The sequence below is a fragment of the Schistocerca gregaria genome, chromosome 4 (assembly GCF_023897955.1).
Source record: "Schistocerca gregaria isolate iqSchGreg1 chromosome 4, iqSchGreg1.2, whole genome shotgun sequence".
Taxonomy (NCBI): domain Eukaryota; kingdom Metazoa; phylum Arthropoda; class Insecta; order Orthoptera; family Acrididae; genus Schistocerca; species Schistocerca gregaria.
The window spans coordinates 248,331,819-248,475,997 of record NC_064923.1 but is presented as its reverse complement, the minus strand read 5'-3'; the positions used below and the strand labels follow the sequence as shown (position 1 = coordinate 248,475,997).

Sequence of the window (144,179 nt, the reverse complement as noted above, 5' to 3'; positions counted from 1 at the left end):
GAAGTTCGGTGGTACGAGGAACAAGACTTTTGGTCAGGTGAATACAAGGTTATAAATACAAAATCAAATAGGGGTAATGCAGGAGTAGGTTTAATAATGAATTAAAAAATAGGAGTGCGGGTAAGCTACTACAAACAGCATAGTGAACGCATTATTGTGGCCAAGATAGATACGAAGCCCACACCTACTACAGTAGTACAAGTTTATATGCCAACTAGCTCTGCAGATGACGAAGAAATTGAAGAAATGTATGATGAAATAAAAGAAATTATTCAGGTAGTGAAAGGAGACGAAAATTTAATAGTCATGGGTGACTGGAATTCGAGTGTAGGAAAAGGGAGAGAAGGAAACATAGTAGGTGAATATGGATTGGGGCTAAGAAATGAAAGGTAGATTTTTGCACAGAGCACAACTTAATCACAGCTAACACTTGGTTTAAGAATCATGAAAGAAGGTTGTATACATGGAAGAACCCTGGAGATACTAAAAGGTATTGGATAGATTATATAATGGTAAGACAGAGATTTAGGAACCAGATTTTAAATTGTAAGACATTTCCAGGGGCAAATGAGGACTCTGACCACAATCTATTGGTTATGATCTGTAGATTAAAACCGAAGAAACTGCAAAAGTTGGGAAATTAAGGAGATGGGACCTGGATAAACTGAAAGAACCAGAGGTTGTACAGAGTTTCAGGGAGAGCATAAGGAAACAATTGACAGGAATGCGGGAAAGAAATACAGTAGAAGAAGAATGGGTAGATTTGAGGGATGAAGTAGTGAAGGCAGCAGAGGATCAAGTAGGTAAAAAGACGAGGGCTAGTAGAAATCCTTGGGTAACAGAAGAAATATTGAATTTAATTGATGAAAGGAGAAAATACAAAAATGCAGGAAGTGAAGCAGGCAAAAAGGAATACAAATGTCTCAAAAATGAGATTGACAGGAAGTGCAAAATGGCTAAGCAGGGATGGCTAGATGTCAAATGTAAGGATGTAGAGGCTTATCTCACTAGGGGTAAGATAGATACTGCCTACAGGAAAATTAAAGAGACCTTTGGAGATAAGGGAACCACTTGTATGAATATCAAGAGCTCAGATGGAAACCCAGTTCTAAGCAAAGAAGGGAAAGCAGATAAGTGGAAGGAGTATATACAGGGTCTATACAAGGGCGATGTACTTGAGGACAATATTATGGAAATGGAAGAGGATGTAGATGAAGACGAAATGGGAGATACGATACTGCGTGAAGAGTTTGACAGAGCACTGAAAGACCTGAGTCGAAACAAGGCCTCCAGAGTAGACAACATTCCATTGCAACTACTGACGGCCTTGGGAGAGCCAATCCTGACAAAACTCTACCATCTGGTGAGCAAGATGTATGAAACAGGCGAAATACCCTCAGACTTCAAGAAGAATATAATAATTCCAATCCCAAAGAAAGCAGGTGTTGACAGATGTGGAAATTACCGAACAGTCAGTTTAATAAGCCACAGCTACAAAATACTAACATGAATTCTTTACAGACAAATGCAAAAACTAGTAGAAGCCGACCTCGGGGAAGATCAGTTTGGATTCCGTAGAAACACTGGAACACATGAGGCAATACTGACCCTACGACTTATCTTAGAAGAAAGATTAAGGAAAGACAAACCTACGTTTATAGCATTTGTAGACTTAGAGAAAGCTTCTGACAATGTTGACTGGAATACTCTCTTTTAAATTCTAAAGATGGCAGGAGTAAAATACAGGGAGCGAAAGGCTATTTACAATTTGTACAGAAACCAGGTGGCAGTTATAAGAGTCGAGGGACATGAAAGGGAAGCTGTGGTCGGGAAGGGAGTAAGACAGGGTTGCAGCCTCTCCCTGATGTTATTCAATCTGTATATCGAGCAAGCACTAAAGGAAACAAAAGAAAAATTCTGAGTAGGTATTAAAATCCATGGAGAAGAAATAAAAACTTTGAGGTTAGCTGATGACATTGTAATTCTGTAAGAGACAGCAAAGGACTTGGAAGAGCAGTTGAACGGAATGGAGAGTGTCTTGAAAGGAGGATATAAGATGAACATCAACAAAAGCAAAACGAGGATAATGGAATGTAGTCGAATTAAGTCGGGTGATGCTGAGGGAATTAGATTAGGAAATGAGACACTTAAAGTAGTAAAGGAGTTTTGCTATTTGGGGAGCAAAATAACTGATGATGGTCGAAGTAGAGAAGATATAAAACTTAGACTGGCAATGGCAAGGAAAGCGTTTCTGAAGAAGAGAAATTTGTTAACATCGAGTATAGATTTAAGTGTCAGGAAGTCTTTTCTGAAAGTATTTGTATGGAATGTAGCCATGTATGGAAGTGAAACATGGACGATAAATAGTTTGGACAAGAAGAGAATAGAAGCTTTCGAAATGTGGTGCTACAGAAGAATGCTGAAGATTAGATGGGTAGATCACATAACTAATGAGGAGGTATTGAATAGAATTGGGGGAGAAGAGGAGCTTGTGGCAGAACTTGACGAGAAGAAGGGACCGGTTGGTAGGACATGTTCTGAGACATCGAGAGATCACCAATTTAGTTATGGGTAGCAGCGTGGAAGGTAAAAATCGTAGAGGGAGACCAAGAATTGAATACACTAAGCAGATTCAGAAGGATGTAGGTTGCAGTAGGTACTGGGAGATGAAAAAGCTTGCACAGGATAGAGTAGCATGGAGAGCTGCATCAAACCAGTCTCAGGACTGAAGACCGCAACAACAACAACAACTTATAAGTAACTTACAATCAAGTTAGCAGACTATTTTGTCCCTCATATTCACGTGGCTGCAGCTCCTTATAAGTTTTTTAGTTGTCATAAAAAGAATGGCCAAAGCTATCACGAGTGAAATGCTGAGTTACTATCTAGGAACTGAGAGCACTGTTCTTCCAATAATGTTTACAAAAACAATTAAGTGATGATAGCCTTTTGGTGCAAAACATATGTATCACACAACTCTGCTCTATTTTATTGGTTGTATGACTCAATTAACTTAGTCAGCTGAGTTCTCTTTTTTTTCACATACAGCTGCAGAAGCCCACTTCTATCAGAGCAGCAAAGGACTTGTGTTGAATATGACTATTTCTATAATTATGGCACATCCACAGTAGCATGAAAATTAAAGATCACTTAATTTTTCTTCTAATTTCTGGTGGCTATATGATTAAAACCGAAGAGTTTGCAAAAAGGTAGCATATTAAGGACTTGGGACCTGGATAAGTTGAATGAACCAGAGGTTGTTGAGAGTTTTAGAGAGATCATTACAGTAAAAGATGAATGGGTAGCTTTGAGAGATGAAACAGTGAAGCCAGTATAGGATCACTTAGTTAAAAAGATGAAGTCTATACATAATCCTTGCGCATAACAGGAGGCATTGAATTTAATTGATGAAATGGTAAAATATAAAAATGCAGCAAATGAAGCAGGCAAAAAGGAGTACAAATGTCTCAATGGCTAAGTAGTAATGGCTAAAGGACAAATGTAGGAATATAGTAACATTTCTCGCTTGGGCAAAGATAGATACTGAGGTTTGCCAATGACGCTGTAATTGTGTCAGGGACAGCAAAGGATCTACAAGAACAGTTGAATGGAATGGACGGTGTCTTGAATGATTGACATAAGATGGGAGATGAAAGCAAAATAAGAATAATGCAATGTAGCCAAATGAAATCAGATGAAGCTGATGGAATTAGATTCAGTAATGAGACACTTACAGCAGTAGCTGAGTTTTCCTATTTGTGCAGTAAAGTAGTGGATGATAGCCAAAGTAGATAGGATATAAAATGTAGGCTGGCAATAGCAAGAAAAGTGTTTCTGAATAAGAGAAATTTGTTAGCATTGAACATAGATTTAAGTTTTAGGAAGTCATTTATGAAAGTACTTGTATGAAGTGTAGCCATGCATGGAAGTAAAACGTGGACAATAAACATTTTAGATAAGAATAGAGTAGAGGCATTTGAAATGTGCTACAGAAGAATGCTGAAGATTATATGGGTAGATCACATTACTAATGTGGAGGTACGGAACAGGACTGGGGAGAAAAGAAATTTGTGACACAACCTGACTAGAAGAAGGGATCAACTGATAGGACACATTCTGAGAAATCAAAGTATCATCAACTTAGTGTTGGAGGCAAGTGTGGGAGGTAAAAATCATACAGGGAGACCAAGAGACAAATACGATAAGCAGATTCAGAAGGCTGTAAGTTGCGGTAGTTATTCGGAGATGAAGAGGCTTGCACAGGATTGAGTAGCATGGAGAGCTGCATCAAACCAGTCTTTGGACTGAAGACCACAACAATAACAACAACAAATTAATTATTAGATCTTGCTAACACCACACTGTCTGAGGTCTGTCTGGTTTCCAGATTCAGGCGCTTGATCTGCTATTTCTGATTTAACTGTCTTGCCCAGGTGGCAATCGCTAGTATTCTTAAGACAGGTGTAAATGTTTTATTTTTATCTTTTAATTACTATGCTAGAGGCCATATAAATACAAAAGCATAAAAACCATTTTGACAGACAAGAAGAAGGATTGAAATTAGGCAAGTTATGGGCCTAAATAAGAAAAACAGCACAAACTTTTCCCCACTAGCTCCACAGAATACATCTGCATGATGGTCTTAGGCTGCAGTCTGATGATACCATAAACTGACTTGTATGGATATGTATAAACAGTTCAGCTTGCTGAGCTTGATTGATTCTGTAATAGCTTTATGAGTCGTTAAAGCCACCGATGATGTCTTATGCCTTTGACAACAGCGTAATGCCCATACACAAATTTCTGCAATATCTGAAGGTATTTACTACTCATTAACAGTTGCATGTTTAATTAAACTTTTAATATATTTAGCTTCCAAGTACATTATTAAATGTGAGGCCTACATAAACTTTGAATTGGGATTGTCATGAAGAGAACCATTTTAATGGCCAAAGTAGAAACTTTTCACATGTACATTTCACCTTTTGTTGTCCAACATGGCAGGGCAGGCCAAGTGCCAAGGGGACAAGATGACGATTTCAAGGTAAGTTGAAGATCCTGGGCCTCCAGGTGGAGGGATACAAGCTGGAGAGAAAAATACTGCATTTTTCTGTGCCAGGTCATGTGCTGGGAAGGATATGGCTACTCAGTGACCACAAATAGTGCTACCTGTTTCACCTAGGGACCAGGCAATAGACCCAGAAAATGAAGTATTGCTTGGGCTATAAAACACAACTACTATGAGTTGATTTTGAACCATTATGGAATGTTAGAAAAATATGGCATGGAAATAAATATAAATGTGACAAAGTGCCAAGAAGACTATATAAATATCCACCCACACACCTGGAGTGAGAGAACGTAGCTGACAGTCAACAACACGCGTTGCCAGTGTCACATTTACTCACTCTGCTATCATTGTCCCACACCCACCACCCACAGATGTGGTGATGGCAGAACATAATGTTGACTTCACTACTAGTTGGTGAGAAACTGCTTTTGCACTTTTATCTCTTACGAAGTGTTCTTTCTGTAGTTGTGTGACAGCCAGCTGGCAAGAACCAAGGGCCACAAACTGTTTGTATAAGAGGCAGGACCAATTTAAGATCCAAGCAATGCAACTAGCTACTTGGGGCACCAATCTGAGAGGGTGTAAGAGAGATGAGATGAGATTAGATTAGATTAGATTCAGGTTTTGTTTCATAGACCCAAAAAATGAGATGATTCTCATGGATGTTGAACATGTCAGGAAGTATAACATACAAAAAAATAAAACATTTGAGTATAATACTTTCTACTCTGGTCATTTGCCAGGAGATTGTCAAAATACGTGAAACTGCTTTACATAAATAATATGCTGTCAGGATGAAACATTGTTATGCACATTTAATAAATTTGTCATACACAAAATACCTAATCTTGACTGTTGTGGCCAAGCACTATCAAAACTGAAATCTAACAAACATTTTTACTTAAGCTGGTCTAACATTCCCTGTTAAGATATTCATCTATAGAGTAGGAGGAGTTGCCTATCAAAAAGTCTTTCCGACTCTGTTTAAACTGTGCTTTATCTGAAACCAAGTTTTTAATGGTTGCTGGCACTTTATTGAAAACCGATGTTCCTGAATATTGGACCCTTTTTTGGACCAAGGTAAGTGATTTTAGTCTTTATGTAGATTGTTCTTATTCCTAGTATTGATATTATGTATTGATCTGTTGGTTGGAAATAGAGATATATTACTTGCAACAAATTTCATTAAGGAATAAATATACTGAGAAGAGTGGTTAGAGTACAAAGTTCCTTGCGCAGGTTTCTACATGATGTTCTTGAATTTGTAGCAGAAATGATTCTAATTACATGCTTTTGCATGTTGAAAACTTTTGCTGCTGCTGCTACTGGTGAGTTATCCCAGAATATGATCCTGTATGACATAAAAGAATGAAAGTAAGTGAAGTATGCAACTACATCTGACATCATTCTCACTGCAAATACAGACTTGTTTAGGCAGTAAGCAATTCTGTGGTATGCCCTTACCAACTGAATTTATTATTGAGCTGTAATCCCAGAAACCTCTTCGATCTGCATGTCTTCATATGTTATACACATGCTGGAAAGGAGGTTGTGAACTGCATATAGTGGGTCTGTTCAAAGTTTAATGACAGTGAATTAGCTTTAAACCATTTATTAAGGTCAGTGAAAATTTTATTAGCAGCTATTTCTAAATCTGTACTTGACTTGCTACTTGTTTCAATGTTTGTATCATCTGCAAACAAAATAAACTTAGCACCTGGGAATGTGACAGACAAAAGGTCATTAAAGTACACAAGAAAAGCAATACACTCAAGATGGAACCTTGAGGAATACCATATGCAATTAATTCCCAGTCAAAAGAAGACTAACTGCTTACTGCACAGGTATTTTGCAACGACATCCTTTGTTTTTTGTTAGTTAGATAAGACTCAAATCATTTTGCAGCATGCCAGTGACACCATAATATTCTAATTTACTTAAGAGAATGGTGTGGTTTACTGAGTCAAAAGCTTTTGACAGGTCACACAAAATGCCAGTAGCGTTTAATTTATTATCTCTTTTGTAGTGCAAAATTTGTATACAGGGTGTAACAGAGAGACTTTCAGGGATGTTGAGAGCATGTAGCAAAGTCCAATTAGCTGTCTAGCCCAGTCCCATGGAAAAGAGAGAGAGAGAGAGAGAGAGAGAGAGAGAGAGAGAGAGAGAGAGAGAGAGAGAGAGAAATAAAATTAAAACTGTGTTTCCAACCAAGCGATTTTCCCAAGCCAACTGAAGCCACCGATAGCTTGTCTAAGTAGAGGACTATCGAATTGTGAAGGTGGGGCAATTTTCATGATCACCAATCATATATTTCTTAAAATATTCAAGAAGGTATAAATCCGCTGAAGTCCCAGTGGCTATTAGTTCCAAATCAAGCCGAGGCAATGGCTGCATGGAGGGACACCAACCTGCCCTGTGGGCAGAGTGCTGGAACCACCCCCAGGAATACCTGATGGTGTGTAGGTAGGCCAAAGTGACCTTCCGCAGAAAGTTTAAGTAACCATGGGCTTGTCTACTTCCTGTTGACTTCAGGATCCCTTGTGCTCTCTGAGGAAGCTCATTTTGTGTGAGGACCTGAGGTTACAAAACTGCTAACAGGCATCCTCTTGGTCTCAGTTAGTTGCAGTGCTTGATAAGCTTACTTTATGACCAGCAGCAGTGCAGTAGTTGCCACAATACTTGTGATACTAATGTTTGTTTTCATCATCTTTGAAGTAACCACAAGCTGTTATGCTCAGTTTTAGCCAAGAAATTCACAGTAGAATGTAACACTTCTGTCTGTGATTAAGCTGTTAATACACAATTTGCAATGCAAGAAATTAACTTCATGGTATCTACAATGTTATAGTGGCAATCTCTATCACACTACCCCTGTCTGCATGCTAGCAATGTGTGTCCATTCATGGCTCATTTACCTTAATGTGTGATTCAAATACTGAAGATTCATCTCAAACTTATAGCAACACTACTCTCTCTCGGAACTGGCCTGGTTGTCATTTATTTTATTTTATTTTATTTTATTTTATTTTATTTTATTTATTTATTTATTTTTTAAGTTCTGGCTGGGTGCTACAGCAAGCCTGAGGATCACCTGTGTAGCCCCGATTATTGGACTGGCAAGTTTTCACTTTCTTTTTGTATAATGAGATAGTCCTGTATTTCTATGTGTTTTCAAGAATATAACCAGTTTTACTTGAGCTGTATGACAGTTATTGCTCTACAGTCTCCCCCTGTTCCCTTCATTAATTGATCAATTTTGAAAGATGATTGAACTCCCTATCAGACAAGGAGTAGCATGATGCCACAATGGTCCAGGGAGCAGGTTAGCATAAAGTCAAGTATTTTAAATCATCATGTTAGGGAAGATGTTAGCATGCAGAAAACAACCTTTTACAGACCCTTTGAAGCCAACCAGTCTACAAGGGTGCGTCATAATTAGTTGTGAAAACAAGTTATTTCCACACCAATAGGTTTAGATTTATTTTTAAAGATCTTATCATTATCCCAACGAATGGCAACTAATATTTATGAGGGAGGAAGGAAAGGAGGGTGGGGAGGGGGCAGAGGGGCACAAAATATAAAATTGTTTGCATGGAATAATGGAGGATATGGGTGACAAATGATAGGCCTCTGTTGCTTCTAAGAGAAAAATGTTTCTGGATATGTTATAACATCCTCTGCAGTCCTTTAGTGGGTACAGGAGTGAGGAACATTCTTTTCATGAACAGAGAATTCAGATATTAATTTATTCTATGTCTAATATCTTCAACTCACAATCACTCAAAATAGGCTAAGAGCATTAATGAACTTAAGTACAGCGACTACTGGAGGTCTGGAGAGAGGACACTTGCATCACATTTCTAGTGGTGTAATTGTTCGTGGCAATGCCTTCATGCTATGGTGGCAGCTGTAGGAAACATGGTGGCTAATTGGCAGTGCACACGTATCTAAAAGTGCATCTGACCAGATAGGGGTGAATACCGCCTGCTTAACTGAGTGATAACGTGCTTACCATGCAGCGGACCTGGGTTCAATTCCCAACCAGGTTGGAAATTTTCTCCGCTTGTGGACTGGATGTTGTGTTGTCCTCATCATCACCAACATGCAAGTCATCCAATGTGGCATCACCTGAAATAAGACTTGCACCCGGCAGCTGAACTTCCCCAAACATAGCCTCCCAGCCAACAATGCCATATAATCATTTCATTTTTTTTAACCACAGAACTGACTCTAATAAGGGGGTACACTGTGGTCTAGGCTACAGTAACATGGGCTCCTTTTAGTAATCTATCTACGAATTCTTGGTGGTCTGCTGGTGCTTGGTTAGACATGGAGATTACACTGAGAGTAATGTCAATATACATTATCAGGGTATAGAGGTAGACAAAAAAAATCCTGCATTTCATGGTTAAAAATACACTGTTTTCTGAGTGAAAATGCATTACACCTTGAGTGAAAGTGGGCTGGCATAAGCTGTTGCCAGCTTGCCGGTTGGCAAAGATGAAGAACAAAGATCTATTCATATCACGAGAGAGGCCAGAGACACATCGACAAGCAATATGCTGCCAACGACCTCTCAGCACCGAATATTTAGGCCACTGCTGACAGGAGGGCCTCACTCACTCACTTTACCAGTCTGGTGTCTATCAGTATAATTGTGGAGTGGGTTTAGTTCATTGCAGACTATGACACTACATAGTAACCACATTAGTGACTATAGCAAAACTTGTACATTACCAGCAGTGAGACTAAAGTTTGTGATGGCAAGATTACTGATATTGTCTGCAAGAGCACTATTACTGATGAGCCTGTACTACAGCACATGGACTCTATTCAAGTTAAGTAAATGTTCATGTAAATAAAGAACCGTATTAATCCATGTGTGCATTTGTGTTGTAGAAAGAGGTTACCAACCACCCATAACAGCATCCTCTCTCTTGCATCCTTGTGGTACAAGACTCTACAGTGATGGTGAGGATATTACAAAGGTGAATGAGGATAATTCAGTGAAGACTGAAGATAGTTGACTTGGCCAAAGATTTTGCTCACTTCTCTTGTGTTTGAGCATGCAGGGGAGAGTGTGTTCAAGTGTTTCTATTTGCTAATTTGTTGTTGTTCTATTCTCGCATGTATTCCAGGAGAGGAGCCATGGAATTAATCTAATTTCTCTTTTCAGATGCTTTGCTTGCTTTTTGATATAATTAATTGTGTAAACCATGAGTTTCTCACCACCTCCACCCCTGCTCCTGCACTTCAGCTGCAGATGGCCAGTGTGATTCATCTAACACAAGTTTTTCAGTTTCAGAACCAACAAATCGCTACCTTACTGATGACGGTACAACAACTGCTGGCTCGCAAGCTGCATTGGCCACGCAAGCACAACCAACAAACCAACCAGCCAACCAGTATACCAATGTTGCGGCAATTTAAGGAAACAGAAGGGGACTGGACTGAATACCAGACTCAGTTCCAAGCACACTGTCCAGTTGATTGTTTCAAAGGTACTGTAAAATTACAGTACTTACTTTCGATTGTGGGGTCCCAAGTGTTCAGGTTAATACAAAACAATTCCCAACCACATCTCCCGGTGAACTCATCTGTGACCAAGTAATTGGTGCATTAACTTGGTACTATGACCAGGAAGTCCAAGTAGCTGCAACGACATCAGTTCTTTTGCTAAAGAAAACACCAGAACAGACATACCGTCAGGGATCACAGAATTAACAGGCATACTACGAAGTGTAAATTTAATGATACTTGATGCAGTAACATTCAGTGTCCCAGATAGTAGAATATGGGAACAGATTTTAAAGTACTCTGATCCATCACTTTCCCAAGTATTGCAAAATTTGGAGCAATACGATTCAGGTGACATAGTGGCTGATAAGTTTGACCAGGTTGCAATTTGTTGGATCATGTCACCCCTTATTTGCTACCACCGTAAGCAGCCACAACAACAAGTGCATACACAGACAGGTAAACAGGCATGTAGACAAGTAAACAGGCCTGTGGATTTAGTGAAGTCTTGTCCTAGATGTTTTGCTTGACGTAAAAGAGAGGAGTGCCCATCATGTAACACAACATCTTACAAGTGCGGAAAAAAAGGCAATGTCCAAGCAGTTTGTTTGCAACAGCACAAAAATGCCAATTTTGCCTACTCTCAGAAGCAACAGTCTTCTGCACATGCAGTGAACGCTGTATTTTTAAAACTTACAGCAGGTTCTGACAAAAGTAAGATTAAGGTTGTGCCTCTTACTCACCCTAGTGCTATGCAACAACATTTTAACAAACTATTTGTCTCATTACGAATGGCTGGCTGTCCTGCGAACAGACACAGGTGCCTGCATAACTTTGCTTAATGGTGCCATGTATAAACAGTTTGGCTCACCGGACCTTTTTAAATCTAACAAGCACCTCACTGCATACAACAGACAGAACATTCCAGTGCTTGCACAGTGTAGTCTGCATGTCACAAATCTCTCATTAGGACAGTGAATTTTACTGTGTTGAAATCAAAAGGTGGTGCGAACATATCCAGTTTAGATGCCTTTGATTTGTTTGGACTTACACTATGTGATCAAAACTATCCAGGCACCTGGCTAAAAATGAAAAAAGTTTGGGGCGTCCTCTATTGGTAATGCTGGAATTCAATATGGTGTTGTCCCACCCTTAGCCTTGATGACAGCTTCCACTCTCGCAGCCATACGTTCAATCAGGTGATGGAAAGTCTCTTGGGGAATGCCAGCCCATTCTTCATAGACTGCTGCACTGAGGAGAGGTATCAATGTCAGTCGATGGGGCCTGGCAGAAAGTTGGCATTCCAAAATATCCCAATGATGTTCCATAGGACTCAGGTCAGGACTCTGTACAGGCCAGTCCATTACAAGGATGTTATTGTCATGTAACCACTCTGCCACAGGCCAAGCATTATGAACAGGTGCTCAATCATGTTGAAAGATACAATTGCCATCCCTGGATTGCTTTTCAACAGTGGGAAGCATGAATGTGCTTAAAACATCAATGTAGGCCTGTGCTGTGATAGTGCCATGCAAAAAAACAAGTGGTATAAACCCCCTCCATGAAAAACATGACCACACCACAGCCTCCAAATTTTACTGTTGGCACTACACATGCTTATGAGCAGCCGCTCAACCAAGAAATCCAAGTTTTCTCATCTCCCACCTAACTGTCATAGTACTTGCAGTGGATCCTGATGGAGTTTGGAATTCCTGTGTGATGGCCTGGATAGATGTCTTCCTATTACACATTAACACCCTTTTCAACTGTTGGTGGTCTCTATCAGTCAATTTGGACTATATGCTTTTGTGATGTTCAAGTCCCTTCACGTTTCCACCTCACTATCACATCAGAAATAGTGGACCTAGGGATGTTTAGGAGTGTGAAAATTTCGCATACAGACATATGACACAAGTGACACCCAATCACCTGACCACATTCGAAGTCCATGAGTTCCATGGAGCACCCCACTCTGCTCTCTCATGATGTCTAATGACTACTGAGGTCACTGATAGGGAGTACCTGGCAGTAGGTGTCAGCACAATGCATCTATTATGGCAAATGTTTGTTTTTGGGTGTGTCCGGATACTTCTGATCACATAGTGTAGCATCCACATTTGCTTTTGAACTAAAAGACAGTGTAGCTAGCTTGCTTAAAGGATTTCCTGAACAATTTTCAAAAGAAATGGGAAAAGCTAATAATTTTGCGGCACATGTTACATTGAAATACATTGCACAGCCTAAGTTTTTTCCAGGCCCGCCCCATTCCAGTTGCTTTAAGAGACAAAGTAGCCAGTGACTTGAATGAATTGCAAGATAATGGTGTAACTGCTCCCATTCAAGCCAGTCAATGGGCAAGTCCTCTCACTTTGTTGCCTAAGCCTTTCTGGTCGCATTCACATTCATGTTGATTTCCAGTCTACAGTCAACCCCCAAACAGTAGTTGACACTTATCCATTACCTCGCCCTGAGGAACTCATGGACAGGCTTGGTGCAAGATGCTACTTTTCTAAGATAGATTTGTGTGATGCCTACTTGCAAATTCCTTTGGATGAAGAATCACAGAAAGTGTTTGTTGTAAATACACATTTAGGACTATTCAAGTATTTGTATTTGCCCTTCATCAGTGTTTCTGCACCTGCCGTTTTTCAGTGTTACTTGGGACAGCTGATTGCAAAAGTGCCATTTTGTTCAAATTACCTTGACGATATTGTCACCTGAGGTCATACACCAGAGGAACACATTGATGATTTGTGTACTCTGTTTTTAGTGTTGTCAGAGGCAGGACTCAAATGTCGTTTTGAAAAGTGTGACTAACTGAACTATAGTACATAGGTCATGTGATAAACAGGGTGTGCACCCCCTCTAATCCCATTTGCTTGTGATCGATGACCTGCCTGTTCCTCACAATGTGTCAGAACTGCAGTCTATACTAGGCAGGATCACTTACCATATTCAGTTCATACCAAATACTACTCAAATCATGGCTCCACTGCATCGCTTGCATTGCAAAAATGTAGTTTTTGTGTGGACTAAAGACTGTCAAGAAGTATTTCAGGAACTCAAAAATGCTTTGCTTAGTGACAGATGTTTAGTGCATTTTGACCCTGCCAAGCCAGTAGTTTTGCAAATTGACACTTCTACTTATGGGATACATGCTGTGCTTTCACAGAGAATTGCTGCACAAGACAGACCTATTGCTTTGGCATCAATGTTGTTAATTCAATCTCGGTGCAGTTATTCACAAATGGAAAATGAAGCTCTCGCTATTGTGTGTGGTGTGACAAAATTCAATCACTATTTGTATCGTCACAAGTTCTTTTTAGTTATAGATCACAAGGCATTGGAGTCCTCATTTCATCTGTTAAAGTTGGTTCCCACATGCATTGCTCAAAAATTTTATTTTTGCATTGTCTGTATGAAATTGTGTGCACACCTACAGCAAGGCATGGCAATGCAGACACCCACCTCACCTTTCGATTGGCCCAGACTCTGATTTTGATGCATCTGCTGTATCTTGTTGCCAAATTGATGCGCAGGACTCTGAACTGCTAGAATCTTTTCCCTCCCACAACAGAAAAATTGCACAGGCCACAGAAGCAGACCAAGGTCTCAAGATTTTGTTGCATTACATTCACACATCTTGACCTCACTCACTGAACAGTATTCAGAAGTCAGTTGTGCACCGATATTTTGCACATCAGCATAACCTTTCAGTTCAACAGGGTTGATTCTAGTTCAACATGACAGTGGAGAATTGTGCGTGCTTATTCCCAAAGTGTTGCAATTTCTCCACCAAGAACATTGGGGAATTTTTCACACTAAACAGTTAGCACCACAGCACTGTACTTGGCAGGGCATGGACGCTCATATTGAACAGATGACATTCAGTGTCTCACACATGCAGAAAACCAATCCACTCTGCCACTGACATTCTCAGCTTTGCCTAAGACTCAACACCCATGATAACACATGCACATAGACTGTGCAGGACCATTTTGGAACACTCATTGGCTCATAGTGGTAGACTCTTTTAGAAAGTTCCCATTTTTGGTGCCTATGGCTTCTATAACATCATGTAGCAGCATTCAAGCATTTTCCTCCATATTTTGCATAGAAGGTTTACCAGAAAAGTTTGTTTTGAACAAGAAACCACATTTTCCTTCACATGATTTTAAACATTTTTGTAAACGAAATGGCATTCATCAAGTAACAAGTGCTCAGTTTCACCCCCAATCCACCGGAGAAGCAGAATGCTTCGTATACACTGTTAAACAACAGATGGCCAAGCTTCATACCACCTACACATGGGAATTGGTGTGCATGAGACGGACCCTCAGCAGTGGAACTTCTGCATGGCCGCCACTATCAGACGCTGCTACACCTGCTACACCCAATGCAGTATCCAACACTGCCCATGGTCTACAAATATCGCTTTGCACCACGTGATCTTGTTCTTTTCATGGTTTATTGCAACTGTGGGCACTGGGGAAAGATGGATGGTCCAGGAATGTATTGGCTCTTTCATGTACTTGATTGCGGGTCCCAATAGTTTGCAGCACCGCCACCAGAACCAAATTTGGGCGTGTCATCTGCCCATGATTCTGCTGTTTTTCTTCCCCCTGATCTACAGCCTCATGGGACCGCATTGCCTTTGCAGCCACCCAAGGAGGAGCAGATGGATGATGTGACCCTACCCCTGCTTGCTAACTCAGTGGACGTGGACTCACTGTCCCTGATGCTATCACTGCCCCAGGACATGCCCTCAGGCCTGGCAGCAGTTTTTTGGAAGATGTTCCTGTTGCCTTGCAAGCCTGATGGTGGGGCACTGTCGGGAGTACGCCATCCTCCACAGTCACGGCTCTTGACTCATCCTCATATCTAGTTTCTTGCCTCCTCCCCTCTCCCGTTGTCATTCAGATCCTGTCTACATGACAACAGTGTGGCATTTTTGGAGGGGGGGACAGGAGGTGGGGGGGGGGGGGGGAATGTGCTGGTGTAAGTGGTCCCCAGCACACTGGTCAGCAGAGATGAAGTGCAAAGATCGATTAGTATCATGAGAGAGACCAGACATACACTGACAAGCAATTTGCCACCAACACCCTCTCAACAGCAAGTATTTAGGCTGCCACCACTGAATTTTGGGCCTCACTCACTCTTCCAGTCAGGCGGCTGCCAGTAAACTCGCTGAGCGTTTTCAGTTCATCCCAGACTATGACAGTACATTGCAACCAGATTAGTGACTATAGTGGGTCTTGTAAATTACTAGCAGTGAGACTAAAGTTTGTAATAGCAACATTACTGATATTATCTGCAAGACGGCTGTTACTGGTGAGCTTGTACCACAACACATGGACTCTATTCAAGTTAAATAAATGTTCATGAAAATAAAAAAAAAACATATTAATCCACATGTGCATTTATGTTGTAGAAAGAGTATACTGACCAGCCATAACAACATCCTCTCCCATGCTTTCTTGTGGTATAAGGCTCTACAGAAAGTAAATTTTTTCCTAGTTAAGTGGCAATATACTTTCCCTCAGGGCTGTAAAACATATCTATGAATGGTAAAGGTTTTATACACCAGCATAGAACTTCCCGTCACTCCAACCAAAAAACAAATATATTAGAAAGATCTTTAGTGCACAGCAAGATGTACATTGCAAAGTTTGGTATCACCAAAGTATAAATACAAATTCACCAAATTCAGCACAGTAGGTCTAGGGTTAGCGTCTTTGATTCATAATCAAAACGTCTTCGGTCCCGGGTTCTATCCCCGCCACTTCCTAAATTTTGATAAATAATCAGCATTGGCAGCCGAAGACTTCTGGCATGAGAAGTCAGCCTCATTCTGCCAACAGCCTTGTCAAAGAGGGCGGAGGAGCGGATAGAGGTTCAGGGCACTCTCTTGTCCTAGGGGTGGGAAATTGCCCCTAAAGGCGAAAGAATCAGCAATGATCAACGACATGAGGATGCAGAAGGCAATGGAAACCACTGCATTAAAGACACATAACGTGTATCCACAGGACATGTGGCCTGTAGTTGAAGAAGTGTCATGATGATCTCTCCATTGGCAAAAGATTCAGGAATAGTCCCCCATTCGGATCTCCGGGAGGGGATTGCCAAGGGGGAGGTTACCATGAGAAAAAGATTGAATAATCAACGAAAGGATAATGTTCTACGAGTCAGGGCGTGGAATGTCAGAAGCTTGAATGTGGTAGGGAAACTAGAAAATCTGAAAAGGGAAATGCAAAGGCTCAATCTAGATATAGTAGGGGTCAGTGAAGTGAAGTGGAAGGAAGACAAGGATTTCTGGTCAGATGAGTATCGGGTAATATCAACAGCAGCAGAAAGTGGTAAAACAGGTGTAGGATTCGTTATGAATAGGAAGGTAAGGCAGAGGGTCTGTTACTGTGAACAGTTCAGTGACCGGGTTGTTCTAATCAGAATCGACACCGACAATGATAGTTCAGGTATACATGCCGACGTCGCAAGCTGAAGATGAACAGATAGAGAAATGTATGAGGATATTGAAAGGGTAATGCAGTATGTAAAGGGAGACGAAAATCTAATAGTCATGGGCGACTGGAATGCACTTGTAGGGGAAGGAGTAGAAGAAAAGGTTACAGGACAATATGGGCTTGGGACAAGGAATGAAAGAGGAGAAAGACTAATTGAGTTCTGTAACAAGTTTCAGCTAGTAATAGCGAATGCCCTGTTCAAGAATCACAAGAGGAGGAGGTATACTTGGAAAAGGCCGGGAGATACGGCAAGATTTCAATTAGATTGCATCATGGTCAGACAGATATTCCGAAATCAGATACTGGATTGTAAGGTGTACCCAGGAGCAGATATAGACTCAGATCACAATATAGTAGTGATGAAGAGTAGGCTGAAGCTCAAGACATTAGTCAGGAAGAATCAATACGCAAAGAAGTGGGATACGGAAGTACTAAGGAATGACGAAATACGTTTGAAGTTCTCTAACGCTATAGATACAGCAATAAGGAATAGCGCAGTAGGCAACACAGTTGAAGAGGAATGGACGTCTCTAAAAAGGGCCATCACAGAAGTTGGGAAGGAAAACATAGATACAAAGAAGGTAGCTGCGAAGAAACCATGGGTAACAGAAGAAATACTTCAGTTGATTGATGAAAGGAGGAAGTACAAACATGTTCCGGGAAAATCAGGAATACAGAAATACAAGTCGCTGAGGGATGAAATAAATAGGAAGTGCAGGGAAGCTAAGACAAAATGGCTGCAGGAAAAATGTGAAGACATCAAAAAAGACATGATTGTCGGAAGGACAGACTCAGCATACAGGAAAGTCAAAACAACCTTTGGTGACATTAAAAGCAACGGTGGTAACATTAAGAGTGCAATGGGAATTCCACTGTTAAATGCAGAGGAGAGAGCAGATAGTTGGAAAGAATACATTGAAAGCCTCTATGAGGGTGAAGATTTGTCTGATGTGATAGAAGAAGAAACAGGAGTTGATTTAGAAGAGATAGGGGATCCAGTATTAGAATCGGAATTTAAAAGACCTTTGGAGGACTTACGGTCAAATAAGGCAGAAGGGATAGATAACATTCCATCAGAATTTCTAAAATCATTAGGGGAAGTGGCAACAAAATGACTATTCACGTTGGTGTGTAGAATATATGAGTCTGGCGACATACCATCTGACTTTCGGAAAAGCATCATCCACACAATTCCGAAGACGGCAAGAGCTGACAAGTGCGAGAATTATCGCACAATCACCTTAACAGCTCATGCATCGAAGCTGCTTACAAGAATAATATACAGAAGAATGGAAAAGAAAATTGAGAATGCGCTAGGTGACGATCAGTTTGGCTTTAGGAAAAGTAAAGGCACGAGAGAGGAAATTCTGACGTTACGGCTAATAATGGAAGCAAGGCTAAAGAAAAATCAAGACACGTTCATAGGATTTGTCGACCTGGAAAAAGCGTTTGACAATATAAAATGGTGCAAGCTGTTCAAGATTCTGAACAAAGTAGTGGTAAGCTATAGGGAGAGACGGGTCATATACAATATGTACAACAACCAAGAGAGAATAATAAGAGTGGACGATCAAGAACGAAGTGCTCGTATTAAGAAGGGAGTAAGGGGAGTAAGACAAGGCTGTAGCCTTTCGCCCCTACTCTTCAATCTGTACATCGAGGAAGCAATGACGGAAATAAAAGAAAGGTTCAGGAGTGGAATTAAAATACAAGGTGAAAGGATAGCAATGATTCGATTCGCTGATGACATTGCTATCCTGAGTGAAAGTGAAGAAGAATTAAATGATCTGCTGAACGGAATGAACAGTCTAATGAGTACACAGTATGGTTTGAGAGTAAATCGGAGAAAGACAAAGGTAATGAGAAGTAGTAGAAATGAGACCAGCGAGAAACTTAACATCAGGATTGATGGTCACGAAGTCAATGAAGTTAAGGAATTCTGCTACCTAGGCAGTAAAATAAGCAATGACGGACGGAGCAAGGAGGACATCAAAAGCAGACTCGCTATGGAAAAAAAGGCATTTCTGGCCAAGAGAAGTCTACTAATATCAAAAACCGGCCTTAATTTGAGGAAGAAATTTCTGAGGATGTACGTCTGGAGTACAGCATTGTATGGTAGTGAAACATGGACTGTGGGAAAACCGGAACAGAAGAGAATGGAAGCATTTGAGATGTGGTGCTATAGACGAATGCTGAAAATTAGGTGGACTGATAAGGTAAGGAATGAGGAGGTTCTACGCAGAATCAGAGAGGAAAGGAATATGTGGAAAACACTGATAAGGAGAAGGGACAGGATGATAGGACATCTGCTAAGACATGAGGGAATGACTTCCATGGTACTAGAGGGAGCTGTAGAGGGCAAAAACTGTAGAGGAAGACAGAGATTGGAATACGTCAAGCAAATAATTGAGGACGTAGGTTGCAAGTGCTACTCTGAGATGAAGAGATTAGCACAGGAAAGGAATTCGTGGCGAGCCGCATCAAACCAGTCAGTAGACTGATGGCCAAAAAAAAAAGACTTTTGTCCCCTTCTTTTATTTTCCCTGCAAATTGTGATTAGGCAGGATTCTACGGGCATAGCTTACATTGCAGCAGCTGAACATTTTTAACAAGCATGATTGTAAATTTCACTGCTGTGCACTGAACATTTCGTGGGTTACATGGCTCAATACATGTTCCATCCAACACTTCGACTTTTCCATAGAAAAGCCTATTAAGTGTGAAATTGTTCAAGAACACACCTTTTTTTTGAAGGGTAATTATACTTTTTGCACCATTATCACAAAGTTTGTAATATGTGGAAGAACTAAAATAAATATGAAAAACTGACCTTAGCATGTATTACCCTTTAAGATATATCAAACACAAAAGTGCCAATAAAATTTCAAATGATGGTATAAACAGTTGGCTCCCTGGGCCTGAAACTTTTTGAAGTGGCCGATCCATGTTATGTTTCGAACAAGAGTCAAATGCTCCATGATCTAACAAATTAGTCACACATTCTCACACGTAACACAATTCGTCTTGCTTAAAGGGAAATTTAATCTGAAAGTACTGTTTCTCAAACAACAATTCGCAATATTTTCTCACAACCCATTAGAAATGTAATCACACTGTTGACTGAAGATCTTTAGTCGGCTGTGATGTAAGCACACAGTCAGTTAGTCAACCATGATATAAACAGTTAAGGCATCATGCTCATCAAAAGCAATTGGTTGTTACAAAGTATTGCATAATCTTTGTCCTATATTCTTCGACACATCTTGGTGTCCCTGGGCCTGAAACTTTTTGAAGTGGCCGATCCATGTTATGTTTCGAACAAGAGTCAAATGCTCCATGATCTAACAAATTAGTCACACATTCTCACACGTAACACAATTCGTCTTGCTTAAAGGGAAATTTACTCTGAAAGTACTGTTTCTCAAACAACAATTCGCAATATTTTCTCACAACCCATTAGAAATGTAATCACACTGTTGACTGAAGATCTTTAGTCGGCTGTGATGTAAGCACACAGTCAGTTAGTCAACCATGATGTAAACAGTTAAGGCATCATGCTCATCAAAAGCAATTGGTTGTTACAAAGTATTGCATAATCTTTGTCCTATATTCTTCGACACATCTTGGTGTTGGTACGCACTTGTATGTAAATAGCGAATTTCCTTTGCAATTTGCAACTAAAGTTTTATTTTCGTGTTATTATCTCATTTACACTTTATTGCTGCAGTATTATTCTGCAGTAGCAGGCTAAAGTCAGATTCTTTGTTAAAGTATCAGTTCTTACCAGTCAAAATTACAGAAGTTTAACAGACAACTAAAATAATGAAAGTTTCCCAGATATTTCTCAGATGAAAAAATTCCCATGTTTTTCCCAGTTTGTATGTACCCTGATCAGTGTTACATCCTGCACTAAGGTGCAATAAATAATATTTACGGCTTGAAAAAAACATTTCTCTCTTTTTAGAAACTGAAATGGGTAGTTGTCACTTGCCCAATAGAGGAGGCCTTGAGTCACCGATAGGCACAGTGAAAGAAGATTGCTAGATATTATCAGCTATCAGGATAAGCCCTTTGCCAGGTACATAAAACACATCACACATGGATATCTGGTACATACATGGCTACTGTCACCTGAAGACACTTAAGTCTCAATGGAACTGCAATGGGCAGCAACCTCAGTTAGGGCAGTTAGTAAGGGTACAGGAGAGCCTTGAGTCAGGGAGGGGGGAGGATAGTAGTGTTAAGGGCTAGAATGTTGAAAAAGATGCAGCGTGCTGCTTGTGAGACAGTGCAGGAATGTGGTGGGGACAGGGCAATGGGCTGCTAGATGCATTTTCAGGAGGCTGGGCTGTGGGCATTAAAGAGGGACAGGAGAGAAGCAGAGAAGGGAAAGAACTATGCAGGTGCACTGGTCGAGATAGAAGGTGTGTGTGAGCCTGGGGTGGGAGTAGAGAAATGTGTAGAAGCAGGCAAAGGCAAGGGGGATTACAGGAATGCAGGACATATTGCAGGGAGAGTAAACACCTCTCAGTTCAGAAAAGCTGGTGTTGCTGGGAAAAATCCAAATAACATAGGCATAAAGCAGTCATTGAAGTGTTGGATGGTATGGGTGGCAGCTAGATGGTCCATCTGTGTCTTGGCCACAGTTTGAAAGTGGCCATCCATCCGGCCAGACAGTATACTAGTGGTCGTGCCCATATAGAATGTTGCACAGTTGTTGCAGCAAATTTGGTAGGATAGGCCATGTCTGTGACAGGACTGGAGTAGGTGGTAGTGGGAAGGTGTATGGGATAGGTCTTGTGTTTAGTTCTGTCACAGGCATATGAACAATGGAGCAAGAGGCTGGGAGCAAGGTTGCAGTTGAGATGGACAAGGATATTGTGTAGCTTGGTTAGGTGGCAGAATACTACTGTGGGAGAGTTTGGGAGGGTATTTCTAAAACTGGGATAGTTTGTGTCATTGCCCCAGATGATGATTACATGAATATTTTGTCAAGATTTGTAAGCAATGGGTTCTTGAGGTACAGCAATACATAAACATGAGAAGTAAGTTTAAATTGTTTTATTAACAAAGGCGGATTATAAAACACACATGCTACACCCACCCATCATCACTGTGTCTGACATCCTAACACTGGCTAATTACGGCATATCAAAATGCTCCATGGTGAGCTAAGAAAAGAGACTTATTCATACCCAATGCCGCGCTAGTTAATACTGTGTGCTGCAGACGGTGGCCAGTGGCATACCCTGCGTCGCAGTGCAGTCTGACATGCATCTACTGACCAAGCAAATTGTCACCATTTCAGACAGGTCAGCTGGTGAGCACATGTTATGTACCATTCAGCTGTGCGCAATCCATAGACCCTTACATCACACTCCCCAGAGAAAAAGAGCAACCATAGGTGGCGCAAAACGATCTACTGGGTGTTATGAATCTATTTCATCATTTGAGGTATCAGGAGGCATTGCAACATGTATTTCATTTGCAGGCATAGTAATGTTCGGTACAGAGAAGTGTGCCTTCAGGATGACAATGCTGTTGACAAAAGACAAATTAATAAAATCAGTAAAAACACAATACTGACAATCAAGTATGCATTAACATTACTGGATGAATTGGAGGACTTAATTCTATTTGCTGCTTCAATGTAGTTTAACTCATTATTGGAAGAAATTACATTTTCATGGATGTCCTTAATTAAATCATTGTCTTCAGAAAAACTTGATAAGGAATGCTTTCCATATGTTAATATGTATGAATCATTGTAATAAACAGATTACATTCTCATTAATAGCAAATGTCCAGTTGCATGAAATGTAGTTGGCAATACACTAGGCATATCAAACAGTTCACATGATAAATCACAACGTGTGGCATTCAAGATTAATCCAATATTATTCAATCTGGGTGTAATGGGTAGTTCAGGTGTATCATAATTTTTACATGTAAATGTGACATCAAGGGTGGAATTACGTGAGAAAATTATACCTTCAGAACATCGTTTAGGAAATGTATGATAAAGATGCGTTAAAATTCTAGGGCAATCATCTCTTGGGGGACGATTCATAAACAGTTCTTTCTCACAGCTGTACACTCTACTGTCTAAGAATACTGCCGATTCAGGAAAAATTAACTTATGATCATGTTTACATGTATGCAAATCATTTTCATTTAGGGACACAAAATATCTTAATCAGCAACAGCATACCTCACAAATCACATTCTAGAAGCGTTAGATAAAGGGAACTACACAACAGGTATATTTCTTGATCTAACTAAAACGTTTGATACAGTAGACCACAACATATTGTTAAATAAGTTAGATGAACTGGGAATAAGGGGACTTGTGAAAAAGTGGTTCCAGTCATATCTAATAAATAGAAGACAGATAACTGAAATCTCACATATTTCAAGTCGCTCAAACTATATTGTAAAGTATACTTCAGACCCAAATTATGTAAATATAGGTATCCCACAGGGTAGTGTCCTTGGCCCAATACTATTCCTCATTTACATAAATGACTTCCCACAGAGCATCAAGCATGGACAAACAATATTGTTTGCAGATGACTCAAATGTACTAATCAATGACAAATCACCAGATGCACTGAAAGAAAAAGCCGAACAAACACTAAACAGTGTAAGTGAGTGGGCATCCAATAATAAACTAACACTAAATTTTAAAAAAACAAATGCTGTAAACTTCTATGTCTGCAAAAAACCACACTATAACAACTTTAAGTTAAACGATGAAACTATAGAATGTGTAGACTACACAAAATTTCTTGGTATGCATGTTGATAATCAGTTAAAGTGGGAGGAACATATTAAAATACTTAGTAACAGAATCGCTACAGCATGCTATGCTCTCAGAATTCTGACTGCACTGTGTGATACTACATGTGTCAGATCTGTATATTTTTCTTATATCCACTCTGTTATTACCTATGGAATAATATTTTGGGGAGTCAACAGTAAAAATATTCAAATAGTTTTCAAATTACAGAAAACAGCAATTCGTATAATAACCAAGAATGGCAGTAGGGCTCAATGCCTTGAACATTTCCAAAAGCTGGAAATCCTAACTGTCCCCTGTGAATACATTTTTCAAAGTATTATGTATGTAAAGAAAAATATTGACTGCTATGTTAAAAATTCTTTAGTACACAGCTATGGAACCAGAAACCAATACAATCTGCATCTAGAGAGAAAAAATAAAGTTAAAACGCAGCAGAGCTTGTTGTACAATGCTGTTAAATTGTATAATAAATTACCCCAAAATATAAAAGATATTGACACAATTGGACAGTTCAAAACAAAACTAAAAAAATTTTTATTAAATAAAAGTTATTATGCAGTAACAGACTATCTGAATTAAAACATGTAGTGAAATTAAAGTAGCCTGCATTGTAATACATGAGGAAATAATTAAAATATGAAATCCAAAATTTTACAGTACTATAAGAAAATTACATAAGGATATAAAACTAATGTAACATACTTTAAAAATTTGTGTAAATATTAATTTTATGTGCATAATTTGTAGGTATATTGTATTGTATATGATTTTGCTGACGAAATCCACACAATGTAAATTGTTACATGGATTAATAAAGAAATCAAATCAAATCAAATCTTCAGTCCTTGCTGATCAGTAGATAATCATTCAGTACATACTGTACATGAATATCTGCCTGTCTCCACTTCACAGGGTAAGTGTATAACTTCTATATTTCAAAATTACACTTTGATCTAGCAATGGGTATAGAAACAATAACAGTTAATTCATCTTCAATCATTAAAGAGTGCGTGGGAGTTAACTTGTAGCAAGCACATAAATTGTAGGAGTTAACAGGGTAAATCATAGTATATGTTGCATCTAGTTTCCGTTCAATTGATAGTAGGATCTGTAAAATTGTTTTGCATGTAGTAGTACACAGCTCAAACAATCATTTGAACTACTTTCTAAGGCTGTTCTTAAGTTAAGAGCATCAGTTCTAGCATTTGATAAACTATCAGTAATCCTTAAAAAAAGAGTGTTTAAAGCTAAGTACATTTAATCCTTGGAATAGTTCTTGGATATTTGCACTCATTTCATTAGGAATTAGGGGGAAATGTGAGATAAATTGCTGTACAATGTATTCAATGAAACTGTGTGGTTAGTAATGGTTCTTTGGATATTCTTTAATACGATAATTTCATTAGAGAGGTTAATTGAATATGTACTGCATTGTTGTTCAAGAGCTAATATTTTGCCTTTAACTTCCAGTAGATCTCGACTAGTTAAAGTACCAAATACAGTATGAAGGATACTCTCTCCAAAATCAAACCAAGCATGTGTGTGCCTAATTAAAGTTTTGTGTGGCAAAAGCTTTAGAAAACAATACATCTCTTGTTCATAACTAGCAAATGTAGACTCTACCTGCATCTTGACTGTTATTATGCCAAGATGTACCCATTTCCAAAATTGTATCATTACCCTTAACAGAAAGAATTAGATCAATTTGCTTCCTTACAGAATTGAACTGTTGCTGGATTTCACTCAAATTGCACTTGAGGACAAGTTTTGCATTACTTGTTGAAACTACCATGTCTAATCATGGTTCAAACAAAACACCTGTACTCTGTGGTACTATTACTACAGCATTTGTAGAGTAGCATACGCTATCATAGCAAACATTAGAATAAAAATGAACATGGTTAATTAGTTCAAAATACTAGAGTTAACAATGAACATAAAATAAATGAGTTTCTTGAGGTAAAAGGTTTAGTTACACTGTGTACTCAAGCAATAGCTTCAATACTAAATTTTCACAACACATTCACATAAGCACATGGCTGAAATAAACACACGCATTGCACTCTCACACATTACACATGTTTATGCAGTTTGTAGGGGTGTTTGGAACAGGATCACTTTGAACATGGTGATGCCTCAGCCTCGAAGTCTGGACTGCGAGCTTGCGATTCTCGCTTCCTGGGTTTGAGAACAGCAGGTCTGCCTCTCAGTCGGTCCTCGTTGTCTTGTGATACTACAGGAAATCTACCCAGAAATGGGTTTACACGATTGACATGAATGACAATTGAATGAAAGGGCAGCTGGAGCTTAAGAGTGACTGGTGAAAACACCTCCAAGATTGGATATGGTCTTTTCCAAAACTTCTTAAACTTTTTGACTTGACTCTTCTTTAACGCCATGTTGCTCAGATACACAAGATCTCCAACTCGATACTGTGGCACTGCCAATTGCTGGTTGTGTTGTCTTGCTTGCTGAAGAAAGGATTGATGATTTCGCTGTTTCACTCCCCTCCTTGCTTCCTTTAGCTTATGTGCTAGATCCTTATGTGTTCATTATTATTCCGGCAGTCGATCATGCAAAGTCCAAGGGTGAATGCATTCTTCTTCCTTAGATGATCTCATATGGACTTAGGCCAGTTGAGCTGTGCATTTTGGCATTGTAAGTACTTACCAAGTATGGTAAAGACATCCCAATTATCGTGTTTGCTGCTCAAATAATGGTTAAAAATTTTAATAATTGTTCTGTGGACTCGCTCGACTCTTCCATTTCCTTCAGGGTGTGCTGGTGTAGTCCTTAACTGAGTTATTTGCGTGAGCTTACAAGTCTGTTTAAGTAATTCACTCACAAAATTCATTCCTTGATCACTAATTATACTTAATGGTGATCCAAACTTAAGAATCCATTATTTTACAAAAACTTTAGCTATAGTCTCAGTGCTCTGATCAGGTATTGTATCATGAGAAGGTACCTAAAGAAATGATCTAACATTGTCCTAATGTATTTGCTTCCATCTTTAGTCTTAGGCAACAGTCCCACGTCATCTGGTCCTACTTGTTGAAATGGTTCACTTGTCTCTGGTTCTCTACTTTTTCGTACTTTATTCTGTATGTTACAGGAATCACATTGTGAAACAAACTTGTAAACACCAGCTTTGTGGCTCGGCCACCAAAACAGTTGAGCTATTTTGATGTTTGTTGCTTTTTTACTGCAATGTTCTGATAATAAAGAATCACGTTTTTCTCTCATGATTTGCTCTTTCATACTTTCTGGAAGAACTAGGCAGTTTTCTTTACTAGTGATTTTGTACAATAATCCATCTATTTTGACAAAACTTTCATCATTTTTCCATAATTTGCATTGTGGATCTTCTTCTTGAGCTGCCTTTAACTCTTCTTCTCAACTTATTGTAACACAAACATTGACCTGTTGACTCATTGCATCAGCATTCACATGCTGTTTACCAGGTCGGTGAATAACCTTAAATTGGTACTCACTTGGTCTTAATGCCCATCTTGTTAATCTGGAACTTGGATCCTTTAAGTTCAATAACCATTTAAGTGCAGCATGATCTGTAATAACTGTAAATTCTCTGTTATGTTTTATACCAAAAACCAAACCACAAAGCTCCTTCTCAGTAGTAGTATAATTACATTCTGCTTTGTTTAATTGTCTGGAAGCAAATGAGATTGGATGTTTATGACCATCAACTTCTTGAGACAAGATTGCGCCTATGGCAAAATTTGATGCATCTGTTGAAAGAATAAAAGGTTTATTGAAATCCAGATAGGCTAACACTGGGAATGTGGTTAGAGCAGTTTTAAGTTCTTCCACTGCCTTTTTGCACTCTGTTGACCAGTTAAATGTGGCTCCTTTCTTCAGTAGCTGTGTCACTGGATGTGCTATATTCGCATAACTGGCTATAAATCGTCTGTAGAAATTTGACAATTCCAAGAATAATTGTAGTTGTTTCAAATACTGTGGTTCAGAAAAATTCTTTGCATTTTCAATTAATTTTGGATCAGATCGAACACCTTCACTGGTTATAAAATGACCAAGATAGTTAACTTTACTATGTGCAAAATGACATTTATCTACTGGTAAAGACAGATTTGTGCTTCTTATATGCTCAAAAACAGCTTGTAGTCTCTCAGTATGCTGCTTCATGTTTTCACCAAAAATTATTACATCATCAAGGTAAACAAGTGCTTGTGTTGGGGTGAGCCCTCATAAAAATGAATCTATCAGGCTTTGAAATGTAGCTGGATCATTACAAAGTCCAAATGGTATGCGAAGATACTTGTATACTCCTGTTGCAGTTACAAATGAAGTTTTTGCTTGATCATCTGTATGCACTGTTAAATGGTGATAACCACTTGTTAAATCACATACTGAAAAAATTCGATGTCTGCCCAAGTAATCCAAGGTTTCCACTAAATTTGGTAAGGGGTAAATGTCGGGTGTGGTCACAGCATTCAAAGATAGGTAATCAACACAAAAACGGAACTGTGGTTCACCAGAAATTGATTTCTTCTTTACAATTACAAAAGGCGAACACCACAGTGGGTCTGAAGGCTCTCTTGGTTTTATAATTCCAGCTTCTAACTGTCCTTTAACCATGTCTTCTACCAACTCTCTTTGACTGAATGGTATTCAGCAAGGTTTCTGTGTGATTGGGGCTGTATTCCCTGTGTGAATATGATGCTGAACTAAATGTGTGACAGGTAAATTTTCACATTCTCGGAATAATCTGCATACTCGAACAAAACAGGCGCTAAAATCTTCTGTTCACCAGCTGTCAAGTGTTCTATCTTCTTCCAAATCTTGCACTTCAGTTCATTTGTCTCCTCATTTTAATTTTGCGCCACTGTTACAAAAATCTGTGTTTATAACTGCAGCATTTGTTACCTCATCTGGAATCTGTATTGTGTCACTTTTACTTACGTTCGACACATCAGCAACTTTTTTTTTCCTCATGGCAAAATGACATCCTCATTGCTCATATTGGTTACTGTGACCAGGACTTTTGCGACATTCTGTCTCACCATTGTAGCGACACCTACACTTCTAGCAACATAACAATGTATTGTATTCAGTAACTCACTTTTCTCAGATCGCTCAATTAATAACAAAGTTCCTTCCTTGCACCGGGGTGACTTAACTTCAATGTAGATTGTCTTTCCTGCTACCTTGGGAATTTGCTGGGGCTGATCAATTTGAACATCGACTCTGAAGGTTTGAACTGATGCATCGTTTGTGTGGTTCATTCCCATGACATCAGTATTGCTACTCCTTTGAGTAGGATCTGAAGAACAATTTCCTAGGTTGTAGTTGCTACAGCCTAGTCTGATCTTTCTTTCTGCACAAATATCTCTGCCTCATTAGTGGACAAGAAATCAAATCCAAGTACACTGTCGTAATGCGTTTCGTTATTTGAAACTACTTGCACTCTTGCTGTGTATTTATCTTTATTTGAACCTTCATCTTGGCCTTGGCCAAGAATTAATTCTACATCAACTTCTCCATAGTTATGTAGCTTTCCTCCATTTAACCCTCGCACTTTTAGTAACGGTGGTTTCAATTTATTCTGTTTATCTATGCCACACCACATTAGTGAGGTCTGTGCTCCTGTGTCAATAAGTAGTTTGATGTTTCTCCCATGATATGCAGCACCTATCACAATGTCATTTTCGGTCTGATTTTCGCTGGAACTAACAGGAATCACTGTCTCTGGCAAGGGGCGGATGGAGTGGGCCCGTACTCATTTAAAGATAATGGTAGATTGTCTGTTGTCCACATTACCTTTCTTCTTGCTGCGACAATCTCTCAAAACATGATCCTGCATACCGAAATGATAGCAGATTCGATTCTCTTTACAATCCTTACATTTGTGACCCAACTTATTGCATCTGTACCATTGTACTGTTGTATTGAAAACTCTGTGTTCTTGTTTCTGCATCTTATTCGGTCGTCTTAGTGCTTCAGCAAACCCAACAGCTGATTCTACTGCTTCCTGAGACATTCTACATTGTGCCAATTGAACAGCTTTACTTACTGTCTCTCCATGCAACCCATGAATGAATGTGTCCATGGCTCTCTGGTCAGCTTCGAACAACTGAATGCTTTCTTCTTCTAACTCGTACGTTTGAGCATTGATGTTTCAAATTCTGTCAGAAAACTGCTCGATAGCTTTGTCTTGTTGCATTCCCAAACTGGGAAGCTGCTCTCTGTAAATCTGATCGCAATTTTAAATTTAAATCTCTCAACAACAATCATTCTAAACTCATTGTAATCTTCTGTTTTCATGCAAGTAGGTTCCGTGCAAATGAAATCTTGTGCTGAATTCTTAATTTGGCAACTACTAACTTATCGGAATATGTCCATGATCCTAACAGGATGGCACCTTCAAGTTTATGAAAAAACACCTTCACATCATCTTCGGCCTTCCTGCCAAACACTAGTACTGAGACCAATAATGAAAAATTCTTTATTATGGTTGTACCTGTACTGAAAAACTATCATTTGCCAAGTCTTTCAGAATTTTATACTCACTTCTTTCTGCTTTTAACTGCCAACCCCCTTCTTGCAGTCTGTAGATCGACAATTTACTCTGACTGAATTGCGACATTTTGTCTAATTTAATGCCAATGAGTCACTAAAGTGTAAAATAAAAATCCATCACTGCCTTTCATATTCTAGACAAACTGCTGTAGACCAACCTGAATTCCAGCATTGGATGTCCCCACATAGTCGGAAGATGTTCATGCTGCTGCTGCTCAAAGTTCATGTTGTGCTGCACCTCTTCAGGACTGTAAATTTTCCATAATTATACCCATGTGACACCACTTCTATAAGGGGGATAGTTTGTGTTGTTGCCCCAAGTGATGATTACACAAATATTTTGTCAGGATTTGTAAGCAGTGGGTTCTTGAGGTACGGCAATAAGCGAACACGAGAAGTAAGTTTAAACAGTCTTATTAACAAAGGCGGATTATAAAACATGCATCATCACTGTGTCTGACATCCTAACACTGGCTAACTATGGTTGTATCGAAAGGCTCCATGGTGAGCTAAGAAAAGAGACATATTCAAGCCCGAGGCCATGCTAGTTAATGTGGACAGCGGCCAGTGGCGTACTCTGCATCGAAGTGCGGCTGGACAAGGACCTACTGACCAAGCAAATTGTCAGCATTCCAGACAGGTTGGTTGGTGAGCGCGTGTTATGTACTGTACGGATGCATCATCCGTAGACCCTTACATTTCTCATTTTGGATCACGACGAGACAAAGTGGAAACCTTAGTGGAGAATGTGGTTTAGTTTTTCCAATCCTGAGTGATATGAGTCACAAGAGGAGCGTTAGATTGTGGCCAGTTAGTGGGTATGTGGGGGATGGTAGGTGAATGGGAACATATGTCCTTGGATAAGATGGGGGAGGCTAATTTTGGTCTGTGAAACCTTTCGCATATTTGGAGAGGGACTGCTCATCACTGCAGATGTGAAAACATGTGGCTAGGTTATATGGAAGGACCTTCTTGGTGTGCAATGGATGGCAGCTGTGCAAATGGAGGCACTGTTGGTGGTTAGTATGTTTGATGTGGATGGACATACTGATGTAGACATTTGTGAAGTGGAGGTCAACATTGGGGTGGGGGGTGGGGGGGGAGGCGGGGTGGCTTGTTGGGCTCAGGAGGACAGGTGAAGTGAATGGGGGAGAAGATGATGAGATCTGAAGGACTGCGGAAAGGGTGTTGCAATGGACAAACAAGAGAATAATGTGTGAAGTACAAAAGTCCTGCACAATCTTCCTTACAAGTAAATGTTAGGCTGAGTACTAATGAACATTTTACTGTCTAAATGATGCAATCTGTGGTTTTTATGCATTGTGAATTAATGCAAAATTTCTTTGTAATATTATAGATGTTTAAGTGGGAGGATGAAGTTCTCAACTTGAGAAATGTTGGAGTACACAGGACAAGGGCTACAGAAAGTCTACAACAACAAAGCTGGCCATACATTTATGGATAGCAATATAATATAGTGAAGCATTGTTAAAAAGTGCGAGCAACACTGTGAACATTGTGCCTTTGCTTTTTTATAGTTCATACTGATGATCACAATGGTTTTTTTGTGCCAGCTAATCTTTGAGTTTGAAGTCAACTGGGTGTTTTGGTCAGCACAGGATAATAATCTGGTTGGTAACAGGAAAGCAATTATCTTTGGAATAAATAGGGTAAATCTTGCTGTTTTCGATCACTGAACTTCAGTTAAGATTTAACTCAGTACTAGAGTACCATGTTGGAGAGGAGGCTATGATCATTAGTTGATTGTGAGGTAAATTACATCTCAAACAGGTTTTGAGATATGAAGTAATGCTCTGGAACCAGTTACTATATTAATCATTATCGAGAATTCATAGCTGATCCATATGCAGCACCATGTCTAGTGAAAATGGTGACTGTTTTTCTCTGTTGGTATTGTGATGGTATGTGGTTTTTGAGTTCTAAAGTGGTTGCAATGGTAACTGTAGAGTGAAAGGGATGCTGCTACAAATGGTTTCCAGATAGCTTGAGATATCATAGAACATGGATAATACTGAACCCTATGTATAATGTTTCCTTATTGATACCCAATTTGGAAGCAGGTATTTAGGAAGCAAGCACCAGATTTATATGCTACTTAAATAGGCTACTTAAAATACCCACCACAATTTTGCAGCCATTTATTTTGGACGCTCTTTTTTTTTATGCATTCGGAAATAGGGCAAAATTGGTGGTGGTGGCAACTAGTTTGTGTGTGTGTGTGTGTGTGTGTGTGTGTGTGTGTGTTTTTCCCAAGAAAGGTGAAGGTTACTAAAAGGTGGGGAATACTGTGGTTTTTTAAGACAGCGAGTGAGTACACTACAGTTTGTCATTTGATATCGTAAGACAACAATTGAGAGAAAGAATGCAAAATATATTTGCTTTCTATTTAAAATACTTAGAGAATCCATAATATTCAACTAAAGAGTTGTAGAGTGAATAATTTAATTCAAGTGCTGTGGAAAATTTAAATACTCAGCCAGACATATTACGAAAATTGTTATGTAAAAGAATCCTTTTTATAAGAAAAGGGTAATTATCTAATTAATTAACAAATAAAATTACTGAACAGGACTTGGTACTGAACAAATTATCTCTGGACAAGATAACATCACTGATTTCTTGCTAAAATTTAAATGACAAAAGAAAGGTTATAAATAGAAATACAGACTTCCTCCCGAACTTATGTACAAGTGAAAATTTAATTAACCAATTCATTATTTTGAAAATAGCAAGTAGAAGCCTTTTCTTTAGAACCTGAATACATGATTGGATGATGTAGAGAAACTTGGATTGTTTCATAGTCATCAGAAAATATGCTAAGGGTTTTAATTTAGTAGTTATTGAGAAAGAGTAATATTGTTTCTTTTACTAGCCATAAGTTAAAAAAGACTTGTGTATTAACACAAGTGTAGACACTCCTCGTACTGTCAATAAGTGTCTTCCCAGAATGAATTTTCACTCTGCAGCAGATTGTGTGCTGGTCTGAAACTTCTTGGCAGATTAAAAATGCGTGCCAGACTGAGCATCAAACCTGGGACCGTGCCTTGTGCAGGCAAGTGCTCTTTTCAATAATCTATCCAAGGATTACTCAATGACCCACCATCATAACTGGTACTGGTTGAAGTAAAATTGTGAGGGTGGGTTATGAGTTGTGCACGGACAGATCAGTCAGTACAACCACAAAAGACAAAAGGTCCCAGATTCCATTCCTAGTTCAGCACACTGTTTTAATCTGCCAGAAGTTCCTGCTTAGAACGGCTGAGATCATATAAGAACCAGAGAATACCCACGAAGAATCAAAATATCCTGACCTTCGGTCCAGATTATTAAGATATCATAAATGAATCTAGGATTCCAGGTGGCTAGTTGCAGCTGGACCTTAGCATCCAGAGAAAACAATGGCCATGAGTGTGACATATTCATGGGTAAATGTTTGTGTGTTTTGTTAATGTCATCCAAAGGATTTAGTCCAATGGCTGATAATATCTAGCAGTTTTCTTTCGATGTGTGTGACTATGAATCAATGCCTGCTGTGTGTGATGAGTAGCAATCAATTCATTTCAATTGTTATTATTCCATCCTATATTTCCCATTGTTTTATCTTTTTAAGCCATTTAAATTTATTTTGCAACTCATTTTGTTTGTTCTTTGTTCACAATGGGTCAGCTTCTTGATTTAACTAATACAGTGGTTTATTTATAATGTTCTGAATGTTATCATTTTTTTCCATACCAAAATTTCAATACATTAACTAGTTGAGTATTTTAAGCACACAAATATACTTTTTTTGTGACTGAGCATTATCTAAAGAATATACTGAAGCTATGGAGTGGTTCATTTGTTGGATGTATTAGTCTCTTAAATTTGTTGTTGTTGTTTTGGAAAGCTGCTTCATCTCAGTGCAACTATTGCAACCACATCAATTTGAATTTGCTTACTCCTTGGTTTCTCTCAACATTTTTTACTCCTGGGGCCTAACTATACACTTCCTTCCATTACCAAATGGATGGTTTCTCGATGGCTAAGGACGAGTCACATCAATTGATCCCCTCAGTTTGTCAAGTTGTGCCACAATTTATTTTGTTCCTTGATGCAATTTAGTACATCCTCATTAGATATTCTATCTACCCATCTTATCTTCAGCATTCTTCTGTAGTGCTACATTTTAAAAGCTTCTTTTCCTTGTTTCTCTGAGATGCTTATCATCCATGTTTCATATGCATACAAGGCTACACTTCACATCACGTAAATTCTTTCAGAAAAGACTTCCTAACACTTAAATTTATACTTGATGTTGACAGATTTCTCTTTTTCAAAAATACTTTTCGTGCTATGGTCAGTCTGCATTTTATATACTCTCTGCTTTGGCAATCATGAGTTATTTTTCTGCATAAAAAGCAAACCTCATCTATTACTCTTACTGTCCCATTTTCTAATTTAATTGCCTGAGCATAGCTGATTTATTTTGACTGCATTCCAAGTGTTTTATTGTTGTTCACGTTTACCTTAGATTAGATTAGATTAGTTTTTCGTTCCATAGATCCGTGCTGAGGAGATCCTCCTTTTTTTTACGGCTGAAATAACAATACTAATAGTATGAATATATACAATACATCATTTGTTTCTATTAAAAAATTCGTCAATGGAGGAGGAGGAGTTGGCCACTAGTAAGTCTTTCAGGCTCCTTTTAAACTGATCTTTATTTGTAACTAAATTTTTTTATATTTGCTGGCAAATTATTGAAGATGAGTGTTCCTGAGTAGTGTACCTCTTTTTGTACTGAAGTAAGAAGTGCTTTTAAGTCCTTGTGCAGATCATTTTTATTCCTGGTATTGTATTATGAACTGAGCTGCTTGTTGGAAAAAGAGAGATATTATTTAGGACAAATTTCATTAAGGAGTAAATATACTGAGAGGCAGTAGTTAGTATACCCAGTTCTTTGAAAAGGTTTCTACAGTACATCCGTGAATTTACTCCATAAATAATATGTATTACACGCTTTTGGACTCTGAAAACTTTTGTTTGACTTGAAGAGTTACCCCAAAATATTATACCATATGACATTATGGAATGAAAGTAGGCAAAGTATGCAAGCTTTTTCATTTTTATGTCACCTATGTCAGCTAACACTCAAATTGCAAATACAGATTTGTTAAGGTGTCTCTGTAGTTCTGGGGTGTGCTCCTCCCAACTGAATTTATTATCAAGTTGTAATCCCAGTAATTTAAGACTGTCAACCTCTTCTATCTGCTCTTCTTCATACTTTTATGCGCATGCTGGGTGGAAACCTCTTACAGGTTCTGAATTGCATACAGTGAGTCTTTTCGAAGTTTAATGTTAACGAGTTGGCTTTAAACCATTTATTAATATCATTAGCAGATCTTTATAGAACTACACTCGACACACTATTTATTGCAATACTTATGTCATCTGCAAACAAAATGAACTCTGATTCTGGCTGTGTAACTGATGAGAGATCATTAATGTACACAAGAAAAAGCAATGGCCCTAAGATGGATCCTTGTGGGAAACCACATGTAATTTCTTCCCATTCTGATGACGACTTAATTCACTAGTCCCTTGCACTGACACCCTATGTTTCCTGTTAGCAAGGTATGACTTGAACCATTTTGCAGCACTGCCCGTAACACCATAGAATTCTAATTTATTTAAAAGGATGTTGTGGTTCACACTATTAAATGCCTTTGACAAATCACAGAAAATACCTGCTGCTTCTAATTTGTTATTTAATTAATTAAGAGCACTTTCACTGTAGGTGTAAATAGCCTTCTCGATATCAGAAACCTTCAGAAATCCAAATTGTGTTCTTGATAATATGTTATTTGAGGTCAGATGGTTGAGAAGCTGTCTGTACATTACTTTTTCTAAAATTTTTGAGAATGCTGGCAAAAGTGAAATCGGTCTGTAGTTTGATAGTATCTCTTTATCCTCTTTCTTGAATAGAGGCTTAACATCTGCATATTTTAGCAAGTCAGGAAATGTACCAGTTATAATTGACTGGTTACACAATGAACTTAGAATTGTACTAAACTCACAAGAACATGCCTTAATTAACTTTGTTGATATTTCATTGTAACCACTAGAATGCTTTGTTTTTAAAGATTTTATTCTGGAAGATATTTCTTTTGGTGAAGTTGGTTGGTTGGTTGGTTTGGGGAAGGAGACCAGACAGCGAGGTCATCGATCTCATCGGATTAGGGAAGGACGGGAAGGAAGTCAGCTGTGCCCTTTGAAAGGAACCATCCTGGCATTTGCCTGGAGCGATTTAGGGAAATCACGGAAAACCTAAATCAGGATGGCCGGACGCGGGATTGAACCGTCGTCCTCCCGAATGCGAGTCCAGTGTCTAACCACTGCGCCACCTCGCTCGATTTTGGTGAAGTGAGTGACATATTCATGTACCTGAAGCTATTTGTAAAGGATAGTTTCAGATATTCAAGGGCATTATTTACTGATCCTGAGAATCCCATTCTATCAGTAACAGATATAAAGTACTTGTTAAATAGATTTGCCACACAATGCCCATCAGTTACTAATGTGTCATCTACCCTTTAATGCTATTTGCTCCTGATCCTTTCTAGTTCTGCCAGTCACCTCTTTCACTATATCCCATATTGTTTTTATTTTGTTCCCTCACATTGCTATCTTCTCGTAATGCATTTATTTAGATGTCTGAATTACTTTTTTAAAATATTGTACAGTATTCCTTGTATTTAGTTAAATCACCAGCATTGGACATATTCTTGGTCTACAGCTACATTTTTCTTTTTGTCTTACAGGAAATCTTTATTCCTTGTGTAATCCATGGTTTTATTATAGACTTCTGTTTAATTTGAGTAACTTTTAGAGGAAAAGTTTTCAAACATGGTACTGACATTGTTCATGAATGTGTTATATTTTTCATTCATGTCATGAGCACTATAAACATCTTTCCAGTTCATATCTTTGAGCAGTTTTCTAAAACACTCAATTTTTGGTTGATTGGCTACTCTCCTGTACTCAGAGTTAGCAGTCTTTATAATCTGCTTAGAATTTACATCTAAAACAAGGAGCTGCATGTTATGATCTGATGGTCCATTTATTACCTATAAAAATGTTATCAATGGCTGCCCTTGAGGATTTAGTGATCCTAGTTGAAAAGTTTACAGTGTGAGTTAGATTGAAAGACAACATTACTAAACGCAGTAAATGTTTACTGGAAGATTACATTAGAAAATCTGTATTAAAGTCACCAGAAAATCAAAATTTCTTTGTTTCTTCCTGTTAAATAACCCAAAAGAGCTTCTAGATGATTTAGTAATAGATTATAATTTGCTGCAGGTGCTCGGTAAATAGTTACTATTATATAGGATCTCTTATAGAACTCTACTTCTGTTGCACATGCTTCTAGATGGTGCTCTAAACAGAATTTATTAATGTCAATGTTCTTGAATTTATGGCAGTTTCTAATAAATGTGGTAGCTCCTCCTCCATCCACATCTACTCCTTAAATCCTAAAATGTCTAACAGATCTATACCAGTGGTCACTTGATGTTCAGAGAGGGAGATTATGTCAATTTGGCTAGATGAATTCATTTCATCAATACAAATTTCATCAACTTTATTTCTGAGTGCCGGAATGTTCTGGTGTAATAAAGGTAACTGATACTACATACTAATGGGATTATAACTGCTTTGGTGAAGATGAACTGGCAGTTTCTGATTACTTTCTGTAAAACATTGTTTAAATGGAGGCTGTATGCTAAAATCTGACTCCTGTTCATCTGTTTTCTCAAAATGAGTGTGTCTGCCAATCTCTCTTAAAACTCGTTTTCTTTCCCCCTTCCCTATCCTAAAAAAGGCATCCCTCTGACACCTGTGATCACTGGTATTTTATCACTTGTGACAGTGTTCCCCCTCTTAAGTTTTCTGCAATCAACCCAGACAGTTTTCCCTTCCCTTTCCTATTGAGGTGAAGACCATGCCTAGTGTAGTCCCACCTATCGATAGCATCCACAGGAATCAAACCAATATGGGACTTTATATCCATCCTAAGCAGCCACTCCAACTCCAAGTTCACCCTCCCGACAGAAGAGTCCAAATGAGGCCGATCATGGCGTCTCAACACAAACACAAATCCCACATTCGTATGCTTCGTTGCTGATGCTATCTTCACTAGGTTACTCTCTATGGAATATTCAGAGTCCCTGTCAATGCTATTTCCTGGACCACCCACTATAACCACGGCATCCTCCTTTGCGAAATCCTTGCATAAAGAACCTACATCCTCTGTTACTGGACCCATATCTGCACTAGGCTTGAAAATGTTTGTGACCTGGTACTCTGGACCTAGATTTTCCTGCAGTAGTTGGCCAACATCTCTACCATGGGAGCTACCTAACAACAGAACTTTCTTTCTCTTTACAAATTTCCCTACCTTTTTCAAGTTCTTGGAAAGCTTGTTGTGCCCTTTCTACAGCTTCAGTTACATGAGGCTCATCTGATTCTGACTGAGGCAACAGGTCAAATCTATACCCACTTTTCAAGACACTGTTCCATTCCACAGAGTGTATTTCAAACCTGTCAAAAGCTTTTTCGAAATCTGTAAAGGTAGGTTTACTTTCTTTGCCCCTTCTTCTAAGATAAGATATTGGATCAGTGTTGCCTCACATGTTCCTGTATGTCTCTGGAAGCCAAGCTGATCTTCACCGAGACTGGCTTCTACCAGTTTCTCCGTAAATAATTCATGTCTGTATTGTGAATCCATGAATTAACAAATTGAGCATTTGATAGTTTCTTCATCTGTCATTACATGCTTTCTTGGGATTGGAATTATTACATTCATCTTGAAGTTTGATTGTACTTACCATCTCTCATATATCTTGCATACCTGGTGGAATAGTTTTGTCATGGCTGGCTCTCCCAAGTATCTCAATAATAAAGAAGGAATGTCACATACTCCTGGGACATTGTTTCCCCTTAGGTCTTTCAGTGTTCTACTTTTCACAATATCACATCTAATTCATCTTCACCTGCTTCCCATTCCCTTCCTGTATAATTTTTTTTCAGGTTTGCTTCCCTTATAGAGATCCTTTACATATATGTACTGGCTTGCCATTTCAGCTCTTTTCTCAAAACATCTTTCTAATTCTCCTATAGGTGACCTCTATCTTTCTCCTAGTAATGCATCCTTTAAGGCCTTGTAATTGTCCTACAGCCATTCCTGCTTAGTAATTCTGCATTCTCTGTCAACATAATTTTTTAAGCCTCTGTATTCCCTTTCATCTGCTTCATGTTTATATTTTCTGTTTTCATCAGTTAAATTCAATATCTCCTGTACTGTCCAGGTATTTCTGCATCCCCTCACCTATGTCATGCTGTGTTGCTTTCACTATTTCATCTCTCAAAGATACCCATTCATCTTCAGTTTTAGTCCTTTCTCCCGTTTCAGTCCATCATTGCATAATGCTGTTTCTGAAACTCTCAACAACTTCTGATTTCATCAATTTATTCAGGTCTCATCTCCTTAATTCAATACTTTCGACAATTTCAGTCAAATACATCTGCCTCTGGCAATGGCTTACAGTTTAAATGTCTCTCCATTATACAAGAATCTGAAGCTTTCACTGTCCTCTGGTCTCTTCCAAGCATATAAACTTCTTTCTTAATTCTTCTAGCAAGTATTAGCAACGATTATATTAGGCTATATGCAGAATTCTACCAAGACCTCCTGTTTCATTCATATCCCCCACCCCAAGTAGTTCTACTATTTTTCCATCTTCTTTTTCCAACGGCTGTGACTCAGCATGTCCGCTATATAGTGAGCAGCAACTATCCTTTCACAATACTGTTTTTTCCTACTCTAGTCATTCTTCCTTTTATCTTATCATAGATTCTCAGATACGCCAACGACAGATGTTCTACATGATTAAAATGCTAAAGAGTGACATAAAGTCTAATGTGGAAGTGAACCTCATCCCTTTACCTAAATGGTTGCAATAAGCATTATACAAAATAATAAAGACCTAGGAGAAGATTCAATCAATCTACAGCAGTTTAAACACACAAGCAAGCCATCTATAAGACAGATGCCTGAACTTCGAACATATGATCTGGAGCTGGAGGTGCCCAGGGGTGGGACTGAGTTTTTGAAACCATCTATACAGTCATGCAAATTAAGACCCCAGGTATCTCATTCTGTAGCCATTCACGCTGGTGGGCCTTTGTTTGTGAGTAATTAACAAAAAGAAATTCCATAGCATGATGTGCAGAAGATAATGAGTTCAAATCTCATCAGGTCTACAATATTTTTGATTTTCAAATTGTTGTCAAAATGCCTTTTTATTCAATTACTTGGTTGAAATGTTTTTTTTTATTTTATTTTCTAATCCTTTGTCACATCACTTCAGTCATCAAATTAACTTTTTCATTTGGTCTTACTTTTTATTTGGAATCTTTGTGCAAGTGATTTTAATTACTTTTATTCATCTGTCACAATATTTAAGTGTTTAAAAATTCCCACCTATCAGTTAAAAAACAAAAGGCAAAATAACCTATTTATATTGGCTGTGAAATGCTGTCAAAATTATGTTTCTTTGCGTACAAGATGTACATTTTTCTCATTGACAGTCCTCATACAAACATTGAAAACATTAATTACTGTTGCACTATGTATAAAATAACACAGCTGAAAATTTAAACAGAAGGATTATAAATAAATGCACAATATGATGAGTAGAAGTAATAAATGTAATAACATTGAAATATATATAATTAATACAAGATTAAAAATGACTCGAAAAAGGTTAGAAATTTACAAAAAAATACATTTAAACAAATTGATTGAATAAAAATGATGATCAAAGGCATTTCAATAAAGATTTAAAAACTAAAAAATTTTGAAGCATCTGATGAAAGCTGAACCCACAACCTTCTGCTTGCCATGCTCATATGGAAACCACTATGCTATAACTCCTCAGTATGTAAAACTGTCTATTTTAGACTACAGAAAAAGTTCCAAAACATGTTTTCATTGATTACTTGTAAATAAGGACCTACCAGGGTGAATGGCAGAAGGGTGTGATTTGATCCAAACCCTGGGGATCTCTCCTTTTAAGTCAATTGTCATTCCTGACAAAAAAAAAAAAAAAAAAAAAAAAAAAAAAAAAAAAAAAAAAAAAGGAAAAAAAATGTCAACTATTGACAAATAAGCTTACTGAATTATGTATACAAAATTTTTGCCAATATCAGCTAAAATAAATTGTACAGTCACTATGAACCTGTCATGGTGAGAAGCAAAGCAGCTTTCAAAAAGGAAAATGAAATGAAACGTTTGTGTGACACCGCTGTCCGAGAAGTCCTGCCTGGGGATGTTCGGTCGCCAGATGCAAGTCTTATTTCAGGTGATGCTACAATGGATGACTTGTGTGTCAGTGATGATGATGATGATGATGACACGACACCCAGTCCACGGGTGGAGAAAATCTCCAACCTGTCCAGCAATCGAGCCTGGGCCCGCTGCATGATAGGCAAGCACGTTACCATTCAGCTAAGCAGGCAAACTTTGAAAAGGAAGATCATGATGTATGGCTAGTTTTCACTGGAATTGCTAATAGAAAAACACAGAGAATTTAATCTAGGAACACAGATTACCTTCACCAACTCCAAAAAAAGCTTGTAAAAAATAGTCAACAGAAACAAATTACTACAGATTCTGGCAGAGGATCACGTTCTGCAGCAGATTAACGAAAACATATGCAACATTCATAGAATGAATTTATTCTTATAAAGAAAGAGGACGTTTATCAGAGTGGAGTAAAATGCAGGCTGGAGTGCAACAGGGATGTGGCCTTTCAATACTCTTTGTTTATTATGTGAATAAAATCATTCAAGAGTGGAGGCAAATGCCACACAGCTTCATTCAAAACCAACAAAAACATAAAGCTAGATGTTCTACTCTTTACAGATGATTTAACTCTCGTAACATCTTCAGAAGATAGCCTCCAGCATTCTGTACACAATTTACAGATTGTATCCATGAATACACAATGGACATCAGTACCGAAAAATCTTCCTCTGGGGAAGATACTTGGTACAAAGTTAAAACTTATTTGAAAACTAAAATTCTAGAAATACTGAACACATTCACATATTTTGGTTATTATTTATCCTTTATGGAAGAAGCAGAGATAGCTGGAAAAGCCACCAGGTAGATAAACACAATGGGAGTCATTAACAATGTAATGAAACCCTTCCTAGCCCAGAAGTACACCAGAATACACAGTTATGGTAGTGAAGCCTGGACAATAAAAGCAAATGATGCAAAAAAGTTAAGTCTGTGAAATAAGATTATTGAGCTAAATCTCTGGTTACACCAAATGTGATCACAAAAGGAATAATGGGGTGAAGGATTGTAAAATGGAACACAGTATACATAGAACTACCAAATAACTGGAGAAAACCTACAATAGGAGAGCTCAAAAAGAATCCCAAAATCCATATTACACCACCTCCCCAATAGTGTAAGATTGCTAAGGTGACCAATGAAAAGATGGCTGGAGACTTCTCAATGAGATCATAACAGGCTACGAAGGAAGACAAAGAAGCAAGAGAAGAAAAAGAAATTCTTTCAATCTCTTCTTCAACTGCAGGGCCAAGTGGGATATAAACTTTTATTACTGTGGAAGGGGCAGGTGGGGTAATTGGTATCATGTTTATCTTGGTTAAGATAATGTGTTTACTGCGCTGTGCATAGCAGTTTGCCCACATTCCCATCTTCTCGATCATTAGAAGTACCCACGCATTACCACTATTTGATCGTGTGTTGATAACCCTGTACAAAAATGAGCAGAAGTTCTGTTCTTCCTGCCACCAAACGTTACTAATTTCTACTAAATCCAACTTCAACCAATCCACTTCCTCTTTTTCTAACCTACCGACCTACCAACTACGGAATCTCTTATTTCATGCTCCGACACACAGAATGCCAGTTTTTGTTTTTCCTGATGACATCCCTCTGAAGCACTATGACTGAGGCACTATTTTACCTATGGGATATTTTACCTAAGAGGATGCCATCACCACCATTAAGTCATACAGCAGAGCTCATAGGGAAAAATAAAGGCTGTGATTTCCACTTGCTTTCGACTGTTTCCATTATCAACACAGCAAGGCTATTTTATAAGGCCATATCAGTTAATTATCCAGAATGCTGCACTCGCAACAACCAAAAAGACTGCTGTCCCTCTTCAGGAACCAATGGTTAGTCTGGCCTCTCCAACATCCCTCCGTTGTGGTTGCATATGTGGTATTGCTATACGTATCACTGAGGGACACAAGCCATCCCAGCTCAGCAAGGTCCGCAGTTCGTGAGGAATGGTATCAGTGGCAGCTCAATATGAAACAAAGTAAATGCAACACAGTTCACTGCATGCCAACAATAAAAGCTGGACAAATTGTATGTAGTCACACCAACTACGTGTGTTAATTACTGACAGCTGCTCAAACACAAACAGCTGCTCCTACTGTCATGGGCATATAAATCTGATTTGCAAAGTGAGGAATGAAGGTACATAAAATGTTTTAAACAGTAGAAACCAGAAACTTTTATGCAAAAACAATTTAAAGGCACTAAAGCTTCAGCATGTGTCTTCTACATTCTTAGTAATGAGAAAATGTAAAATTAATCTTTTATCTTTAGACTCCCATATTCCTGATAACAGAACATTAAAACCTTCTTAAAAAGCAAGTTGAAGAGTTTACTGTCCCACTGACATTGAGGTATGCAATACTTACTGTTACACATTAGGTACTGGGCTAGCAAACATATTCCCTAAATTTTTCGGGTTTCTGTTATGTATTGCACCAAATATCCACAAATTTCCAGCTGTTATTAATTTATTCCAAGGGAAGGCAATTTTCTTACAGCAGTGTTTTTATTTTACTTTGATACATTGGTGTTTGTCTCATGTATGCACAGTTGATTTTAGGAGAATACTATCCCATCTTTTAAGTACCTACACAACAAAAGGTACATATGTTCATCTGCATTACATTCATCATGTACCTACAGATATTAGTTATTTATTCATCAATTGACATATCTACATCACGTAAAAGATAACCTAGCAGAAAAAAAAAGAGCTGTGAGACTCGTGTAAAATATTGTTAATTGTATAAAATGCTACTTATGGTATTTCTCTGTGTCAACATTTCTCTGACAAGCACATCTTAGAGAGTGGCAAGTTAGAATCCCTCCTAATAATTCCATATATTCTTAGAAGTGTTTGTCTTATACATACAGTAAGTAAGATTTTATACAACTGATAATATTTTATGCAAATCCTGCACCTATTGCCACCCGTAATTTATCTGACCCTAACTGTGTGTCAGGTTGTTCACATATATATCTTAGCTGACACCCACTTGACTGATAAACATAGAAACATGATTAACATAGTGAAGGTGAGCACATGGGTGCTTTGTGTAGTATAGCTTTGGTACCTCAATATGAGACAATATTGTCTCAAAATCGATAGTAAACACTTGACAAGGATTGAAATAAAAATCTAGTTGTCAGAACATTTCCTTTCATTGGGATAAAAAAAAAATTCCGTAAATGTTGTTGGCCATATTTTTGTGAAATTCTATAAAAGTTCTGAACACAGTAACTTTGAAATGATATTCCAAATGTGAATACTGTTTTGAATTATATGGATATGGGAGACAGAAGCACAGCAATACAAAAAGACCATTTTAAAATTCACTCACAAATGTGATGTTTTATACAACATTTTATTGATTTTTATATTACACAACTGAGTTCCTACACTGATGCTCACCCTTAAATGGGTTTCCAGTCTGCCTTTTTCTCCTTTTTTGTATGAAAATGCTTCATGGTACACATTTTGGTTATGAAAATATGAAATACACAAATTATTCTACAGCTTACAAATCATCAATCCTTTAACATGTTTTTCCTTACAACTATTTTAAATAAAATACTTGTACAAGTAAAACATCACTGATGTAATAACAATATATATTTTATTAGAGTTCTTAGTTGTGTTTTACTGTGCACATAGTACTTATATCTGAATTAAAATACTGTAAAAATGTTTAGAATAGTTTAAAGAGAAATGTGTAAACTGCAAGCACTTGAACCAAATGCTGTGACTATTTTATATATAAAAAAAACTATCATACAAAATTCTTGATATTCTGCTGCAGTAATGGAAGCAAGACAGATCACCACATTATTATGTTTACATCACTTCCAAACATATTTCTTAAATAATATTACACATAATGAAAGACTTTAAGGGTACACTATTACCTTCACTGCAGATCTATCTTGGTGAATCTACTAAAAAGCACCCAAAATATATAATTCAAATTGTGGAAAAAGAAAGTTAAATAATAAAGGATGAGTGGTACTTCCAAAATCATATAATAGATGAATCATAGAAATTGATTCAAATGTTATTTTTCACATTTCCCAAATGTGAACTCATGAAATACCTATATAACAACCTACAAATATTTTCAAATATGAATAGACAAATCAAAGGGCAATATTCACCAACAGCAGAACCCACAATCAAGTATATAAAGGAAAAATTAAATAGTTACTCAACATCTCTTTAACCAAAGAAGCATTTGTTTATATACTAAGGAGATGAAGATAGAAGGCACAAATTACAGATAGTATGAGAACAAAACATCAGATTCTGACTGATTATCTGTCATCTCTTTTCTGTCCTTTAACCCTTAACTCCAGTAAAAATAACTATGCTTTTAGGAGTTCAACATACATCTCTGCAACTTCTGCACAAGTAAAATGTAAATGTCATGTGACTAGGGCCTCCCATCGGGTAGATCACTTGCTGGGTGCAAGTCTTTCGATTTGACTCCACTACGGCGACTTGCGCGTTGAGGGGGATGAAATAATGATGATTAGAACAACACAACACTTAGTCCCTGAGCGGAGAAAATCTCCAACCCAGCTGGGAATCGAACCCGGGCCCTTAGGATTGAAATTCTGATGACTCAGCTACTGGGAGCGGACTCTACACAAGTGACCATGGTTTATACTATTGGTGAACATTACATTTATGAATATTTATATGTTTATTCAAATTTGAATTATCATTTTTTAAATGTTGTTCTGATTTTATGCCTACAAATATTTTCAGTTTCAGTCTGACAAACTGTGGGAAGAAAAGGAAATGTCCAACGTGAAAAGTATTGACAGACAGTGGGACATATTAACATATTATTTGACCACACATTCACATATATTACACAGTCGCAACATGTAAAAACACTGCACACTGACCAATTCACTTTCCAAAAAAGAAAATGTCAGGGAGAGTGGCATTGTATAAACTGTGCCATTAAGCGTTTGGCTAAGGCATGGTGTCATCCATGTCACTGAATGTCCAAGTGGGAGTCAACGACTTCAAAAACATCATTCCTCACTCCCTATCTCAGCAATGAATGGAATCACTTTATAGTGCCATAAACACCACGAATACGAAACAAAGTATTTCTTTCACATTTCTTCTAGGTGCTGTGTGTCACACAATAATATATTCTTTTGCGATATGCTCAAATTTCTACAGCCTCTGGTGTATCATTTACCTCACAGAATGTTTACTGTTCTGTGGGAAATTGTCTGTTATTTAGTTAAAAAGGCAAAAAAATGTTTAACAAAAATACCCACTTAAGTGTAAATTATGAACTTCCTTACATTATTTGTAACATGTAACAAGGGTATGCAATAAACAATTATTCTCACAGCCAATAACTTTCTGTGACTAATTTGAACTTACAGAAGTTGTAATGAAGCAATCCTGACAAATTCTGATGGCATCATTTACTAATAACATTTCAAATGACAGGTGAACACGAGCAAATTGGAATGATCATTCAACAAAGTTTGAATGAAGTATCTTGCCAGTAAGAATATTTTGCAATCAAACAGTAACTGATGAACTGTAACAATGAACGCAATTTTAAACATAAGGTCCAAGGAACCACATTTCAACAAACCTGTCACAAACTGCTCACTGAATGTACCCTAAAACATAGTTTGATAATGGTAGTATTTATGGAACAAAGAACAAAATCTTGATTATAGTTTATACCCCACACAATCTGCTGTAAAATCAGTCCTTTGAAATGACAGGCAGATCTGTTCATGGTGCAAAAGACGATGAGGAATGATTTTCTATCTAGTAAAAAATAATAAACTGATAATATATAAAAGCATAAAGATCACATACTGTACAAATCATAAATATTACTATACAGCATTTTTCTCTACTCCGTTACAATGTTTAGTGGAAGAGAAAGATATATTTACATATTGAAACATAGTATATATTAACACCGCAGGAATCTAATAAAATGTATAATTTTTTTTGGTAAAGAACAGTGGCTAATCAAAGGTCACATGTAAAATTAAAATAGACAGCACTATTTTTTTCCATGGGAAGATATGAAAGAATTAACATGAAACTGAGGTATACCACAACATACTTCACTCACAGGACTCAAAATATAGGCACTGATTGTTTCAGGTGTAAAGAGGTGACTGCAGCAGTGTGTTTGAGTTGTAAAATGCATGAAAATGTATGTTACACTAACATTTGAATAATTCAAAATAATCACTGTCTATATTCCTTCCATTTCACATTAGCCTTTATTGCTTGAACTGTGTTGATTATATTCTTGAGCACTTCTGGTTGTACAATTTTGCAAAAAGCTGGCTCCAAAATATATGAGTAATGACAAATAACTGAATACTGTAGCACTACTATCTCCAGCAACAAGTAATTTCTGCCTATAATGGAAACTTAACTGAACCTTTAACACACTATAATAATTATGAGCATGAAATAATTTCCATGTTCTTAACAATAATAGTTTTATATTACAGTCCTCTAATAGATAAGTTTTCATTTTGAATGCCCTTTCTTAGTTACAATCACAGCAGATGAAATAGTTGCATTGTGGTGGAAATGTCTTTAATATGTACTGGAAGGAAGTCTCATATACCATCAACTTAATACTCTTTCTCTGATTAAATAATGGATAATGTCATTTAGTTGGAATTTCCCTTAAAGATAAATAACAACAATGACACTAGCAATGTGGAATACAGTGAAAGTATGTGCTTTAAATTTATTGTTTCAAATTTGCAAAACAAAATAATACCAAAAATTTCTGAATTACAAAAATTTAGTTTTCTCAGATTCTTGCTTCAGAACATTCCACTTGGTATTATGGAGTGTAAACATTTACAAACACACAGCACAAAGTTTCACAAATGAAGGACAATTAGTACCCGACATCTACAGCATGTCTACATAAGTACACTTCTGAAGTACTTTATATATTTTTTCCAGATATTCAGTTTGAGATGAGAAAAACATCCAGTTTTGTGCAATATGTCACAATGGTTATGCCAAAGCTTGGCAATGCTATAAATGAATGAGCTTGGTCTATGTCCTTTATAAATGCTTACACTGTAAATGTTAACACTGTCATTTTCATAAAGCGAACCAGATATGTTTACATCAAAAGTAAACTAACTTAAAAAGAAAGTGAACATTAATTTTTGTAAGACAGCAATATCATTGAACACAAAATATTGTGGCCTCATAAGTAAGCCTAAAAAGGAAATTAAACTTTGATAACTAGAAATGTATCTCAGCACTTCCTCGGAAAAAATTCCACTTGGAAATCTACTATCATGTTAACTAGGCATCTGTAGTCGTAAAGGCAATTCTATAATTGTAACGAGGTGATAAGATTTAAAACTGCTGAATTCATAAAAGCTGCAATTAAATAACTACCTTTCTACATTTTAATTATTCCCCAACTGCAACAATTTCTGACCCCATCATTTGAGGGTCAAGGCTATTTATTATACAAATATTTTACATCACTCAGAAAGCTGCATATATTTAGTGATTGCAATATGGTGCAATTAAAACCATAAGGCATTCATCCAGACTGAGTGAACTGTTGACAGATGAATGCACCAATCTGAAGGCAACCATAAATAATCAGTACCAATCCAGCTTAAAAATTTTAGCATAGGAGGCTACAGCCAATATTCTCTCCCAAAAAGAAAACCACTAGAGGTGAAAGAAGACATTTAAGACATTGGATAATGTTATTGGAAATAATACCCATGTGAAAACTAAACAGTAATAATTCATTTGCTGTCCATTGTAAGATAATGTAAAATTGTTTACACCGACAAATTTCTATTCAGCATACTCTCTGCTGGTGTAAGAACCCGACAGATTTTATTTAAACAGCATCTAATTATTCAAGAATAAAATTAAATGTGGAACTATGTAATGACAAAAAAGACCACGCAAAGAGAATTAAGACTATTAAATCTTAAAAACAGCATGAATTTACAATGGCTACTCTAACGTGTCCCTCCGTAGTCAAATGGTCAGCATGGCAGCCTCCCATGCAGAGGGGCCCAGTTTAGATTCCTGATACTGCCAGGGATTTTTCCTTGATGGGAGGACTGGTACAAGATTCACTCAGTCTCTTAAGGCCAACTGTGGAGTTACTAAGCCAATTAGTAGCATTTCCAAAATCAAGAAACCAACAATGACCAGGAGAGTACCAAGCTGACCACGTCCCTCTACATAGCATCCAACATCACCACTGGAAGAGGACGAGACGGCGGTCAGTCACTCGGGCACGATTCGCCCATTTAGGTAACTCTGATGTGCCACCAGTGGTTTTAAACTAAAGAACTATGAAAAACAATCCTTTTTGGTGAAAAATAGTATTACTCTGAATCCAGCTCCATCCAAACAAGATTATGACACCAAAATTTTCGAAATGGAATGTTTATCAAGCAATGGCGTTTAAAATTTTATTACTACAGAGGTGAAGAAGCATGTAAGCTGCATTATGTAATTAATTACTGAAAGTAAGAGTGTGTGTGAGATGTGAACTTCTGCATCTATACACAATAGACTGAAGGAGGCGACGACAGACTGCAACGGGGGGAGGGGGAGGCGGAGGGGGGGGGGGGGGGGGAGGGAAAGTACTTTGGCAGATGAACAGATAAACATACAAAATCAAACAGGGGCAAACTTCTCTGGATTCCTTTTTCTTTGAATAGTGCATTATATATTTCATAAAACATGAACTCATTCATAAGATTATCAAAAGTTGATCAGTCAATAACTAATTATGTGTGTTAGAACTCAATTTTGTAAAAAAACACTTACTACTTCTTTTCAACCAACAGTGATGTCCCTAGTTTCTACTTATAATATGCACAATCACATCACGGCCCTTGAAAGATAAGATTACGTTCTGCTTTCTTTAAAGAAAATCAGTGAAATAACTACAACTACCCTGCAGAATCTGCAAAAATAAAATTAAAGCCTACTAACTATGTGGCAGGATTTGTTTGCATAATAACTATCAACAAATTAGACATAAAAGAAGAAAGTCAAAGTAAAGGACTCAGAAAAAAAAAAAAAACACACACACACACACACACACACACACACACACACACACACACACACACACACAGAGAGAGAGAGAGAGAGAGAGAGAGAGAGAGAGAGAAACGATAACCAATTAATACAAGTTCATATTTGTATTTCATGATACAAAAGTTTGAAGTCCTTTTTATCTCATACTTATTCCATAAGAAGAAAAGGAAACTTGTCAGCTCATTTCTCTAATACTATCTACATCACCTCTGAAGAAGACACTGTTAAGTGTTAATAAGTACATGATGGTCAACATTTTTGAGAAAACAATGAAACATCAGAAATTGTAGGTGCCAACAATTCAAGCTTACAGGTAATGCGCAAACCATTCTTGCTCAAGTACCAGCCACAACTTACACAGATTTACAATTGTCTCCCTGTCTTTAAATACAGTTGCTTTTAAGTCTGAAGTGAGATCTTTTACAATGGATGTTTCTGATATTGTACTTCACTGTATCCAATTGTCTTGGTCAATTTTTAACATGTAATCTCTATAAATTGAGAATTTTATATGATTTATTGTAAAAAGTTCACCAATGGTCTCTTGTATAACAAATACATCATGAAAACCTCAAAGTTTTATGCCTTGGCCACCTTACTTCTCTTTCATTTTGTTATCATATATAATAAATTTTTTGTTGCCTTTTTCCGAACACCTCCTCCACCCACTCCCCTCAATCTGTTCAATAGTTAAAGATTTTTCTTACCACAACCACCATCATTTCTAGGACACTGATTTATACACCTCCCACATTCGTATGCATTACGCAGAGTACTTACTTTTTTATTTGGAATGCAATTCTAAGTGACTTATTATCTCTTTCTGTATCCACAATATTGATACAGATATTTTCATCATTCTCCAGCCTTTACCTTCATCAAGATAAGCTTTTAGTTCTGAGAATGTTAGTTCACTACTGTCTACCTTCAGGTAGCTTACATAGACAATTAAAGACAAATAAATTTACTTCTAATATTAACAGAAAGAGAATCTTTTACTCTCTAATAATATGTATCTATAAAATCTTCAAATGGAAGACTGCTTAACTGGAAGCAACTGTATGATTCTTAACAGCTGACACCATAAGGGATATTGAGGAGAAGAAAAACCAGCTGTGCACCTAGCATGTAATACCAAACAAAATCCAACGAAAAATAGTTACTGAATAAGGGAAGGTATGAATCCATTAAGTCACCTTTTCATTAACACGGTACAAGATTAACTTAAGAACTGCAACAATAGAAGTCAAACAATTATTAAACATCCACTCTGAACCTTGCTGCCCATATGGATGACACGATTGGTCCCTGTGTAGCTGATTTCTATGTGGGCTAAAGATGACACAATTTTAAGTACATTAGAATAGGATTTATTGACCAAAAAGAATTCATACTATTTTAAAAGAATTCTGTCTCTAGCTACTTTTGAATAATAATGGTACTAATAACCAGAGGCACAATAAGTTCAATACTACCAAACAAAAATCATTCTCTGCTTTTCTTCCTTTCTCTCCACATTGTACTTAACCTGATACCTAATTCGAAAGTAATTATGGCAGTATGCATTCCTGCTCAAATTTCAAACTCTTGTGTACAACACTAATAATATATATGATCTCAACAAATGTAATTGAAACCTAATTTGTTATTAAGTGCATCTTTGAGATGCAAGTCCAGAACCTTCAAAGCAACTGCATTTAACACATGAATTCACACGACGAGAACCCACATATGAACTTTGATAGTTGCTAGAATGTGGTAGTGAAATAACGAAACTTAAATGATTGATTTGATTGTCAGATTTTGCACAAAATACACTGCAAAGTGAGGCACTTACTTGGGTAAATATAACAAAATTCACTGAAATAATGTGTTCCTTTTATTTTGGTTGTTAAAAGATAAAGAATTTTTCAGAATATAGTGTATTAAATATACATAATACTGGTTGTAATACACAAATGCTGGTCCACTTATGAGGCCTCAAAGAAATAGTTGCATTCGATAAAGTATATACACTAAGCATCTCATTTACATCATTCATCCCTCTCACTGCTTACACCTGAACCACTTGCTGACCTTCCTTTTATGAATATATTCCAAAGGAAACTATACATCACATTTTGTTCTGTCAATATATCCACATTACTGATTGTGCTAAATGACAATGACTCAGTTTACTAAGAACAAGGAAACTCTGTAAAACAATTACCATATTTTGCAAAATTCCACCAAATAACTTCACAGTTTTTTTGGCCTAATTGGTTCATACAGCATTTCTGCAACTACAGAACATATTTATTATTTTATTGGTGTATTATTATTTTGTTTTCGAAGATGAAGTTTCATGTTTAACAAAGGCAATGTAAGCTGGAGGACATTTGACATAACTGGTTCATATCTGCAAAACATTCTAACACTTCTTTTTTCTTTTTGAAGAGTAACAATATTTAAATGGGACTGTTCATGCAACAAAGGTTCTTTAAACTGAGTATTACATTGTCATCACAAAGTTTCAACCGAATAAAATAAAAGGTTTTGCAGAAAAATGGAGAAATTTACCTCCTCACAGTAACTATCTGTTTTTAGAACTGCAAATGCAGTGAGAGGTGACTTTCCTTGCATTAACTGTAAATATAAATTCCCAGCATTACTATTCCACAACTAGCACAGTGTTTAAAAATAAAACAAAATCTGACAGAAAACTATGTTAGAAGATGAACACTTCAGCTGCTGAATGTTCTCAATTTTTCGTGCTAATTAAAACCAATTTGATAACATGACTGTAAAGTGATATTTTAAGATAAGTTTTGTATCATAGCAGAAAAACCACACACAACCAGAAGAAGAAATCAATGAAACCACAAATGACAACAGGTTTTTTTTAAAAAAAGAAATAAAACATTTTGCATATACATGTGACAACAAGATGTACAACCAGAGAGACCAACTTCTTCTGAAACACTTCATTACATGAAAGGTAGTGTAACACAATGTAGTTCCTTTAGTGGTATGGCAACATAAAATGAAATGTCTGTGTATGACAGATTACCTTTCATATGACCAATAAACACAAGAATATCTTTTTTTTAAAAAGAGAGTCTAATAAATTTTGTATCCAGTTCTTTACATGAACTTACAATAATATATAAATTAAACAAATTATCACAAATGATTTACAAAAAGACACACTGGGGAATCTGGTTTCACATTTCAATTCTGAATGTTTTGGCAGTTAGGGCTGGAATACATATGTCAATATCAACCCTCAAAAAGTGTGTTTATTACACAGGCACAAATCTGCAACTGGAAGAACAATTAATTTTGCACAACATCCAATAGAAATGAGCACAAATCAAATCAACTTCATTTATCCCACTTCTTGTCAGGCTTCTGAGGAAATACAGTTATGGTCTTGCTAGCAATAATGCTCAAAAATTTCCAAAAGATAACATTCTTAAAGAATTAGAACAACAACATTATCTGTGATTTACATTTAAAATCCATGCATTATTTAAGCCAACATAACAAATCTCACAAACCAAAATATGAAGAATAGAACACGCTGGGCAAAAAACAACTTGTAAACTACAACTAAATAGACTCAGTTTACTTGGGTCTTAAGAAAAGAGAACAAAGCTGTCTTCTGTATCTTTAGTTCAGGTCTAACTATTGTCATGATAAATCAGAAGGAATAGTTATTAATAACAGATACAAATATTTTATTGGAAGGTGTTTACTGTTTTAATTTAATATAATAAACATCTTGAGTGTGAAATCTCCTTGGTGAACTCACACAAGACAATAAATTATAATATGAATATTTCCTCATAAAAACTGAGCACCACACTATATGACACACACACACACACACACACACACACACACACACACACACACAAATATATATAAAATTATGGAGAACTTCTCACGATACGAATATTCAAAAGTAAATTCATCGAGTGATTTTTCTTCTTCTTTAGTTATACTCTATGAAGTGACTACATCACTCATTCACACACTTGGTATTTTGTCATCCTTACAGTAACAAAAATTGCACATGAGCATATCATCAGTATAAACAAGTACAGCTCTAAAATATAGCAAATTCTGAGAATGATTTCACTATTATTTTCTTGTATCACACTTTGATAACTTATGTCATTTCTTGCCTGGATTATGTCCGTGTACACAATACACTGTTTAATTAAACGCGCAATTTTTTTACCAATACAAAAGATGTAACAAATGTTTGTACACAAAAATGAATATATATATATATATATCTTTTTATATACATATATATTCTGTAATATTGCAATATTGGTAAAACAATAACATTTTCCCTGCCATAATGATACATCACTGGGGAATTTTTGGAAACTATTAACTTCTTCTTAACCCATATTTTTATTAAGCACTAGGATTCACTTCTTATGTAATGTTATCAGGCAATCAATATGTGATAGGCAATTTATTCTTCATTATCATCACAACTGCCCAAGGCTGAACATGTACAGTTCATCAGACACACACAAAATAATACCAACTTTTAGCAAGTAGTCTCTCTGGGCAGTTCATAAGGAGCATTTATGACTGCTGTTGTACTAACTGTTTCTGCTGTGGTTGCCTTTGCAGTTGATGCTGATGACTTACAAGAAGATTTCTCTGGCTGACCAGCTGGTTTACTGGTTGAAGGCTCACTCTCAGATTTTTCGTCTTGAGGACTGGTGGGACTATTAGTTAGTTCGCCAACTGTCTGATTTGTCAGTGTGTCGGTTAGCTAGAGAAGCTTTTCAGTCACTGAACTAGTGGTTGCAGAGCTGACAGTTGACGTTGCATTATGTTCTGATTCCTCACCAGGTGGCAGTAGTTGTCAGTTGAGCAGTTCTACAGAGACAAACTGCTTCAGGCGTTCCAAGTACTGAGAGTACAGTTCAACATCATTGTGGCCAGCACCCTGAAGAATATGAATTGGTTATTAAAATCTCCATTAAGATAAATTTTACACATGAGAAATGCCTGAAATATGTAAGGAATTCATTTTTCTAAAAGGCACTGGCTAATAACTACATATCACACAAATGAGGTGCAATCTTATGAGCCAGGCTAAAATGAAAACTTTCCATTCCACAGAAAGTTGTTCCAGGTCAATAAACATAAATTTAACAATAAAAACGTTGAAGAAATCTCTCAGCACCAAACAAACCACAAACTTAGAGAAACGCCATCATATCTACCAGCATACATGTAACCCTTTTTATTAACTGGAGACTACATATTAATGACAGAGTTGCAAGAATTTTTACCACCACACATAATTTACTGATTAAATTTCTATACCAAATCCTTCGCAACAGTCAGAAACATGAACAAAAACAGATTATCATCTTACTAACCATCAGATCATTAGATGATCATGATAACAATTACATGATAATATTGTATCAAAGAAACTTCCAACAAATACGTTTGTAATTTTACAGCACTATTTTTATCGCAACTACTGGTGCCACTTTTTACTTCTGGTTACCTTAGAGTACATTTTGTGTTGAACATCTCCTAAAATTCTGGAAAGTCTTCTCAGCCCCAAATAACACATTTTTATCTATGTCGCACTCCCCAATGCTGATGTTTTGCAGTATAACTTTCAGTCACAAGTAAGCGTATTTAGATACTTTACTTTCCTTTCAGATCTATCTACACAAAATTTGCAGTAAGAGTCAGTGATTCCTAAGCTACAAAATCTCACTTTTCCATGTACAATGTTCTGACTTGATAGCAACACCTACACAAACACTGGAGGAAATAATACAGCCAAAGATAGTGTTCATGCTCTTTACTCTTCTATGAAGTTTGCCATAGCAGTCATTTAAAAGAAAATGGGGGAAAACCATAAATATAACACCAAGAATGAAAAAATTATGTACTACAAACTCAATCAATACAAAGTGGCAAATTATGGAGGGGGAAAAAAAAAGAAGAAGAAGAAGAAGATTGCCTCTCCAATGAACTAAAAACGCCGATACACAATAAGAACAATTTAAAGACTTACATTGACTCTTAACTACTTTCACTTCATAGATGAACTTAAAAATATGTCTATTAAAATGTTTCAGTGAATAAATAATATAAATTTAGTAAAATTTGGGATACACATAACAACCTATCGCACAAGTCTTAATTTAAGCAACACGAATAACAAACAAAATAGGTCATGAAAACTTAAATATGATGGTTGGAACTTAAATAGTGGCAACTATTTATTTACAGCTCATACAAAATAGATACATGTTTCAAAGTTTTACTGACCTTCAAAGTAGTCACCAGCATTGTGTGCAACCCGTTCCCAGCGATGTGGAAGTCGTAGGATACTCTTACCAGTGCCAGTTGTGGTGACAGCTCGAGTGGTGCGGTCTATTGCCCGACAAATTTGTAGCAGTTCTGAAGCGAATGCCGTGAAGTGTTTCCTTCGGTTTAGAAATCATGTTGAACTCACGAGGGCTTAAGACACGGGAGTGTAGTAGATGGTATAACACTTAGCAGCCCCATCAGTCAAACAAATCAGTAACAGCTTGCACTGTATGTGTTTGAGCATTGTTCTGCAAAATGGTGGTCAGGTCCTGCAGAAAGTGTCATCACTTCTGTCTCTATGCTGCTCATTTCTGGAACACGACATTCGCTACAGAACCGCTACAAATTCATGGGGCAATACAGCACACCGCTCGAACTGTCAACACAACTGTCGCTGCTAAGAGGATCCTGCGACTTCCACATCGCTGGCAACGGGTTATACACGATGCTGTTGACTACTCTGAAGGTCAGTAAAATTTTGAAACATGTATCTATTTTGTACGAGCTGTAAATAAATAGTTGCCACTATTAAAGTTCCAACCCTCGTACTATCAGTCACAAGGATGTGCTAGATAAAATATTGTTCTTAAGAGAAAAAAACGTTGATGGGTGAAACAGAATCCCATTCACTTTACAGAAGGCTGTATATATGACACTAAAATATTTCACATCTGTTCCCTTAGATTACTGATGATGGATAAAACACCAAACTCTTCTCTTTTTACAAAAGTAATTCAAGTGATAAAACAAATGCTTAAGGAAATAAAGCATAATTATAGGACTAAAGGTTGGTCGGTTGGATGATTAAAGGGATTGAACTACTATGTCATCAGTCCCTTTTTCCTCGAACACACAGGTCTATGTGACTGTAGATTAGAGGCAGCCTACCACACAAATCCCAGGGGAAGAAACCTCTAAGGTCTATAAAAGGCCAATGAAGGTGAGATAAGAGACAAAAAGATGAAAGGGAGAGAGAGGAAGAAAGGCTGGCAGGGTGTCCCATTTAGGGAGCAGCCAGAATCCCCCGAAAGCAGACTGCAATGAGAGGATGTAAGACCGCCCCTCCCACCCGCCCCCACTTACCAGAGGTACTCCGCTCAGAAACTGCCTAGGGAAAACTAGCCATACGGACAGGAAAAGAGAAGCACAGAGAGACAAAAGACGAACAAGTCTAACAGGCCCCACAAGAGGGGAGACGAAGAGTAAAAATGCAGGTAGGGTGAGGACTGCCGCAGACAACTGCAGCCTGGTCTGGGCAGAGAAGACAACAGAGTTCTCCTAACCCCTGAATGGACCAATAGGGTTAATTGGCCTTCCCTTCAAGAGTACGGGAAAAACCTCCTTCATAAATAAAACATAAAACTAAGTCAGCCGCTAAGGCATCTTCTCCTAACACCAGGGGTAGCGAGATTAAGTGTCTGCCACAGGGTGGACAAGTTGCGACAGTCCACCAAAATGCGGACCACTGTCAAACGGCAACCACAATGACCGTAAGGTGGGTTCTCGTGATGGAGATGACCAAGAATCAGCCAATTATGACCAATGCGGAGCTGGCAAAGGATGGTAGAGTTCTTGTGAGAGATTTGCACAGAGGAATTCCACAGATTTGTAGTCTCCTTTATCAGTTGTAGTTTGTATGGTGAAGTCAGAGTGAGCCATTCCATATTCCAGAACCCTAAAACTTGATAGCATAATATCAAGCTGAGTTCTATTCCCAGAATACCAATCTCAAGGGTCAGTTTACTGGTAGCAATTCTCTGGGATCCAGATGTGGCCTGGGATCCAGACGAAGGTCACTGAGCATACACACTGTTCAAGGCTGTACGGGGAATCCTGGATAGCAATGACCACTGGCTGTCGAGAGTAACACTTGCCGAGAGCTTGCAAACTGTTCAAGGAGTCGCTGCAGATCAAAAAGGATCTCTACTGGTGCAAGAATGAATATGCTCAAGAGCACGAGATATGGCTACCAACCCCGCAGTGAAAACACTCCAGCGATCTGACAAGGAGCACAGTTCAGTGCATCCCGTGTGAGTATAAGCAAAGCCCATGTGACCAGCAATCATCAAGCCATCAGATAGACTAACTCTGAACCCTGGGATGCACCAAAAATGAAGAAAAATTGGTGGTTGAGAGCCTCGGAAGGAACCAAGTCCTTTATAACTCGTGATAGGTCAAGACAAAGATGTGGCTGAGGGATGCACCACGGAGGCCCACATAAAATTAGCCCAGAGGAGAGGTGGAAGAAGAAACAACTAGAGTTCAGAGAGGAGGGATCAGATGCAGATAGAGAGCATAATCCACAATTTGGGCCGCCATTGCAAGAGAAGGATATCTGTGTTTGAAAAGAGAGGACGGTATTTCGAGTGCTTAGAGGAGCTGCGAACGTGAGCAGCATAATTGATATGCTGCTGTTTGTGCCTGATCCGCAATGGAGGGACCCCAGCCTCCACAAGTAAGCTGTCCACTGGGCTCCTGCCACAAGTCTCCCCCCCCCCCCCCCCCCCTCCCGTGATGTATCAGATCCAGCACCCACAATGCTAAGGGTGATGCCAAATTATATGCCAGATTCCCATAATCAAGGCATGATTGTATCAGCGTTGCAAAATGGTAGTATGATCTGCACCCAAACTGGTGTTACTCAGGTATTAAGGTGCAGCCAGCACTGTTGCTTAAGCAGGAAAGATGGGGAATCCACATCAATCGAGAAATGAAGCCAAGTCCTAAAAAGTGATAAGTCTCCATCGAGGCTGTAAGGTGTTGATTTACAGCAAGGTGTTTGAATGGCAGACTCCAGGTAAATCAGATTATCAGTAATGGAACTGCCTTGATGAATACCATCCTGGGACCGAGTCAGATGACCACGAGACTCAAGGAGCCAACATAGCTACCAACTCAATGTGCATTCAAGAAACTTACAGAGCACATCTGTGAAGATACTTGGGCGGTAACTGTCCATCTCTAGAGGATGCTTACCCAGTTTCAGTGCTGGGACATAGATGCTTTATCATCATTGCGATGGGAACTCTCCCTCGCTCCTGTGGGCTAGGACATGACGAATTACCACTTGATGAATGGAGCATTATAAGGCTCAATGAGACATACAGTAAAAGATAATTGCTTTTGCTCCACCCACTGTTTCACGACATGAATGACAGGTTGATGATTCTCACTTGCAGAGGCTTGTGCATAATGCAGAGCAAAACGTTCAGCAATGGCATTTGGGTCAGTGCAGATAGTGCCATTCAAGGTAATACTAGGTACACCCACAGGTGTCTGGTATCCCCAGAGACATCTGATCTTTGTCTGAAACTATGAAGGGGAGGTACGTAGTCCAATGGTTGAAATGTACCTTTCCCAGCATTCTTGTTTCTGTCATTTTATTAGGTGGTGGACTTGGGCACAGAACCACTTAGAGGCAATGAGGTACCCATTGATGAGTGTCGCTATGGTGTTGGAGAGCCTGCCTATGATCTCTAACAGCCTCTGCTATTTCTGAAGACCGTCTTCCATCAGGGTGGGCCTGAGGAACAGGGGATCACCAAATCAGTTGCCGAAACAATGGCTGTACTTGTATTTTGGACAGTCTCATTGATATCTCCATGTGGCAGGGAGCCAAGGGTGACACAGAGGCAAAAGCACCCTAATCAACACTGCTGAGAGCCCATCTGGGCAGGTGTCCTTGGGAATGATGCTGAGGGAGGGACAAGAATATCAGGAAGTGGTGACTGCCACAGAGGTCATTGTAGACTCCAGTGAATGGATAGGAGAAGAAAAGGACTGCAAATGGAAAAGTCAATTGTCAAGAAAATTCCATGCGCCACACTGAAGTGTATGAGGACACCAGTATTCAAGAGGTAGAATTCGAGTTGTGGCAGCAAGTTATTGATGTCTTCACCACGGCCAGTGATCATGGTTCCAACTAACAAAGGGTTATGGGCATTTAAACCACCCAAGATTAGGAAAGGCATGCAAACAATATGTTCTGAGACGCTTCACCATATGGAGGGAGGTAAATGCTGCAGATGATAATATCCTGAAATGCTTTTACCTGAACAACCACAGCCTCCGAAGATGGATTAAGAGGCACAAGTACACTAAATAGTGTGCTCAGAACACATGTGCACATCCTGTCATAGGTAGCACAATTCTTACAATATCCCTGGAATCTGTGAAGGGCCAGGGCCTGTACTGCTGGAAACCAAGTATATTGAAGGGCAAAGCAGAAGATGGGGGGAGTGCTTCAATGATATTGTAGCTCAGCCAGGTGGTAAGAAAAAAAAAATCACTACAATTCCACTGTAAAATAATGTTATCAATGTATCACAAGGCAGGTTATGCTTTAGGGTCATCTAATGCCACTGACTGAGGGGTTATGGCATCAATACACACACATTCTGGGTTCCATTGTGTAGTGCAACCTGGTGCCTTCAGGGCTGCCAGAATCTGTGCATCATCCACAGTGGCATAGGAACCACTGGAAAGTCCTCCTTAGAAGATTGTATCTAACCTTCCCCTCCTTAGAGGATTTTGATGATTGCAAGGGCTTATCTGAATTAGTTTCAGGTAAAGATGATGATCGTGGGTCCTGCGACCAGCTGCCTGTGGCTCCTTCAACCACTGGTTGGTGTCTGCTTGTACGAGGTGTGACAAAGTAATGAGACAGATTTTCTTTACAAGATGTGGCAACCCTACAGGCTTGCGTAGGCACAATATCTTTGACCTTGGTCTATAAGCTGCTTCTAGTCCAAGCGGCACATTGATGCAACAGCTCAGTCGTGAGTTGTGCTATAATAAGTTAACACCTGTTTGTGTCTCTCGTCACAGAAATGGAACCGCATAATATTGTGCAATGGTATGCCATTTCTTTTTGCATTAAATTGGGTGAAAACACAACAACTTACAGTAAGCTTCAGAAGGCTTTTGGAGAGAAGGTTACGTCAAGAGCTCAAGTTTTTTGTTGGTATAAAATGTTTAGTGAAGGCAGAACAAATGTTGAAAATGAAGACCGCAGTGGACGACCATCAACCTCACGGATGGATATCAACTTGGCCAGGGTGCGTGAACTCATACGGTCTGATCGAAGATTATCTGTGAAAATGATTGCAGAAGATCTGAACATCAACTGAGAAACGGTTCGTCTAATGATAACTGAAGATCTTGATATGAGAAAGATTTGTGCAAAAATGGTCCCCAAAAATCCCACGCCACAACAGCGAGAAACACAGAAAAATGTGGCAGCCAATCTGTTAGAGCAAACGGAAATCAATCCAGAATTGTTGAGCCGTGTTATCACTGGTGATGAAAGTTGGTTTTTTCAGTACGATCCAGAGACACAATGTCAAAGTTCGCAATGGTGCTCAAAGGGATCACCCAGACCAAAAGAAGCTCACATGTCAAAATCAAAAGTGAAATGCACGCTTGTGTGCTTCTTTGATTCCAAGCGAATTGTTCATAAAGAGTACGTGTCTCCTGGACAAACAGTTAACCCATATTACTACAAAGGAGTTTTAGAAAGACTTCATAAAAAAAAGATTTCTTCATGTCCGTGCATACATTGCTGATAACTGGATTCTGCATCACAATAATGCGCCAACCAATACAGCTGTCAGTACAGCAATTTTTAACCTCAAAACAAATTTCAGTACTACCACAGCCACCTTAGTCACCAGATATCGCTCCATGCGACTTTTTTTTCTATTTCCAAGAGTCAAAATGGCGGTCAAGGGACACCATTTTCAAACAACACAAAATGTCCAAAAAGCTGTGACAAGGGTCTTTGAGGATATTGCAGAAGATGAGTTCCAGAAATGTTACCATCAATGGCAAAAGCGCAAGAAAAAGTGTGTGCAATCAGAAGGGAACTACTTTGAAGGAGACAACACTAAACTTGGCTAAAATGGTAAGCCACATTTTTTTTTTCACATCAATCTCATTACTTTATTGTTGCACCTCGTAGACTGGTGGAAACCTTGGAAGGAAGTGTCCCGAGGGACGCCTTCCAGGCGAGAGGCACTGGAGGAAGATTATCTGTCTCTGGCTGGTAGCTTGGGTCCAATGTGTTTGGCGGGTGGGAGGAATTGATCCCAAAGGTGTGGGGGAAAGCAGCAAGAAGGGAGCCCCCAACCGAACTGGGAGACATTGTCATAGCTGAATGACACTGTTTTACATATTCTCCACAACGAATGAGGGCTTTGCGGCCAAGAAAGGTTCCCATCAGCCCTTGTATTAATTAGGTATTGGGAGGAATATTTCTCTACTTGCCGCATAGCTCCATATTCCTCACAAATTGCAGCCAGGGAAAGGGAATATTTTAGGGTAATATGTATCTGCATTGAAAAAGGATTTTTCTTCTGTAGAGACTGCTGGCACCGTACAGCCACAAGCAGAACGTAACTTCATCCACTTCATTTGTGACTCATCCACTAGGGCTTAACACACTTCGAATTGGGAGCTCTCCCGATGTCTATTATGCAGTTGCATACTCGCCGGGCACCGCAAATTTGCAATAGAACAGCATTATAATACCACACACAAAAGACTTAATGATTTAGTTGGGTTTACAGATCAAACAAATTGGCGGAATTAAAAAGACATAGTGTTATGCAGTGAGACAGACCGAACGCGAGTACCACTTAAAATCTTTGTGTTTCTGATGTTTGTATTTGTACATATTTGTGGTTAGAATTTGAATATAGAGTTCACTCAATTTTTGTTTCCTTTTTTCAGCCTGCAACCGAACGTAGCGACCTATCTGTAAGAGCAAGTTACAAAATAGCGCTCAAAATTGCAAGAGCAAATAAGCCTTTCAGTGATGGCGATTTCATCAAGGAGTGTATTGTTGGGCTGGCAGAACTCTTGACGCCAATGGAAGTAAAGAAGTTTAATGAAATTAGTCTTTCCAGACAGACAATAGCTCGCCGCATAGTTGGTATGGCAGCGGATGTCTACAGGCAGTTAATTGATAGTGCCTGCAAGTTTTTTGCATTCTCGATTGCTTTGGGCGAGTCGACCAACATTTCGGACACAGCACAACTAGCGATTTATGTTGGTGGAGTCGACACAAATTTGCATGTGACGGAAGAACTGTTAGATTTAGTACCAATAAAACACACAACGAGGGGTACCAATTTGCTAAAAGCAGTTGAAGAGGTAGTTGAAGCTGTTGACCTGAATTGGAAAATGTTAGTTTCAGTCACCACAGATGGAGCGCGAGCAATTCGAGGTGCTCAAAATGGGCTTGTAGCATTGTTGCATAAAAAACTAGAACGATCAACAGAAGATTTGTACGGAATTCACTGTTTTGTACACCAAGAAGCTCTTTGTGCTAAGTATGCAAATTTGGAGCACGTGATGAAGTTGCCAGTCACCATAGTACATTTTTTGAAGTTGCATGGCTTAGTACACCATCAGTTTCAACAGTTTCTCATGGAACTGAATGAAGAGTACGGTGATGTTATTTACCACGCGGAAATACGTTGGTTAAGTCAAGGATCATGCATCAAAAGATTTTTCAATTTAAGACTCACTATTGTTGAGTTCCTGAAGGAAAAAGGAAAGGCAGAGCCAAAATTAGAAGATCCAAAATGGCTTGCAGACCTCACATTTTGAGTTGATCTGACTGCACACTTGGACGTTCTCAATAAGACTTTGCAAGGTGAGTAGCAGCTTATTTCTGATCTGATGAAAAAAGTGGATGCATTTAATAAGAAACTCGCATTGTGGAAGGAACAACTCATGAAAATAAATACCGCCCATTGCCCTACGCTCTCTTAAGTCAGAGAGAACGCAACTTCTGACGAAGTAGTTTCTGTGTTGGAGGAACTACAGGCACAATTTTCTAAACGTTTTCAGGACACTGCCAGTCTGACATCTGTTTTTGAACTATTTTCTAGACCCTATGCCATTTCAGTTAAAAGTACTCCATCGCATTTGCAAATGGAATTCATCGATCTGCGGTGTAATTCCTGTTTAGAGGAAAATTTTTTTTATGTAAAAACTGTCCAGGAATTTTACGAAGGTTTTCCTCGGGAAGAGTTTCCCCATCTCCACAATGAGGACGCAAAAGTTATATCAGTGTTTGGATCGACATACGTGTGCGAAAGGTTTATTTCAATTATGAAATTAAACAAGTCAGGATTACGTGGCAATCTGAGTGACGAAAATATGAGAAACTGTCTGCGTTTGTCCGTGTACCGTCAGTTTGTGCCGGATATATACTTTATTATGTCTACAGTGAACCAAAAATAATTAAATTAATGGTGATAATTTTGTTGTATTTGTCATATGTTTTGTTGAGAATTGTAGTTACTGCAAATTTTGTACAGTAGTTCCAGAATATAGTTTGCTTGTTTCACATGTAGTTGGAATCACTTATTTCACATCATACTGCATGCTGTTGACTACTTTCAAGTCTTTCTATATCTCAGCTTAAATGTTGTAAGAATTTTATGAGTGATGATGTGAGAAGCACGATATTGTTGGTGTAATGCAGTTTCAAACCCAGCGTTATTATTATTTTTCTGTAGCTGTACCAACAGCGAACAAAGATTCAGTATTGTTCAACATGATGTGTTATACAGAGCTTAATATTATCAAATGTCGTAATATGAAACTAAGCCACATGCTAGCAGGGCGGTGTTCCTTACACGAATGCACTCGCGTGCGGCGTGTCCGTAGTTCTGCGCACGCGCGAGCTGTCAGCTGGTGTGGTGGTGGGGGACGTGTGATGTCAGAAGGGAGCAATCTGCACATGTGTGAAAGCTCGGCACGTGTGCATGCACACGTGCCGTGTTCTTGGCTGTCCCTGTGATATATCCTTTCAGATAACATGTGGCAAGTGTGAGCAATTTCGTGCACTTGCAATCAGCAATCCTCCATGACTATTCTGTGCACTTTTGCAATGATTTCTGGAGTAGTGACCCATCTCGGCTGGCCACTGTGCAGAGCATCATCTAAGCTCTTCCGACCAAATTTGAATTAATTTGTCCACTTGGCAACAGTTGAATATGAAGGAGCAGAGTCCCCCAGTGTATTCTGGAAGTCGGCATGGAAGACTTTTGCTTTCAAACCTTTCTTTACAAAGTACTTAATCATTGCTCCTATCTCGATTTTTTCCATCTTTGCAAATCACTATGTGGGAACAACATCAGACCCATGTTACTACCACAGTTCTCTTCCAAGAGCACTGATGTGTCACGCGTTCACAGGCAACAACTCGTTGTGCTAGTGCTGACCTCTCATGGTAATTCAGAGAACTTTTCAAAACACTCTCTAACATGACATGGCTGCTTTCAGGAGGTGGCCCAGCCTCTGACAAGAAGTGCTCTGTGGGTGGATTGGCCAGGTCTTGCACCTGGTTCTTTCACAAAGATATGATGCCTGTGGTAAGGGGTTGAGATTGGGAGTGTCACAGGGATGGACTAGGCTGTTGTACAGGTTGGGCGGGCATTAGGACGCCACTACAGGAGGGGTGGGAAGAATCAGATAGAATAACCCTCATTTCAGAGCATAATGATAGATGTAGCTCTGGTGAAGTATGTGGTTTAGTTGTTCCATTCCAGGATGGTATGCGATGACAAAGGGGGTGTTCTTTTGAAGCTGGTTCCTGGGAGTGGTGGGAGTATTGAGGGTGTTTGGGCATGTGGCATGGGAAATCTGTTTGTGAACTAGTTCTGGGATATAGTTCCTATCTGTAAAGGCCTGTGCCATATCTCCACACTCCCCCTGTCCTCCCACCACCCTCAATAATTGGCGACAAAGGAGCATCCCCTATGTTACTCAGTACCAGTTTTGACTGCCTCCATGCTCTGTCAGAAAGCAATGACTCTTCTTCCTCCTAGCCATAGCCTTCTATCCCTTCCCCTTCCAACTCCAGATCCACTCAACATGACACCATTGCATTCTGGCCATATCAGCCAGAGGTATCAGTCATGTATGCATGAGGTGTGCTTGCCTGTGTGAATATCTGTATGTTTTCTTTTCTTTTCTGAAGAAGGCCTTGGCTGACAACTTAAGTGAGGAACAGTCTCTACATTGTGCCTGTCTGCAACCCAACATGTCATTTCCATGATGAACTTCATCTGTATTGTTCTTAATTTCCCACAGCTGTTCTTAACTTCCCACAGCTCTCAAGAAACACAGTTTTTTGCACCTAATTATGTCAGAACACAATTTGAATGTGTCGTCCTCATTGCATGAAACCTTTTTGGAGGGTTCTATTTGTTTCTAACAAATGCAACTTTTGTTCTTTAGGATAAAACTCAGTATTTACACATTATTCCCTGTACACTTGATAATTTGTCTATGCTATACTATTTTTCTCATAGCTGTATTTTCTAAGTAGTGTGCCTCAGAAACCCACCTACCTACACACCAAACACAATGACCAAGATTTTTCTGTAGCTGCTGGTAATTAACTTCTACCTCACAGCCTGAAAGCAGTAGGCCTAAGTTGTTAAAAAATGTCCCATGTAATACTGTGTTGCAAAGCTGTAAGTAATCATCAAATATTTGGCATCTGGCTAACAATATCTAGTGCCAGGTAAGTTTTTATAGGAGTAAAAAAAAGGAGCATGAAACACTGTACAAAGTTATAAATTTAAATGAAAACTGCAAAATTTTTCCACCAAAATGTATTCATGAGATTCAAGCTATCACATTTATGACTTACATGCTAGTCTTGTCAGGAAATGGAATCAAAAGTAAATGTAACAGTGAAGTCCTAAGGCCACAGCAACAGAACACGGGTTACTTACCATCTTGGGTGTTGTCATTGCCACCCATAAATGAATATTAGAAGTTTTATCGACACCATTAAAAGTGACTGTTGGTGCAAGACTCAATCCAGTCACTAACTATTGTGGTAAAATGTGAGTAACGCAGTAATCATCTAGCTCTGGCAGCCTGATAATGGTGATTCTGTTCACGGAATGTTAAAATAGGCTGTTGAGAGGGCTTTGGTACCAAAGTTGAGTTGTAGATTATTGTCTCCTGCAGTTTTTGCAATCACAATGAGTTTAGCACAACCAGTGTTAGATTGTACTGCCATTAACAACTGTAAATACATAACACTATCTCTTTCATAACACAGTCCTATAAAGAGAAATCAGTAGCTAGGAGTCTAGTGATTTGTGATCCATCTTTTCTACAGACACTGCAGTATTTATCCTTAACAGTACTTATAAGATGGTGGTGACAGGAAAGTGCAGTGACACTTTACTCTTATTAAAAAGGCAAAAAATAAATAGTTCTTCGTGTAAGGAATGTCAAAAGTTAATGAAGAAAGATGTTTTGTGCATAAAGTGCAACTTCTGGTTACATGGAACGTGATCAACAGTAAATCCGAAATTAATCAGTGATGATTTCTTGTGCACATGCCACGGCTGTTAAAGTGACAAAATGGCTGATCATTTAAGTGCAGTGGACTCAAAAAATGAAATTATGAAGCTACTAAAAAGTGACATTGAAATGGGAAGAAAAAAATATTGACTGCAAAGTGCGAAATAAATCAAATGCAAAAGCAAGACAACAAAAATACATGTGCACCTCAGAACCCTAAGAAAGCAACAACACATCCAGTGTTTACAATATCCCAATAAATTCAGCAAGCCAAAAACCTGTAGACAAATATAAATGGAAGATAGTGACATACAATAAAAGAAAAAACAAGACCACAGCTATGCAAGGGGACGAAAATGAGATTCTAATAACTGGTGATTGACTGCTAAAACAATTGCTTCCCCCAACTGCAAAATAGATGTCAGATTGGGAATTAGGATGTAACTTGGCAAACATTTTAAAAATATGAAAATTCAAAAAAGATTAATACAAAACTGGATTCTGAAACCAAAACTAATTACAGTGATATCTTTATACATGTTAGAACAAATTTGTTAAGAAGCAGTAATGAAGAAGAAATTATTAACGAAACAAGAAATATGAATCATACAGCCTGAAGTGTCTATGTGGGATCCTGGCTGATACTTAGCAGAATCATAAAAAGGAGGTCATTGAGTGACAAATATATCTCCAAACTAAATTATGCTGTCAAAGAACAACATGATTGTCTTGGAGCAGCTTTCATATATTGAAGCAAATTTCCATGCTAAAACTTGCTTGGCAAGGATGGCACCCATTTAAAATGATTAGCATCCGTAACACTCAGCAGAATATTTACAGATGTCTGCAAAATAATCAGAAGCATGGGAAACTAATATGGCCTGATGGGAATGAAAAATCAATTGCTGCATCTGAGAAAGCAAAATACAAGCAACACACACACGCACACACACACACACACACACACACACACACACACACACTCTCTCTCTCTCTCTCTCTCTCTCTCTCTCTCTCTCTCTCTCTCTCTCTCTCTCTCTCTCGAAGAGATTACAGAATATGCTCTCAGAACACAGCCCACAACGTGTAAGACAGAAAAAGAAAAGTTACATAAAAGAATTACATCAGAATATTCAATACACTGGTAGCAAGGAACTTGAAGCAGAAGTGTCCTAAGTGAAATACAACCATATGTACTATGTATCAATGAACAGGGTCTAGCTGGAGGTCAGATAGATAACTTTACAATGAAGGACTATATCTTATCCAGTTACTTCTGTAGATCCAAACATAACAGTGGTGGAGTTTAAACAGGAAAGCCCACAAAGACTGCAAACAGTAAAGATGTGAAATTACCCACAGCTATAGAAAAAGACTTTGAAATTACTGGTGTAGTGACCAATGACTTTAGATAGTTTTGTGTGTACAGATCACCAAGTTACAAGATCAGTTTTGTGTGTACAGATCACCAAGTTACAAGGTCATCTTCTTTCTGAAAACAATTGCCAACTTACTAAGAATAAATATGAAGACAAACATCATTACATGTGGAGACTTCAATATTGACACGAGGAAAAGAATCAAAACCAAGACAAGACTCTGAAGAACTGTTAATATAATACATATGGAGGCAACAATGTCTGCATAGACAAGAGTGACTTCTGAAAGTCAGACAGTTACTGACAACATCATTACCAGTATTAATAGGTGTAACTATGAGTTACAAGTAGTCAAAATATAAATATGTAGTCCAAACAAAAATATCTGATCCTCACGGACAGCTGATCTGCTTCTGCAGAAGTAAGGACATAGTATCAGAACCAAAACCAACACTCAAAGAAATCAGAAACATCAGTGAACAAAATATTAACATCTTTAGAACAATGTTAGGCAGGGGAAGTTGGAATAAAACCCTGTAGGTGCAGAATGTAAATGATAAGTATGATTCATTTATTATGACAAACATCGTTTAAATGTAGCATTCCCCACAGTAAAGAGACGAGAAAAGCTGCAGGATATGACAAAGTGAATTACTAGTGAAATAACAGAACTGTAAAGGAAGCTGCAGGATCCGAGACGGGAGGGTTGAAGCTAAAAAATTATAAAATGCTACAAAAGAAATATAGAAAAACAATAGGCAAAAGCAAGAACAATTAATGCCACCAGATAGAACACAAAAAACAAGGTAAAGGCACTTTGGAATGCAGTTAACAACTAAAGAAAGGAAAAAGTTGTATCAAACATAAAAACATATCAGGTCAATGAAAATGGACAAGACCATGGTTACAGATGGTAGAGAAATAGCTAACATACTCAATGATAAGTATATAAATGCAGTAGAGACCTTAAAACTGGAACGAGATAGTCTACAAAAGAAGGTTACCAAGTTATTTACAAAAAAATTAATAAATTAAAAAAATCAAGCAGAACCATGTTCTTGAAAGCAGTCACAGATGATGAAATGAGGAAAACTACTCAAAAAGAGTAGCTGAAGAAATATCAAATCACATAATAAAGCAAGTAAGTTTTGTGTTGTTTTGTTTTGTTTTAGGGTGCAAAAACAATTAGGTTCATACCTGCTCATGTCAGAACGACTGAACAGGAAGACAAAGAAAATGAGTTAAAAATAATTACACATTAAACCCAACTGACAAAAGGAAAGGCCCCTGGGAGCGGCTTAATTCCCCATAGCTTGTTCCCACAAGGGGAGGGGAGGGGGGGGGGAGGGTGCTGATAGATGGCAACATAGGGATCATCAAAAGGAATGGAAGAACTATAATAGGCCGAGATATGAGGATTGCAACCTGGACTGCAGGTTCAGTGGCCTCGTTTCCTGTCAGACCAATATCACAGTGGCTCCATCAAGAGTGAGCAAGTGTCAGCTTTCCTGCACCCGTTGCACTAAGGGACTGATAGTGTACAGCACACAGAGGCTTTAAAGGGCACTGAGAGTCAAGAGCAGATGATGCAATTGAAAAACCTTTGTCGCGAGATGTGCCGTGTAGTCTGATACAGGGCCAAGAATACTGATGTGAATACTGATTAGTGTACCAGAAGCCGATACTGAAATTCATCAGTGCCAATGATGAAGGCACACCAAACCCCATGGTAAGTCTGAGAGTCATTAGTATACACAAAGTTACTATTGTGAATTTCCACACAAAGGTCGTGAAACTTACAGCGATAGAGTGAAGCTGGAGTAGTGGTCTTAGGAAGCAAATGATGGTAAAGGTGAACCATGACCCTCGCACGAAGCCAAGGTGGTGAAGGGTTCACACCCATTGGGAAAGTGGCAAGTAGCATCAAGTTAAGTTGCTGGAGCAAGAGCATAAAGCAAGCTCCAGGAGGTAACAGGGAAGAGGGACGCACCCCACACTAGTGATCAAAGGAGTCATCAAAGAACGAGGCATTGGATGGGTGGCCACACATGGCAAACGGCATGCATATCTGCTGAGGAGAAAGTCATAGCAGTGTGACAACGGTAGTTGGGCAACTTCTGCATACAGCCTCTCAACAGGGCTAGTGTAAAAGGCACCAGTGGCCAAATGGATGCCACCTTGATGGATAGTATTGAGATGGCGTATGAGGGATGGTCCTCCAGATGCACAAACAAAACTCCCATAGTCTAGTTTCAAATGGACAAGGGGCCGGTACAAACTGAGGAGGGTGGTTCAATCTCCTCCCCAGGAAGTATCGCGAAGGACACACAGGGCACTGAGGGACTGAATACAGTGGGTGGTCAGGTAAGACACATGGGAGGACCAAGAAATTTTCCTATCAAGAATGAGCCCCAGGAATTTTGTAGTTTCAATGAACGGAAGAGCAACAGGCAAAGCAAGTAAGTGAGCAAATAATCTCACCATTGCTGGGCATAGCAAACAGCTCTTTCATAGATTGAATTTTTCCAGAAAAATTGAAGATAAGCAGGATGTGTTCAAGAACATGGCTAAGGATGAACCCAACAACTACAGCCCAGTTTCACTGATAACAGATTTCTCAAACATCCCTGAAGTGCTTATGTACAATAGAGTAGTTGATTATCTGGACAAAAAACAACATTCTTATACCATTACAAAATGGTTTCAGGAAGAGTATATCTATGGAATCAGCAATTGCCAGCAAGACAATATATTATACAGTCCTTAGATGAAAAACAAGTGGTATCTGCAATGTTTCTGGATCTCTCCAAAGAATTCGACACTACTGACCATGATGCAGTGATAAGAAAATTGGAAAACTATGGTATTTGAGAGTAATCAGGCAAGTGGAAAGAATCGTACAAATGCAACAGGAAACAGTATATACCAGCAGAGAATGCATATCAGTCAGGAACCAAAGCCACCACATATGGAGTGCCATGGGGATCCGTACTGGGGTCAGTGCTGTTTAATCTAATTGTTGATGACACAGGTGTTAAAGAGAAGGAGAAGAAAATATTGTATGCAGATGACATGACAATATTCAACAATGACCGAAATGTTGTAAGCCTGAGAAAAGAGCATACATATCCGCAAAAACACCATAGATCAGTTGCTTCCGGAACAGGGACTTGTTATAAACCTAAAAAAAGACTATGTATGTAGTTTTCAGAAATAAAGAGAAGGCTATGCACGTGGTTTAGAGGTGGATGAACTGAGACTGGAAGAAGTGGAATCTACTACTAGATTCTTAGGTATTACCGTGGATAACAATCTGAAGTGGAAGCAACATATCAATTGTGCCTGAAAGAAACTCAGCTCCATCATATTCATAATGAAGCAGCAATGATAGTATGTAGACAGCTTCTATGCATCGTATACCCACACTATGGAGTGAGTGTGGGGAAACACTTAACATTCAAGAAATAAAAAGGGCACTAAAAAGCACTCAGGATCATACTAAGAAGAAAGAGTCCTGAAACAAGCAGAACCTGCTTCAAAAGACTAGTCATCTTAGCTTTTACATCCTTGCACATATAAATGAAACTATAATATACATCATAAAAGATAGTGCAGAGTGGACTACAAATGCTAGTGTACACCAATAATACACTGAGGAAGAATGACATAAGAAGCATACCCTGTCAAATGAGAATGCTTGAAAAAAGATTCTAGTACTCAGGTATCACATTACTAAGAAATCTGTTTCAAAAACTGCATGGCTATGTACATGACAAGTTTTCAAAGAATGACAAAGACTATCCAGCTTACAGCGTCGAAGAGTGCTTATCACATTAAATTTGTATATATTGTTACTTATAATCAATATGTTAAATTGTAAAAAAAATGGTTATGAAGTATGTGATAATGAATTTCTATTTTTGACGTGTCCTGTATTATATGTACATTCACTGCACACCATGTAATCCTACATGACCAAATAAAATTCAATTCCATTCAATTCGATAAGTTTCCACATCAGTGTGGAAAATCTTAGTTTGGCCAACTTGCTGCATTACTGAAGACAAATGTTACTATAGTTATATGGCCAGAGGAGATCTATGAAAGTTAAAGATGACTTGGCACAGTTGCTTCCTGTGCCTGCCACAACAAGCAATAGAATTGTTTAAGTTTGCATGACAAAGCCACAATGTTGGTTTCTGCAGTTCTAGGTAGCTATCACAAAGTTAGCATTGTAGTTAGTTTTTGCACATTGCAGCTGAAAGCAGCGAAGTTGCCAGCTGTCAGGGATGTTCTCTTGCCAAATGAAGCATAATACTGTTAGCAGACATGGTTTAGGTGTGTGGTAAAATTAAGAATTTCCCAATGCTGTTCGGATATGAAACACACAATGGACTTGAAAAACAAAGATACTCGCCACAACTTGATTCTGGGATTGTGGTATTGACGTGACTGTTCAAACCACACAAAGCCTTCAGTCAACTATATGATCCAGTGCTGGCGGTACTACAATTTTGTCCACAACAGAGAATGACACAAAAATTGAATTAAGAAGCCACCATTCACAGCCTCCAAATAGCCTATTATCACGGCTTGTCTGGAGTTTGTGCTGTTATCAGGGTAGTGGAAACAAAGACTGTAGCTTGTTATAAGCACATCCTCCTTTAGCTACAAGTGACAAACTGATGTCTGTCTTCTAGCAACAGTTTGTTGTTACCTGAAGATGACTAGCATCTGCTTTGTCAAATTCTACAAATTTTTAATCACACTATTTAACTCGATGCCCAAAAGCCTCAAAAACATTTGTAATATAAAAAAAAATCGTATATACCATAATAAAACACTTGGCCAGGTTAACAAAAGGTAGCCTTTCAGCAATATTAGAGCAGATGCTTGGCTGGAACACAACTGCGAGTTAACAAAGAACCCAACACAGAGTATCAAACACATTAAGACAAGGTTTTCCAGACGAGTTATATGTTCCTCAACAGGCTTCTATCTAGAAGTCAACCACGTATCAATTGACATATAAAAAATGCTTCAAAGGAATTTTCCACTGGTTCCCACGCATACGGAATCTACAAATAATCATCGAGCTATTAAGAACACCATATACAAACTATGTGTACCACACAAAGTCAGCATTCAAGTGACCCATTTCTACAACACTTCATTTACTGTTTGTTCAATATACAATGTCAGGGAAAAGCTAAAACCTTGTCTCACTCCTTTCTCAACTACTCCCTCTTGCCATTAGGCTCTTACAGCTGTTGTCTATAGTTTCTGTACAAGTTGTAGATAACTTTTTGCTCCCTTAAAAATTTTGAATGTATCTCAGTCAATATTACAAATCCTATAAATCTACGTTTGCCTTTCTTCAGTCTATTTTAAGATAAACCACAGTGTCAATATTGCTCAGTTTTTCTACCTTCTTCAGAATCGCAAACTGACATTCCTTAAACTTGGCTTCAACCAGTTTGTCCTTTCTCCTGCATATAATGCATGTCACTATTTTCCAACCATGACTTGATGGATCAGTAATATCCACATACCTATCAACCCTTTTGGATTTATCCTCTAGTTATTCCTTCTTAACCATTTTGCACTTCCTGTGACTCGTTTTTAAGGCAGCTATATAATCTTTTGCAGCATTTTTATATCTTCTGCTTTCATCAATTGAATTCAATATCCCTTGTATTATCCAAGGATTTCTACTGGCCCTTATCTTTCTGCCTATTTGATCCTCTGCTGCCTTCACTTTTTCATCTTGCAAAGTTAATTATTCGTCTTCTATTGTATTCCTTTGTGATGTTTCAGTGAATATTTGTTTGCTCCTTTTTAAATGCTCAATGCCCTCAATTTGCTTAATTTTATCTTTCAGCAATTACTTCAATTTTAATCTGCCGCCAACATCTGCTCTCTAAATGTTTTGCAGTTTAAAATCTGGCTCCTACACCTCAACTTTATCACTATACAATCAATCTGAAACCTTCCAGTGTCTCCAAATCTCTCTCTTGTATACAACCTACCTTCATGACTCCTACAGCAAGTGTTAACAATGTTTATATTGTTCTCCATGGAAAATTCTAACAGGTGGTCCTTTCATTCTTTTCATCAAGTCCATGTTCCACAATTATTCCTTCTCATTCTTCTTCTTGTATAAATTTCCTGTCCCCCAACAATTAAAAGTTCATCTCCCTTAACAAACTAAATAATTTCTTTTTTCTCATTACATATTCTTTCACTCTCTTCTTCATCAGCAGAGGTATTAGGCGCAAACTTTACTTCTAAGGGTGGTTGTAGCTTCATATTCGTTGGCTACGAGCTACATCACTACAGCGTTCATTGCAGCTTAGCTGCATTTCTATTTTCCTCTTCATTATTACACACTCCTGCATTATCGCTATTTCAGTACTCACCAAACCAGAAGTCCAGTTCTTCCTGCCACCACACTTTACTAACTCCCTGTAACTTCAACCTACTCATTTCTCTTTTTAACTGTTAAATAGCATACCTGGTCAAGGGATAAACGAAAGACACTCTGACCTGTAGCACACCTGTTCTGTTTTTATTGATGACATCTTCCTGAGTAGTCCCAGCAAAGAGATCTGAATCCAGCAGAGCTATATGTCCTCCAGAAACATAGATGTTGTACATTCTTGTTGGTTTCAGTCATTTGTAGTACCAATATAGCAAAGCAATGCTGATTAATGTTACAAGGTCTCATCAGTTGATCATCGATCATCCATTGCAGCAAGGTTCATGGTTTGTTTATCATGTATTGTTTGGCATTAAGTAGTTGTATATTCTAAGTAGTAAAGATCAACTGATCACTTGTTAAAGGCAACAGCAGAGAAATCAGAAATCTTGATTTTCACGCAGTAATGATCCTTTAAAGAGACATGCTTCATCCACACAAAAAGCCAATGCATTCACAATGGAAAATCCAGGATGGAAAGTAACAATATTATAAAAAGGATTGTTGCTACTACTCATATAGCAGAGATGCTGACTCACAGATAGGCACTACAAAGACTGTCAGGAAATGATGTTAGGTTTAGGCCAACAAGGTTACAGTCTCGTGTGTGTGTGTGTGTGTGTGTGTGTGTGTGTGTGTGTGTGTGTGTGTGTGTTATCTCCGCCGAAGGTGATGTTGGGCAAAAGTTTATTTTCTGACAGCTTTTTGTTGTGCCTATCTGACACTCAGCATCTCTGCTGTATGGTGAGCAGCAACTATCCTTCTCATAATAACGTATTCACAAGAACTGTATATCGAATACACTTACAGAAAAAAAAAAGAATTTCCAGTTTATTTGCATCATCAAAACAAATTTCCAAATTACTTAAATACCTTGAATGAGACGTGTGTAAGAAAACCCCTACATATTATGAAAATGTATGTATGTATTTATTAAACAATATAATGAAAAGTATAATTGCTACTCAACACATAGTGGAGATGCTGAGCCACAGAAAGGAGCAACAAAAATATTGTCACATTATTAGCTTTTGGCCAACAAGGACTTTGTCAAAATTAGACACAAACATTGCATGTCTGAGTTGTGTTTGCATGCATGTGTGTATGTTGTCTAATTTTGACAATGGCCTTGTTGGCCGAAAGCTTACTGTGTGATAGTCTTTTTGTTGTGCCACTCTGCGACTCAGCATCTCCGCTATATGGTGAGTAATGACTATCCTTTTCATTATATTGCTACATTCCATCCTGGATTTTCCGTATGTAAGTATGGATGTATGTGCATTTGGTTGTTCCATATCTCTTCCTAAACCACCTAACTGATTTCAATCAAACTTTGTACACATATCACTAGCTGTGTGGAAGGAATCACTTTGAGGATAAAAGGGGCAGGGGTGGGAGTGAAAAGAGTGTAGCATACAATGCTCGAATTTGCAAATTTCATTCATCCAGTATTTGATAATGACAGCACATAGCAACTTCCATCGAACTTTACATGTAATTTCAAGCCTTTACGAAACTTTTTCTCAGCGACAAACACCATAAAATGATCAAAGGGGAAAGTTTATCACTTACCACATTTTCACTTTTAATAACGTGAAACTGCTGCATCATGCATGACATTTAAAATTATTATTTCTCTGCCACTAATTCAAATCACAACAAATATCACATATATCACTAAATGTATCTACAAAATTGTTTCATTGTATGACACACAGTTCAGGTGATATGACATAAACCTGGAGACCCATGAGAAACTGCCACTCATGCATGACATTCTAATTTATTATGACTTTACTACTAGCAGCATTCATGACACATTTCGCAGACAGTGTTCACCTATATTACTGAATGTACGTACAAAATTATATCACCGTATGACTCATAATTCAGGAGATGTGACACCATACACACTACGAGATTCGTGAAAAACTGCCACATCTTGCTTGATATTTTAATTTATTGCTTCTTTACTACTAACTTGACTCACGACACATTTTGTGGACAGCATTCACCTACATCATAAATGTACCTGCAAAAATATATCATAGTATGTGAGATAGTTCAGGAAGTTTGATGTTGTACACACTGTGATGCGTAAAAACTTGCCCCATTATGCATGACATTTCATTTTATTATTTATTTACTACTAGCTTTATTCACAATGCATTTTACAGACAGTATCTACATATACCACTGGCTGTACCTGCAAAATTATACCACTGTACAACACATAATTAAAGAGCTATGATATGATAAAGATTGAGCTGCATGTAAACAAAACTGCAAGTTACATTAGCTACAGATACAGGTGAAATATGTGTGAATTTTTTTAAAATTGACCGAAATGTGCATACTCTTGTGAAGCCTTCAGTAAAAAGCTCATTCTAAAACCCTTGGATTGATTTTGACCAAACTTGTTATACACTACTTACTTTACGGAAAGAAGTACTTTGGAGTAAAAATAAGCAGCCTCTATTGGGGTGGGGGCAATGGTGTGAAGAGGATGGAGGAGGGGGGTGGGGGGCAGCATGCAGACATATAGAGTAGGAATAAAGACATGGACACAGATAGAGGGCAAGGACAGAACTGACAGAGAGGAGGGGAAGAGGACATGGGCACAGAGAGTGAGTACAAGCAGATTGACATGGAGAGGGACCTAAAAAGAGATAGGCACACGGGCGGGGAGAGCGGGGTGAAGCAGACGGACAGAGAGCTGGCTAGGGAAGACGGACAGAGTGCTGGCTCTGAAGTCAGCTTCAAATGCCACTTCTCTCCCTCCAGGCATTCCCAAAGCATATCAGTAGCATATCAGTAACAAATCTAGTGCTTGCCTCTGAATTGCTTCAATGTCTTCTTTCAATCCAACCAGATGTGGATCCCACACACTTGAGCAGCACTCAAGAATAGGTCACACTTGCCTCCTATATGCAGTCTCCTTTAAAGATGAACCACACTTCTCTAAAATTCTCCCGATAATCTGAAGTCAATTTGCCTTCCCTACCACAATCCTCACAAGCTCGTTTCATTTCATATCACTTCACAACATTACACCCACATATTTAAATGGTGTGACTGTATCAAGCAGGACACTGCTAAGCTGTATCTGAACATTAAATAGTGTACCCAAGGCAGTGGACCCACAGGGTGAATGGCGAATGGTTACATGTTTGCGCCGCTTGAGACTGAGGACCTACAGGGAGGCTGGCCATATGGCCTTGCCTATTCAACCTGTGAGTGAACAGGTGGCTGTTCCTTCAGCACAGTCTGAGCTGAGGCCAACCTCAGGTCTTACAGGGGGCTGGCAGAGTTGGTGAAAACTACTGGCTTCACAGGAAGGATGCAAGCAGAGCTTGCAATTTGCAGCATCATTCCCAGAGTTGATCAGGGTCGTTTGGTTTGTAGCCGAGTGGAGGATTTCAACCAAGGGCTTCGTTGTCTGTGTGATGGTCTTGGCTGCAGATTTCTGTACATGCGTTATTGGGTGGAAATTTGTAGGACTCTCCTTGATAGGTCAGCGGGCACACTACACAAAGAAGGCAGCTATTTGGGTAACAGAGTAGTTGTGGAGTGCACATGGAGGATTTCTGGCTAGGTGGTAGTTTGAGGTACTCTCAGAAACATTTACCAGTTGATACACATGAAGGGAAATCAGACCATGTTCAGTATAAAGACAGAGAAACTGTAAAAATTTTATCAGTAAATTGTCAAAGTATTAGTAACAAAATTCCCAAATTTACTACTATCCAGGAAAGTTCTCAACCTCAAATTATTCTTGGGACTGAGAGCTGGCTAAAATCCAAAGTAAAAATCTCTCAGATATTCAGCAAGTCTTGGAATGTTTATCAGAAAGACGGATTAGAGAACACAAGAGGGGGAGTGTTCATTGCAGTTGACAAAAAAATTGTCTCTACTAAAGTTGAAACTGAGTGTGATAGTGAAGGTATCTGGTCATGCATAACAGGTCTAGGCAAAATCAAGTTAACTGTTGGATGTTTTCATTGACCACCCAGCTCCTCTGTGACAGTAATAGAGTCATTCAAAAAATTCATGGTCAGTTGTGCATAAATACCCAGCTCATGCAATACTAGTAGGTGGTGACAAGAAGGTGTTGATAAGTGACTGTAGATTGATACAAGAAGACTTACACAAAATTTCTAGTTGGTGTGATGAATGGCAGCTGGCTCTTAACGTAGAAAAATTCAAGTTAATGCACATGAGTAGGAAAAATTTTAACTGGTTAGGTGCACGTGGACACTGTTTTCAATGTGTGACAACACTATTCTCGGGAACAGGTGAGCTGAAATTCAAGGGACCTTGTGAATGAACTCATTCATGCTGCAACCTGACCTTGAAGACACACTTTACTCAACCTCAACATGTTCCCATAGGCCTTGGTGCATTCATTGAAGAGCACTGCGAGTATTCCCACCAGCATATTTCTCTCATGGAACAGCAGTACATAGGATGATGGACTAAGGCTTTGTTGGCCGATTTCACAATACAGGATGCCAGGTACAGTGGTTTAGTTTTGTGTTATAGTCATTATCAATAAATGTCACAATGAAATAATTTTAAGTTTCACAGCTGATTCTGAACATCAAACTACATTCACTAAAACTTTTTTTTATTATGACCACTCATTATAGCAGATTAAATAGTGTCCGGATTGGGACGCGAACTCAGAACGTTGCTTTATGTAGGCACTGCTCTTACTGACTGAACTATCCAGCAGCTACATTGCCCAGGAAAGGCATGGTTGCAGGTTTGAGTTTTAGTCCAGCAAACAGCTGCATGTCAGTAAGTTTCGAAACAGTACATTCATAAATGTCAGAGAAATAAGAATACACCAGACAGAATGGCTGGAGACCCTTACTTACCTTCACAAGGCATCACTCACAACCCAGACTGAGTAGGACCCAACCGTGAGTGAGTGAGTGAGTGTGTGTGTGTCTGACAGAATACATTTTGAAGAATTTGGAAGGGCTGAAGGAGTCAATGACATACTTATGTGTTTTGTGCAGCAATGTTGTTCATACTTACCATAAGGTACGGTGGGAACAAAAGATCATTTGTCGGCTGCTGGTTCTATACAGGCAATGAGAGCAGTGAACTGACATGTTTGGAAACAAGAGATGAAGTAATATTGTCACATTCTCACATCAATACAGCTGTGTTTTCAGGTCCCACTGTAGCTACAATGTCAGAAATGCATCTGTAAAAGTGTGCAGAAAATATTAACCTTTGGTGAATCCCATTTCTGTGCCACAAATGAGGATGTTCATTACCACACGAACTCACATTGTGGCTGTTAACCTCTCCGAAAAAACGCAATAACAGATAAGTATCTCGCATATTCCAACACACAAAGACTCTTCTTGCTTTTTTGCCATTTTCTCAAGGCACTGCACTCTTTATGCCAACTGCTGGGTACAATACAAGCTCTATGAGTTTACAGTTCTGTTAGTGCATCAATCACATTTTTACATGCAATACTTCGGAAAATATAGAACTCAAAAGACAAATGAATCATTTATAAAAGCCTCGTATACTGGAAAAAAAGGGCTTAGGTAGTGAGCAAACCAGGAAGTGAAGACTAAAAATTAATGTAGGCCATTTACTTTATTTATTTAATTTCTCCTTCCATTATGAAAATGTAGACAAACAATAATGGCATTAAGTTTCTCAGTGAGTCTACTAAAAGCAGGGGAGGTAGGGGGGAGGGCCATGATGAGGGTTTTAAACTCTTTACTTTTGAGGAGAAATTCCCATCCAATCAATTTGATTACAGGATAAAAGCTATCAGGAGGCAGGAAATAACTTAATACTAGCATACTGTTGTTAAAGTGGCTAGTAAATGCTAGGCAGTACGTTTGCTTTGTTCTGTTTTGTTTTAGGGTGCATAAGCACCCATGTCAAAACTGTAGAACATTAAGACCAAGGAATTAAAAACAACTACATGTCAATCCCAGTTGACGGAAGAGAATGCAGCTAAAAACCGGGACTTTAAAAAATATCTATCAAATACGCCATAGAGAAATGCAGGTCCAGAACTAAAAATTAAACGTCCTTTTCCATGTTTCTATGACGGATAAAAAGTAAAACACAGCCAACAGCCCATACATTGCTCATTAAAACAGCCAAAATTCAGATGGGAAACACACGCAGGAACTTAAGACGTTGAAAAAAGGGCATCATCAGGAAATGGCGGACAACCCAAAGTTGGACACAGTGTGTATAAAGTGATGGAGAAGCATGACAAATGGCAATGGCTAAAGAGACAATGTCCAATATGCAACATAATTAAAATGATCTCCTCATGGCAAGAGTGCCAAAGGGAGGTCACCCAAGCCACTGGGAGGGGCTTAATAAACTGGAGCTTGTTCCCATAAAGGGAAGAACAGTGGTGATGCCGCAGGCTGAGGTACAAGGACTGCAGCCTTGGGAGCAATGTCAGCGGCCTCATTTCCTGTCAGATCATGACCAGGAACCAACATAAACATCACAGTGGCTCCATCAAGAGTGAACAAGTGACAGCTCCCAAGGACCCATTGCACTAAGGGAAGGATGGTGTGCAGCACACAGAGCAAGAGTGTATGAGCAGACAACACAAATGAAAGTCTGTGTCACCGCATATACTGCGTGACCTGATACAGGACACAGAGCTCTGTTGTAAGTACTGAGCAGTGGATAGTATTCTACAATTGTGGATAGTATTGAGACTGCATAAGAAGGACAGATATGAGAGAGAGAGAGAGAGAGAGAGAGAGAGAGAGAGAGAGAGAGAGAGAGAGAGAGAAACTGATAGGTGCCCAATGGCGAGGTCATCAGCACCCTTTACACTTACGAAAACAAATGAATGTGGAGATGGACTAAAAGCGTTGTACACGCTTGTACTCGATATTACCACACAGTCACTCTGTATCACACACACTCTCACATCCACTAAAACCAATTAGGAGGGAAGAGAGATAATCAAGAAGTTCAAACACAGTGAAAACAAAACACAGGCGAACTAAAAGAAAAGTACCGGGAAATGTAACTGGCTGACCACTTACAAGAAACTAGGGTGAGCCAGCCACCCTTTGTCACACTAAGAACATCCCCCTAAAATCTTGTTAAAAATTCATGAAACTTATAAACCCTAACCACATTTTTTAATCATTACATACATTAGACGAGAAAATCTGCTGGCAAATCTGCCACAGTCCGCTGATTGGCAAATAAAATACAGTCTAATAAAATGTGGCACACTGTGGTCTGCACGTCACAAACACCAAACATTAGAGGGTCCTCTTGCTGGAGTAAGAATCCCTGTGTCATAGGGCTGTGGCCTATGCAAAGACAAGTAAGAACGACCTTGTTCCGCTGATGTGGCTGGAAGAAAGTTCTCCACAGCAGAGTTGTGAGCTTGATGACACAGAGCTTGTTATCGGTCACTGCAGCCACTCGTCTTCCCATCGACGCATGACTGTGTACCACAACAGCAAGGTTATAGCATACAGGGGGACAGCATACCGAAATACTAAAGGATCACGACATGCCTCCTTGGCTGCTCGATCTGCCCTTTCATTACCTGCAATTCCAATGTGCCCAGGTACCCAGCAGAAAGACACTTCCTTCCCCAGTCGTCGTAGTTGGAGGAGGGCAACCTGAATATTCTGGGTTATTGTATCTGCTGGGTACAAACGTTGGAGAGTGTAAAGGGCGCTCAGAGAATGAGCAGACGAGAAATCTAACGCCGGAAGAACGTCTCATCTGCTCTAGTGCTCACAAGATCACATATAATTGTGTGCCGAAGATGGTGAATTCTGGAGGCAGTTTGACCTTGAGGACATGATCCGGGAAAATGACAGAGCAACCAACAAAGTCACCCTAGTTAGACCCATCCGTAAAAGCAACTACATGGCTGTAGTACTCACATAAAAAAATCAGAGAACATCACATTAAAAATGCAAGCAGGAGTGCTATATCTCTTGTACCACACCAAATCTAAAATCACTCTGGGTCTCTCCAGTAACCAGGACGGCAGATGGTTAAAACACTGGATTTGGGGTTGTATGGGCTCCACACCTAGCAACTCTAGCACACACTGCACGCAGATCCCAAATGGCATCGCAGCATGTAGACGGTTGAAGAAAAGGCGTTCCACAGGTGGACGAGCAACAGTATGGTGTGTGGGTGAAGTTGGAGTTGCAAGGAACTTATGTGCCCGACATACCATGAAGAGCTGGTGTCGGTTGGTAATTGGCGGTTCCCCACCTCAGCACATATGCTTGGTATGGGATTGGTCTGATAAGCACCCATGGCCAACTGAATCTTCTCATGACAGACAGTGTCAATGATCCGAAAGTAAGTAGGCTTTGCTGACCCATACACCGCACAACCATAGTCCAGCCGCCAACGCACAAAAGCCCGATAAAACTGAAGGAGAGGTGCCCTGTCCACTCCCAAAGAACTGTGGCTAAGCCTCTTGATCAGGATCAGAGCCTTCAGAGTTCTAGCTTTCAGGTCTCGCAGGTGTCGTAACCATGACAACTGGAAGTAAAAAATGATACCCAGAAACCACTCTGTGTGTCTAAAATGTAGGATGGTGTCCCCCATATTCAAGACAGGCAAATTAAAAAAGACAACAAGAACGATTAAAATGAACACACACACACACACACACACACACACACACACACACACACACGCACACACACACTTATCTGAAGAAAACTAGAAACCCATAGAAACCCATCTTTGCAGCCCACTCCTCTAACCTCCGCACAGATGGAACTGACGGCTCGCCATTGCAACACTGGAGGAGGAACAGAAAACAGCAAAGTCATCTACAAATAAGGAGCACTGTACAGGACTCCTTACTATAGATGTGATACTGTTGATGGCTACGGCAAACAGGGTATCACTTAAAACACTGCCTTGAGGAACACTTTTCTCCAGCTCAAATTGATCAGACAGCACGTCACCAAATCAGGTCCTAAAAAACTGCGGAGACTGGTAACACTGGATGAAGATGAGGGGGTGGCCATGAAAACCCCATTGATGAAGTTGTGTGAGAATACAGTGTCTCCAAGTAGTATTGTATGCCTTACTTATATTGAAGAATATGTCGATACAGTGATGCTGTCTACAAGCTGCGATGCCATTTGGGATCTGCGTGCAGCGTGTGCTAGAGCTGCTAGGTGTGGAGCCCATACAACCCCAAACGGTTTTAACCGTCTGCCGTTCTGGTTACTGGAGTGACCCAGAGTGATTTTAGATTTGGTGTGGTACAAGCGATATAGCACTCCTGCTTCCTTTTTTAATGCGATGTTCTCTGATTTTTATGTGGGTACTGCGACCATAGTTGTTTTTACAGATGGATCTAACTAGGGTGACTTTGTTAGTTGCTCTGTCATTTTCCCGGATCATGTCCTAAAGGTCAAACTGCCTCCGGAATTTAGCATCTTCGGCGCACAATTATATGTGATCTTGTGAGCACTGGAGCAGATGAGACGTTCTTCCGGTGTTAAGATTTCTCATCTGCTCATTCTCTGAGCGCCCTTTACAATCTTGCTTTGGCAAGCCTGCATAACAGCTGTCTCTAGGAAGGTCAGACTGTCAACAGTGGACAGAAATCTTCAGAATCCACACTGAGAGCAGCCAAGGAGTTGCCTGGTCTTTAACAAGTAGACCAGATAATGGTTAACCATTCGCTCCAGGGTCTTTCCTACATAGCTCGTTAAGGCAATACTCCGATAACTACTGGGATATGTGCAGTCGTTTCCTGGTTTGAGGAGAGGGATCAGAATTTCCTCTTTCCACGAGTTGCGAAAGTTTCCTATCTGCCATATTAGATTAAAACATTTGAGGAGGGTTTCCTTTGATGGCACTGGCAAATGTCGATGTATGTAGTACAAGATTTGGTCATGATCGGGTGCAGTGTCACCGACCTCAGTGCCGATTCGAGCTCCCACAGAGAGAAAGGGGAGTTGTAGGCCTCAGAACTGTTGGACCTGAAGTCCAACTTTCCCCCTTCTACAGTTGCATGACATTGACAAAATCTGAATCCTGACTTGCATTGGCAGTAGTAGTTTGCGCAAAATGTTTGGCCAGCATCCGAGTAATGTTCTGGATGTTGTTTGATGGCACCCCTGTTTCAGCACTGCTGCTATCGGTAAATGGTTGCATTTACTGGAAATCCTGCAGATGGCTTCCCATACTTTTATGGAAGAAGTGAACAACTGATGGAGTCCAGGAATGCTTGCCATGACCTTTTCTTTCTCTCTCTAATGACGCATTGAGCCTTGGACCCCGTGACTTGAAAGGCCCTAAATTTGTCTGCTGTCAGTCAGCATTTAAAATGTCGGAAGAGCCACACGCCTTTCCCGGATTATGGAACAGCACTCATCTGTCCACCACGGTACTAGTCGCCTCCTAAGAAGACCAGAGGGGAACTGTGGGATGGAGAGGTCAGCTGCACAATGTATCACTCTTTTGATGTAGTCCACTCATCCTTTGACACTGTCGCAGTGTGCAAACACAGCCAGCTGGGTGAAACACGTCCAGTTAGCCCTCCTGACTATCCATTTTGAGGGCTTAACTTCAGATGGTGAGACATTTAGTAGGTGAAGGCGGATTGGGAAGTGGTCACTGGAGTGAAGATTGTCATGATCTCTCACTGAACAGAGTCAGCGAGGGCGGGAGAACAGAAAGAGAGGTTGATGGCTGAGAATGATCCAGTACAGAAATGTGTGCGAGTACCCATGTTGAGGATGCACAGCTCGTGAGATGTCATGAGGCTCTCCAAAATCCAACCCCGAGGGCAAGTATTGGTCGAGCCCCACGAACACGATGGGCACTGAAACCTCCTAGGATGAGGAATGGTCCTGGGAGTTGCGCGATAAGATCCACAAGAGCCTCAGAGTCTAGTGAATCTTTTGGAAGTAAACAGACTGAGCAAACAGTGATCCTGCAACACACACGAATTTGAACTGCAAGTGCTAGCACGTCAGTAGCCAAGGGGAGAGCAGAAGAACGGTGCGCATTAGAGAGAAACATTGTGACACCTCCCTTGGCCCTTTCCCCCTGATAGATCATCCTTGCGGTATACCATATATCCCTGTAGCACAGGGACATCTATATTTTTCAAAGGTATTTCTTGTAAACAAAAGCACAAGGGACGTGCCTGTGCGAGGAGTTTCAGTTCCTCCACATGAGTCCTGAACCCATTAAACTTCCACTGTAGTATGGAAGCCAAGTCATTGGTGCAGTTTTAATTTACCCCTATCTTTGCACAGGAGAGGTGAAGCACTTTAAGGGCAAGGGGGAGTTGAAGGGATGCCTCGAACCAAGGCATCTAACCCAATGATAGCCTCCTCATCAGTCAGACGGGAAAGAATGACATCTGACAGTGCTCGGGACACCTTTTAACCTGAACGTCATGAGCCTTTCCCTGCACCCTGTCCCTTCGATGATGCGGGGGAAAGGGGGTGTTGAGAGGCACTCTGCTTATCTTGCAACTTCTGGATGCTCACTGTGGAACTGCTGTTGGTCTTTCTTGGTACAGCTGCCTGGATGGCTTTGTTTTTACTCTTTTTCCATTGTCATGTATACGTACAACTACAGGTGCTCACACTGGATACATGCACACTAGGCATCGTGTATCGAAGTGTCCGCCTTGGGAACAGGTTTCTGCACCACGGAAGAATACGAGATGGTAAAGACGGGGTTTGGTCGCCTTATTCTCTTTTTCGTCTTCAGCATAGGGGATCTGCTTGGTCACTTATCTCCAGTATTATGCTTCTTTCAGCAAAAACAGGGCAGTCTCGGCTCCAGACTGGGTGGTACCCTGAGCAGTTCACGCAGATCACTGGAGACGGGCACTCAGTCCCAGCATCATGAGCGGCTTTTCCACAGTTCCAGCAGATTGCTTCATCTCCACAACTCATGGCTGTACAGCCGAAATGCTGGAATTTCTAGCACCACACAGGGTTTGGAATGTTGGGTCGAACATTAAGTCGAACGAACCCTGCCAAAGATGTTCAGGCGGTGTCGGAGAATTGAATGTGACAATGAAAGTGGTAGTCTTTACAGTTACTCCATGATTCTTGCGCGTCTGTTGCTCCATATCGACTATTCCCTGGGATGCCCATTCTTGCTTCAGCTCTGCTATGTACATGTCCATGATATCTCCTTACTGGAGTTAAGAGAGGTGTGCATCTCAATAATGATATAGTACATCTCAATAATGATATAGTACCCAGTTTCTGCAAATTCATAAGGTCTGCCTGCTTTGTCAGTTAGTTTTGACCAACAACGAGCAATTACACAATTGTTTTATAGATTTTAATGTTCCAGCAAGACCTTCCAAATCCTTATGGATATAGAAGGAGGACACTTTTTCCAGTGTCCCCTCCTTCCTCTTTATCACCAGAAACATTTTATTATTCACGACTCCATAAGCCCCGTTACTGCAGTGCAAAGTATTCTTAGTATCAGGGGAACTAACCTCTCACATTCTTTTGGATGAATGGGTGTGAATACTCTCAGGCGGTACACCCTTCCTGCTGGGAGGAGATGATGATTTCAAGGATTGGTCCAACGAGCAGCTAGGAAAATAAGGGTCCTCTCAGACAGAGCACACGTGCCGGAGTAAGCCTTATACAACTGAGATGCGACAGGTTTCCCAGAGGTTGCCCGCTAACAACTGTTCCACTACAACAGCCACACATCCCCTCAGCGTGCAGCACACCTCGAGATTGAGGGATTTTTATAGCAGTTTATCCCATCCTCACGATCCGGGCAGTCTAGTCAAGATCCCCGTTCCGTGAGACACACAACATTCCACTGCCATGCATTGGTCGCTGAAGCATGCCGAGAGCTTATGGTGACCAGATTGGCGGCACTTACCAGTCCCCAGCTCAAGAATACTGGGGTCACCAAGCCCGTACCCAGCAAAACAATGCTGAGTCCCTTAGGGCACAGATGTGCAGATGCATAAACAAGACACCCATAGTCTAGTATCAACCAGACAATGGACCACTACAAATGGAGGAGGGTGGTTCAATCTTCACCTCAAGAAGTACCATTGAGGACACACAGGTCATTGAGGGACTGCATACAGCGGGCTGCCAAGTAAGACACATGGGAGGACAAATAGAGTTTCCTGTTGAGCATGAGCCCCAGGATTTTTTTTGTTTCAATGAACAGAAGAGCAACAGGCACGGCATGTAAAGATGGTGGGAGAAACTAATTACGCCACAAGAAATTCATAAAAAATGTTTTTGTCAATGGAAAAACAAAAGCTATTGTTGATGCTCCATAAGTAAAGATGATCGCAACATCGCAGAAGATGCTGCTCAATGAGACATCCTTGGAGAAAAGCAACACATGGCAAAATCGTCAACGAAAAGGGAGATGGAGATGTCCAGCAGGAGAGAGGCTATTATAGGGTTAATGGTGGTAGCAAGGAGGACAACACTCCAAGACAGAACCCTGAGGTACACCATTTTCTTGGATAAAGGTGTCCGACAAGGCAGAACCCACAAGTACTTTGAAAACTCTTGTCTTTAAAAATTCTTGAAGGAAACAGAGCAGGCAGCCACGGAAGCCTAACGTGTAGGGAGTACATTATGGGTACCAGTCCTCCAGCAGGTGGCTTAGGCTTTCTCCAAATTGAAAAACATGGCCAAGTGTGGGATTTCCACAGAAAACCATTCATGACACAGGTGGACAAAGTAACGAGATGGTCAACTGCAGAATGCCGTGCTCGAAATCAACAATGTGCAGTGGTTAGTAAATTGCAAGACTCGAGCTACCATACCAGCCGAGCATTAATCGTACATTCCATTACCTTGCAAACAGCGTGTCAGAGAAATGGGGCAATAGCTAGAAGGAAGGTATTTGTCCTTACCAGGCTTGGGTATGGATATAACAGTAGCTTCACACTAGTGCGTGGAAAACGTGCCCCCTACCCAAATGCAGTTGTACATATTAAGCAGAAAGTGTCTGCCCAGAGAAACGTGCTGCATGCTGTGTGGCCCTGGGGTGGAGGATCGAGATGAACTGAGAGCATGATCTAGCTCCCTCATAGTAAAGATGGCATTGTAGCACTCATAATTCAGAGAAGAGAAGGGTATCGCACTGTGCACGCAACTGTTTATAATGAATGCAGTTTCCCATTGTAGAACGACAGTTAAAAACACAAAGAGCATGTTTCTAGGAGCAAATTGAGATATGGTACGGCATGCCTTAGTCCACCAAGGGACCAGTACACAGTTTAGTAAAGAAGTAATGTGAGGAACGGAGTGTTCTGCAGCAGTAAGGATAACGTTTGTAAGATTTTTTTTGGCCGCGCAAACTGTGACAGGACACCTCAGACCGCACAGCTACCCTGCACGACCCTGTAAAGTATTCCACTTCATTATCACAACTGGGGAAACGGTGTTCGTCGAAGGTCGCCGGGGAGGTATAAAACGTGCAGTAGGCCTTAGCAAGCTGCCATATGAGTGTCCACAGAGGTGGGATAGGAGTCAGCAAATGGATAGCACACAGGAAATGGTCGCTCGAGTATGTGTCAGAGAATGTAACAATCGAGATGATTGGCCAGCTGGGCAGTGCTGACGGATGGTTCCAAATGTGTATATGTGTGCGTGGAGTCTGAAAGGAGTGTGGGTGTACCTGCGTTAAGGCATGCGACATTAAGTTGATTAAGGTCGTCAGCCAAGAGGGCGCCTCTCGGACAGGTTCTGGGAGAACCCTTAAGGGGATGGTCCACATCAAAGTCACAGAGCAGCCAAATGGGGTGAGGTATCTGCCCAACAAGCTGGAGAAAGTCTGATCTGGTGACAGTGTATGACAGAGGAATGTAAACGATACAAAGGGGAAAGGTCAAGTGAGGAAGGAAAAGTTGAACTGCAAGAGCTTGAAGGTGGGTAGTCAGGGAGACGAGTTGACAATGAATGTCACCCCATATGAGCAGCATGACTCCCCCCAGAGACAGAGTGTCGACCTTGGGGGGAAGGTCAAAACAAACCGGGAAGAAATGCGAGAGCTCAAAGCAGTCATGAGGATGCAATTTTGTTTACTGAAGGCAGAGAACAAGCGGACGCTGTGATTCTAAGAGCAGCCGTAAATCCCCTTTGTTGGATTGAAGGCCACAAACATTCCATTAGAAGAGAGTCATGACAACGAAAAAGTGAAGGAGGTCACCTTGGCAGCTGCCTAGTGTCAGCCTTTGAAGACTTGCTGCTACAGGGCACAGAGGCAGGAAGATCTAGCTCCACGAGGTCTACTGAAGCGTCAGCATTGTTCTGCTGTCAGCCTGCAGAGTCCGGGGCAGAAAAACAGTTGGTGGTGTGCACCGGTGACACAGTATCTTTGAGTCAGTGAAGCAGAAGACTTTTTGCCTTTGTTTGACTTCTTCGAGCCTTTCCAGTTAGCAGAAGACGACTCGGGTATTGGTCGACTGGAGGGACATAGGAAGTCTTCACAGGAGTAGTCCTTTCGGACTGCCGGTTGTGTAGCTGGTGACTTCGCCTTGTGAGGCGAGAGTTTGATGGTTTGTTGCGCAGGTGGAATCGGCAATGGGGACACTGTCATGACATTGGGCAATTTCCCAACCGTGGTGCTAAATTTGAGGACTCATGCTTGCATGGTCATATCCTTCATGGAGTGAGATGTAGCAGGAACAGTACTGCAGGTGCCAGATGGTAGAACACAGGATTTCCAGCTAGCCGACAACTTGGGAGCGACTGGGTAAGGCACTTTCACCTGGATCTCCTGGACAGCCCGCTCAATGAGATACATGGGACAATTTTAGGAGGTGGCAGCATGGTTGCCATTGCAGTTGACGTCAACAGGACTCTAGGGTGTGGTCATAATAACGACACTGGTAACAGCACATCAGGTTCAGAACATGCGCTCCAACTGTAATAACTTCATAAACTGCTTTGATCTCTGATGGAAGAACCACTCTTCCAGCCTACTGTAAATAACACCATGGAAACAATTCAGCATTCGATGTGCTTCGACATGAACCGGACAGCAATGGAGAAGCGAAGCTGCAAGCAGTTGTTGTGCTTGAGAATCAGAAGTAGTCTCCAAAAGCAACGTGCCAGTGCGTAAAGGAGAGCAGGATTTCACAGGGCCAGCAATTACATCGACACCTTTCTGAACAATAAACAGATTTACCATAGCGAAGGACTGACTGTCTTCAGTACGTGAACTTCGAATCGTTAGCCTCATTCCGTTTACGTTTTGTAGCCACTGACTGTGAAGATGATTGGCTCAATTAGAGAAAACACCCATGTTTGCCACAGTCTCCACTGGTGTGCTCCTTCCAACTGGGACTCCCTTCAGAAGGGAGCGCACCCACCTTAGGTGATTGTTCACTCCTCAGGTCACACCTCCTGAACACCTGACAGAGGAACCAGCTGGCAATTTGGGAAGGTAGCTAGCAGCTCAGGCAATCACCCCTCCCTAGGCCTGGCCCTTACCAGGGGGTAGGTGTGAACCCTACCTGTCGACCCGGGGCTGTGAACTATGCTTTCCCAGTCATCTGTTAAATGTCAGATACAAGGGCCGGCCTTCAGGAGTGCACAGGGAGGAGGAAGAAGAAGAAGAGGAACCTCAAACGCCAAAGCAGAAGAAAGACAGGAGAAGGCGAACAAAGAAAGAAAAAAGGAACAGTGGAGATACTGACTACCGAAAATGCAAACTACATTTCCATAAAGAGCCAAGACATGTTCCCCAAGCAAGAGGATAGATATACAGCATGGAAGGGAGATAATGCTGCAAAGACTGGGACCCTTTGGTAGCCAAGCAAGAACCCATCAAAGAGTGGCGAGCCCCTGTGGGGGACGAGGTACGTTCTGTGATGCACCCTTCTTGAAAAAATACAATACTACAAACTTTTCTTCACTGCCTACCTGGACATATTTCTCAGACATTAAAGGAATTATAATATTGAAGAAATAAGCATATAAGGAGTAGTTTAAACTATAAGACATTGCAAGAACTGGAGAAGAATTGGAAGGTATAGTATAGCCAAGCCTCTTGAAGTGTCAGAAAAACTGCATGCGAAACAAATTTTAATTTGTCAGTACTCCTACTCCGTTGTTTCTTGACAGAAGCTAAAATGAAGAATCACCATTTGATTTACTATAATGCACAGTGCCTAGAAACATATTTGGTACTAAGTCAATATCTGAATACCAAATCTTTCTAACTAAATTGAATTACTGTCTTAATATATAAAAAATGAATTTTAATTTTCAAAAACTTCATGGTAAATGTAACGATATTTCTAGCTAAAAAGGTCACTCAAATCCGTATTCATAAAAAATTTAATAAATTATAAACAATTACAATTTCAAGTCAAAATTATAGCTGAATATTTTACAGGTGAATGTGTGACTGACTGACTGACTGACTGACACACACACACACACACACACACACACACACACACACACACACACACACACACACGCGTCATTTAAATGTCAATTAACATTTTTTTGTTTTGTTAAAACATTCAGGAACCATTTTGCAACTCTTAAAATTTTTATGGCCTGTACATGCAGATGCACTTAATGTGGTGTAGGGAAAGAATTTTTGAGAGTAATTAATAGATCTTTGTGTAACAATTTCAGATAAATATATGATAAGACTACATAAAACCAGTAGTACTGAGAATACATACATCAACCCATAAAGGTTCAACTGCTCGCGGACATCTTTCGTAAATAGCAAGGCCATGTGAAAAGTCTATGACTTCGTCTTCTGTACCGTGTATCACTAGTACTGGGGATGTGACTTTTGGAACCTTGTCAATGCTGTAAGACAAACAAAACATTCATTATTCAAAAAGTACTCTGTGCATACAAAAGACCAAGTGAACAAAACACATTTTGTTACAAGCAGAAAACAAGAATTTTATTTCAGCCATGTGTGTCATCTTACCACTCTAAAATCATGACTTTAAAGTCACAGTGAATAATTTCCTTGGCACTATGAAGGAATATTAAGTTTATTTTTGTAGTAATATTAAACTATTTACTTTTTTTGCCACATAATGAAGGTGATAAGTGAAGGTGGTTTGGTGCCACAGATTATGAAAGGCTGCTCTAAATGAAGAAAATTACATGAAACTGATACACAAGAGACCATAGACACTGTGGAAAGAACAGCACGATACCACTGGTGAGAGAATGTACGTCAGCATGAAAATCTACTTGTCACATTTGGAAACTTTTGACCGGCTATTTAACTAAAAATGTCACATTGTACATGTAAACACAAACTACAGTTTAGATGGAACAATGACAAATATATATATATAAATTTGTAAACTCACAGTATTAGGATGGTTTTGTTTTATTTTAGGGCACAAAAACTAGGATGACATGTGCCCACGTCAGAACTGTCAAACAATAAGGGGAAAAAAATGAGTTAAAAATGACGACATGTTAAGCCAAATCAATCGAGGGGAAGACAGCTAATTAAGGACTCTGAGAAAGGTCCATAAAATATGTCACAGAGAAATGGAGGTCCTGAACTGGGATGTCCTTAATTGAAGATTAAATGTTCTTCAACCCACCGTTATGACGGATAAAAAAAAAAAAAAAAAAAAAACGTGATTGACAGCCCACACATCGTTTGCTAAAAGGCCGATAACTCAGATGTCTGTCACTGCCAGAGGTTGAGGTCAATGAGCACATGGTGATGGCTAAAATGACAGTGCCCAATACGCAACCTAGCTAAAATGATCTTGCAATTTGAGGGGCGACAGGAGGTCATCCAAGACAATGGGAGGGGCTCAATTCCCTGGAGCTTGTTCCCATGCAAAAAGGACCGGTGGCGATGCCAAAGTGACACCACCTGCGGACAGACGGCAACACAGAGATCATCAGAGGGAATAGAACTAGTGGGCCTATGTATGAGGACTGCTACCCTATGATAGGGTGGTAGTTTCATAACATTTCAATATATTTCATTGTTCAGTGATGGCAAAAAAATTGTGCTACATTGTGTACCAGACATAAGGTGTGAAAGTATAGACATTTGCAACATTGTGCACGTTATGACCTTGAAATAGCCTTTATGGAGAGTTCCTTCACAGTGGTTAATTATTTGCTATTTATTTATCATTTGGAATAAAGACTTAGCACATATGGCACTTTGAACATTTAAATTATTTTATCTGAGGAGCTAAGACAACAAGTACATCCAATTTTATGTACATTAGATATAAAATAGACATAAAATACATAGTAAAATGAACAGCACAATGTGTTATGCAGTGGACTGTGAAATTGTAAGTAAAAATTTGCTGTGTGAGGAGCGAACACAAGCAACAATAGATTTTAAACGGAGATGAGTAGTCGAACAAACGTAAAAATCAGCTATAAAGAGAACATTAAAATAATATAAGTAATAAAAAGAATAATGAAAGGAACACTAATTTTACACTAATAAAGCTGACTGGATTAAGGAACATGGGCAGCAAGCATAACCATTACATATCAAGGTTTAAGTCACCCATCCAGGAAACTGTAGCATCCTTCACTTTGTATAGATCTGTTTTTGGTTCTAGGTACACTCTGATGTTGTTGTCACTTGCAATATCATCAAATTGTCTGACACAGAGCATCACAGTCATGCTGAGGGCTTTAAAATTTTCCACATTTGTACAGAAGTCCTGGCAGACTCCGTGTGATTTTGAATTGTTTTGAGAGCTTTCCACTGCTGGTAAGAATTTTCCCACCTAGTCGAACTGAGAGCGGAATCGGAAATGGGCTAATGAATCATCAAGTTGTTGGTGCTCCAGTCAATCTGCCACTGTCCTGAAGTCTGTGTCTAGTAGTTGCTCTGATAATATTACAGGGGGTTTCCTGGACCTCAGTGATAAATGAGGAATGTCCTAATGCACTGACAATTCCGCTTCACTGTGAATCCTCTTTTAACTGACAAGCCAACAAGCCTTTTCTGTACAGTGGAAGTGGAACAATGTTGCTCCATACTGGTAATCATTGAAGCGGTGTACTTTTGATGCATCCACTGATATGCACCATGTTTCGTAGTTTGACTTTTAGTTTCCTTACATGACTGCTATGCAACCACACAGAGAAGTAGTATTCAGAGACAGAGTGTACAAATCCTAGGGCAGAACCTCTTAGTGTGAAAGCATATGCTTCCCACTGGTTGCCACACAATTTATGCAGGATATTTTTGTGTGTGTTGACTTTAGTTGCCATAGTTTCTGGGTGTTTCCTGAAAGGAAGGTTGTGATCCAGTATGATACCAAGGAACATAGGTAACTATGGGGAAGCAATGTATTGCTGAAGCATACTTTGGAAGATTTTAAGGCTTCCTATTATTCAGATTTAAACACTATTTCTATTTTGCTTATGTTGACAGTCAGCCTCCAGTCAGTGTAGAATTTCCCAACTTTAAGATCTTGGGAAAGGCTACTGTCAGCACCAGCCATCTGCTTGGCTTAGACAACAATGGCCAGGCCATCAGCATAACCAAATTTACATCTTTTTGTTTCTGACATGTCTGATATGTACAGCAACAATGCTTGAATGAAACTGTTGTTTATTTTTTGGATGCTACTTATAATGGCACCCATTATTATTATTATTATTATTATTATTATTATTATTATTATTATTATTATTATTAGGTAGGTTCTGTCAAGTAGCACGTAATTGACGAGGCATAAGTTTCTGGCATGGGATGGTGTAGCCCAATTTATATAGTAGATCATCTTCCCACACAGCGTCACAGTATGGGATGAGATACACGAAAACAACCATCATCTTGCATCTTGAGTGCTTCTTGGGATACTGTTTTGATGTGGCTAGTTGAGCTGAGTACCTGATCTTCACAGCTTCTGTTGTGGCAAAATCAAGCCTGCTCCACTGGTAGGTGTTGTTCTAATATCGGCTCAATCCGGTTAAAACATGTGTTTCCAACAGTTTATAGGTATTGCTTAGGAGAGAAATCTGGTGGTAGCTTTTGTGATTTGTCCCTTGGTTTGCCTGGCTTTAGCAAAGATATTATTTTAGTTTCCTTGAACTCAGGTGGTACATGAACAGTCTGCATAATACGCAGAAAGAATTATTCGAGGCACGTTTTTCTTAAAGTAAGCACGTTTTAAAATAAAAAAAAGACATGCTATCTCAATAATTTTATTTTTACATGAAAGCCTGTACCTTAATCTACTTTTATACATAATTTCCATCAATATTGAGGCACTTGTCATAACGTTGTACCAGTTTTTGAATACCCTCCTCATACAAGTCTGCCGCCTGACTTGTTAACCACTGCATCACCACTGTTGAAAAACTATCACAATGGCCTTTCACTTACATGTATAGTGGGGCAAAAGGGTTGAACAGTGCACATATCCAAAGACAACTGAAACTGTCCGGTGAGTACAAAGTCATTCTCCACACAGTTATTTTGAGTGTTGAAAGATATCATTACTAAAAGCTTGAAAATGGGTTTACACAGAATGCTGGAAAGGAAGCGAATCTGAGCATTTGAGTCATGATGTTACCAAAGAGGGCTGAAAATTAGGTGGGCTGGTAAGATGGGAAATAAGGTGACCGACTGCAGAATCAGTGATGAAAAGAATATATAGAAAAAACTAACAGAGGATGGGACAGGATAATAGAACAGCCACTAAAACATCAGAGAATAAGCTTTGTGACAATAGAGGGAGCTGGAGAGGGGAAAAAAACGCAGGTAAAAACAGAAATTAGCATAGCTAGCTGGCATGGAGTGGAGTTCATTAGATCACACATGAGCATAAGCAAAGCCAGCATGTCTGGCAACCACCGAACCACCGGGTGAGCCAGGTCTTTTGGACCTTGTGACAGATCAAGACAGAGCTGTGGATGCGAAATGCACCACGGAGATGTATGTAAGTGGACCCAGAGAAGAAGTGGGCGAGGGGTACGCTGGAGTTCAGGAAAATGGAACTGGCAGATCACAGGGCTAGTCCAAAAGGCATTAGTTACCAGTCGTATCTCACAATGGCATATCGGGCCCAGCACCTGTCATGTTGAAAGTTGTGCCAAGCCATATGCGAGACGTCTAGACGACACTGGACCAATGCTTTGTATAGGTGTATGACCATAAAGTGGTCCATGCCCCAGATGGTGTTGCTGAAGTAGCGAAGAGTACTGAGGTGCAACCAACATGTCCTATTTAGTTAATGAAGATGGGGAAGTCATGTCAACTTGGCATCAAAGACCAGTCCCAAAAGAATGATGGGAGTCCACCATGCATAATGAGGAACTGGCCCTCATGGTGCAGATCTGGGTGGGGATGGACTGTATGGTGACCTTACAAATGCAACGCAAATCTTGGCAGCTCAAAAATGGATGGCACCCCGAGATTGCACTCTGTGCATTGCTCCCTGCAGTCGGCTTTCATCAGCGCCCATCACGGACAAACAAAAATAAATGCAAAAATCTACAGCATACAAGGAAGGGGGCATCATAGGCACTGCAGCTGCCACCAGACCACTGACAGCCACTAAAAACAGAGGAATACTCAAAACATAACCCTGGGGAACCCCATTTTCCTGCAGATGGGAGGCGCCAACATGTACGTGAAAAATGTGACATGAAAGAAGGTTCTGGATAAAAAATTTCGAGTTGGTCTAGGAAGTCCCCCTCCTCATGTAAGGTGGTAAGGATGTGTTGGTCCCATGTGTTACCATAGGCTTTATGCAGATCAAAGATGATGCAACACGGTGTTGCCTCTGGGGAAAAGCCATAAGGACAGCAGACTCGAAGTGGGTTCCACTATCTGCAGTAGCACGTCCATGGCAAAAATTATACAGAGTCAAAGCCGAAAGACTCCAGGATTCAAGGATCGAATACAGCCTTTGACTCACCATATATAGGACATTGGTTATGTGGTGTCACCGCCAGACACCACACTTGCTAGGTGGTAGCCTTTAAATCGGCAGCGGTCCGTTAGTACACATCAGACCCGTGTGTCGCCACATTCAGTAATTGCAGACCGAGTGCCGCCACACAGCAGGTCTAGTCTAGAGAGACTCCCTAGCACTCGCCCAGTTGTATAGTCGACTTTGCTAGCAATGGTTCACTGACTACATACGCTCTCATTTGCAGAGACGACAGTTTAGCACAGCCTTCAGCTACGTCATTTGCTACGACCTAGCAAGGTACCATATTCTTCAAGAATGTATTCTGAACTGATAATATTGTGAATCATGTACCGTCAAGAGTGACTTACATCATTAATGGATTAAAGCTAAGTATCAAACTAATTACATCTGCTTTCTGAATTCTAATTCCTTGTCATGTTCCAGACCTCACGTCAGTATTGTTCTTCTCTCCTCACGCCAGCCTGCGTGAGCTAAAACGCGTGCATTTCGGCCTCCTTTCGTAACACGGTGTTTGCTCTTCAGCCAACACAACAGGTTATATTTATCGGACAATAGCTGTCCACCTGAAGGGGTGGTTTATCCAATTTCAAAAATGGATAAACAACGCTTTCTCACCATTGGGAACGGGAATTCGATCTCACTCCATAGATGGCTAGAAACAAATACCTGACTTTGACTAGCCACCGATTTAGTCGTGCACCAAGTGTAGTGTAGTCCAGTCCAGGAGCTCTGTTAGGGCAAAGAGTACGGGTGCTGGCGAATTCCCACTCATTAAACAGAGTGTTATAAGGCTCCGGTAGCAGAGAATGAAATGTAAAGGGAGTCGTTCCAGATGGTGTTTGAGAAGACTGAACTTAGGAGGATAGCGGACCGATGCTGAGGCCTGGGCGAAATGCCAAGCAAGATGCACAGAGAAAGAGTCTGGGTTGGTGAGGATAACACTATTCACGGCAATTCCCAGACCCATGTAAGAGGAAGGCAGCCAAAAATGTCAATGATCCTTACCCATTCCTGCAAAGAGGTAGTACGCAGCCCTATGGCAGCAATATATTGCTCCCAATAAATCTGTTTCTGGCATTTAAGAAGATAATGGACCCACACACAAAGCCATTTCCAGGAGGCGGTTAAAATGTGGATGTTGTTCACATCACTGGAGGGCACAACAGCGTCTTTAATTTTGGGGGTTCACCAAGAAACAATCTTCCACTGGGGGAAACGCATAGATAAAGGAATCCGTGCAGCACCTGCTGAAAAAATGGCGTCAGTCAACTCCATACAGATTCATCATTGCCATCTTGTAGTGGAGCTGAGCAAAAGGCATCCCAATCCACATTAGTAAAGGCCCGCCTGGGATGAAGTCTAAGTGAGCTATGCTGAAGAAAAGATAAGATGACCAAAAAATGATAGCTGTCCCACAAATCATCATGTACTCTACACTGAATGGAGGGGAGGAATCCAGGGCTACAGATGGAAAGATCAATGGCCAAGAAAGTGTTGTGTGCCACGCTAAAGTGTGTGGGTGCTCAAGTGTTGTGCAGGATGAGATCAAGGCTAGGCAGGAGGTCTTCAACACTCTTACCCAGTCAATAGTCACATTACCACCACACAGTGGGTTATGGGCATCAAAATCCCCAAGGAGACTGAAAAGGGGGGGGGGGGGGGGGGGAGAGGTGCTGTCTAAGGAGGGCAAGAAAAGCAGGAAGGACAGAAGGCCAGTCTGAGGGGAGACAATGATTGCAATCATCACTGCAAAAACTGAATGGGTCTGAAAGGCCATTGCTTCCAGTGCAGTAAGAAGAGGAACCAAGGAATTAACAAAGTCCGTGTGGATCAAAGTACAGACACCACCAGGGGCTCGCAATGGACCAACAGGGTTATGTCAGAAGGTTTAGAAACTACAGAGTCAGCAATAGGATATCCACAAAACACGATTCCTGCAATACAACACAATCTACAGAGGAGACAGAAAGAAGATACTGCAATTCCAGAAGGTGATTATAGAAACAGGTCCAATACAAGAGTCCGTATGGGCATGGAATGGGCCAGAATCAGTCATTATGATGAGTCAATGTCCATCACCAGTAAGGAAAGAGTGACATATATGAATGTAAGATCATATCCTGATCGAGAGAGAGTGGGCCTTATGATGTCAGGGGGCAGGGGGAAGGCCTTGTCCAGAGACTTTGCATCTTCATCTTCATCTTCTTCTTCTCCTCCTCCTTCGGATGGTGAGATATGGAATAGTGGGGAAGAAAGCAAGTCACAGCAATATCAGGATCTGAAAGAGAAGTAGTGGTCTTGAGGCCCACAGAATGTGAGTCCCAAGCCCGACTCTGAGTAACAGGCTTCTTGTCCTAACGATGGTAGGTGAGGGGGGATGGGGGGCTCCTAGTGGGAGACCCATCTTTGACAGGTGCCAGAGAAGGAAATTTCTTCTCCAGCTGGCAAAAAGGAGCACTTCTGTGAGGGGAGGGAATGGGAACTGTTATGGAGGAGTAAAGGGAAGGGGGGCAGGATGGTGGTAAGGAGGAGGGGGAAGAACACAATAGAAGCATAGGGAGATGTTAAGGATATCATGTGGAGATGGTTGAATTTCTGTTGGGGCCTCAGAGTGGGATAGAAGGTCCAGAGTTTTGAAATCTTGAATCTTTCTTTCTTTTCACAGACTGGGCAATCTAGCGAACAAGAAGAATATGAGCTGGAACAGTTCAAGCACTTGGGTGATGGGGTGAAAGGAGTCCCCACATGAAGAGGATGGCTGCAGTAATCACAAATATAATTCACCTCACATCGTGAAGACATGTGACCAAAATGGTAACATCATTGGAAACAGTGTGTGGGAGGAAGGACATAGGGCTTCACATCACAATGGTAAACCATAACTTTGATTTTTCGCAGAAAGCTATCCCCCTCAAAAACCAGTATGAAAGATCTGGTATCAATGTAACTGCCCTGAGGCCATCTGTGGATGAAATGAATGCAGCACCATTCCAGATTAATACTAAGTTCCTCATCATATTGAAGGAGGAGGTTCCTGTGGAAAATAATGCCCCAGGTAGGACTCATGAGGAGTAATGCTCACAAGCACAACAGAATGTTGGCCACTGGCACAAGAGGTTTTAATCAATAGGGAAGCAGATCACATCGTACAAAGTGAGTTAATTTCATCACACTTACATCGGTACATTCTACAAAAAAGAAAGTCTGGCACCCGAAAAAGCCTCCCTGTCTGTCCTGGAACAAATCAAGTATTGAGGAAAGGATTTCACCTCAAGCTGTTGAGCGTGGCCTTCTTCCCAAGGATGGCCAGGGAGGGGAAGGCAAAGGATGCAAAAGTATGAAAAGGGAGGGAACACTTCCTGCCTGAAGAGACAGCTGCAGAACAGTGGCCAGAAGTATGGAGCGAAGCACACTTCACTCTGTACTTCTGGCCATTGTTCTGCAGCTGTCTCTTCAGGCAGGCGTTCGCCCTAGTAACACGCCCCCCCCCCCCCCCTCCCACTTTGATCAAGGGTTCAGCCCACAGGTGCCACCCAGCTATGACAAGGGCCACCTGGCATAGTCACTGCTGCCAGGAATTCCGTTGCCCCTACAAGATGAGCAATCACACATGAGGCAGTGACAGCTAAGGTACTGGAAGTGTGATATCTGTGTTGTCAGTGGGCTCAGCCAGACGCAGACATAACAGTCCCACCACAGGCACTGGCTACACATGCTGGTGACCTAATGCGTGAGGGGGGAGGGGCTATGGCAGGGAAGAAAATGGGAGAGGAGGAAACTCACGTCAGAGATGCTAGGGAGGTTCTTCCCCAATGAGGAGGGAGGGGGACGGGGTGGGGGAGATGGTGGGGGGGGGGGGGATAGATAGAGATAGATAGATAGATAGATAGATAGATAGATAGATAGAGAGAGAGAGAGAGAGAGAGAGAGAGAGAGAGAGAGAGAGAGAGAGAGAGGGGGGGGGGGGGAGTGGAAACTGAGACACAAGACCAAAGAGGAATAGCAGAACCGAGGGAATAGTTGGGTCATTCTAAAGGAAACATTGAGGGAGGAAGGATGGGGAGTGGGGGACAGGAAGGGGCAGAGCTAGGGTGGGAAGGAGTGCATATAGGCAGTGAATTACAGGCTGGAAGAGAAGAAAGGCTGTGATATCTCAGGGCCCCACGCGTGCCACACAGGTAGCCACAAAAGAGTTTGGGGGCGGGGGTGTTTCATGAACATCTGACAGACTTAAAACATCCACGATAAATATCATGGCACATTTCCAGGAGCACCACAGCAACTTTATTAATCAAAGTGCCTGTCCATATCAAATATGCCATTGGCAGTAATGAAGAAACCATTTAACATTGCTTAATTTCAGCAAGGTTTTGTTTTCTGTCAATATACTACTTAATGAAATGAAATTGCTGAATTTCTTTAATAGTTTAATAATGTGGTTTGACAGCTACCTTAAGAATATACATCAGCAAGTAATCTGTGGGTCGGAGACATTTCAACTCAACTATGTTCTTGTGGCTACCACTTATATGCTAATGATGTTCAGTTATGTGTGTGCACAAGTCCTAAGTAGCTATAAATGACAACTGTTGTTCAGTACCAGAATGGGCAGAAAACATGGATCTTAAATTTGACACTAAAAGGCCACATTTTATCCTTGTAACCCACTGAACACTATCTTAAAATTCCTCCTGTACTGCCTAATAGTATCTGACCGTTTTATCAGATAACAGTATAAGATCTCAGCATAATTTTGGACAGGCATTTAAACTGGAATGAACCAAGTATTACACCATGTAAAAAATCTCGACTACATGCCTCCCAAAAAATTAAAAAAGACCCCACCTCTCGCACCCCCCCCCCCCCAAAAAAAAGTCCAATCTTTAGTCTTGTTGCATCTCTACTATTGTGATGTAGTTCAGCATGCCGCAAACAGTGATATGCCTATCCAATTTGAGGTAGCCATGAATGCTTGTCTAAAACATGTGTGTAACAATTGGTTGTTTGATCATGTCAGTCCTTCCTATGCTTGGTTACAGTTGATGAAACTGGATATGCAATGTAATTTACATTTTCTCTTGACCCTTCTTCATTGGGGTCTTAGTCAATGGTGTCTTCAACATGTTTTCTCACATCTGAAATACCAACCAGCATCATGATTCCATAACAGCAATACTAGATCTGATACATCCAGCACCTTGGCTGTACTTACGCATAATACAAAATCTTTCTCCATCTCTCCTTTCGTTTCAGTCATATGACTGGTGAAACACACTACCTAGTAACCGGAGTCTTACTCAAAACTACTGTGCATTCAAAAGGAGGTTGAATCTCTAGCTATTACCTTGTAGACTCCTGTAGGAATATATCAGGCATTTTCCTTCTATTAAACACTGAACAAATACTTCCATCACAGTGGCAAAACAATCCACACTTTTCCCTATCACCAAATGTGTGTGTTTTATTTCCTCCATCTCATCTTCTAACCTTACCCTATTATTTCTTGGTCTTTTATAAACCAATCAAATCTTTCCTTTTATGATGTTGTCCTATATTTATGTTAGATATTACAAATGTAAAAAGAAATAACTTGACACAATGTTAACTAGATTGACTTTTGTGATTACTATATGCATTATTATTATTATTATTATTATTATTATTATTATTATTATTATTGCACACCATATCACTATGGATATGATGTTAGATGTAAGAGAGGCCTTAAGGACCTAATCTTGCAAGGTGAAATAAATAAATTAGCTTCTGTTTGTAATTCCACCAGTCAGAAGGAAAGCTACAACAGAACCTCTATGAAAATAGGGATAAATGAAAAATAAATTAGTGTAAACCTTATCACTTAACTACCATGAAGGAAAGTGTCAAAAAGTATGCAGATGTATTGTTTGAAATACCTTCTTGCTGCCAATGACAAAGTTATTTTGATGGCCATTTTTTTTTCTTTTTTTTCTGATGACCTCTAACATTGCTCAGACTGTCGTGTTTCAGAGCCATTTTGTTAGGGAAAAGAAGGCACATTTCAAGTTCAACATCCTTGTTGATGTCATAGTAATTGCAAACTCAGGTGCAATGTGAGAAGGTGGTACTCAGGGCCACTTTAAAAAATGATTGAGGTATTTGTCTACGGCAATTGCACAATGCACAAACAGTCAGACAATGATTTTAATGTCACTCTTTCTGAATACAAGTGAAATGTCAAGAACTATGCCACCTCACATTGTTTTAATTTTGAGATATCAGTTCTGGATTAATTCTTGTTATTTTGGCAATTGCTAAAACACCATTATTCTACACCTGTTTCTGGCTTTGTTCTCTATCTCTTAACAAAAGACTACCTCTAGCTCTGAAAGATAGGCAAGATTGGTACATTGCAGTCAACCGAATAACAATGCTCCAGATTTTATGCGAGTTTTCAACTACCCTGCTTCCAAATGCAGACCGTGTGCAAACCACTGCGCCACCTTGCTTGGTAACATTAACAGGCAACTAACATGGACTTTGCAGAAAAGAAAAATGTGTGATAAATGGGTACAGCTGTTTCGTCAAACATTTAGCAGGGGTTCAGCTTACATAATTCAGAAGTGGTCCGGTAAGTCATCATCTATTTGGAAGGGAGAAGAAACACTGACTAATCATCAAATAAAAAATATGAAACTAGATCAGATTTAACGACTGCCCTACTCAAATGGTCTTAAATGAATTTCAACAATGATACAAATGTGTTGCAGCATACTGTTACACAAGTAAAACCTTTTGCAACAGAAAGCTAAGGGTCACATTTACAATAATACAACAGAAATGAAACTGAATTCAGTGTGCAAAAACATTAAATATGGTGAGCCACAAGGTTTGATGCCTGGCCTGCTTCTGCTCTGATTTACCCAGGACACTGAGAGGCTATAGTTTAAAAAACTATCTCAATAGCATTTATTTTATGAAAATATTGTTATTGTTTTCAGTCAACAGACAAACGGTGACTGACTGACAGTGCCCACAACATTAACATTACATAGAGTTGTCGGAAAAAAGCCAGCTCAATTATTTACATAACAGAGATCTGAATGCACATTAAAGTATCAGTACCACAGCTGAAGACAAACAAAACACAAAAGCTCCCAGCATTAAAATAAAAATGCATCACAGCAATTAATAAGATGATTTTCTACCGGCCACAGATAGTGTAAGCAAGCTTGTATTTGACACACTGCAAAGTATTCAGAACTGAAGTTTCTACAAGTCGTTATACTCTGTTACTGACTCAGCAAAGCTTTCACTATTTTGCTCGTCTAATTACTTCTACAACTGCACACTACCAACGTGAAGGCGCAAATCAAGAAGGGGAAAAGGGAATATATGATACTATATACTGACTTTCACTAGTAATGTAGGAAACTTGCGACAAATGTAAACAACGCGGAGACTACAGAATGATACTAATGATGGATTTTCCCAAATGAGTTATGCTACAAATTGGCCTACCACGACATCCAGGTTGTTTTGGTTTCACATTTGTTGGCTTTGCCAACTCCCAGCCAAACTATCACCTTCCAATGCAACCTAGACTTGGGTTAAGTTAAAGATCGGTGTCAGCATAAACGAGTTTTTCTATTTAACATGCACTAGCTTTAGAAACTAATAACTAAACTGTGAACTTATTCACCAAAGGTGACTCGGCACAGATGATAGCTTCTGGCAAATTTGTCATTTACAAACAAATGTCACATGAAAGTATTTGCAACTGTTTGTATACAAATATTTTATGAACATTTTCTAAAAATTCTGTACATATGAAAATATTTTATGACTTTTTTGACTTCAAGTGGTTACCTTAGGATTATTGTTTGACAATGTGAGAAAAGGGATGAGCAGGTGTGCTATTCTATTATGGAACTGTACTTTTTACTGAACTTAAACCTGTACTGTCAATAATTTCATGAGGAACAAGGGCACTTCAAGAACCTAAATCACCTTATTGACTGAACCCATGTACAATACTGGTACTTATTTCTGTGTGTACAAAAATGACTTGGCAAAGCATACCTTACTTGATGCAGTATGTTTTCAGCAAGTCTTAGCTAATTATGAACTTCATAATTCACTGCATTTAATTACCCACTCATCATAAGGCATAAGATACACTTTTGAGGTAAAGAAGTTTTTGTTGATTTATCCAGTTTTTATCTATAAGAAAACTTGCAGTACGAATTGCACACAATTTGCGCTAGCCTAAAACTGAAATTAACAGATCACTACACTGAATTCCCTGTCATGACCTGGACTCTTAACTCTCTGAACAGAAGGTGTGGGTAACAAAATAATTTTCTTCAGTTTACAATTCAAAGGCAGTAGTTCTCTAACCCAAACACACATCACTGTTGTCAAAAGTTTTTAATAGATGGCAGGAGAAACACTACACTGCCCTTTTGTCATATTTTAAAATGAGCTGATACATTATACACAAACACTTATATTATTGAATGTCATTTATCTTTTGGAAAGTAATTTAATTGTATTCATATGCTGGCCATCCAAAACTCTAGTAAGAATGCATATTTTTATTGAAATAGAGGTTTTGTACTTCACAAACTACTTCCTGTATAGTTAGTGGCACTAACCATCATCCTTATATTGCATACAGTGTCACTCAAAAAGAATAATGGAAGAAGAATGTTGCTGAATATTAGGTGATGAAATTCCTTCTGGTGTCACCAGTACTGATTGAGTTAGTTTCTTGTTGTGTGAATCATTTGCATGATAAATCATAATTATGTGGAATGAGTCATTTAACATTCACAACAAGAATTAATTTGTAAATATGGCTACATGTTGAAAATTTATGTATGCCCCTGTGCATGTTTTTTGTATATACAGACTTGAGTTAGTAATTCCATCCCCCTACATTTTACAAGTAATAGCAGAATTATTATATGGACTAGAAGCAGTTTTCAGGGAAAAGCTTTTTCAGTTGGTTTTCAAATTTTACTTCGCTATCTGCTGAGACAGCGATGAAAATAATTGATAACACGACATTCACTACCGGTAGCACATAGTCCAGCCTTGTTTACAGCTGTCTCTCCTGCACTACTGGGATGCAGCTGTGGCGACCATCATTTCATGCAATTTTTCTGTTGTTGTTTGGATGAAATTAACAAAACTGTAGTAGAAGACACAGCAAAGCAACACCTAAACTGAATTTGAAATACATAAATTACTGTTCACGTCCCCGTAGGTGGAATTTTGGAGGTTTTTAACTGTCCCTCCAAGAGTAAACAGTGATATCCTGTAACATTTGGCATACTAAATCAGACATATTGTTAAATATGAGACTATTAAAAATTAAAAGATTATGCGTAAGTTTGGCAAATACTATTGGATTTAATACACTGGAGACTGATTTTGCTGCTGAATTTAATATCTTTGCGAAATATTTAAGAGGAACCACAAAAGCAAAGAAACTAGTTAACTACTCTGCACGACACACTAATCTTATCCTCTAAAACTACAATTAACAGGTCTAAGAAATAAATGAAGCTGTACTGAAACGTTCACAGCAACAGATGAAGAAAATTTATCAAAACAAAGATCTGCTTCATGACACGCAAAAATGAGCTGTGTTATTTGTTGATAACACGTAAACAACAACAGATTATCAGAACACTTTAGTGTAAACACTCGTTCACTGAAATATCTGTCTCTTTTAAAAACAAAATCAGAACACTTCTGCGTGCTGATGGAACCATTTGCAACTAAAGAAATAATTCTACATATCTTATACTTACAAGAACTGTGGCACAAATCTGGAAAGTCAACCACATTTCTCTCTCTGCCCTGGAATGATGTTTCGTTTTAACTTCATGTAATACACTATAGCTTGTAGAAAATAAACAGTAATCACCTAGGAAAGGCGTCAAAAAACCACGTCCTCTTGGTATTGGGGAATGCGACTCTCATTCCAGACATAAGCGGCGAATGGAGAATGACAGCTCCCACTTCATAACGCGATGCCAGGTCCACTGTTGGCACAGTCCCAATACTCTGGCCATATAATATAATATTTTCGGGTGATATACCATACCTAGTTCGTAAAGCGTGCCATGCTGCATCTATATCTGCATACAGATTCTTTTCCGATGGCTTTCCAGTACTGACCCCGTAGCCTGAGTAATCGTAACTAAATATATTACAGTTTATCCGTGAACCTAACCCTAGATAGAAACTGCTCATTTGTCCTAAGTCTACGGCATTACCGTGTGAAAACAATATTGTAAACCGAGCTGTTGTACTACACCTCACAAACAAACAGGCTATTCGATTTCCTCGGGAAGTTCTTGTGAAAAAACCTTCAATATTTTCCTTTTCTCTCTCGGAGTATTGCCACTCGGCTCTTTCTGTCAAATTCAAACTAAATTTCGAACCCGTTTCATCCGCTTGAAAGTTGTAGGTAGGTTCTGGTGGCAAGAATGCCAGTTTGGCAGCAATCCTCGTTGGGCAAGGAGGACAACAAAACAAACAACACAGCTCACTGAGACTTAAGCCGTTCATTTTCTTGCAGGCAGCACTGGTGATAAAAACTTCGTAAATTAGACACAGTTCGGAGATATCTCCAATTCAATTTTCAATGCACTTCACTTCGTATTGACTCATCTTCCGTTTTAGACAGCCATACCAGATTTTCAGACTACACACAGCCTTCTTTGTGATGGATTCGCCATTGCCTGGAAAGAAAACAATCGAAATACACGATTAATAAAATAAGGTCTTTGGGTTTCACAGATACACACATGCCACTTTTAATTACTTATGAAATATCATGGTTTTTACTAATGAAACTACTTCAATCATTTAGTTTTTTAACCGTCAAACTGTGAATATAAAATCATTATCAAGATTTTTGATTTAGTGCATAGCGCTGTAGGCTCCGATACTTAATCTACACAATTGTATATGGTAAAAACTGAAGAATTGCGCCGTCTCGTGAAGAGAGATAATCCAGTGCGACGTGGTAGATGGAAGCTTTCAATAGCCATTGTGAAATTCAGTATTTAATGCTTTTATTTTCATATTTAGAATTTCACTTTAGAATGGCTAAAGAAATGTGTAATTCCGCCCAACCTTGTATAAATTTTATTATGATGGACAGGAAACATTGTCGTAGTGATTGAGCATTTAGAAATGCATAACATTCCTTACACCTCGATAAATCATCTAAGTAATATTTAAGAGAAAATCACAAAAGCTCTTCAAGAAAAGTGAAGCATGTAAGGTTGAAGTCATCAAAAGCCATATATTTAAATTAAATATGATTCCTTTGATAATTTGCGAATTTCATTAACCACAACTGTTACATTCAGAATTTTTCAGTAATCCTTCCTATAGTTTATTTTTTAAACTTTCTTACGCTAAGGCAATTCTAAAGCGAAGTCTACATCAGGCATTTCACTACATTTTAGTGGGGTATTGTCTTATATAATTTGTCTCTTAAGTTTATCTTCAGAGCGAATGTTTTCTCCTTGACTTATGCATAGCTACTAATTAGGATAGCAGTTTTCATTTCCTCTCAGACACAATATTAGTTTAATCAACAAATCTTATTACTGTTATTTGCCTTCGATTGTTCGTCTTTCGAGCAGTTAAGTATTTGTTCACCTCTTTCATTATTCCCATAGATCATGGGTTAAACAGTGCGACTGATAAACTAAAACTTGTTCTTGCTCTACTTCCAAACTTCCTTACCATAGTTTACCCATCAGACTCTTACAAAATTATAGACTTCTTCATTTAGAGCCCATTGAGAACAGACAATATTTCCAATTTGTGTTAACTGTAGTTTGTTCTCTTGTACACACATCTGCCAATTTTGTTTCATAGTAAACTTGCATAAAAGATCATGATACTACTTGTTAACTGGTAAGTTTATGCATACTGTGGATAGAAGATTTCTATTGTACTTATTTGTTCTACACATTAACGAATACATCACAAAAGGTTTTGAATACATACACATACTTCACTGCACAAGTTTTAAGTGTTCCAAGTGTTTGTATGTTGTATATAAATTATAGTTGGCAAAATTCTTAAATAAGACATTTAATTACTGCATGTCAATGTATATATTTTTTGTTGATATTAGGTGGGAAAGTAGCTAATAAACTGTGCTAGTTCACATATTTTTCGATGATGATTTATCAGTCGCAGTTCAGGGTTTTATGCCATCACAACCTTAAACTAGCTTAATCAATATATGATACATACAAGGAGCAGTTATAAAATTGTAAATATTATCTCGAAAAATTATGCTGTGACCATAGAACTTAGTGATGCTGTTAGTCCTTCTCTGCAGACTCACTATTCAGGGCAACACAGTTTTGTCTAAAGTGGCTTACTTTGCACAGACTTTGGTCCTAGCAGTCTGCATATTCAGTGTTCAGGAAACACTCCAGCTCGAAAATCACTTACTCATCATTATGGAACAATGTGCATACAATGTTTTCTTCATCAAAGGAAAGAGGAAGAAATAACTGAGTCTATATCAGGAAAATATGGTGGATGAGGAAAAACTGGTAGCCAGCAACGTGTGTGACTGATTTCAGTGCAGAAACAGCTGTAGAACTGTTGTGGGAAAATAACAGTTCTTGCCTGAATGTGGTCAGGTCTTTGCCTGTCTCAGTGGGGGTGAATCCACATGCTTCTATGGCTTGCTTTGCTCCTTTCTCTCAGGGTTATAGTGACACACCCACCACTCATCAGTGTTGGTTAGCTAGCTAAAGAAATAATCTAGACTGGGCTGATATAACTGTAACATTTCTACCGCTGTTTCAGTTTGGCAGGTTTTTGAGTGGACATTAGAAGTGCAAAGCCAGTAAGTGTTGATGTTTGTCATGTTCAAAATGTTGTGAAAGGTACTTAAAACTGATTCATGACTAACTTTCACTTTTTCCACTGTTGTGTCGATTGTGATATGCCAATCTTTGTACACCATGTCTTTCACTTCTTTTGTGATTCCTAGATGTTCACAGAGAGATGGTCTGTAAATTTGTTCATCATTTAGACTTGATTGATCACAGTGGAAACACCTGCACCATCTAACCACTTATAGTGTTTCAACATTTGGATCATGCCACTTTCATGATATATGGTGAAGTAAGTTACATAGTTTGTTTCAATGTATGTCACCTAATTTTATTATATCAAATATTCGTTGCAAAACTCTACAAAATGTTTATATTTTCAATATTTGTTTCATGTTAGAATATATAAGCCCTCGGTCACAAATATTCAGTCAAAATTGACCAGGTTCCGACGCTACTTCTTCAGAATTAAACTAGCTGTTCTAAAACATAATAGGTATATAAGACATTAATAAACTAAAGTGTGTACTGACTGGAAAGAGATGCAGTACTTACAAGTCACATTCTAGTTTAATTCTGAAGACGAAGCTCATAGTAGCGTCGAAACCTGGTCAATTTTGACTTAATATTTGTGACTGTGGGGTTATATGTTTTAATGTAATTCTGACACGGTCACTGAACCTCAGCAGCTATGTTCAAAGTTTTATTTGTTTCATGTTCGACATTGAATCTTGGCATCAATGAATGGATCTTCTGAGGCAGTTTTGCAGATTTTGAGGTGCTGGGGAAGACTAAAGCCAGATTGACAGCCATATCTCGCAAGAAGGTGGGCTTCGATGTTTTAAGATGCCAAAATAGTTATTAAAACAGAAAAAAGAAAAATATCAGATAAGTGTTGATGTCATGGGCGCGCCGGGAATTCAGAGAAACGCTGAACAGAATGAAGCGTGTGGCAGATCGCCCTTCGCCCGAGCGTACTCAGTCGACGGCCCCATCCAGCCTCCCACTTACGACGACTGGAGATGCTGGTGTGGCAGAATGCCATTCAGAGGAGCTTGCTCACCCGACGGCCCTGTCTGACCCACTGCCTAGAACGACCCTGCCACCATCCATGGACTTCGACATGGACGACGATTCTGGCGAAGACGATATTATAGTTCATGATGCACATTCCATGTCGCTCCTGGCCAACGAGAGGGTACACAGGAAGACGGCCAGCCTGCTGCAGAGCGTAGATGGCGAGAGACGCAAACGGTCTATCTCCTCCGCACCAACCAGCACCAAAAAGGTGCCCAAGAAGAAGAGGCAGCTTGCTGTCTCTATCGTCGGCGGCAGAAGATAACCCGGAGTACCATCACGTCTAGGCATGCAGCTCGACCCAGGACGTCGCCTTCCCTGCCACCCACATCGACTGCCAACCGCTATGGTGCGCTTGAAGATGAGGAGATGTCGGAGCAGCCAACATACAAGCAGACGGAGCCTACGACTGCTTGCCCAAACTGACCACTCAGAAGAAGAAGACGTGACCACCTCCTGATCGGACATTACCACCGCTCAGTCGCAGCGACGGCTGACCCCCATAGTCTTTGGGGTGGCAAAAGACTATAAAGGTTTCCTGCAGCTCGTAACACAGTGAGTGACTGCAGACTTCACAGTGCGAGCTGCAGTAGGAAACCTTGTGTGACTGCAAGTCGCTAAACCGGAAGATTTTATAAATGTAACAAACGAGGCATCTAACTGGGGCATGCACTGGTACACACATGGCGCCGTCTCCGAGAAGTTGCTGAAAATCGTCGTCAAGGGCTTCACCAAGGCGGCGGATCCAGAATATCTATGAGATGAGCTGGCGCAGCTTGACTTTGGCTTGTGCAACGTAACGTAACGTGCACCAAGTCGCACATCACCTACAAGGAGTTGCTTTCTTTTGGTTACTGCCACCGACATCCCAGAGAATAGATGGCTGTACCGGCTGAGACAGGTGGTCGACACCACGGTCACCGAGGAGAATTTAAAACAGAAGAGAGACACGGTGCAGTTTTTCTGCTGCTGCTGGGCCATGTGGCTCGCCACTGCTCCCCAAAGGCTTGTGTGAAGTGTTCAGGGGCCCACGCCAGTAGCAACTGCCCGCAATCGAGGACAGACACACCCAAGTGTGCGGACTGTGGCAGCCCACACGTGGCGAGTTACAGGGGTTGCGAAGTCATCAAGGCCACAGTTGCCTACCAACATGGACAATACACAGAAAAGACTGCCGACCGCTCCCTCCGCCATCCATATCCTGACGCATAGGCGCCGAGGAGGCTGGTAAACACACAGGCGACGCCGGCAGTCGATGCTGCCACCACCGCCTCCATGCTCCATGGAAGGGGGTAGCAGAGAACGACGCGTTTGCCCCGGGAAACGTGCTCAAGAGGACACACTAGAAGACTTACGTGCTGATTCCCTCAGGGGGAAAACGCGCAAAGAAGACACCGCCTCGTTGGGAGGCGGGAGAATTGGAAACACTGCAGCCGCCGCCTGTAACCCAGCTGCACCCAGCCAAAGCACACCAGCTGCTGTGCAGGAAGGGGAGTTGATTGCAGTCGTCTCTACACTCCCTGAAGTAATGGAAAAGGTCTCGCGCCTGACAGAAATTCTGCAGAGAGTTGCCGAGGCAGTGCTGACTGCCATGCCGACGCCTGCCCAGTAGGCAAAGTAGGTACAGCCTATTAGGACTCTTCCTGTCCAGGGGTCGGTGAGCATCTGATGAAGCCCGTCTCACTCGTTCGTTTTTCTCTCGTGCAAGTCACATAGTAATGGAGGAGAATATCACTGTATGGCAGCCAGAATAGTGGGGCCAAATATACAAGAGATAGCACCCAAAAAGTCGACCCCATATGTCAAGAGATCATGGATAATGTCAAAGAAGAGGATTATCGATCGTTGGCACAAGGCTCCACCACTATTCGAACACACGATGAAGAGTAGATCCAGCCAACTCCAACTATCAAACTGCAACCCAGTATCCAATCACAGCAGGTACTATCAATTCATCTGCCTATTACAACATTCCACAGAAAGATTTTGGAGGACAGAGAATAACGCTCTGGTATGTTTTCATTGTGGGCACCTTGGACATTTTGTATGTTACTGCAGATCCAGAAGAAGTGTGTTTGATGACTATTACGCCTTTCAATGCCAGTCGACTTCAGACGATTACAGTCGACCTGTGGGATGAAACTCATCATCATACCCTGAATGAGGTCACTCTCAACCTCCCCATAGGCACTTCCCATCATCATACAGAGGTACCAGCCACTCCCCTAGGAAAACAAAGTGAGGCGACCAACTATGCAGACAAGCACGCCATGGATGAAAATTCTCTTAGATGAGTCACCAAGATGTCACGAAACCTCAGGGCAGCCAACAAGAACATGTTTTGCAAGAATAACCATCAATGAGACAAGGCAGCATTTCGAATTTGTCGATTCAGCAGAAAGCACTCATATTGTTTATCTTGGATGGCACTTCTTGCAAGTATTGTAAACAGTTATTGACTATGGAGAATCAGAATCCTGACTGATAAAGTTATTCCAACAAGCACATATAACAAAGATTGCCTTGGGCGATTGTTTGCCATTGAAGACATTATCCTGCCATTATCAATAACATGAGCTCCAGCTGCCAGTCGATATGCTCAGTTAAGCTGTGATACTTTAATTTATTGTGGATAGCTACTCAGGCCCACAAAGAAATCTACATTTTATCTGTGCTCAATAAGTACTGTAGGTGTTCAAGGAGAATTTTGGATAACTAATTGTCATGAGTTTCCACAACTTATCCCTAAAGATGAGCACATGGGAACTGCCAAACCAGTCCAGGAAGGGCAGCTTAGTGTCATCGTGAGAATTGTGCTCCACTATCATAACTGACAGTGCAGGGCAGGTAGCTACTGTCAAATTGCTAAGAGGATACTTTCAAATCAGGAGTGGTGAAAAGTCATGTCAAGTGCCCCAAGGGCAAACACCACACCATTAGCCAGCACTTGTAAAGGGTGTTGCCTGATGAATGACAGATAACCCACGAGGAACTGGTGAAAAAGCTGCAAGACGAGATCACTGAACTTTCAAAGAGTTCTTGGCCCTTCCCTGTGGTTCTTGTGAGGAATAAGGATAGAACATGACGTTTCTGTGCCAACTAACAATGAGTGAAAACCGTCACAAAGAAAGATATCTATCCATTGTCATGTATTGATGACACCCCAGACTGCCTAAAAGGAGCAAAGTATTTCTCAACTCTGGACATGTAACCAGGCTACAGGCAAACAGAGGTTAATGGGACTGCCTAGGAAAATTTGGTGTTCGTAACTCCTGACGACTTCCATAGATTTTAAAGTTATGTATTTTGGACTTTGTGATGATGTAGCTGCCTGCTATCATATGACAGACATCCTGCTTTGGCACCTTAAATGGACGACTGGTCTTTGCTGTCTGGACGATTTTGTCGTTTTTTCAAAGCCATTTGAAGTATATCTAAGCCACCTGACAACCATGTCAATGTGTGTTCAGACTGCAGGACTCTGCCTGACTCCGAAAAAAATGTCTCATCATCACCCAAAAATAAAAATCCTGGGGCACCTAGTGGATGACGATGGAGTTTATCCTGATTAGAGGAAATAGGAGCAGTCATAAGTTTTCTGACTCCTCAGCACATTTGTGGTGCGTGAAGTTTTCTTGAAAGTACTCTTACTGTCACTGATTCATAAAGGACTTATGTACCAAGGCAGGTACATTACAATAATTAATGCAGGGAGATGTCAAATTTACCTGGAATGATGCACAAGGAAGATCTTTCCTTGTCCTTAAGGAGGTGCTGACATCTTCTGCAACTCTAGAATTTTATGATGAGAAACATGAGACAGAACTTCACACCGATACTAGAGGTTTTGGAATGGGGGTAGTTCAAGTGCAAATTCAGGAATTTTCTGAAAAGGTGATAACTTTAATTTCCAGAATATTCTCCAGATCCGAATGAACTAGACTGCAACCAAGTGCTAGCAGTTATTTGGGCTATCAACAACTTAAAGTCGCATCTTTCTGGCAAACCATTCATCATTGTGACGAACCACCATTCTCTGCTGAGTTACTAGTCTGAAGGATCTATCACGGTGGTTGGTGATATGGGCAATGAGGTTTCAGCCGTAAAATGCCACACTGTTATACAAAAGTGGACAAAAGCACACGGACGTCAATTGTCTTTCAAGGACTCCTGTGGCGGAACATAGCAGTATCAATGAAATCTTAGTCGCCACTGCATTAAATGACATTGCCGCTGAACAGAGGCAACATCCAGCACTTCTGAAAAACATAGAAGTCTTAAAGACAGAGGAACCAATCAAAGTGGGATTCCTATTGTATAAGGGAAATATTATCAAATGGGGCAGAAATGGTTGCTCATCATGCCAGCTAATCTATGGCTAGCAATCCTCAACCTTTACAGGACACTCCAACATCTGGATACCTCTGATTTGTGAAGATTCCATACAGAATCAGACTGGTATCACTGGAAAGGTCACTACAGGTCTGCTACACACTATGTGAGCCGCTGTAAGGAATGCCAGCGACAGAAGTATGTGCCATATTAGCTTATGGGGAATCATGTACCAATACTGTCTGCAGCTCAGCCACTCCACCGAAATGGATGACAGGCATTGATGGGTAATAGTCTGCACTGACTGTCTCAGCCACTATGCTGTCGCTAAAGCTGTGCCAACTGTTGAAGCTCCAGAAACTGCAAAATTCCTTGTAGACGACATTATTTTCAAGCATGGGGAACCCTGCGTGAAATGATCTCTGATCGTGGAATAGATTTTTTGTCGAGAATAGTATCAGAAGTAATTTCATATTGCGACGTCACCCACAGAATGACAACTGCCTATTATCTACAAATGAATAGCCTCACAGAACGCTTTAATAATATACTGGCAGATATTCTGGCGATGTATAGTGCTGTTAAATAGAGAGTCTGGGATACAATGCTGCCTGTCGTTACTTTGGCATGCAACACAGTAATGTAATACACTACAGGCTTCACGCCATCCTCTGTGCTCCACAGTTATGAGGCCGAAACGGCAATGAATACACTGCCCACATTTCACCTGGACGATACTTATGATGACTATTTATGAGACAACACATCACCAGGATTGAAGAAGATAGACGACTGGCTCGTATGCAGACCCAGGACGCCTAGAAGAACAGTGAGCGTTACAGTACCAAGCATCGATCAGAAAGGTACATGCCAGGGACTTTGAATTTTTATCCCTGGAGGACTATCAGAAAAGTTACTAAAGTGTTACTTCGGGCCGTATTGCGTCATCCGTCGCTCGTCAGACACTAGATATGAAGTTGACGGTTCACTCTCCATCTACAAGACGAAAGGAGAGAAAAATGGTTCAAATGGCTCTGAGCACTATGGGACTTAACATCTTAGGTCATCAGTCCATTAGAACTTAGAACTACTTAAACCTAACTAACCTAAGGACATCACACACATCCATGCCCGAGGCAGGATTCGAACCTGCGACCGTAGCAGTCCCGCGGTTCCAGACTGAAGCGGCTATAACCGCTCGGCCACAGCGGCAGGCGTATGCGGCTAGAATGAGAAGATATGAAACAGTGGACAGCAGTTTAGCCAGGCAACGCCACGATCTATGGCGTCCACAGTGTGGCGCAGTAGTTAGCCTCGCCAGTTATTTGTTATTTGGTACACTACTGGCCATTAAAATTGCTACACCACGAAGATGACGTGCTACAGACGCGAAATTTAACCGACAGGGAGAAGATGCTGTGATATGCAAGTGATTAGCTTTTCAGAGCATTCACACAAAGTTGGCGCCGGTGGCGATACCTACAACGTGCTGACATGAGGAAAGTTTCCAACCGATTTCTCATACACAAACAGCAGTTGACCGGCGTTCCCTGGTGAAACGTTGTTTTGATGCCTCGTGTAAGGAGGAGAAATGCGTACCATCACGTTTCCGACTTTGATGAAGGTCGGATTGTAGCCTATCGCGATTGCGGTTTATCGTATCGCGACGATGCTGCCCGCGTTGGTCGAGATCCAACGACTGTTAGCAGGATATGGAATCGGTGGGTTCAGGAGGGTAATACGGAACGCTGTGCTGGATCCCAACAGCCTCGTATCACTAGCAGTCGAGATGACAGGCATCTTATCCGCATGGCTGTAACGGATCGTGCAGCCACGTCTCGATCCCTGACTCAACAGATGGGGACGTTTGCAAGACAACATCCATCTGCACGAACAGTTCGACGACGTCTGCAGCAGCATGGACTGTCAGCTCGGAGAGCATGGCTGCAGTTACCCTTGATGCTGCATCACAGACAGGAGTGCGTGCGGTGGTGTACTCAACAACGAACCTGGGTGCATGAATGGCAAAACGTAATTTTTTCGGATGAATCCAGGTTCTGTTTACAGAAACATGATGGTCACATGCGCGTTTGGCGACATCGCGGTGAACGCACATTGGAAGCGTGTATTCGTCATCGCCATACTAGCGTATCACCCGGCGTGATGGTAGGGGGTGCTATTGGTTACATGTCTCGGTCACCTCTTGTTCGCATTGACTGCACTTTGAACAGTGGACGTTACGTTGAAGATGTGTTATGATCTGTAGCTCTACCCTTCATTCGATGCCTGCGAAACCCTATAATTCAGCAGGATAATGCACGAGCGCATGTTGCAGGTCCTGTACAGGCCTTTCTGGATACAGAAAATGTTCGACTGCTGCCCTGGTTAGCACATTCTCTAGATCTCTCACCAATTGAAAACGTCTGGTCAGTGGCGGCCGAGCAACTGGCTCGTCACAATACGCTAGTCCATACTCTTGATGAACTGTGGTATCGTGTTGAAGCTGCATGGGCAGCTGTACCTGTACATACCATCCAAGCTCTGTTTGACTCAATGCCCAGGCGTATCAAGGCCATTATTACGGCGAGAGCTGGTTGTTCTGGGTAGTGATTTCTCTGGATTTATGCACCCAAATTGCGTGAAAATGTAATCACATGTCAGTTCTAGTATAATATATTTGCCCAATGAATACCCGTTTATCATCTGCATTTCTTCTTGGTGTAGCAATGTTAATGGCCAGTAGTGTATTTATCGTTTCTGGAGCGTTCTTGAAATATCTTATATTTGTAATGTTCGTATATTCTGGAATATTCGATATTTTTATAAATACCAGCATTCTGGAATATTCGATGTTTGTGCACATTGCGATCAAGAGTTTAGTTCTGTTCTGGCTGTACACTGATGTCGGTAATAAATGTGCTTTCAGCCCCAGGTATTGTACTTCATTGATGACCCTGCCTTTGGATTTGGACTTCATAGTAATTCTATGTGACAACAATACTGATAAGGAACCCCTAGAGTAGGAGGTCGCATGTTCAGTCTTCGGTAAGGCTTATTTGAAAGTGTTGTGTTAACAACTATGTCAGGAAAAATATTAGCTGCTGATGGGTCACTATGAGGATCAGGAAGGCGATAGAAAATTAGTGTCCGGGAGGTGCACATATAAATCTACTATTGGATGTATGTATCACACAAAAAGGGCATTTTCAACATTCAAAAAAAGTCCAAAACAAACCATTAACTTGAACTATGAACGCCCAATGCAAAATGGGGTGCAACATCAAGATCGAAGGTGAACTCATTGGGAGTTACAAACTGTGCAGGACATTAAGCTATGTATCCATTCCTAAATAATGTATACAGAACGGTATTGGTATAACAGAGTGATGAGAGCTGATGCAAAGTGATGGAATGCAACTGAATGCAAAACAGTCTGCCGTGGAGCTTATTGTGAAACTGCCTACTCTTTAAGGCATAGCTGTAGATAGTGTGATAATATGTTGTATCGGTATGGAAGAAACGAACATCCAGAGGTTGAATTTGTCAGTTGGTTTCAGGTGGTATGAATTGCAATGTCACACACTTTTCAGGAGGGATAGTTTCCTCTAAAGGTATATAATTTTTATACGCAGACAAGGAATCAAGCAAAAGCAAGTCATTTTGACCAGCTAGTGCCCAAAAGCAGTGCTCATATCGTAGTTGTACTTCTCTTATCACATTTTCCCACTCTTGCTTGCTGTGATGTAAGTATTCCCTACTGCCGTAGCAAGATCACACACATGAGAAAGAACCATAGGGGACAGGGCACCTCCAAATTCTAAACACACAATAAATAATTTTACAGCCAATTTACCAACCAGATTAACAGTCAGCAACATTGTATATGAATGCGTTAAGGTATTGATGTTAGTTGATCTTGGTACAACTGTCAGATTAAAAGTGTGTGCCGGACTTGGTCTGGCACACAGTTTTAATCTGACAGGAAGTATCATATCAGCGCGCCCTCATCTGCAGAGTGAAAATCTCATTGTGGATTACCAGGTATCTTTCGACACAGTAATTTTCAGCGTTAGATATAAATATCTCCAACTCACTGCTGTTGTGATTCGGAAAAGGATGCCTTATTTTGGACCTAGACTTATGACCGCATGATAACTGTGATTTAATCTATCGGGATGTGGGTTTGTTACACATGTCACAGCGTGACAGGACAGTAACAGAAAGAACTGAATTGTTCAGTGCTCTGAAAGGATGTGACTTAATGGCTCTGTAATGACGACATCTAAAATGTTTTAAAAAGTTTCCTTATTAATATCGCTCAACAGAGCTAAGGGATACCTAAAATGAACATGTTAACATCTTCTGTGCAGAGTCTGCAGGAATAGTGGGAAAAGTTTCACTTAAAACCAAAGAAAAATCCTGAGATTTGTGGAAACCCTAGGAGGTAAAGTCAAACTCGAGATGTCTTTTATTGTGTCGAGTCTTTAAACTATTAGTTATTATAAATAGATAACCTAGTAATGATTTATTTAGTTAAAAAATAACATTCACATTTTTGCAATCAGCTGAACCATGAAAAAATTAATGCATTTAAGTGAACAATTAATATGAAGGACCACCAATCAGAACGTTTCTCTGTGGGGGCAGAACGGTAGAAGAGACGCTACAGAACGCCTCTTTGTGAGAAGAAGGCGAAGACCGTCAGTGTGAGTGGTCGCAAGGAATAGCTACTGGAGGCAGCAGCGGGGATGGCGAGGCATTGGGGCAACCAAGTAATGCTGTAGCACCAGATGATACATCCTCATGCAGACGCTGACTTACCAAGCCATCTTCTCGGTGTCTACAACTCAGCTAGGAGTTATTCCAGTTCGTAACACCTGAGGCTACAATAATTACGCCAGTGTTAGTCTCTGGGATAAAGATGGCTATCATTTGTTACGTTGCATAGAGGAAGAAGGTCCATCACAATTTTGGATAACTGGTGAAATAAATTCAAAGTCTTTCTGGTGTGCATTTTTAATTGTTTGAATTGTAGAGATGGTTCAAGTTCAATTTAATACTTTGTGCTGTATATTAAATAGTTATATTCACTGATTATTCATGGAGGATAAGTTTACTGACACGTTCTCCAATGACACTGTTAATTTCGAGGATTTCACTCCTTAGAAACTTTCACACTATAGACTTAGTGGGAAGCAATTACAGCATAAGTAGGGACTTTGTTAGAGTTGGTTCGCTGGACTCATTGCCAAGAAGACGTAAAATACTAAGAGATTTTTAACCTCTATGTGGGGGAAGGGCACAGCTTATCGAAGAACTGATCTTATGGGCAGAGAGGCTTGTACACTTGTGTGAAGCTCAGGGCTATGTCGACTATAGGAAACTCTCTGGCAGGGTCTTTCCAGCCAGTCAGGCCTCACTGGATGAACTAGACTAAGAATGCCCCACAACGTCATCTCTCCCACATCCATTCCCCTAGTACTTCCCCAACTCCTCAGGTACCCAACCCAAGTTGTGGTGTGATCTGTGCTGCAGCTCTGCGTAACACATGGGAAGTTGTGTCATGAGTGGAGCCTTAGGTATACAAAGAGGCCTCCCTGAGTATTTAGGCTTGCTCCACGTGGGTCTCCATGGTGTCAGCCTAACAAATCTCCAGTTCTCTTTGGACCAAAATGGAGAACATGGAGCAAAACAAAACAAAACCTGAGTGATTTGATGAGACCTCAAACACACAAGCATCGAGGCTGAAACCGATATAAGCTGTTTCTGCAACTGGATCAGGTGACAGACCAGTCCAAGAAGTGGAACCGTCAATGAGAACTTGGACCAGTAGAAGATAAAAACCTTGTCTGAGACTCAGAGGTGAAAATTTCTCAAATAACACGAAGAAAAGGAAAGCAAAGATTGGCTCCATAAATATAAATGGAGGGAATTAAAAGGTGTAGAACATACAACCTCAAACAAAGAAACTTTATCAGAGTGACAGGGACAAACAGACCCTGTCTACCTTCAACACAGCGAACAAGAGAACGGAGGAGGAGTCTAATACTCCCATTTGCCAGGACAATTAGAACTAAAAAAATCGAGGGAGAAAGTAGGGAAACAGACCTGTAGTATTGAAGACTCGGTTTTCAGGATGGCGGTTATTCAACAGGGCTATCCACTGGTCAACATTACCTCGCAGCGGATGGAGCTTGTTCAGATGGCTCTCTTTGAAAACACCTTGTGGGTATGCAAGTCCAGGCCCCAAATTCAGAAAGATCTATGTAGACAAAGTTGCTCTAATTTTTATCCATGAGGGAATGGAACAATGTATTGGCTTAAGAAGATGGTGTCCATGATAGCGGCATGGGAGGAGGTGAAGCTGTTGGTCAAGACAGTGCCTGAGCTCTTACAAATCGAAAATATAATCTGGGTACCGAAATTCTTATGGATACTCCTCCAAATCCTCTGTTCGAGAGAGTAAAGTTTCAGAACCAGGAGGTCTCTCAGAGGACTGGAGGGTAATCAACTGAAAGGTTGTATCAAATGGGCAAACCCTTGTGGTGAAGGCTAGTGAAGAATCTGTGAGGGCAATATAAGAACAGAGCCTGTAATTGTACTTAGGGTACTCGCAGATTATGATCAGGGTAATCGATGACATTGGAAGTAACCATGGCACCAAGTTGGAGCCTGCAAGTTTTGCAGATAAACCTGCCACACAGTAAGCGAGAAACTGTCACCCTGAGCTGTCTACTGGGGAGAGAGAAGGTGGATATGACCCTGATCCAGTAACTGCATTTATATAAAGGGAATGTTTCAGTCCTCGTACTAACTGGAGATAAGTTGATTTACACTAGAAATCTAAGATCTCCATGACATACATTTATGTCAAGAATGGAATTTCATACACAACCCGTGGCGGACTTCTTTACACGGACTTAGTGACTATCAGGATGAACTAGCTAAAGAAAGGGAGCATGAGGGAAGCTGCACTGGCCTCAACTTATCTTCCTTACGAGAATGATGATATATACCAACAAGTGTGCAGACTGATGGATAATTGTTCACAGTTGAATGAACAACTATTGGTTGGTTGTGATGCCAATGCCAGCAACCTGGTGTGGGGATTGTTAAGTAGCAGAATAGGACTCTATTTAACCAAAACTGTGATTTCAACCATTTTTATGTGTCTGATACTTGCAAAGTCTACACAAAATTATGTAGATAAATTAGCAAACATTTTATCGTTATTAGTTTCCTGGATGAAATTAAGTTATCTGACATTTTTAGACTAATTAAAATGAAATGTAATTAATTTTTAAAGATATGTATTCACTAACAAAATTAAACAAAATTCCAGTCTACTTCACAAAATTCATATGTAGAAGTCCGCCCCCGGTACCTGAGTGGTCAGTGTGACAGACTGTCAATCATAAGGGCCCGGGTTCGATTCCCGATTGGGTCTTAGACTTTCTCCGCTCAGGGACTGGGTGTTGTGTTGTCCTAATCATCATCATTTCATCCTCATCGACGCACAGGTCTCCGAAGTGGCGTCAAACAGAAAGACGTGCACCTGGCGACCGGTCTACCCAACGGGAGGCCCTAGCCACACGACATTTCCCTTTCCATATGTAAAACACGGACAGTAAGTACTATTCAGCTAAATGTAAAGATTCAGGATTTATGTTACGAACGAAACCAAAACTGTAATTTATTATGAAGTTAGCAGTGAAAATAATTACTACATTATTGTGAATACATATTTGATGTAATTTGGTCATGATAAGGGTGATTTTGACGTGTACAGTATTTCAGAAACATTGTAACAATTTGCGAAGATAAATTCCATAATCAGTTCTGTGAACACAATGAAATCAATTGTAAAGTCATTTAACTTCAATCCAATCAATGCAGAATGTAACTTTGGCATTGTTACAAGCTATATAATGGGCAGTGGTATTAGCTGTGAGGGGTTGTCTTAGGCCATGTGTTACACACAAAACCTCTGTCAATCTGTGCCAGTTTGTGATGCAATAAACAAGTTTAAGAAGTATTTGGCCTGTTTCGGCTTCATCATTTATTTCTTTAACTAGACACATACGTCGAACGAATCCAGGTTATATTAGAAGTGGAAGAAATTCAACAAAGCAGTGTTACACAATTAACTGAGGATCAACGATAATCAACAACGTAAGTAGCTGAATTTCAGCCATGAAAGCTGGTTACGTTTTAATTTGGTTGGAGTAGCTGGTATAATACAGACATGTGTTAGAAAGCAGAGACACCAACAGCAGGTGTGAGTACATTTTCGGATATTTACTCGAAAGAAACCTGGAGATCCTGAATGGGGTAGGTAACCTACCTTCAGGGACATAAGAAGGGAAAAAGTAATAGACATAACATTTGGCTCCATCTTAAGGGGTAGTTTTGTAAAGAAGTAGCATGTGACGTTGCAGCAGTCTTTATTGACCACATATATAACAAGTCTGATATTGAAGAGATCATGGCCTGTAGAAATTCTATGAAAGCAGACAGGGACTCATACAGGAAATACCTAAACTCACTCCTATCTGTAGTCAGGAGTTCAATAAGGAGTCCAGTAGATCATGAAGAAACGTCAGACGAAGTGACGTCTGCCATGATGACATTGTTCTTAAAAAAATTGGCCTACCACCAAGAGGTGCACAAACAGGAATGCACCTTGATGGAACAATGACCTGGAATTGCAAAGAAAGCAGGTAAGAAGACTCTTTAACGCAGTAAGAAGGAAAGCACAATGGGAAAAATATCGGGAGGCCCTTGCCAGACATAAACTTCGGATTAAGCAAGAGAAACTAACAACCGGAAAGGTATTCTGTGAGGATATTAAAATACTCTCCAGCATACTAACCAATTCAAGAGGAACTCTAAGGAGGGAGGGTGATTGGTATATAAGGACAGCATGAGAGATGCTATAGGTGCTAAACAAAACACACTTTCCTCAGTGGATTCTGGCAGATAACACTGATTAAGATCCAGACCCTGGGTGGCCCTGATTCACAGGAAAACAAAGGGGGAACTGGGAATCTACCAGATAATGTGTTTATCTAAAAAAAACATATTATATATATATATAGATATATATATATATATATGTGTGTGTGTGTGTGTGTGTGTGTGTGTGTGGTTCTTGAAAACACACACACACATATATATATATATATATATATATATATATATATATATATATACTCCTGGAAATGGAAAAAAGAACACATTGACACCGGTGTGTCAGACCCACCATGCTTGCTCTGGACACTGCGAGAGGGCTGTACAAGCAATGATCACATGCACGACAATGACCACACGCACGGCACAGCGGACACACCAGGAACCGCAGTGTTGGCCGTCGAATGGCGCTAGCTGCGCAGCATTTGTGCACCGCCGCCGTCAGTGTCAGCCAGTTTGCCATGGCATACGGAGCTCCATCGCAGTCTTTAACACTGGTAGCATGCCGCAACGGCGTGGACGTGAACCGTATGTGCAGTTGACGGACTTTGAGCGAGGGCGTATAGTGGGCATGCGGAAGGCCGGGTGGACGTACCGCCGAATTGCTCAACACGTGGGGCGTGAGGTCTCCACAGTACATCGATGTTGTCGCCAGTGGTCGGTGGAAGGTGCACATGCACGTCGAGCTGGGACCGGACCGCAGCGACGCACGGATGCACGCCAAGACCGTAGGATCCTACACAGTGCCGTAGGGGACCGCACCGCCACTTCCCAGCAAATTAGGGACACTGTTGGTCCTGGGGTATCGGCGAGGACCATTCGCAACCGTCTCCATGAAGCTGGGCTACGGTCCCGCACACCGTTAGGCCGTCTTCCGCTCACGCCCCAACATTGTGCAGCCCGCCTCCAGTGGTGTCGCAACAGGCGTGAATGGAGGGACGAATGGAGACGTGTCGTCTTCAGCGATGAGAGTCGCTTCTGCCTTGGTGCCAATGATGGTTGTATGCGTGTTTGGCGCCGTGCAGGTGAGCGCCACAATCAGGACTGCATACGACCGAGGCACACAGGGCCAATACCCGGCATCATGGTGTGGGGAGCGATCTCCTACACTGGCCGTACACCTCTGGTAATCGTCGAGGGGACACTGAATAGTGCACGGTACATCCAAACCGTCATCGAACCCAACGTTCTACTATTCCTAGACCGGCAAGGGAACTTGCTGTTCCAACAGGACAATGCACGTCCGCATGTATCCCGTGCCACCCAACGTGCTCTAGAAGGTGTAAGTCAACTACCCTGGCCAGCAAGATCTCCGGATCTGTCCCCCATTGAGCATGTTTGGGACTGGATGAAGCGTCGTCTCACGCGGTCTGCTCGTCCAGCACGAACGCTGGTCCAACAGAGGCGCCAGGTGGAAATGACATGGCAAGCCGTTCTACAGGACTACATCCAGCATCTCTACGATCGTCTCCATGGGAGAATAGCAGCCTGCACTGCTGCGAAAGGTGGATATACACTGTACTAGTGCCGACATTGTGCATGCTCTGTTGCCTGTGTCTATGTGCCTGTGGTTCTGTCAGTGTGATCATGCGATGTATCTGACCCCAGGAATGTGTCAATAAAGTTTCCCCTTCCTGGGACAATGAATTCATGGTGTTCTTCTTTCAATTTCCAGGAGTATATATATATATATATATATATATATATATATATATATATATATATATATATATATATATATATATAGAAAGAAACTTCCAAGACTGCGTCAGCTTTCAGACGACTCTACATACAAAGTTTTCCAAGGTAATCCCATTCCAGATGTCCAGGCGGAGCTTCAAGGAATCCTCAGAACCTGAGGCCCCCTACAAAACCTTTCACCTGACTCCATCAAACTCCTACCCCTCTGACACCTCGCACTCCTACCTTCTACCTACTTCCTAAAATTCACAAACCCAAACATCCTGGCCCCCCATTGTAGATGGTTACCAAGCCCCCACAGAACGTATCTCTGCCTACGTAGATCAACACCTTCAACCCATTACATGCAGTCTCCCATCCTTCATCAAAGACACTAACCACTTTCTCGAACGCCTGGAATCCGTACCCAGTCTGTTACCCCTGGAAACCATCCTTGTAACCATTGATGCCACTTCCCTATACACAAATATCCCGAACATCCAGGGCCTCGCTGCAATGGAGCACTTCCTTTCACGCCGATCACCTCTCACCCTATCTAAAACCTCTTTCCTCGTCACCTTAGCCAGCTTCATCCTGACCCACAACTTCTTCACTTTTGAAGGCCAGACATACCAACAATTAAAGGGAACAGCCATGGGTACCAGGATGGCCCCCTCGTATGCCAACCTATTTATGGGTCGCTTAGAGGAAGCCTTCTTGGTTACCCAAGCCTGCCAACCCAAAGTTTGGTACAGATTTATTGATGACATCTTCATGATCTGGACTCACAGTGAAGAACAACTCCAGAATTTCCTCTCCAACCTCAACTCATTTGATTCCATCAGATTCACCTGGTCCTACTCCAAATCCCATGCCACTTGCCACTTTCCTTGACGTTGACCTCCATCTGTCCAATGGCCACCTTCACACATCCATCCACATCAAACCCACCAACAAGCAACAGTACCTCCATTATGACAGCTGCCACCCATTCCATATCAAACGGTCCCTTCCCTACAGCCTAGGCCTTCGTGGCAAACGAATCTGCTCCAGTCCTGAATCCCTGGACAATTACACCAACAACCTGAAAACAGCTTTCGCATCCCGCAACTACCCTCCCGACCTGGTACAGAAGCAGATAACCAGAGCCACTTCCTCATCCCCTCAAACGCAGAACCTCTCACAGAAGAACCCCAAAAGTGCCCCACTTGTGACAGGATACTTCCCGGGACTGGATCAGACTCTGAATGTGGCTCTCCAGCAGGGATACCACTTCCTAAAATCCTGCACCGAAATCAGATCCATCCTTCATGAAATCCTCCCCACTCCACCAAGAGCGTCTTTCCGCCGTCCACCTAACCTTCGTAACCTCTTGGTTCATCCCTATGAAATCCCCAAACCACCTTCCCTACCCTCTGGCTCCTACCCTTGCAACCGCCCCCGGTGTAAAACCTGTCCTATGCACCCTCCCACCACCACCTACTCGAGTCCTGTAACCCGGAAGGTGTACACGATCAAAGGAAGAGCCACGTGTGAAAGCACCCACGTGATTTACCAACTGACCTGCCTACACTGTGACGCTTTCTATGTGGGAATGACCAGCAACAAACTGTCCATTCGCATGAATGGACACAGGCAGACAGTGTTTGTTCGTAATGAGGATCACCCTGCGGCTAAACATCCCTTGGTGCACGGCCAGCACATCTTGGCACAGTGTTACACCGTCCGAGTTATCTGGATACTTCCTACCAACACCAACCTATCCGAACTCCGGAGATGGGAACTTGCCCTTAAATATATCCTCTCTTCTCGTTATCCACCAGGCCTCAATCTCCGCTAATTTCAAGTTGCTGCCACTCATACCTCACCTGTCTTTCAACAACATCTTTGCCTCCACACTTCCGCCTCGACTTACATCTCTGCCCTTACTCTTTGCCTTTAAATATGTCTGCTTGTGTCTGTGTATGTATGGATGGATATGTGTGTGTGTGTGTGTGTGTGTGTGTGTGTGTGTGTGTGTGTGTGCGCGCGCGAGTATATACCTATCCTTTCCCCCTTAGGTAAGTCTTTCCGCTCCCGGGATTGGAATGACTCCTTACCCTCTCCCTTAAAACCCACATCCTTTCATCTTTCCTTTTCCTTCCCTCTTTCCTGACGAAGCAGCCGCCGGTTGCGAAAGCTCGAAATTCTGTGTGTGTGTTTGTGTGTTTTATTCATTGTGCCTATCTACTGGCGCTTTCCTGCTTGATAAGTCTATATATCTGTGTGTGCGTGTGTGTGCGTGTGTGTGTGTGTGTGTGTGTGTGTTTGTTTGTGTGTGTGTGTGTGTGTGTGTGTGTGTGTGTGTGTGTGTGTGTGTGTGTGTGTATTTGTGTCTTCTATTTCATCAAAGGACAACTGCAAAAGCTAGCATTTTTTCTTCTTTAGCATGTGCTTGTTGACAGCTCAACACTTGTACTTTTCTGTGAGTGGTCTCCTTTAATCCTAAAGTATTAATGTATGAATCAGTCATCCAATTCCACATATTTATTTGTATATTGGAGATATCACACTGGGCCAATTTTTGTGCACAATCAGTTCACAACCCTGTTATTAACAATGTGATTGCATATTCAACCTGGGAGGTGTGAATAGTTGCCAAAAAACACAAGCTCACCTGATAAAACTACTTTCTGCACCGTTGCCTCACTTTGTCCCAAGGTGGTTTTTACTGTACATGGAAGAGGAGAAGTGGAGGGGAGGGACAACAGCATCATGTGATGCAATACCCACTCTGTCCTGGTATACTTGAGTCATAGCACGAAAAAAAAATGAAGTTTCTCCGGGAAAGTCGTTGGCCTATCACCATGCCTAATGGCTCAATATTAATACATTTAGATTTTAGCTGATCCTGCCAAAGCTACTCACAGCGGCCAGCGACTGCATGTCATGTTTGTTACTGATACTGGTGCCAAGGGAACAACAGTGGTACCTGCATGTCAACTCTCCTAATAGTGATTTTTACTTTTCCGGTTTTTTTGTGAGATGAATTCTCAGCACCCTGGTAGATTGCATTGTCCATTGTGCCAAAAATCTCCTCCACTGATGACCATCCTCAAACAGTGGTTTTTGTCAATGAGCCTTCCATTTAATATACAGATTCTTGAGACATTGTGCACCCAAAATGGTGCTTCTGCCAATTCCAATCCATCCTCAGTCAATCTTTTCTAACAGCAGTTTCAGCGAGTAATATGGTAATGGTAATGGCGGTTTCAGCGACTGTTATGATAATAGTAGTGATCGTGATAGGCGATTTGAGGACGGGATGTTGAAGAACCATGATCTCAGGGCTTGAGTGATAAGTTTTGTGGATGTTGCCTAGATGCCTCTTAAGGCGACAGTAAAACGGTATTTTCAAACCACATACGAGGATTACTCCAAAAGAAATGCACACCAGTTTTTTTTTTTTTTTTTAAATCCATCTTTTATTCTACATGTTTGAAAATTTACAGTGTGTAGATACATCCTTTAGGAACAATATTTTCATTTCTCCACATAATTTCCATCCCTCTCAACTGCCTTACGCCATCTTGGAACCAGCGCCTGTATGCCCGCACGATAAAATTCTGGACCAACCTGTTGGAGCCACTGTTTGGCAGCTTGCACAAGGGAGTCATCATCTTCAAACCTTGTTCCACGAAGAGAGTCTTTCAGTTTCACAAAGAGTTGATAGTCACATAGAGCCAGGTCAGGACTGTAAGGTGGGTATTTCAGTATTGTCTATCCGAGTTGTGTGATCGCTTCCATGGTTTTTTTTACTGACATGTGGCCGTGCACTGTCGTGCAACAGCAAAACATCCTGTTTTTTTCCGATGTGGTCGAACACGACTCAGTCGAGCTTGAAGTTTCTTCAGTGTCGTCACATTCGCATCAGAATGTATGGTGGTTCCACTTGGCATGATGTCACAAGCAAGAGTCCTTCGGAATCGAAAAACACTGTAGCCATAACTTTTCCAGCAGAAGCTGTGGTTTTGAATTTTTTTTTCTTGGGTGAATTTGCATGATGCCATCTACTGATCGCCTCTTCGTCTCTGATGAAAAATGATGGAGTCATGTTTCATCACCTGTCACAATTCTTCCAAGAAATTCATCTCCACCATTCTCGTACTGTTACAAAAGTTCACTGCATACCGTTTTTCTTGTTTCTTTGTGAGCCACTGTCAACATCCTGGGAACCCACTTGACACAAACCTTTTTTAACGCCAACACTTTCAGTATTTTGCAAACACTTCCTTCCCCTATCCGAACGTAGCGTGACAATTCATTCACTGTGATGCGTCTGCCAGCAGTTACCAATTCGTTAACTCTCTGCACATTGTCTGGAGTGTGTGCAGTACGAGGCCTGCCACTGCGAGGACAATCCGCAATATTGTCGTGCCCGCTTTCATCACGTAACCTGCTTACTCACCAACTAACTGTACTGCGATCGACAGCAGCATCTCCATACACCTTTTTCAACCTCTTGTGGATGTTTCCCACTGTCTCGTTTTCACAGCACAGGTATTCTATGACAGCACGTTGCTTCTGACGAACGTCAGGTGTAGCAGCCATCTTGAAGACATGCTGTGACGGTGACACTCCCGGGAACAGGTTGAACTAAGTTTGAAAACAAGTGGGAAGGATGTATCTACACACTGTAAAACTTTCACACATGCAGAATGAAAACTGTATTTTTACAAAAATAGTGTGCATTTCTTTTGGAATGACCCTCGTATCTATAATTCAGAAATCATCAGTATGTGTGATGTCACCACAGACAGCGAGCACCCACAGGGAGTAGGCAGTGCATGTCTAGGGAGTTGAGCACTGACCAGTACCTGGCTCACAGTGCAGGTAGGCAGCATCAAAGGAAGTAGTGCGTCAGCACCAGCGACACTGGGAGTCCATGGACCCCATGGAGTCAACTCACATTGTCACCCACATGGACAAGTGACCGTTAGCATCTAAATATGAATGGCTGGATGAGGATTTAAACCGTCGTCCTCCCAAAATGCGAGTCCAGTGTACTAATGACAGCACAACGTGGGTTATTTAAGTCCATTGGAGAAGGCATGTAGACTCATGGAGCTCGCAGATCAGTAGACACAAAGACTGCAGACTGTCATAGATTTTATCTCATAGCTGGATACCAGTGGACTCAGATACCTCTAGCTGAAAGTGAGGAACACATACGAGCCTGTCTTATGCTTGTTTTGCTACAGCACTGGTTGCTTCCACTCAGGTCATAACAGAACCTTGAACTGCGCGTGAAGTAATAACCCCCTCTGCACTGTGGACTCTCCCAATTTCTGCTGTGTCGGCATTTCTGTGCATCTGGCCACTCAGCTTGGGGACAGAGTGAAGTAATTGCCTCAGTGCCATAGCAGCAATTCTCGCTAAATTAGCATGTCATACTGCTTAATTTGGTAGGCTGACTTGACCTGATTATCTGGATTCTTGCTGCACTGAGGCCGATACCTTACTTTCACTCAGCCACGTCAAGTACATTATTTTGTGGCGCAACGCTATGTTCTCACAGTTAACGATTACTTACACAGGGAAGTTTACTAAGAGTCCACAGCAGAGGCTTTCAACCGTCTTTCTTAAAACACAGCCGCGTGGTCTGGGGCACGTTGTCACGGTTCGCGCGGCCTCCCCCCCCCCCCCTCCCCCCTCAGAGGTTCCAGTCCAGTTATGTGTGCGTGTGTTGTCCTTAGCGTAGATTAGTTTAAGTAGTGTGTAAGCCTAGGGACAGACGACCTCAGCAGTTTGGTCCCATAGGACCTTTCCACAAATTTCCAAATTTTTTAAAACACAAACACACACAGAAACTGAAGATAGGGAATTCTAAACTGAGTCTTTTTAGATATAGAATCAGTGACCGTAAAGAGAGTCAGATGGTACAATGTATTGAATTAGCAATATGTGTGAAGCATGGCTTATTCATAAGCTGTTTACTTTTCATATCAAGGAACTACCTGCCTCGACGCTGAGCCATCTTCAATGCCGACGTCATCATAGCCAGCAACGCTGAAATCTCCTGTGATGGTAAATGTGCGTCCTATTTCTGGTTTTGAGACAGGTGTTTACGGAAATTCGATACGCAAATGACGAGACGCGCGTTGGACAGCACCATCTGCCACAGTCATCAGTCCAACTCCATCATATCCACCACACCACAGGCTTTTCCCACACTGTTGTCCGCACCCACGCCACACGATGACGATGTGCAAGTGCTTCCTACTGTGGTGATAGATGACAATACTGTCTTTCCATTCTTACTTCTCAGTCACAGCTTAGGAAATTATTTCAGGATGAAAATTCAAAGATGCCTTCAGTTTATGAAAGCGATTATTCCACCATAGCATACTAGTTACCTAGAAGCTTGATGAAACGTGGAATCAACTGCTACAATACAGTACAGAAGGCAACTGAAATAAATATGCAATTATACGAACAGAAAGGACACTTTTATTCAAGGATAATAATTACATTGTAGTCATCACGACTCACAATGGTCCTCATGACATGACAAAAGATGGGGCATGGTTCTTAATAGGGTGCGTGATCACCACAGATGGCGATGCATGCTCTGAAACGTGCTTCCCTGCTAGCGGAAAGATAGGTAGGGAGTTGTAATGGTTGGGCGTTGTATTTCTCTACCAGCGTGATTGAAAACTGCTGGTTGGTGTATGTGGACATACGGCAGTATGTCACCCCATTGCATCCCAAACCTGCTTGGTGGGATTTAATTGTGGAGAACAGGCAGACCAGTTCATTCGCCGAATATCCTCTCCTTCCAAGAGATTCTCCAGATGTGCAGCTCAATGCGATAGCCTATTGTCACGAAAAAAAGAAATCTGGGCTTATTCACCCATGAAAAGAAACGCATGGGGAAGGAGAACAATTTCACAATAACACTGGCCGGCGAGTGTACCATGTTCAAAGATCTGATGGTCAGCATGTCTATGCAACATTTTACCTCCCTGCACTGTAACATCTAGACCACCAAAACGACCATGTTCGACAGCGCTGTAGATTACCTCAAATGACTGCAGGTGGGACCCAAGGGCACTGTCGAACATGATTGTTTTGGTACGCCAGATGTTATGATATGAAGAGGAATAATATTTCATGAGCACACGGGCCTCCGGATCTTTGAACATAGCACACTCACAGGTCAGTGTTATTGTAGCTCTTACTTCTTCACCACCGTGCGCCCTGACTTCATTTTTATGGATGACAACGCGTGACCGCATGGAACTGCGCAGATGAGGAGCTCTTTGATAAGAGGCTATGTGGCGAACTGATTGGCTTGCCTGTTCCTCCTACCTAAATCTCATCGAGCATGTATGAGATGCATTGGGGAGAGCGTATTGCAGCATGTCTATGTGCACTAACGACCATCCAACAGTTATGAACCGTGCTGGAGGAGGAATGGAATGTCTTGCCAGGAGAATTCCTTGCCAACTTTGTGGCCAGCATGGCAGCACGTTGCAGAGCATGCATTGTCATCCAAGGCGATGATACACTCTTATTAAGAACGATGTCCCACCTTTTGTTATGTCAAGGGGACCACTAAGAATAGCGACGACTTCAGTATAATTATTGTCTTTGAATTAAAGTGTAATTTCTGTTCGTCCCGTTGCGTATTTCTTTCTGTTAATGTTTGTACTACGCTGTAGCAGTTCTTTCTATAAAGGGTCTAATGAGTACAAGTGCAGATATTACTATATGTGCTACCTTAATATGTAGACATATCAGTGTGTTGTTTTTTCTCTATATCAAACACTCTTCCTGCAAACGCATCACATATATTACTACCTGATCTTTTCTGCACAGATGTATCTGCATCAATAAGTGGACTACACTTGTCAGTACAGTCTAACCGTTTCGTGTATATGCATCCACACTTCAACACCTGACCTACTGCCCAGAGAAAAATAAGCATTAATGGATTTTTCTTGCCACATTTACTTGGAAGTTCTAACTAATCTAAAAACAGACTGCTCCTAATAGTTATAATTATTAGCCTGCAAATGAAGTAAATACTGATGTAGGCCTAATGTTGTTCAGTACACCATCCTCAGTCACCAATAGAAATATCTGCACTTATGCCTGTTACACACTGTATATTGTCCAAATTTCATTGAGCTTTTCATCCTAAAGTTTTGCACACCAGAGTATTTATGAGGGAAAGACAGCTTTACATACAAAGTTATTTCACAGAGAAATCTGTTAATTAATTTTATCCCATACGAAACCACTTTTACAAGAAGACTGGAACATACTGAGGCAATTACAAGGCAATTATTAAGCAGCAGTTTGAAGCAGTCTTCCATTGAAAAATTGGTTCTTCAAAACCGAATACAGCAGAAAGATTTATAGCTTAATAACTAGAGTTTTGTGGATATACCTGCAAGTAAATTTAGCATATCTTACTTACTAACAAACCTTCAAAAGAACAGATATGAAAACATTAACCATGTGCACAATAATTTAAGTTAAAAGTGAGATAAACTCACTGTTGACACACACCTTATGGAACAAACAGCGTCGTGAATTTTGTTAAGTGAGGCTACATGCTAAAACAAAAAACATCTTTCTACACTCCTGGAAATTGAAATAAGAACACCGTGAATTCATTGTCCCAGGAAGGGGAAACTTTATTGACACATTCCTGGGGTCAGATACATCACATGATCACACTGACAGAACCCCAGGCACATAGACACAGGCAACAGAGCATGCACAATGTCGGCACTAGTACAGTGTATATCCACCTTTCGCAGCAATGCAGGCTGCTATTCTCCCATGGAGACGATCGTAGAGATGCTGGATGTAGTCCTGTGGAACGGCTTGCCATGCCATTTCCACCTGGCGCCTCAGTTGGACCAGCGTTCGTGCTGGACGAGCAGACCGCGTGAGACGACGCTTCATCCAGTCCCAAACATGCTCAATGGGGGACAGATCCGGAGATCTTGCTGGCCAGGGTAGTTGACTTACACCTTCTAGAGCACGTTGGGTGGCACGGGATACATGCGGACGTGCATTGTCCTGTTGGAACAGCAAGTTCCCTTGCCGGTCTAGGAATGGTAGAACGATGGGTTCGATGACGGTTTGGATGTACCGTGCACTATTCAGTGTCCCCTCGACGATTACCAGAGGTATACGGCCAGTGTAGGAGATCGCTCCCCACACCATGATGCCGGGTGTTGGCCCTGTGTGCCTCGGTCGTATGCAGTCCTGATTGTGGCGCTCACCTGCACGGCGCCAAACACGCATACGACCATCATTGGCACCAAGGCAGAAGCGACTCTCATCGCTGAAGACGACACGTCTCCATTCGTCCCTCCATTCACGCCTGTCGCGACACCACTGGAGGCGGGCTGCACGATGTTGGGGCGTGAGCGGAAGACGGCCTAACGGTGTGCGGGACCGTAGCCCAGCTTCATGGAGACGGTTGCGAATGGTCCTCGCCGATACCCCAGGACCAACAGTGTCCCTAATTTGCTGGGAAGTGGCGGTGCGGTCCCCTACGGCACTGTGTAGAATCCTACGGTCTTGGCGTGCATCCGTGCGTCGCTGCGGTCCGGTCCCAGGTCGACGGGCACGTACACCTTCCGCCGACCACTGGCGACAACATCGATGTACTGTGGAGACCTCACGCCCCACGTGTTGAGCAATTCGGCGGTACGTCCACCCGGCCTCCCGCATGCCCACTATACGCCCTCGCTCATAGTACGTCAACTGCACATACGGTTCACGTCCACGCTGTCGCTGCATGCTACCAGTGTTAAAGACTGCGATGGAGCTCCGTATGCCACGGCAAACTGGCTGACACTGACGGCGGCGGTGCACAAATGCTGCGCAGCTAGCGCCATTCGACGGCCAACACCGCGGTTCCTGGTGTGTCCGCTGTGCCGTGCGTGTGATCATTGCTTGTACAGCCCTCTCGCAGTGTCCGGAGCAAGTATGGTGGGTCTGACACACCTGTGTCAATGTGTTCTTTTTTCCATTTCCAGGAGTGTAGTTCTGGTACACATAGCATTCAAAAACCTTTCCCCAACGTCGTCCAAGTTAAGAGAGCGACATATTTCACGTCCAATGTGAGAACTGCTAAAGCTCTTAATCTTGGCTCATACATCAGGCTTTTAAGAAGCGTTTGGATTAGTGTCAACCTATAAAATGATCTTTCTGCCGTTTGAGAAGTAACTGTCAAGGTCAAGTGCAGCTGAAGAGCTGTGCGTACATCTTAGAGTCTACTAGCCAACATAAGTATTTTCAACAAGCATAAATTTTGCGAGGTCAATATTGACGTGTTTTCTTTGCTTCCAAACGCTTTACACATGCTTTTTCTGTTAATATGTTCATGTGGAAGATTTATGGTTAAATCTGATCTGTACTTTCTATGCAGATTTCAGCTAAATACTATCTCCATTTACTAACTCAAAAAGATGGACAGGATGTAAGAAAGACAAATAATCATTAACATACCGTAGGCTGGTAAAACGTTTGTTTAGTTGTTGAATTAAAAATCAATAGAAACAATGAAAACAGTGACTTGAAACGACTTTAGTGTGTCCACCATTCTATCATCTGCAGATACTCGTCAACAATTTCTTCACTTTGTGGGTACATTTTTAGGTCAACGTGGACTAAAGCTCGAGACGTTCGCTAGAACTTTTGCTTGTTTTTCTACATCTTCAGAATTGTTTCTTATGGTTACTATGCTGTTTCTTTCAATTTGAAGAAGTCGAAAGCCATTCTGTATGTGATCATTAGGGAATTGAAAGAGTTTGGAAACTACATTAATATTTTACAAAATCTTACTCTGAAATAGGATAGGTTGGAAAAAATCTAAAGTTGACATTTTTGTCAAATTAGAAGCTTGCTTCCACTCTGATATCTTCTTATCTCTTAAAATGATATGGTATAGACACTGCAAAACTTTTATGAAATCCTGTTTAATTTATAACAAAAATCAAATCTGTAAATCCATCTAGTTGGATGCAGCTTCTTTGGAGTCATTGTAACACGTATTTCAGTTGCAACAGTTTTATTTATTTGTTGGCATTGAACCACAAAAGCACTAAAAAGTGCAAATATATTGTATTTTCTCGTAATACCATTGCAGTTCCATTACATACATGACGGAATCATTCAGAACCAAATTTAAATTATATATTGAACAATACATAAACACAGAATTTTGACTTTTGCTTTAATTATGGAGTGGAAACATGGATGTTTATCACTCATAAATGCAGCACCTTTTTTAGCCTTGACATCTGCACTTATTCAGTTGCAAGTCTATCTTCTCTAAATAGGCTATTATGTCTTTTTCAAAACTTTCAGCACCATGGCCTCCAACCTCTAAAAACGATTCCTTTATTTCCAACTCCTTTAAATTTGGATTGCTTAAATCTAAATGCAAAAAAGATTGTTTTGAGTAGTCAGTCTTCTAACTGGTCTGATGTGGCCCACCACGAATTCCTCTCCTATGCCAACCATCTCAAAATAGCACTTGCAACCTATGTCGTCAATTATTTGTTTTCTGCTGGATGTATTCCAATCTCTGTCTTTCTCTACATTTTTTAGCCTCTACACCTCCCTCTACTACTACAGAGGTTATTCCCTGATGTCTTAACGAATGTCCTATAATCCAGTCCCTTCTTCTTGTTATTGTTTTCCATATATTCCTTTCCTCGCAAATTCTGCGGAATACCTCTTCATTTCTTATGTCATTAGCCCACCTAATTTTCAACATTCTTCTGTAGCACCACATCCCAAACGCTTCGATTTTCTTCTGTTTCAGTTCTCCCACGGTACATGTTTCAGTAGCATTGAATGCTCTGCACCAAATATACGTTCTTAGAAATTTCTTACTCAAGTCGAGGCCTATGATTGATACTAGTAGACTTCTCTTGGCGAGGAATACCCCTTTCGCCAGTGCTAGTCTACTTTTTATGGCCTCCTTGCTCCGGCCATCATGGGTTATTTTGCTGCCTATGTAACAGAATTCCTTAACTTCGTTTACTTCATGATCCCCAATTCTGATGTTAAGTTTCTATCTGATCTCATTTCTGCTACTTTTTACTCTCGCCTTTCTTCGATTTACTCTCAGTCCATATTTTGTACTCATTAGACTGTTCATTCCATCGAACACATCCTGTAATTCTTCTTCAGTTTCATTGAGGATAGCAATATCATCAGCGAATCTTATCATTGATATCCTTTCATCTTGAATTTTAATCGTACACTTGAACCTTTTTTTAAATTCCATCATTTCTTCTTCGACATATAAATGCATATATACATGTATATACACATTATATACATATATAAATACATACAAATTAAACAGTAGGGTTAAAAGACTACACCCTTGTCTTACACCCTTTTAATCCGAGCACATCGTTCTTGGTCTTCCAGTCTTATTGTTCCCTCTTGATTCTTGTATGTACTGTATATTACATATCTTTCCCTAAAGTTTACACCAATTTTTCTCAGAATTTCGAACATCTTACATTGGTTTAATTTGTCAAATGCTTTTACAGATCGACAAATCTGATGATGGTGTCTTGATTTTTCTTCAGTCTTGCTTCAGTTATCAACTGCAAAACCAGAACTACTTCTCTGGCGTCTTTACCTTTGCTAAAACCAAACTGATCGTCATCTAACTGATCCTCATTTTTTTATATTCTTCTGTATATTACCGTTGTCAGCAACTTGGATTCATGAGCCTTTTAAGCTGATCGTGCGATAATTCTCGCACTTGTCGTCTCTTGCTATCTTCGTAACTGGGTGGACGACATTTTTCAAAACTCTGGTAGTCCGCCAGTCTCATACAATCCACACACCAACGTGAATAGTCGTTTTGTAGCCACTTCCACCAATGATATTAGAAATTCTAATGAAATGTGATCTATTCCTTCTGCCGTATTTGATCTTAAGTCGTCGAAAGTTCTTACATATTCTGAATCTAATACTGGATCCATTATGCCTCCCCTGTCGAGTCCTGTTTCTTGTGCTATCACGTCATAACTGGAGTCCTCCCCATCATAGAGGTCTTCAGTGTACTCTTTCCAACTGTTCCCTCTCCCCTCTGCATTTAAAAGTGGGATTCCCACTGCACTCTTAATGTTTGGACCCTCGTTCTCCATTTCAAAGGACGCTGTTCTGACTTTCCTATATCCTGGGTCAAACCTGCTGACAATAATTTCTTCTCCGATTTCTTCAATTTCTCATACAGTTTTCATGCAGCTTTCCTGTACTTTCAATTTGTTTCATTCCTGAGTGACTTGTAGTTCTGTATTCGTGAGAGTCTGTAATCAATTCCGTACTTTCTTCTTTCATAGATCAAATGAAGTCTTTCTTCTCTTACCCATGGTTTCTTCAGAATTAAGTTGCTTGCACTTATGCTTCACTTTCCAAATTCGGTCCTTGCCCTGTTTAGGGGTGTCCATTCCTCTTCAGCAGAACTGCCTACTGAGCTATTCATTATTGCAATATATACAGCCTCAGAGAACTGCAAGCATATCTCTACATTTTCGTATCCCTCTTCTTTGCACATCGATTTTTTTTTCTGACTTAGTCTCTTAAATTTCAGCCTACTCTTCATCATTATTAAATTGTGATCTAGGTCTGTATCTGCTCCTGGGTACGCCTCACAAACCCATATATGTTTTGAGAATCTCTGTCTGACTATGATGTAGTCTAATTGGAATCTTTCTGAATCTCCTGGTCTTTTCCAAGTAGATCACCTCCTCATGATTTTTGAACAAATTATTTGCTATTATTAACTGAAATTAATTGCAGAATTCAACTAGACTTTCTTATCTCTCATCTCACAACAACACTAAGTTCGTCATTTCCAGACATAGAGCTGATTGTGTCTACAATAAGTGAAAAGAGTAACTCGATGCATAATTTCGTTAATGATCCGCTCTAAAACACGAGCATTTAACAGTTGTATCACCTCATTTTGAATTTGTAAGGTCAAATATTCTGTCCTAGTGTTTTTATTTGAAAGATGTACCTTTAGAGGAGCAACGCATATGGAGAGGAGGTTTATTGTATCAACGAAAGTGCCACTCTCTTTCCTTATTTCAGGTTCATGATGGCTGCGAAAAGCAATTTGATAGGGATCTAATGTTATTGTTACATTCAGTATTCTAGAAACTGTAGCTTTCATTTGGTTATACTCTTCATTGAAAAGTGTGTTAATAATTTTGTCATGTTTCCACTTTCTATAGGCAATACATACATTTAAATGTGTAGTGCAAGTTTCATGTACTTTGATTTTCTTGCTTAGACCTCCCCAGTTATCTGTTTGTCTGTCATGCTGTCTATATAGTCGTCCACAATTACGTGAGTGTTGCCGGTGCAGGGCTTCAAAACTGACCTCTCGATTATATTCTATAAATGTTCGATGGGATTCATGTTCCGCGATCTGGGTGGCATAATCATTCGCCTGAAACGACCAGAACGTTTTCCAAAAAGGGGCGAACAATTGTGTCCAAGTGACAAGAAGCACTGTCATCCATAAAAATTCCCTCACTATTTGGGAACATAAAGTCTATGAATGGCTGTCAATGTCTCCATATAGCCGAATAATTAATTTCAGTCAATGATCAGTTCAGTTGGACCAGACGACCCAGTCCATTCCATGTAAACACTGTCCATACCATTATGGAGCCACCACCAGCTTGCACAGTGCCTTGTTGACAATCTGGGCCCATGGCTTCACGGTGTCTGCACCACTCTCGAAGCCTACCATCAGCTCTTACCAACTAAAATCGAGACTCAGCTGATGAGGTCAAGGTTTTGCAGTGGACCACAGTCCAACCGATATGCTCACGTGCTCAGGAGAGGTGCTGTAAGTGATTTCACGCTCTTAGCAAAGGTACTTGTCAAATTTCGCAGTGCTGTCCTAACGGATACGCTCAATGTACGTCCCACATTGGTTTCTGCGGTTATTTCACTAAGTGTTGCTTGTCTGTTAGCACTGACAACGCTTCGCAATCGCAGCTGCTCTCAGTCATTAAATGAAGTCATTCGGCCACTGCTTTGTGTGGTATTCTCAGCTTACTCTTGATGTTGTGGATACGTGAATATTGCATTTCCATTATGGAATGTCCCATGTGTTTAATTCCAACTACGACTCCTCATTGAAAGTATGTTAATTCTTGTTGTTAGGCCATAATCACGTCGGAAACCATTTCGCATGAATCACCTGAATATTAATGATAACTCCGCCAATGCACTGCCCTTTTATACCATCTGTATATGTGCATGTCACTATTTCATGACTTTTATCACCTCAGTGTACTGTCCCTAAGTTTTTTCTTCAACAAATTTTCGATATAAATTCATCATTTCATATATAAAATAAACTTGAGATGCAGTTGTGTCGGCACATTGTACGTGGTAAAACAATTTGGACACTATTAATGAAATGTAAATATGTCCATTCTTATAGAAAAGATGCATCTAATGCAGTTGCAGCAGCAGTTTGTGTAGTCTAACAATCTCATTCTGTAAACGATTAATTATGTGGCAGGGATAAGGTATAAAGAAAGAAAGTGGTGACTAGAGTTTTACAAAGTAGATTTATTTCTTCTATGTTTGTTTCCTGGATGTATTTTTTACTTTCTTCTTTTGTGTCATCATATTGTCCGATGCTGCTTTACAATTTCTGAGGGTATTTTCGTTCTGTCGTTACA

General features: G+C 40.3%; 1 protein-coding gene across 1 annotated transcript; it reads right to left on the bottom strand.

Annotated features, from left to right (window-relative positions):
* Positions 1–45,264: 45,264 nt before the first annotated feature.
* Positions 45,265–110,241, bottom strand: LOC126365972 (alpha/beta hydrolase domain-containing protein 17B). Its single transcript, XM_050008769.1, has 3 exons — positions 109,422–110,241; positions 94,277–94,409; positions 45,265–55,993 (listed from the first exon to the last, which is right to left on the bottom strand). The coding sequence occupies exons 1-3, from the start codon at positions 110,066–110,068 to the stop codon at positions 55,910–55,912; spliced, it is 864 nt and encodes a 287-aa protein (XP_049864726.1). The 5' UTR covers positions 110,069–110,241; the 3' UTR covers positions 45,265–55,909.
* Positions 110,242–144,179: the final 33,938 nt, after the last annotated feature.

Bases quoted from the DNA above. Each gene is read 5' to 3' on its own strand.
- LOC126365972 (XM_050008769.1), bottom strand. From the start codon at position 110,068: ATGAACGGCTTAAGTCTCAGTGAGCTGTGTTGTTTGTTTTGTTGTCCT. The intron at 94,410-109,421 runs GTGATTACTGTT...TTTGTCTTACAG, and splicing joins TTTTTTGACGCCTTTCCTAG to CATTGACAAGGTTCCAAAAG. The intron at 55,994-94,276 runs GTATGTATTCTC...CATATTCTTCAG, and splicing joins TTGAACCTTTATGGGTTGAT to GGTGCTGGCCACAATGATGT.